The following is a 144,179-nucleotide window of genomic DNA, read 5'->3' as shown; positions in this document are numbered from 1 at the left end:
TTGTATTTGTCAATTACAACCCATGAAAAATGAGGAGAGATCCGATGTATTTACTTTAAAAAGAGCTCTACAAAAGCATGGTTTGTCACGTCTCCATGTCTGGGTTCATGAGATCGTTCAGAGCCTCTCCCAGTACAGTGAGCTTCACCTTCTACTACAGGAGCTGTGTCTGAATGACAGTCACTTTCATTCATACAATTTGGCGATTTACTGCCTGGCAACAGTCCAAAGAGGGGAAAAAATAAGAAATACATAAGAGGTTCTTTTTGTTTTTGTCTCGATGGAAAAAAAGGAACATTTTAAGAAGTTCAGGAGGAGAGAGATCAGATTATCCTCCACATTGGTTTTGGTCCCCACTTGCTGATCATGTCATCAACACATCTCAGGCCAAAGCTTAGTTCCTGATTGGTTGACGCGACACGACAAAGTATAGACTTTTTAACTTTTAACTCGTCGTTCTACGATGACCAAAACATGCAGCTGCCAGGCCGACGTGGCATGCCCAATGCTCAAATTGTGACGCAGGATCTCTAATTGCATCTGTAGATTGACTTAACATTAAAACTGGACGTCCCTGATGTGCGAATCGCGTTTGGTGTGAACACAGCATAACCAGCATTTGTCTTTTGTCATGCCTCTGATAGTCAAGTCTCAGTCTGACACTCCTTTACCCAAAAATAAAGTCATGATTAATAAAATATTAAGAAAATTACCATTGAGTCATCTTTACTAAAATTGTTAAACAATAGTTACATTTATACTGCCCAAAGATATGTATCTATTTTTTCATTAAGGATTTAAAATGTCAGAAGTACATGGATCACTTTACCCCATTTCCCTGTAAAACTGGTAATATTTTCATGAAATGAGCCACAGCAACCAATTTTCTGAGGGGTGTATTAACAGCAGTTAGATACACATGTAACCCTCTTGCTGTGTAAGACCATTGTCTAAAAAACATCAATTTAACCTCATTTTCCCATTAAATGTCTCTTAGAATCAGAAATGATACCACAGTTTAGGTCTATAAGAACCATAGTGGCTAATAGACATCTAACCATGACCATAACCCCTCTGACTCAATGAAATTTACCAATAAGAAAGAATTTTCCGCTGTTTTGATCTTTGGGCATCTTTTTCTTTATCAGAGGAAGTGATGAGAACATGGCCATCTGCCAGTGCTCTTAAGCACCACACAAAAATCAATAACACCAGCCTTAAATGTATCTTGACACAAAAGCAGAACACAATGACATGATCTTAGCTGTTGTCAACTGCCAAACCATTTTAACTCCCAAAAAAACCAAAAAAATAAAAATAAAAAAATCTGTGCTAATGAATGAGGCGTGAAAACACTGCACTAACAATAGAAGCGGTGATGCGGATGTCACTCTGGTCTTTATGTGTTCGAGTCTGGCCAGTTGAATGCATTTTCTCTCAGCTGAGTAGCTTTTCTTGTCCTTCAGAAAAATACACTGATCAGCCACAATGTTTAGGTAGGTGGTACATGTCAAAGTAACACCCACATAAACACCAAGACCTTTGCTGTTTCTGCAGAGCATTGCATCGTAACAAGATGATCAATGTTATTCACTGCTTTCAATGTTGTGTTTGACTGGTTTTAAGACACGTTCTTTTCAATTTCCTTCCAATCTTGTGCAAAGAGATGTTGCCTTTCTCTGTTTTTCTCACCAGATGAGGGATGGCTGTTAGCAGATGGGGGTGCATGGCCTGATTCTTCAAGAAAGAACATTTTCTTAGCACACCTGAAGGCTGAATCCACCACCCCCTGCAAGTCATCATCAATACCCTTCGATTTCTCTTTATTGTTAATTTTAAGCCCGTCTCCTGCTCCTCTAGTTTTGACCTTACAAGATTTAACATCATTCAGGCAAACAACAAAGGCGATAACTGTGAATGTAGACAGCATTTCTTCTTTTACATAAGGTTCTATTATGAGGTAATTACTTCACAAAAGTAGATCCACTAACATAATTTAAGAGTTTTCTGAGATACAAAACCAGAGGTCACACGTGACTTAGAAAGGGAGTACTTTGACATGATATGAAGACATGCAAAGAATTGAATCTATGAGAAGTCTTGCAGAGAGACTTTGAGAATCAGGGGGTTGCACAGTCGGAGACTCTAATCCTGGTTAGATGAGCAGCAAGGGGTGTAGTCAGGACAGCCCTGGGAAGATCTAAGAGAATGTGAAAGTGTATAGGTGTGGTCTTTTGAGACACACTGGATAAGATTATCTACAATCTTTAACTCAAAAAATCTAATCTTAAAATCGGTGGACTTTTCATTGAAAAGCCAGAGAGAATTGAGGAGAACAGGGTTAAGGTGTAGCTAAAAGAGCAAAATCTAACGAAGATACTGTTATAGTTGGCATAGTTCAAAAATGGGATGTAGGTTATCAATGCTGTTAGACGATAACCGACGAGTGACTGATTTTTTGTAGATATTCCATATAAAGAGGCACTTCTAATGCCGAGAGTTAACACTGGACAAGCAGGAAGGGGCTTCATTTTTCTTTTTCTACTGTTTGTGGGTTGTTTTTCTACTAGGGCATGTCTGCCGTCTAAAGTTGGAAGAGGCTTAGTAAAAAAACTCATGAATGTTTCTCCAGACTTTTTCTTTCAGAGCTCTATTCTGATAAATAAAAGACTTGGTGTCATATAATTCCAGCTGGGCACAAACCACAATCATGAATTTCTCTACCATGATTAATTTTCAAACTGTTGGCACTTTGTGAATTAAAAGAGACGCCTTCCATATGTCACTACTAAATCGGAGTCCCTGATTGTTCAACCTGACTGACACAATCTGACGCTTTTTCTGCATAGTGCCCAAAATCATTGTAGAAACTTGCATAGCCACATGTGACCAGATGTGGCTATGCAAGAATTTTGAACCTGGAAGTCACGCATGACTTTTCATTGGTAGTGGCTGCTTGAATGCACATTGCCAAAGGCAGTCTAAACATATCTTAAGAATCACAGCTTATTATTATTAAATACATTGTTTAATCTGTGGGGTGACTGAATAAAGCATAAACCTGTTACGGAAGGGTTTCTGATTTAATTTGAAAACCATCTTTATCAGAGATCAAACAGGTAACTGGATAAATAACAGAGGAAGAGTTTTCAGTTGCTCCAGTAGAGCCACAAAGTGGCCACAAACCTGTTGTAGTGCAGTGTAACATAAAATGCAAAACTGTTAATTCAGCTCTCAATGAGTCTCCTGTGTATAAAACGGTATACTCATTTATAAATGTCATCCTCTATGAATAGTTTACTTCTAGCTTTTTGCTTCACTGGGTTGTCTTACCTCATGCAAATGATTTAAATGCAAAGTCCCACAGCACAAGTTGTCAGGATTGTTTCTTTAGGCTTGTTCTTTCATGTGGTAAATATAAACTGTGCAACCTTACCTTTCTAAGTAGGTATGAGTATAACTGTTTAGTGTTTATTGCTGAGTTCACTCATTTAGTTTAAGAAAGTAGTTACTGTACAATCAGAAAAAAATAGAGAAAATTTTTGAAAAGTGCCACATTGACCCGAGCTTTAGAGGTTATTTCTCAAGCATTCTACTGAATCCGGTTTGGAAAAAAACATTAGCATTTATGCAGACGGTTAAAAGTTCGCCAGAGACAGCCTTCAACCAGATTACTTTCTGAAAGACTGAGTATCCGCTGTATTGTCCTGTAGTCTAAAAAGTGTTAGTCACGCACAGGCTTTACTGGCTTGCTTCCATCAGCGCATCATTTCTGAACAAGCTTTCCCTGATTGTCGGTGAGCTGTCAAGGTCAATTACTATAGTGACAAGTATTGGTTAAAAACTGGCCGTCCACACCTCTGAGTCCTTGGCAAAGTCTTTGTTTTAATTTGAGTGAGATGAGAGAAAGCGCTGCTGGAGATCCCAAACTCAAAGTAATTAAAGGACAGACATGAAATATGAGTAACTTTGAGAACTGGCCTGCTTGGATGGGGGAATGTACCTAAACTCTTCTTTACAAGTGCATGTCACAGATATAAAGACACCTCTACATGTTTGTTTTCAGTAGGTTTAAGCTCATCAGAAAAGAAACTCTTCTTAGGGAGCTTCCTCGTGGCTCGGAGAGTCTCCTGGAAAGGTTGTTAGACACCTCTTCACCAATGACTCTATAGTAGAACTGGACTGAGTGACCCCTCCCCCCTGACATTCCAAATAAGGAGTACTCGCTGGTTCTAAAAAGCTGAAATCAAATATATGTCTGTTGTGAAATGAACAGCTATTGCAAATATTTGTCAGAATAACCATACTTGCTCTACTAGATTTTTCCTAACATGTTCTTATTAATCCTAATTTTTTCAATTATATTTTTTTCTGTAGTGCACGTCATAAATTGACCAAGCAGGTGCCTCAATAAAAGTAGGTGGTCTCACGTTGAACGTTTGAATCATTTGATTGACAGATTCTCTAGAGCCTGCTTTTAAGAGGTAGGGTTGTGGACTTCCAACAAGCTCACTCCTGATTGGCGAGTGAGGTCAAAAACACTGACTCTCACCGACTTAGCCCAATCACTGCTTACTGACCTTGTCTGGGACCAACTTGGTTGTGTCATCATGAAAAAATGGCAACTGGATTGACTTAATTTCACTGGAACCAGGAAAAAGCCATTTTCTATGAGTGACATCACACTTACTTGGTCCAGTTCTCTTATATAGGTAATTCTCTTTACTCAGAACACAATGATCCCGGCGAGAATTAACTTTTTCCTGCCTTCTTCCTTAATTTTCACACTCAACATATAAAAACCAGACTTTGCCTCTTTTGAGTTGAGATGTGAACCAGGCTGGGATATTTTCAATATCCTGACAGATGCAGAGATTTAGATGCTTGATGCCATTTAAATTGATTCTCTCTGTCAAACTGTTTGTTCTTTTTTTTTTTTTTTTTAGGTAAACTTCAGGTAACTGCTGTGTTCAGTTTTGTTAAAAAAAGACAAATGGTGTGACAGATCTTAGAAAAGCGTGGGGGGTCTTTTAAGATTGTTGTGCAACTTTTTGAGAGGTTTGATTAACATTACCGGTACTTCTTTCTGCTGTACCATACCATCAGCAGATTTTACTTACAGTTCAAATGTCACTGTGCTCTCATTTCCCAGTCCTGCATGCTCTTTCAATCAATTGGAAATCAATATTCTAGTCCACCCTTCAGCTCCCCCCTCCCCTCTTGATCTTCAGCCCTTCATTGTTTTTTTGCATCTTAACTTCTATCTGCATTCCTAAAGTTGTCGATTCCTCTAACTGTGGAGTCTAGCACCAGAAAAAATGTAAATAAGCAGCTTTCAAGCCAGTGTCAAACCTTTACAAATATTTTGCATCATCTCTGTCCTGATCTTGTTAAGCTTCTCTGCTTAATCAACCCGACAAAGAATCAATCATTCAAGCATTATAGTGGAAAAGTGGTGGAAGATGAAAGGAGCAATGAAAAGCTGAGAACCAGTATGAGTCCCCTCCCAGCTGGAGTGTACTTTTTGATGGACGGGTGCTGGTGCAGGCCTGGATGGACGTCAAACTGATGGCAGCATGAAAGGAGCATCCCACTCTAACTCTTGTCACTTACTGAGGACAGGCTGTCCACCAATCACGAGCTGAAACTGCTGAACTCATCAAGATGGAAACTTTGTGTCCATTTCCTTTTCCATTTCAGCCCGGAGAAACTTCAGTAAGAAAAACATGAAGAAAATCCATTCATGCATTCATACAACTTTGAAAGGTTTCAGGTTCAAATTTGACATTGCTTCAAAAATCAAATATTTGATGTTGGTAAGTAAAAGATGATTATAACTCCAAAAACTGTGTCAATAATATTGTTCTTTCACATTGTGAAACAAATTGGCTTTGACTCTCGCCTGGATCCTGACTACCCATTCTCTTCTCTGATGCTCCCATGCCTGTCATTGACCCCTGCCTGCCTGACCCTGATTTAGCTTTGTGAACTTTTAGCTAAACTAACAAACCTGCTGCATTTGGAACCAGCTGTCTGCCTGTTATTGTGACAAAAGGGTGAAATGAGGCTAAAACTGTGGGACTCACAAATTGAGTATCACCTTTTGATTTCCCATTTGTTCTCCTGACCAACAACAACACGTCACTGCCCAGCAGGGGGAAACAAAAAACATGTCTATGACCTTTCATTATAAAAGCAATATAAACATGAGTTTGAGTGGTCAACACAACAGCCTTTGGTTATTTTAATCTTTTTATAGCTAATTAATTCTGTTGTAAAAGTGGTTCAATTACAATCAAATAGTTAAGCCCTCCCTGTGCCTATTTGTCTTTATTGCTTCTGTTAAAAGACTTCTAGTTTCCTATCACAGTTTAATAGTGTTACATGAGTCTTTTTAGTCTTCTTGTAACAAAATTGCCAAGGTAAGGCTTTACAAATAAAGAGATTCTCAACATTATATTAATATCTATATATATAAAAAAAAAAATATATATATATATATATATATATATATATATATTTTTTTTTTTATATACTTTTTATGTAATTCTTAAATAAAGGCAACATTAGATATGGCTTTTTTAATGATCCACATGAAAAGGCATTGTTCTTCATAAGAAGGGAAGATTGAACCGCCACTCTGGCAAATTTCCCAGAAGGTCTTTTCCAATCGCGTTGTGGTTTGCGTTGACTTTTATTTCAATACCACAATCAGTTCTCTCAAAGTTGTCTCATTCCCCCCGTCCTGAGTTTGACCTCTACGGTTCCTCTTCACTGCCATTTGCTAATTGCATTGCAAACTGTGATGGCAGCAATTATTTTACGTCTCAGACTGCTAGGCAGCTGTTTCGATGAGTTCAAACCAGCTGATTACTGGGACAAGGTTTTGTTTAAAAGTAGGAAATGCCATCATTTGGCTTTCAAATGCATACGGTAAACAAAGCTATGGTAATTAAAAATGTAATTCCTAAGGTAATTAAAATCTGATTTCCACAAAAAAAGTCTTAAAACGGTGCTTTATTGCCTCATTGTAGATAATTATTTTACAGAAACTGATCTAAAAACCATGATTTGTTTTTTTGTGTTCAACATTCTTTCATTGTGAACATTCACATGCTGTTTAGTTGTGATCGTTGTAAATAAATAAATGCAGCTCGGCACAAGCATGCAGTAAAAGGTTGACAGTTTTGATGGAAGCCTTTTCTAATGCGAGGTTAGGAGACAGAGTGATGTAGAAATCTTCTGCCACAACAGCATGAGTTGATCATCACGTTTAGTTTTTTTTTTTACAAATACGTCAAGTTGACATGTTGTCCATTTGTGTCTCCTGTTGATTTGAATTTTATGATATGATATAGAGGCTACGTGTGCAGCATGACTGCAGGTATGCTCCTCAGGAGGCTCACATTCTGTCCACGTAAGCGTAGTGCTTTTACGCAGATCCACTGGTGGACTTTGCAGTATTGGGGCCCTGGGTGAACCATAACATGGAGGCCTCTGCAGCAGTGTTATTCTGTAAATTTTTTTTTTTAATCACCTGGGGCAAAATATCCATCGAATAACTTTGTCATTGGTCCCCTTCTAGACAATATCAGTGTGAAATATCGAAATATTTTGATGTTTATTAAAAAAGTGAAATTATATTTAAATATGTATCAAACGTATTTTATATACAATATTTTAACTTGGAAAAAATATAGAATTTTTTTGAATGTGCTATTTTTTTGTTACCAACTCACTTTCTAGAACGAATGAATGGGGGTAATCTGTTTTTTCTTTGATTTGTCAGGTTTTACTGAAAAAAATAAAAGAAAACTACTTGAGTGATTGAACAAACAGTATGGTGTGTATTTAAAAAAAATCTCAAAAGAAATGATTAATAAAAACAAATAAGCAAATGTCACTTCTGCATAGGTGTTATAAAGAGGGTTATCTGAATGATTTGAGGAATAAAATGAAAATAGAAATATGCACAACATAAGGTGTGGAGAAAAGGGGTGAGATCATAAAAGGTATTTCTTCTACCCACTACTTTTTAAGCACATTGTTTTGTTTGATCAACCTTAAACTCTTACGCTTATTTTCATTTTGTGTTTGAAATATATATGTATATATATCATCTTTCTGCTTGCTAAGTTACTTTTGACAGAATAGTCCATTGCTACACAGGGACGGGAGAGGAAGACGCCCTTTCACATAAGCAGTCTTGTGCCATGTCAGTGATATTGTTTTTTTTACGACTGGATTAAATATTAAGCATGGAAAATGTCTTAGACAGAAAGAGGTCACCACGAGGACCTCAGTGTTAGGTCATGAGCGACAATTATTTTTAGTTAAGTTTTTCTTCTGTTGAAATTTAAAAAAAAGTGACTCACCGAATAATTATTTTTCTTTAAATGCTCCTTAAAATAAATATTCTTTCCAGCCGTTGCATTCATCAATATCAATCCAAATGTTGTTTTTACATTAAAAGTGAATGAGTGTGGTAAGTTGCTACATCTATTTCTGACCTAACAGAAGTGGAAGGTGGACCTTTGCAAATGTTTGTAATCTCCGCATTTTATCATGTAAAATATACTTGGGCAGTTAGGAATCTTTGTCATATGACTATTATTGTTCACATTTCAACATGTTTATATAGTTTCTCACAGTCTAAAATTATCTTAAAAATGTATCTCATATGTTAGCCATGTGTGTTAAAAGTAATAGGAAACAAATCACACAAAATAAATCTGAATATGATTACTAGCCCACAAAATGAGTTTTTACACAACCACGATTACCACAAGTGAAAGTTTCATTAGGGCTGCATTCAGCCTTGACTTTTTCTATGTCAGAACCATCATTTGTTGCCTTTCAATAGATGATTACAAAACAGAAAATTATTCAATTCCTAAATAGGTTACAAGCTGAAAAGTGACTCAGTTGTGAATGTGGATGATTTATGCATCTTAAGTATCAAGACCATTTTTTCTTTTAGAAAGAATAAATGTCCTGTGAATTTTAGTTTTGATAGCAATTATTGACAAAAGCAAATCTTTTCTGTTACACAGCTGGTTGAATTGGTATGCAAAACAATTAGAACAGGGAAAATGCTTTTCAGTGCTGGGTATTGAATGATCCTATTTTTACCAACTCTTTTATTATACAACTGATATTGCTTACAAATTATAATAATAATAGTAACTCGCAAATAATACAGTAAATTGCATCTGCCGTGTTAATAACATATTTAAATTTGTCCTCTTATGAGCAGAGTCAGAATTTGGTTGAAAAATAATTCAGAACTTTTGACACACACACTTTCAAAAACAAAAATGCATGCAAACACATTTAGTCCACTGTCATGTTAGGCTATAGTCTCGTATATAAATCTACTCGAGTACCAAGAACAAGAGCGGGTAAAAACCTGCAGCTGTGTTAGTCTCCATTTGAAAGGACCTGCACTGCAGGTATCACACTCCTATTTACACAGCTGATTAACCAAAGTAAGCACTTACCAATGCTGCGAGTAATCAGTGCAGACAAGATCATATGGTCACCCATTTGTAGGAGGATGACTTGGATTTGGAATCTGTGTATCTGCAAAACGACGCAACATACCAACAGTTTACTCTCAGGACACCAATCATGTTAACTCATAAAGGAACTGATTTCATTTTGTTTCTCAGAGAATAGCCTGATGTTGTGTTTTTTGTGTGTGAAATCAAATCTATTTCTCATTACAGAGGCTGTGTTGGAAAAAAGCAATGTTGCATATCTGTGGTGTAACGTCGGACTGTTTTGAATAAAAGCTCTTTGTCTGATAATGGCTTTCTAAAAAAGAATGAAATAAATAAATCTCTTTGCTGGAACTTCCCTTTCCCATGTGGAGTTGAGTCACGCAGCACAAATATTATAGAAAAAAAAAAGACATTTTATTGGGTTAAATAACATGAGCAAACAAATATAGTGAAATAAGCTCTTTATTGTTTTCGTTTAACAGAAAAGGGGGAAAAAAAATCACTTCACTTTGATGACTTCTTTATAACCAGCCTCAGAGCCATTGTATTTCAATCCCAATGATAAATGCTGAAATTAAATAGAGTTGTGTCTTCTTTGATCAACGCAGGAGAGGCTCTGCTCCACCATAAGGGAGAAACGAACGCAAAAGATTTATGGTTCCGCCTTAAAGTAACATCAGACAGTGAGAACAAAGCACGCTGTCTTGTTCCCACGGTGGCCACTTATCTTCCAATATGTTCTCTTGTCGCTTATGTTTACATGACATTCACGCTGACCTTTGTTAAGGCAAGGATAATGTCTCGAGTGTAACCTTTGTTGTTTGTGCTGAAATGTCTCCAGATGCTACTCTGCGCTTTAGCCAGTGTATTTCCAAATGAGCGCAGCCATCCCATAATCAAAAGTCTAAAAAGGACACCTTTGGCCCTTTCAGGCACTTATTCCAATGGTAACTCCAAGAGGCAAACACATCTGGAGTTGTATTTTTTATTTTTTTTTCCTTTAACTTCTTCAAACGGTAAATAGCTTCCAGGCCACTTAACTCTGAATGCAGAATGAGATGACAGAATTTATGGAGCAATTTGCTTTGATCTTGGTGCCTTGTCCCCATTTTACAGGAAGCACCTGCCTCAAACACATTTCAAGAGATTAGGAGCGAGCTTGTTATCTTCCCACTCCACGTTTGTGTCTTTTACAGGACCGGAATTTCAATGCAGGACCAGACACTGTGAAACTGTTTCCAGAAGAAGCAGAACACAGACATCGTTCATCTGTTGCTAAAGTGTTGTTCAGCCTTTTCAAAGGCCTGTTCATGCCTTTTCTTAAGCATTCTCTCAATAGTCTGAACACTGCTTTTAACTTTTTTCCCTTCCTCAGAAAGACCCATTTTCGTTCCTCACAATCATGTGGTTGACACGGAGTAATTCTTTGTCGCACATACGTGGTATTTTTGAACTGGAATATAAAATTCTAAACCAAAGCCCTGCAACAGAGACCTCATCATACGGAAAATGCAATAGCTAAGAATGATTGTTTTTGTTTGCAACACGAAAAAGAAACTCCCTTGGCAGCTATAACTGTAGGTTTCCCATAGAAAAAGTCATTTGGGCTCTAAAAAATTATGCATCAGAATATGACTGCGCCCATTTGCTTTAGGGCATCTTGGAAGTGTACATTGATGCTTGATGGTTAGTTTGAGTTATAGTTTGCATAATGTAATTGCATGTGGTTCTTGCTGCTTACTTCTTAATGTCAGCAAGCTCTATGCTGTTCTATAATTTCCTGCTTGCCACAAAACATTTGTAACAACACAAATCATTAGATCTATGGGGCCTGGATATACAACTGTGCAGGCAAGTGTCCATTAGCGAAAGTGGCACATTAGGAAGCTTTGGATCTGGCGCAAAATTAGTTTCACAGTGAAAATTGTGAAAGTCAGTCATGCTTTCAGCGTAATGATTTGAAGTTTTGTTTCTTCAGACGCTGACAAGTGATTTTAGTGAACACTCCACTGAGATTTTAACCCCTTGATAAATAAAAAGAAGCGTATACTGAAAGGTTATCATGCAAGGCGGTTGACATGCTGTGAATCTTTGACCATTTATGCGTTGGACGTGATTTTGCTAATTCTTATGACGGAATTTTAGGGCCAGTTTACACAAAAATATTTTTTCAAATTATGACTTTTAAGTCGTAAATTGACAAGAAAAAAAGTCATAACTTTTAAAGTAAGAGAAAAAAATCTTATAACGAGGAAAAAACACCAAAGTTGTCTGTTTATCAGAGCCTTGCTTGAAGATGAAAGATGTGGAGCATTTTGTGAAGCTTTGTTTCTGAATAGGTTTCAAAAACAAAGAAATTCTCAACCTTTTGCCGACTCAAAATCCGATTATTGTCAGTGTAGCCGACTTTCTGGGGTAAAATAAGGAGCTCAGAGAAACGTTCGCCACTTTATTTTCCTTTTCATACGCATACCCAGAATTCCATTTGTCTCATCACATCATGAACCTGTCATCCACACAACACCAATGCGGAAGATAAACAATGTTACATACGCCCCCTCCTCCAGATGAAACGCCCCGTTTCAATATAAAACAACAAAGATGAATGAAAATAGTCTGTAATATTAGCATTAGAATGTTGAAAATGCCAAAAAGTGCTCCTCCTCAGACAGAAACGTCACACAGACTTAGAGATCTTGTCTTTCATGGAGGAAGAAAGGATTCAAGTGGACAGCTGTAGGGAAACCATTGGCTTCATCAGTTGTTGCACTGTACATGCTCATTTCGACTTTAATCGCTTAAATTTATGAGTTTTTTCTCATAAAGGTACGACTTTAAATCTTGTAATATTACTTTTTTACTATACATTAAAATTAGGAAAACAAGGTGTTGAAATGAAAGCTCAGTGGTCTTGTGGTAGAGTGTCTGCCCTAAGATTGTAAGGTCGTAAGTTCCGACCCAGGCAGAGTCCTAAAAAAAACTCTAAAAAGTGGACCCAGTGCCTCCCTGCTTGACAATCAGCATTAAGGGGTTGGATTGGGGGTTAAACTACCAAAACACCAGCCACCCAGCCTGTGGCTGTGTCTGTAGCTCACCACACCCCCAGGAGATGGGTCAAACACAGAAAACAAATTTCACGCATCTTTAAAAATAAAACTATATTTCCACAAAATTTATTATATTGATTTGTTGTCCAACGTTTTTAATAGAATTGATCAGGACCATTGCAATAATGGCACAGCAGAATCTGCTGATCTTCATGGATTACGTAAGCACTTCACTACTTCTCATTTTCTAATCCACCAGAATTGCATCAGTTCCAGAAACGGTTGAAGAGTTGCGGCAGTCTAAAGAATGTCAACACTGGAGCTAAAGCTTTAGTGTTTAAGGGTTCATGTACACACCATAACTTCTGTGTACATATGCAGCTTTAAAGGTAAAACAAAGAAATAAATAATGACAAAGTTCATATGCTGCCTAACTTTTCTTTTTTTTAAATGCTTTTTACATTTGCTTTATTTGTTTTGTTTAGAATCTTGAGTTTAAATTGAATCTTCTGTTGCGTCTCGGCCTGTCATGAAACATCCCTCCCGTTGATGCCAGGTGTTTTGTGATGGGTTAACTGTTCATGGTAAGATGGATGTCTCAATTGGCTTACTATCCAAAGGAACCTACTCTCATCTCTGTCACAGAAAGACACAAAGCGGAGTGGATTTGCAAGTACTGAAGGATTTTGCAGTTTTCCAGGTTTATTTGTAATAGCTTGGTAAACCCTGATATAATCTTTTTTAGAAAAGAGTTGGTCTGTTTTGGAACTTTTGATTGTATAGGAGATCTGGACCAAGTGAGTGCAATACCCGTAGAAAATCGCACAACTACAGCTCTGAAGAAAGACTGTTAAAATCCCATGTCAGCAAGAAAAGTTTCAAAAAGACAGCATGCTCTTTTAATCTGCCGATGTTTTTGTTTATATGTCTACATTCATGATTAGATCATCACTTGCTGTTTGGAGTCAACGAGAACTTGCACCAGAAATAAAACTTTTTTTTTAAAACAAATGTCACACTCCACCAAACAAAGTAGTGTCCAGACGCTTAATAATTAAACTAAACAGTAAATTTTTGATTCAAGTTACTTTTCAAAGTTGACAAAAAGTCTAGATGAGAAATTCTTTCTGCAGCAGCTTTATGAGCCTTTTAAATAAACTGAGATATTTTCCTTTTTGTTTTGCAACCAAGTCAAATTAGACGTTAATTAATTAAGTCAAATTAGACGTTGCAAAACTATTCAACTGATTGACAAATCAAAAGAATAATTAATGGTTTAGTCAAGAACCAAAATATCATTCTAAACCACATATGTCAAACTCAAGGCCCGGGGGCCAAATGTGGCCCTCCATGTCATTTTATGTGGCCCCCGAGAGCATAAAAGTTTTTGATTTCTTAAAATAAAAAATAAAAATTGGTGTGTATTTATATATATATAGGGGGAAGATTGGGCAACTATACATTAGGACTTAAACACTGTCCATATAACCTAACCTGACAGAATCAAATTTAAAAGGATTTATGATAGAGTAACAAGCAAACATATGTTTTCTATGCAACTGTAATTGTCACTTTCAAAAGTTATTATAAATAAATAAATTAGTTGTTTAACATTAAGGAGTAGTTAAGTGTATGTTTCATTACATTTAGTTACATGTATAAGTTATATCCGGCCCTTTGAGGACAGCTGCTATACTGATGTGGCCCTCGGTGGAAATGAGTCTGACACCCCTGGTCTAAACCTTCACTGCTCTTTGTTATATTAGAGTCGCCACTAAAGGTCATAAGTATCAAACTCCCATTGAAAGTTAAACAAGGTTGATTTTTGACCAACCAGAAACTTGGCTTTGGTGGTGATGTATGAATTGCGTCCCTATTAATTAATAGAGGTGCCAACCGTTTAATAATTGATCATGGAGGAGAATTGAATGGTTGCGGTTTGTGGCCGGCAAGAATTATATGACACAAAGTCTTTCATATGTTGGGAAAGAGCTGAAAAAAAGAAAAACTGGAGCAAGATTCAAAAGATTTTGCACCGCTTTGACATTTTGCACCAAGCCTCTTCCAAACTGTGGGTGGGAGACATGTGCAGGGTAGTGACAGTCCAGTGTGAACATCATGGGCTAAGACAGCGGTGGGCAGGCCCGTGGGCCTGATCCATGTTTGGTCCAGTTGCCCAAACAATATAAGAGACGCACGATATTTTTTTTCCTTCAGTCTGCGATCCAGACCCACACTGAACATGACATTTGAATCCATCCTTCTGCAGTCTGTTCACCAATCTGAACCCCTCTAAAAACCCCTGTCAAAAAGACCAGAAGACAGTGTTCCCTCACTACGTTGTAATTTATCTTTCGCTGGTTTTGCTCATTCTGTTAGAGGGCTTATGCTGTGCTTTTATTTTTTTCAAACAGCGCACCCTGTTCTGTGTCCTGATTGGTTAAAGATCTTGTCAATCAATCTCCTTCGTGTCATGCAGCTCTCCAGAGAAATCTTTGATCGCAATTAAATCTTTGTTTTCATTCAATATTTCTGGACTTTATTACTATGAAGGTTTGAAGTTTGAGAATTTAAACAAGAGAGAAAAGTGTAAAAACGTTCAAATCTGTCTGAGAATAGTGCATAAAGTGTGTAGTAAGGAGTTTTACAGCCATAAAATGTCTTAAATCCTACTCCGCAGATTTCATCGTTCACGGTTATTTTTAGAACGAAACTCTCGCAATAAACAAGACAATATTGTACTGGTAAAAAGGTAATGCAGATATATGTCCAGCTGCAGCACAAAACATATAAATTTGACTTTTTTTCATAATCCCTGGATGAGAAACAGACATGCGGAACACAGTGCCACTGCTCAGTTTTATTCGTGAATAGCGAAAATGTGAGATCTGTGAGGAGCTGCAGCCCTTCAAAGTCACAAAGGGACTATGACGGGAGAGGATCGACTATTTATTGGTTATATTTTTTTAAATTCTTTTTTTCCTTACTTTTCTCTTTGAAAATCACAGAGTTATTATTATTATTTGTTATTTCTTTATTCTTTTTGTATTCTTTTTGTTATTTTTTATTTCATAAAAAATGTTGTTTTATTAAAATAAGAGATTTATGTCTCCGAACCATAAAGCAGGATGGAGAGTACAGCTAGGTTGTAGATCCGGAGCTTTGTCTTGCGCGTGATGTTTTGATGATGCCACAATGGTTTTTTGAGATGATGCTGCCAGTGCATCTTATAAGGTGGATTACCAAAACACTCACACACTCATCTGCTCCTGGTCTGGCCCTTCTATCGAATTTTAGAACCCATGTGGCCCATGAGTTGAAAGGTTTGCCCACCCCTGGACTAAGAGCATGTTCAAGAACACGCTTTAAGGGGCATGTGATGCACATTCAACAATGTTCCCAGCTACTTCGGCTTAGTTGGATAACTGTGGTGGAGTAGTGTTTGCTTGTTTTGCAAGAATTGTCCACTAGTGAAAAAGAAAAGTCCTGACTGCCATAAGAAATGGAAAATTTGAATATTGCCTAAGATTTTTTTTTTCTGGGGAAAGTTTTGGTCAGAGAAAATAGACGTATGACAGATTTACTTCACAATTTTCATTTCCCAACACAATAGATAAGTCCACCAAACTACCGTTTCCGGACTACAAGCCGCTACTTTCTTCCTGCGCTTACAGCCCTGCGGCTTATTCAGTGACGCGGCTAATTTATGGATTTAATTGGTGGCCGCCATGTACGTACTTTTGAACTCAGTGAATAGTTTGTACTCTTTATCTAACACCAAGCACAAGACTTTTATTTTCAACACACCTCTAAGCAGCCAAACAGCATGGAGTTGACTTCAGGTCTTAGACACTTCAGTCATGGTTCAACAAAATGAAACACGCATGCCCGGCCGCATCCCAGAATCCTTTGGGGCCATTAGACCCAACGTGCACGTGATCGCCGCTACATTATGGTGAAGCTTTCAAGTTAAAAGCAATCGTTAAAAGCAGCGTAAAAAAGTCCACCGTCACCAACGGGTTTGGAAAAGCCGGTTTGCTGCGTGACGGAGAGAACAGCGCATGGAGTGAATTTACACTCCATTTACGGTTTGTAAGGAAACCGTAAAAGCGGAATTTTGCTTTGAAAAACTCACAGCCTCCGTGTGAGCTGGAGACATCTCCTGCTGATTGAGCTGCGGGGCCGATGGCAGTCTGAAGGCTCCCACACGTAACAACGCACCCGCCCCTCATACACAAAACGTACAGTATTAAGTCCGATTGCTTTGCACAGAAACGATTTGCTCCATCCACCGGCGCAATGGGGACGAAGTGCTCCTCCTTGAAGCCGCCCTGGCCAGAGGTGTCGGAGTAGATAGGAAGGGGAGACAAGGAGCGCGCGGGGCGGGAGCGGAGCGCAGAGGCGTCCTCGGAGTGCAGAGGCTTCTGAATTCTGACGCACGCGCCGCACTGAGGCGCGCGCTTTTCAGTCGCCGCTGCTGTATTTTACCGGTGTGTTTTCTAACCAGTCCTGTTACTCCCATAACGCTGCCGCGACACAAGCGGAAGGAGAGCTTTTCCCGTTCACCCCTCCATGCACTGCTGCTACTTGCTCATTCTTAAACACGTACAACAGAATGGCGAGCCGGGCATTGGCCCCGCCTTTAGCCCCTAAGACTCATGGGAAATGTGGAATCGCTGATGTAAATTTCCTCATCATAACTGAGGGATGTAATGTTGATTATATGGTTACTGTTAGTAATTTTATGTATGATACCTAGATTGTCAATAAGTAAAAAAAAAATGAAATAAAAACACCATAACTGAGGAACTTGTGAACAGAATAGAGGTCCATGCTGTTTGACAGATGTCGATACACTCAAATACATGAGCCAGAGGCAAAGCTGGAACCACCCATAATGTGCTAATGAAATGCACTCACTCTGGGATTCGGGCCGTGATCTGTCAGGACGGCCTAACACATGCGCGGCTTGTACTTTGCCTGGGCTTGTGTATGTATAAAACTAATTTTACACGTGAAAATGGGTAGGTGCGGCTTGTAATCGGGTGCGCTTTGTAGTCCGGAATTTACGGTACATATTTGTTTGACCACATTACTTACTTTATGTTACATTTCACTTTAATCGACAAACACGGACTGTAGCTGTTGGTTATATTTTTTTTTAAAAGGAAAACATCCAGATTAGTGTGTGTGGTTTGACAACACGTATACATTGTCTGTGAGGATATGCGGAACAGCTCTAGCTTTTTAACATTTCTTGCTTAAGTGCACTTTAGAGAAAGTAAACATCACAAGTGATGTGAGACAAACATAAAATAAAAGCAATAAAAAGGCTAATGGAAATGTAAAAGTAGCTGTGAAATCATTTGGAGGTCAGTAGTTAGCACAGGTTTAGTGAAATCATAATCTTCAGTGCCACACTAATAACAAACATCAAACAGACCCCATCTTTTAAGCATAATGGCAGCAAGGAAAAGAGATTATAACAAAGATAAACCATCAGCCATGTCTGTAGTCTCTCAGTAACTCCCTTCTCTTAATGACATCCCATCCTGCCAACCGTGAGAACACATGAGCCAGACCAAGCCCGTGCTTTGCACATTTCATTTGATTTTCATTTATCGTAGATGCACCACTTTCTGCCTATGCTGATTCAAGCAGATAGGGAGATCAAACGAGCCTGTCTTACCCCGCCCCCTCTCGCCCCATCTTTGGTTTCATCAGATCCGCAACAAGATCCATTACAAAAGGTTCTCAGCTAAATCATGAGGCTTATAATTCATGCCTGTACAACGAATCTACACTGGAAACCAGACAAGTAACTGAAGCTCTTTAGAGATTAGCATTCCTCATGATTAGCATGCTATTTCATTACCTGCTCGCCAATTTAAAAGAAAAGTTTTAATTCTGCCTCAAAAAATGCACAAGCAAAATTATTTATGGATCCAATTATTTAAAGGTTTTAAACTTGTGCCGTATATTGTATGTGTAAGTACAAATATGTCTATTCATGATGATTAAAATTATAATGACATCATTTACATGTATACATCTCTTTTACTTTTATTTTTTTCTCAATCAAGTCATGAATAGTCATCCAGAGTTTGAGACATCGATGAGTAAATATCTTATCTGTCTTATATTCTTTCATATCTTTGGCTTTCGTTGCTTGAAATGAATCAATTCCAAAGCAGAGACAATGTCTTTGACAGATAAATTTTATTCAATTTTAATTCTCAAAAGAAAAAGAAACAATTTATATTAAATCCATACTATACAGTGGGGCAAAAAAGTATTTAGTCAGCCACCAATTGTACAAATTATTCCACTTAAAAAGATGAGAGATGACTATAATTTTCATCATAGGTATACCTCAACTATAATAGACAAAATGAGAAAAAAGTCCAGAAAATCTGATTTTTAAATAATTATTTGTAAATTATGGTGGAAAATAAGAAAATGTTGAACTACAAAAACGATTTCTGGTTCTCACAGATCTGTAACTTCTTCTGTAAGAGGATCCTCTGTCCTCCATTTGTTACCTGTATTAATGGCAGCTGTTTAAACATGTTATCTATAGTTGAGGTATACCCATGATGTATATTTTTAAGTGGGAAAACTTACGTCTCTTTGGAGAAGGAGTCACACACAGCGCTTCCTTTTGTGTGCTTTACTTTTCATATGAAATTTTAATTTGATTCACCCTGGAGAATCTTTTTATTCCCTGTGATTGTATCATCCTGCTTCTTTAGCCTGTTATTCCATCCAAAATAACAATTAGAATTTTGTTGTTGCAGTAATTTACAAATTAATAAATAAATAACCCCATTGCAATATTTGAAAAGAGGAAGAAATGATCTTCTGGGGTAAAGTGTGATGATAGATCAACACAAATCTGCTTTGACGGACTGAATCACTCTGTGTGACAATAAATAACTCCATCCTTAATCTGTAGAATTTACTTTTGCAACCCCTCCTTCCTGCTTTTGTCAAACACAAATGGGAAATTGTGAAAGACTGCTCAGACTGCACCAGCATGTTCTTTGCACATGTGAAAAGATTAAATAATTTGTCAGGCCATTAGGCAGAACAAGGCATTTAACAAATACATCAACTAATGGTATAGTAGCCTGTATGCAGTCTTCAAGCAAGCAGATACCAGCAGCAGGCTGTGAAATAAAAGCAAATTAATCAGTTTTTGATCACTGGCATATAGAAGTGGGCACATGACATCTAATACAGTAGAGCAATTTTGTTTCACTACAGGTTTGTTTATTGTTCTACTATCGACAATCGTACTACAAAACAATAAGAAGTTAATAAATGTATTTACATTAGAAATCTAATATGACAATAATATAGATTCAATAAAAAAAGGCTCAATATTAAAGTAAAAAATTGAAACCATTTACTTGCCATTTCTTGTATTCTTCTTTGTTATAATTGTGTTGCCCCCATTTACCTATTTTTTAAACAATTATGTATTGAATTAAAGTTATTGGGGCGGCCGTGGTGCAGCGGTAGGGCGGTCGAACCATGATCAGAAGATTGCAGGTTCGATTCCCGCCTTGCACGCCCATGTGTCGAAGTGTCCTTGGGCAAGACACTGAACCCCACCTTGCCTCTGGTGGGAGGTTGGCGCCAGTGTTCGGCAGCGGAGCCACCATCAGTGTGTGAATGTGTGTGTGAATGTGTGTGTGCATGGGTGAATGGGACTGTGACTGTAAAGCGCTTTGGGCCTTCGTAAGAAGGTAGAAAGCGCTATATAAGTATACGCCATTTACCATTTATCATTTTATAATTCTTTTATTATTCTTAGTTACTGACAACTACAATCTCTGTTTCCTTGTCTGCTTTTTGTTTGGTTAAAAAACAAATATCACAATGCCTCTGCTGGCAACGAACCATCGCCCAGCAACACCATTTGATGTCGTTTATAGTTCTGCACCCAGCGTGCAGCTACTGTGCAGCTTTACTCTCTTGGAGAAATTCCACCCTCAGCACTTTTTTATCTGTGTAAATGTAGCCGTTTATTGCAGGTCATAAGACTGCTATGCCAGCGTTTGAAGCATTTAATGGAGTAGAGTGCAGGAAGTGAGGCGGGCATGTTAGGAAAAAAACAAACAACAAGCAGGTAAATTTTATTATGATTTGCAAAACATGACACACAGTAGATTATTGTTACAATGAGAAAATAGACTTTTACAAGCTGAAGCACAGGAGCATAATCTTAAAAAGAATTAAAAAAAGCAATTTCTTTTTAATTTCTACTCTCAGACTAAATTAGGAGGGCCAGGGATTTTCTTTCCTATGTACATAATCAGATCCATGGAACAGTTGTGTGTTTTTATTACTGCATGCTCACCTTTATGTTCATTTAATATCATGCACATATCTTCTACTGCTCATTAATAAAATGTAAATCCAGGTAAGCGTGTGGAATATTTTCCTTTTGCAAACTCCAAAATGCATACATGCTATACGGCATCTTTCTATGAAGATCACCACTTTTGCTATAGTTAAATATAAGCCTGAGTTGTGACATGCATTGTTGCTAAGCAACATGTTCAATCACCACTGCTTTTATGGCGTTTTAAGGCTTCATAAATCGCACTACTGCTGTAACATCAGAGGAAAAGATAAAGGTTTGCGGAGCATACATCAGGTATTTTTTGGGCAACTGGATTTTTTAGGTTTAAAATTAGAATGTAACAAAAATTATAACCTTTTAAATGATCTATTTAATTTCGCTAATTATAAAATGCAGTTCATATCTTTAGTTGCATCAAAGTACTATATAAAACACATTCAATGTCGGACAGAGCTTTATCTATAGTGATTATTGTAATCCAATTCAGTCCAGATAATGCCAATAAAAAAAGATTATTCTAATTGTATGCCAACAGATTATACTAAAAGTGTTATCAGGGAAATTCCCATTCTGAGCACGCTAAGGCGACACGACAACAAATTACTTTTCTGTACTAATTCTACTAAATGGAACAAAATGATCAATTTATGCGAATATTCTTTAAAAAAAATGTTTTACAAATTTTTCGGTTTTTGTTTTTTAACATTTATCTGTAATACCCCTTAAGGGGAGATCTCAAACTGCAATTAAAAATCATATCAGGCAGAAAATATTCAAGCCAAATGGAAGCAACTGCTGTGATTGATGTTTGGATGACAGATTTTTTCGACACAACTGACAGCTAATCTTTAAGTTAGTCTTCATTAGCATGTACGGTCAATTACTATTCAAATGAATACATTTGAGCATTTCAGTTATTAGATTCTGACCTCCATTAAAGTGGTTCTATCATGCAGTTTTCATAGAAGTGCCCTTTTGACTCTACATCAAGTCAAATAACCGCTCTTGCATCATTTTTATCTATTAAAATAGAACCAGCTATGAAGTAGCAATTGTTATCAAAGCAGGTTTATCTTCATCTTCAGATTTTGTAATAGAAAACTACCTTTTACTCACACGGTAAAACATTTTTTAGACATGGTCCTAATTGCATGATCACACAATCAATAAGTCACATGAAGTTTTGGCATGATTTCATTATGGAGGATGTACCTCACTCAGGAACTCTGGGCTACTGCACTCTACACAGCACTTATAGAGCCTTCGTTCTGAACTCATAACTAAATTGCCTGCTCTTTTTCTTATCCAGTCATTCACCATCATATTTTTGCCTTTGAATCATAGATGCCTCATGTGAATTACTTTGCATTCCAGATTATTTCCCTGGCCCTTCTCCCCCCTGTTCTCCACCTGGAACGATGCTTTGTTGTGGTTTGGCCCTTGACTCCCATCAAGGCGTTGGGGTTCATTCATCTTTGGTCAGAGCTTATCCCAAGCATCCAAAATGTCATTAACCCAGACCCTAACCACCAAAGATTGTAAGTTTATGTAACTGTATCATAAATAAACTATTACACATCCTCCTGGTATCTCTTTTGCTGAAATGTAAATTCCGAGTTTTTTGTTTTTTATTACCTCTTGTTTGCATACTTTTGTTGTTTTTTAGTTATTTTATCTTGTCAGAGTGTATAATTATCCTGCAGAATTAATTCTTAACCTTTAATTTTTAAAGTTGTGCCAAAGGCAAAAAACAAAAAGAAAGAAACAATTTTTTTAACCTTGTTATGTACTTTACAGGGCTGCACGGTGGCGCAGTGGTTAGCCCTCTTGCCTCACAGTCCTGGCTGGGGGACCTGAAACAGAACATCAATGGGTGACCTTTCTGTGTGGAGTTTTGCATGTTCTCCCCGTGTACGCGTGGGTTTTCTCCAGGGTCTCCAGCTGCCTCCCACTGTCCAAAAACATGTTCCATAGGTCAACTAGCAACTCTAAATTGTCCATAGGTGTGAGTGTGAGAATGAATGAGTGCGTGATATGTGGCCCTGCAACAGACTGGCGACCTGTCCAGGGTGTCCCCTGACTTCGCCCGTAAGTGGGCGTAAGATAGGCTCCGGCAGCCCTGTGACCCCATAAGGGACAAAACAGAAGAGAATGAATGAATGAATGAATGAATGAATGAATGAATGAATGAATGAATGAATGAATGAATGAATGAACTCTATATTGGAACACAACCCTTGGAGAAGAAATTAAAACAAGACTTATAAATTACTAAACCGTTGAAAAATACTTGCATCCAACTTGGAAAAAACCAAAGACCATCAGTTCATTATGATAAACAAAAGCCTATTTTTGTTGACCCTCAGTTCTTTCTTTATATTTGTTTCAATGTGTTGGTAAAAAAAAACATTTTTTAAACACATAATCCCTGCAGCCCAAGCCATCCTGCAGTGTCCACCTTAATGCCTTAGTCACATGCACCCATATGGGGTTGACCCGTACAACTGTTCTGCAGGATCTAGAATCTAGACAGGAGTGGATGCGTTGCAAAGGGAGTAGAGGCATGCCTTGCAGTTCTCTTAAGGTTCATGTGGCCACCTCAAGGCAAGTCATGAATATGGAACGTACCATTGTCATGCGTGTGGGAAGTGTATCATGAAGTATTTGTAAGGATAATGGAAGTCAGACGCATTTCTGACGAGCGGCTGATGCCATCATACGGTGATCTAAAGTTGCACTCTAGTCATTATTAATTGGCGCACTCTGGCTCCTTAACTGACTGCGTGCAAATGCGGCATGCATCGGCTGTGCAGGTGATACACAAGGTGATACCACACACTGATTCTAATTACCTCATTTCTGAAAAATCAGGCTGCAAGCACAGAGCATGCAACGCGCACCCAAGGAGCACGCACTTATCACTTGAGCACCACTAAGACCTCTTGAAGAGTGCGCAGACTTCGGAAGGGGGGGTTTGAAAAACATGAAGAATCCATACAATCTGCCTGCGTCTTACCTACTTCCCTTCACCCTTATGTGTAGTTTGCTGTAATCCACAGTAGGCCCATTGAAAAACGTGCATTTAGATTTTTGCGCTACGGGCTCACAGAGTGATCTACGGTCTTAAAAGTTTGTGTGGACCCACATACAGGTTTGTCCATTTTCCCCTAGCAGACAGCATGTATCCACCTAAGGGCAGTTGTGACGTAGTCAATCTTATTTTGAATGTTATACTGAAGACATTTAAGGCCAGAGATTCCTATAAACGTGTTACAAGCGGAAAGATGGGGGGGGGGGGTAATAGTGTCGTCAAATTCAGACGTTACTACCTCCTGATGACGTCATCACTATTTACCGATCATCTAGGTTAGCATGTAGCTGCCAGCGCTCAGAAAATACGTAGCATATCAGTTTACAACTTTAAAAAGTCATGCAAAAAAAAAAACTTTTTCAGGGTCACATTGATTAGTCAAATACTTCTGTGCGTCAATGCACAATCACGTGAAGAAATCAGTTTCTCCTCCATCCACAAGTGTGAGCCGGATCACCCTACAGAGAGGGTAAGCCAGGCCTGAGTCTAAAAACTTTCAGACACCACTATAGCTTCAAATGCCCCTTCAATAGGAGAAATAGGGAGGAGCCAGAGGGGTAGGGAAGCAATTGAAATTTGGGCCTAGTCGTGGATATTAAATGTGCTCCATATTTGGGGACAAACACGAGTGTGCTCCTAAATCCCAGTACAAACTACAGAGATGCTATTCTTTGGTTCATTGCTTTTCTGTGTACTTTCAACTCAACCCTTTAATCTTGCTGCAACACACTTCCTGGATCAAAAAACATTCAAGCCTTTTTGTAATCCACGATTTCAAGGTGCAGTTCTTGACCATAAAACACTAAAACACCTGAATTTGAATATTTTAAATTAAGAGGGAATATTTATTTATTGTTCTCATTTTATGCCTTTGTGCCGGATGATTGTTAATATTAGTTCCGGATAAAAAAAACTTGCTTGCAGATTTTCCCCTCCCAAGCAACAAACAAAAGGTGGTTGTTCATATTTGAGCCTAAGGCAGTCTTTGCAAGACGCCTGTGTAAACAACTCTAAGTCTGGCTGTCCACAGTAGAGGTCTCTGAAATTCCTGTATTACACGATGCTGTCATCACACCTGCTGGAGGGCACATTTCAAAGCTGCATACAAAGCAGCAGAATGAAAGGGGGGGGGCTCTGTGAGGTGACCCATGTAACGCGGATCATAAGTGATTTTCTTTCTTCATCCTTCTGGTTATCCCTGTCAGGGTTTATCAAGGCCCACATCAAGGCCTCCGCAGCTGAGCTTATGGAGATATTTAAGGGTCTTGATTCCCTGCTCCAGAAAGATTTGGCTTATCAGCCACTCCAGATGCAGCTACTACAAGGTATCATTCTTCCTTTGGCATCCTTACCTTATGTGGTGTTGGAGTAAAGAGGAACTTGACAGCAAACATTTATTTATCAGGATCTGGGCTATAACTTCACTTGTGGTGAATCTCTATAACCTGCCCAGCATCAGTGATTTGATGCAGGCCGTGGTCTTAAACAAAGTGTTGCGAACAAGTCAGCTGTGCATTTTGAAGAATCAGGCAGTGAAAACATATCAAACATCCCCAACAATGTAAAAAAATATACATACATGTATTTTATTATGAAGGCAAAAATAGAAACATTCAGCAAACTTTACATTCTGTAAAATGAAAAAAAGTACTTAAAGATTGATACTGCTGTATCAAGTGTCACAAGAGATAAAGTCCAGTCCAGCAACACTTTATTTTCAGTTGGCTGGACCAAACTTTTAAGTCCTTTAGTTAGTACTTTTTGAAGTTTTGTGTCAATGTGCAGACATAAAATGAAAGGCGTGTCCTGTATAACTTTTTGTGAAGATGAACTAAATTGATAACATAAACTAGCTGCCTAGATTACATACTTTTGACATTTTTTTTATTCAAGTAACATCAAACAAACACAAGCCAATGATGTTTTATGTTTTTCCATTTTGGTGACCAAATCTTTCCTGGAATATGAAGTGTAAAAGAAAACAAGTTTGACCTTTTGTAGTAACTTTAGCTTAGTTATCTTCCAAATTTGTGTCATAATAATAATCCAAAGCAAAAATGAGTGTAGAGAAGAGGTGACGAGCTGTGTCCAGGCAATATTGAACGGAAAGGTGTAGAAGATTATGGTGAGAAAAGTAATTGTTGTTGAGCAGGGGTCTCAGACCGGCAACGAAATCCTGCCTCATCTGCAGCTGAGTACCTGGATCAGGTCTGTTTAGCCAATAAGGACCTTTAATAGCAGGTTGGTCTAAAAAAACATGTAGGACACCGCCCCTCGAGGCCTGGAGTTTGAGACCTGTGGTTTAGAGGCAGAGGCTCTGAGAAAGAGACAGGAAAGTTGGAGGTAGCTGAGCTGGAGATGTCAAGGTTCTCTTTTGGAGTGACGATAACCAATAGGATCTGAAATTAATACATCAGAAGGACAGATAATGTTAGATGTTCTGGTGATAAATGACGGGAAGCAGATTGAGATGGTTTGGACTCAGAGAAAATACTGTGAGTATATTGGTTAAAGGATGCTAAGGTTGGAGCTCCCAGGAAGTCGCGCAAAAAAGACCAAAGAGGAGGTTTGCAGATGTTGTCAAGCAGGAGATGAGGCTGATGAGACTGAGGCGGATGCAGATGGGGTTCAGATGAAGGTGAGTAATTCACTGTGTCGACCCCTAAAAGTTGCATGCGATGAGGAGAAAGACGAAGATCTGAGCGTGTGCAAATAAAATTGTAATTGTGGTGGTGTGAGTTTCTTAAATGTAATGTCTCCCTTTTATTTTATCGTATTATAAAAATTGAATTTAGTTCATTAATGAAATTACAAAAAAATTCAGCCACCCTACTGCTAAATAATAGCAACACTTTCTATTAATATTCTATTAAGAAAAAGGAAAAAGTTAGTTTTTATACAAGGTGCACAATCTCTAACTATCAATACGTAAATAGCATGCATAGACACTCACAAAGCCAGAACATCAGATATAAGCTGGTCAGGGACCAGAACACAACGTTTGATCTCTTTAGCTGAGGACAAGCTTTGTGCACAAGCAAAAGGAAAAGATCAGAAAGAGAAGCCAAAAAATGGTGACGGAGCACCAGCTACAACATTTTATCCTAAAAGCACCACTGAAGCACGATAAAACAATGCATTCTGTGCCAGGGTGGCATTGCATTCATGATATAGCTGTCTCCCAAATTAGAGATTCATCTTAATCACACCAAAGGTCAATATCACTCAGTTAATTTCCTGGGGGGGAGGAGGTAGAGTCGCAACAACAATGATATGGGTTTTAGAAAGGCTTCAGTGTGTAATCAGTGATATGAAAATATTAAATGGGAGTGACAAAAGCACTAACACTGGAGGCTCTGATGTCTCTGACTCACAAATGCAAACCAGAGCTCAAACTCGCACAAAATTCACATCATATAAGCAACGTTTTGAACAAAATACTGTTGTGCACTTTAGGTTTCCATATGCATCTAAAATGTGTTCAAACAACTATTGCTTTTTTTCCCCTATACTGTTGGAAGAAGCATTCAGAGGCTTTGAACAATGAGTAAAATAATCTGAAAAAGGCACACTTAAAAAAAAAGAAGAAAAATGTAAACAGAAAAAAAGAAAATTAGGAACCACCTGTTAGTTAATTTATGATTTGAGAAGGAAATTACACCAAAGGTTATGTAGCAGAAGGTTAAATGTGACATATATAGAGCTATTAACTTCCAAAGACGTGTACAAGTCAAGCTTAAGAAAAGTTAGTATTCAGCTAAAACATATTTTTTAATTTGTTTAAATGCCTGTCATTTCTGAATTTGCACTGTTTGTCAAGTTTGGTTGAGTTAACAAATCAAAGTTTTCAGCTAACTCCAATAGAATATTTTAACTCTTGAAAACTTTATTGCACTGCGTTTCAGTGACTTGATTGACAGGACTACTTAAATGCCAGTTAGTTTCTGCACTACCCAAGCAACATTTTGTGTTTACATGTAATATATATATATATATATATATATATATATATATTTTTTTTTTTTTTTTATTGATTGCCAAACTGCAGTTGAGTGATCTTAGTGTTTAAAGACACAGTTTGACCAAGTTTTTAGTCACAAAATAAGTAAAAAATGCCCTGTGTGACAATTACCAAGATAAGGAGGTTTTGAAAGCTTTAGAAATAGCTTCCCACACAATGACAGCAGCAGTGATGAGGACTAACCTTGTAATGTACAGAATGACAAAGGTCAAAGTTACACAAGAAACCAGGACCACCCTGTGGTTTACTGTTCTTATTCTATTCTGCTAGCTTAAGGTTGCAAACTACTCTACAAATGCAGCATCACTGATTAATTGTATAGTAAAAATAAGACAGATGTCAGAAATTGACGTATCCTTTAGTGCAAGGAGTTAATGTGTTGAGTTCACCACAAACAAACCTTAACCTGTTAAAAAGGGAAAAAATTGTAAATAATTGAAATTGGAATTTACTTTTAATAATTTTAATATGCATAACATAAAAAAAATTGACCGCGGCAGACTGGCGACTTGTCCATTCTCTTGTGCATTCTCTTGTAGAAAGGAAGCTACAAATTTTAAAATGTTGATGATTACTGTGATTTGATGTTTTCTTTTTTATTCCAAAATTGACTGATCTAAGACGAGGTGAACTGATCTAGTTTTATTTCAGGAGTTAGCCTCTTCATCGTATTTTTAAGACCCTGGTCAACTAAAGAACAGCAGGTGTCCCAATTTCCATTTCACAGACACACAGGGTGGCCTATTTTACAAGACATTTAGAAATGTCACATCCATTACAGGCATTTGATCCAACTAAAAATCTTTTTAATTAGGGGGACAGCATACATGGGAACAAATGGCATGTTAGCTTTTTCCTTGCGTTCAGAAGCAAACTAAATCCATGCTGCCACTCATCTTAAAGCAGTTTTGATATATTTCTTAGGAAAAAAAAATGTTTCTTCCCCTTTTGGAAGAACTGAACAATCACCTGCAGTGAACAATTGCACTTGTGAACAGCTCCTGTGAATTTCTATTTCCTTTTTCTCGGATTTGTGTATAAATAGAATTTAAAGCTGAAAGTGGCTTGCTGTGATCACTTTGCTAACCATGATCTTTTCCTACAGTTATATTCTGTGCTTTTGTTTAACAGGCAAAAAGACAAATCATTCTCACACCGTTTCCTAACAGGGCTCAGGATATAATATCATGCTTGAATATACAATGCTGATGTTTTTGCTATGAGCCTTACATCTAGTCTTGCTTTAGCTACCACAAACAGCGCTAAGTGGCACATCCATTATGTCAGCGCCAGGACAGTGACCTTTTAAACTCATTTCAATTCTCTTCACATAATAAAATGAGAGCACAAGTTTGTCTTTTTTTTTTTAAATGACTGTTCATTAGGTTCTATTTACACCTCAAATATTATTAATTTTACTTGAAAAGCCAAACAGGCAGAATTAAAGAATCAGAAACAAAAAAACATTGGGCAGTTGACTGACAGGTATCGACAGGAATAAATACACACTGAACAGCAAAAACCCAAAAATGTGTCATTATACAGGGCTGAACACAGAGCTCACCGAAACTACTCATCCATCCAGGGTAAAAATAATTGTAGAATCAATTCATAACACTTTTTTAGTATGATTTGTAAGCGTCTCTCAAATTTAAAGGACTTAACCTTTACCTGTTCTACATAAATGAGATCCCGGATGAGGCTGAATATGATGCAAAGCAATCAGATATTCCAGGAATGACAGAATAACACCAAATAAATAGGGATAGAAAAGCAGCCAGAAATTGAGTTTGTTGTATTTAATCAGAAGGACTGGTTGTTTGGAGGCACAGCAGCAAGGCCAAAAGGTAATTTGACTAGATACCCATAGGGCATACTAATGCCTGTCCCCACTGTAATACTGTGGTACTGGGAGTGTTAGAAATGCTCTCGCTGAAAATATAACATTTATGTCATTTTACCCTTTATGTGATTTACGATCCATCCTGCATCAACTTTTCTTGACACCAGTGCTTAATATTGCCGGCATATCTGCAGCCATGTAAATTTTACAACTCATTTCAATTTTTAAAGCGCCATTGCAATCTTGTTATAGCCACCTACACCAAACATATTTACCAAGCTTTTGCTCGAAAGCGATACGCTGAAATGAGAGGTCCTTGTACTGAGGAGACACAGATAACAGAATGATTCATGGTCTTTCAGAGGAGGTCACAGCTTCCTGTGCTTTTACACCAGGGAATTTGGAATTCCCTTGAAGCAAAAGTGAAGGGCAGCATGCCAAGAATCCCAGTTGGCATATGTAATTAGTTGGTACAGGGACAAGAAGCAAACCACAACACCCAGGACTGTATTAGACTTTCTTTTCATAGCTGCTCTAAAAAGAAAGAGTAGCCCACATCAGGAACATTTCTGTGTTTATTGTGTATTTTGGTAAAAAAGTTACTGCAAGTTCAGTTTTGCATGATCACACTTATAAAAATAAACTGCCAGTCAGCACTCTTGGAAGAGGATTCTTTGAAAGTGATCATTAGACCTGTCTATTTAGTGATGGTAATGCCTGAAACAAAATTTGACCTGATTTTTCATGATTTATTATTATTTATTCTCAGTTTTTACCATGCCAGTCAGTTGCACCGAGGTTCGCTTGCAATCAATGCTTTTGTTTTCAGGCAGACCAGAGTTCGACTGTTTGGTTTACACTAAAGCTTTCACAGCTGCCAAACTAAATACTGGTTTATTTGACTGATCTCTGGACTGAAATCCTTTGGTATCAACCTCACCTCGTTTTTTGTTTTTTTTTAAGGTAAACAGCACACATTGTATGCATTTGCTGTATTTCATGTTTTTAGCTGAGTAAAAGAAAAGCCTCTTGTGAAAAGAGTTGATCCTTGACGTAAGGTTAAGAGTAAGACACTTGAAGAGCTAACACCCAGAAGTAAGTTTAGTGTATTTATTGAAACTCGAGCCCTATTGGAGAAGAGCCAGCAGACTTCAATAAGAAGAAACTGGGGAGAGACTGATAATGGCACCAAAGGAGACAAGGGAAGTTGGACTAGTTTCCTGGTAAAGATTTGTTTCTGTTACTATGCTTTTGCACAGCCAGGTAATTTAACAAGAACCCATGTTATCACTATGACAGGCACTGGACTGGGAACATCGAAATGTATCTATTTTCCATTATAATGATTTCCCTTTTTTATGAAAAGACGTGATACAAAAAAATTGTTATAAAATTTGCCTTTTTCTACATGAAGGTATTTTTACGAGGACAAATGTGGATGCAAAAGCTCAGTTTCCTCAATCAGATGCGAAGGTAAAGATTGAAAGAACACATTATTTTGCAAAGCAAAATCTTAAAAAATAATACTCATTAAAAAGAAATCAAAGATAACATGACATATGAAACTGTTGGGACAAAGTGGGAAAAAATATGTTATCTTGATAAACGTGGGTCAGGTAAACAGACTTTTGTGGACTCACTTTTATACCAATTTGGTCAAAACAAAACCAGTCAAAGGTGAAATGAAAGAATAAAAACATTAAATGTAAGAAAGTGAAACAAATGCATATCTTTTTAAGTCTGTTACTGAGCCATCTGTCAGACAAAGCAAAAACTTTTCTCACCTGTATGTGAGAGTTCTATCAATGGCCTCGCCCATGTGACTATCACTCCTTTGAACCAGTAACTAATGTCTGTGTTTTGAGCATTCATATTCTAAAATATCAAACATTCCTGAAGATTAACTACAATGCCTAGAGCTCACAATCAATGCTGGTTAAAAGCATTTCAAGACTAAAATTGAGGTGCATTCACCTTTATAATAGAAAGATGAAACAAAGATAAAATTTCAATTACTTGTGTTTAACATTTGATCTAAATTTTGTAAAAGAAAAAAGAAAGAAAGAAAGAGAAAAAAAATGTAAAAGAGGATTAAAATAAATGAAAATAAAAAAATATCAAATGTGTCAACTGGAATTGGTGTACAAAGAAAAGCAAAGACAGACGTCAACCAGAATTCCTTTTTTCCACTCAAGAAGCTTTTAGATCCTTAAATTACATTCTTGCTTTGCGATCAGTTTCTATAAATCTTTATTTCTACAATAAAAAAATCCATTTTTCAGTAAATGCCGTCCTGGGAGAGGAACCCTCCATCATGTCAACGTCCCTGTGGTTTTTTAAATTTGTATATATATATATTTTTTTTTTTTTAGTTTTTTCTTACCAAGAAGGAGGGTCTACGGGCGGGGATGCCCACTTTAGTCTGTTTAGTTTAGCCATTACATATTGAATTCCATGGCTTCATGCTCTTTATGATTTCATGTTTTTTGCACAATTACCGGTCTGAAGCCCATTGAGATGACTATTGTTGTAATATTGTGCTATATGAATAGAATTAAATTGAATTAAATCTAATACCCTTCTTCCTGCTCTCAGAGTTGGTAAATGGTAAATGGCATATACTTATATAGTGCTATTCTACCTTCTTCAAAGGCCCAAAGCACTTTACAGTCACAGTCCCATTCACCCAGTCACACACACATTCACACACTGATGGCAGCTCCGCTCCCGTACACTGGCGCCAACGTTCCACCAGAGGCAAGGTTTTCCTTTTTCTGTGAAAAATAGAACATACTTTTCTGCTTTTTTTTTTTTTTTTACAAATAATTTGAAACTGGAAAAAAAAACTTTACACAGATTAATATAAAAAAAAAGAAATCAGGTAAAACACCAAAAAAGTAGAAATACAAACTTATTTTTCCTGAAGGCTCAGTTTTATATTTTTAATTTGCAAAAACCTTGTAAACACTAGTTAAAAGCAAGTGGATGACTGGTAATGTGTAAAATGAATAAATATTTCATCATAAATTCAAACCTGCGCTGGAACTGGTCATTATTCAGTAACCTTCCCATCATTATATGGTAAATTAAGCCAATACTGACATTTGCAGTTGGGTTAAGGCAAATATGCAAAGTGTATTTTGGTTTTCATAAAAAAAGGGGGGAAAGTTGTTGTGTAAACATAATACTGGGTTTTTAATCAATTCTTAGCATTTTAATTAAACAGCCAAACAAACACAGCGTTCTCTTCAGAGCTTCCTCAGAATCTGACTCCACCAACACCACAACATTTCATGGACACACAATGCCACCAGCAACAACACCAACAAGGATTTGGGCACAAACAAAAATAAAGGGTTCGGGGATTTTTTTTGTAAAACTAAACTGTACTAAAACGATGTTTTACAGCTGTGTACTTTACACAAGGGATGGGAGCATTAATACCAAGATATCAAACCATACCCATACATCACCAATTTTGGTATCGATCACTCTATTAAAGCATTGATTACTAATTAAAAAATGAGGGAATAAAAGTGTATGTGTCATTTTTTTATATTTTTGGTCATTAGACGAGTTACTTCTTTGTTTTTTGTCAAAGCACCCCCCCGCCCAAAACCTACTGAACTGCTCCACCAGTCATGTGACCAGAGGAGCTGAGAGTTTTGCGTGTTACCCTCAGCAACAACTCAGCACGGCATGAGCAGGTGATTTTAGAAAGTACAGTTTTGTGTTTTAAACCTTGTACATTAAAGTTGTTATCTGGACAGTTTAGATGGTTTTTGTTTCTATGATAACAAATAATTTGCTTGAGAAAAAGAGTCACCAATAGGAAATTACCAGTAATTGTTATTGAATATTTTATACAAAAAGTAATCTGTATAACCTTAAACCTAAAAAGTATGGCATCGTCATCAGCGCTTTATAATTTACATTTAACCCGTATACATCTGAATTTGATAAATGGTGAAACTTTCTATAATCATCTTGTAACCCAAAGAACATTTTTCTAGTGGTCTTATGGGGGAGTTCAGAGGCCATTTTGTTAATCTCAGCAAGGTGATCATTTCCTTTGGAATGCACTCAAATAAAGTTATATTTGAACAATTCTTTTCATAGCTATATGATTCTTAGTAAAAGTAAAACTTGTAAGTCTGATCATCCCTGATCATCTTGTTTCCAATCATGGCGCCCACAGTTATATTAGTCTATAGTCCCACTCCAATGAAAATCGTGTTTTTCTGGCATTTTCCTAATAAAGGACATTATGCATGAAGAAAAATGAGATTTACAATTATGTTACTAACTATTTCTTTATCCAAATCATGATGAATCATGGGCACATACTGTTGGAAAAAGCTTGTAACTGAGACATAGGTGCTACAATTGCCATTTTTTTATTTTGGCTAAAAACAGCATATGTAATCATAATTTAAAGACCACTGGGAACGCTTTTACATTGGATCAAAAGATGATCGGACTTTAACATCCCTGTCATCAAGAGTTATTCAGCTGTCAGTGCTGATCAGCAAACCAACTCTCCTCCTTACATTCTTTAAATTTTGAAACTCAATGGCACTCTTGGGTAACACAGGTTGAGTCTTATTTCCCTGTTGAAGTACCTAAAATAGTGTATTTCCAATTAATGTATTCCATCATCTTGGGAATTTTACTCCTAATTAAAATTTTCTTCTTTTTACATATTTCTTTGAGCTGTTTCTAAAACTTTTGCAAACATTGGGAATAAAAATCCCACAGAACTCAAGAACAGCACATCACCAAGAATCTATTGTTTCTCTTTTTTCCCCATTTAGCTTCAGAATCTCTGCAGGTTTTAATAAATTTTCCAAACACATGGTAGGTCCGGCTTTGTCATTTTTTAGGTGTTGACTTGGACACAGAGTTTATCCATATGAGCTAAAAAAGTGACAGTAAAAACACGAAGACAAGTTTTCACACATGAACATTTTTGAAGAGGTAGATGCACGAGTAAAGCCTTAACATAAACTTTTTTCCCACTTTGGCCCCTAATTTACCAGATTAGCAAAGGACACGGGTCCTCATGGAGCTTACCACTTCTTAAAAGAACTGTAATTAGACTATTCATGATTCTGGGGTGGCAACGCTGCAATGGTAGAGCTGTCCACCTCTGATCGGAAGATCAGAGGTTCAGTTCCCACTCTGTTTCCCCACGTGTGAAAGTGTCCTTGAGCAAGATGCTGAATCCCAAAATGGTTATAGGCTGGCAGCACAGCCACCATCCAGTGTGTGAATCTGTGATTGTAAAGCACTTTGTATCTTCTAAGAAGGCACTCTACAAGTATACACCATTTACCATTCTGACAAAATAAAAACTACATTTATACACAATATAGAGCTGATCTTTAAGATACATTTGTTTATTCTGGCAAAAACATCCTCAGATAGCATTTATGATTTCATTTCTATGCAGCTTTATGTATTGCCACTGCCTTCATCTTCTTTAAGCTGCAGTTCTTTGTTTCTGTTCAGGGTTCTACGGGGGGAACTGGGTAGGTGGGGTGTGGGTGGGTGGGTTGGGGGGGGGGGGGGTGAGGGAGGGATCCCATCTTTGTGTGATTGTCCTTTGTTTGCTGTTTTTAACAATTTTCGGTTTTTATGGCTGGTTTATCTGCTTTTATGTGAAGCGCTTTGTGTTTTTAACTGAAATGAAAGGCGCTATATAAATAAATAAAGTTTGAGTTTGAGTTAATCAAAATATTAAAATAGACAACGGTTAGAAATATTCCATCTGTCCTGAAAGAAATATTATTGAACCGATGGAAACAAAGCTGGAAAGAAAGCATTTCAATCGAACCACAAACTACTTACAGAAAAAAAATCCTTAATGCTGCTTAACACTGATCAAGAACCACTGTGCTGTTAATGAAAGACATGTTCAAGTGTTTATTAAAGACACAATGAAGTGTCATGGAAGTGAGGAGAGAAAAGCCCAAACAAATCCTAATTTTTTCACTGCAGTGCAGGTGGTATAACATTAGTTTTTTTTCATTTTCTTAAAACTATTTTAAGGATTTTTTTGAATGTTCCCTTTCATGTGAGATTGGTGAATAATAAAGTAATTCCTGGTAGCCACATTTTCTGTCTGCTTATAAATTAAGATAAAGAGTAAAGTCCAACATCGGACACAATTCTATGTGTCTATTAATGGCAAAAACACATTTTATTTTGATAACTCAAATTATAGAAAAAAAGGGCATCTGTTCCTGTCATGACCCCCTTTGATAAAACACGTTTAGCTTTATTTAAATTCCACTACATTTTTTATTGTAACTTATTTTGCAGAGATACACCCAAACACCTGTTGGATCAAATAAGTAAAAATTACTCATAATTATAGTTTTACATTTTTGCTCTTTTGCTCTTTTTTATTTGGGTTTTTCTGGTGTGATGTAATTGTTCAGCTTCTTTGAGAAAGCTTTTTCAATATGCAAAAATATTACAACCATTACTTCCCGAGATGCATGCAGATCCGAATTTTTAATGTAAAAAAGCATGCCGCATTGGTCAAACTAACATGGCCCTTCAGTTTGCCTCAGCACGTCAAACTGACATACCCTTTTTAGACAGTCATAGTTAGATTGTCCCCGTTCTCTCATCAATAAAGCATGGTTCTGTCAGTCAGAAACTGGCCCTTAGCAACATGATGTCAGGTCAGTGCAAGCTCCTACTGGAGATTATTTCTGGCCAATAACTGACCAAGTGGCAGGCTGACAACTGTTTGGAGACAGCCCTTAAAGCCATATTGTATTAACATACTGGCCAAAATGAAAAAAAAAAGGTTCAATGCAAATGTATTCATGAGGTTAAACATATTAACCGGTTGTGTATTTCCTGAAGCCTTAAAACCCAGACAGTTGGTAAAAAGCATTAAACAGGTGTGATTGTGTTTCATCAAGATAAGAATAAACTAACTAATTAATACAAAGTGACAATTCCATTTTTTTTCCAGGACTTTTGTTCCCAATGTGAACCTTAAAAATGTGACAGTCTGGCCTGTAATCAATCTGGCCGGCAACAGCAAGTCTTTCACATTCCCACTAATCCAATACTATTTGATCTGATGCATTTACTATTCACACAATGGACTGTGAGCATACTGTTGTCACTTACTAATACTCTTTGATTTCAACACACTTTGAAGCACAAAAAAGCAGCTATAGGTTAACTTATGAGCATTGCTTCCATGTATTTGTCAAAACACAAAGTTTAGGCAACCGTTTTGGAAAAGAAACTGTTGCAAGCATGTTTTCTGCCGTGGTTGCATGACTTCTGTCTCGGCCTGTGACTTCAAGTTCTGTAGTCTGCTTTAACACCCACTCTGATCATCTTTTGATCTATTTTAAAAATGTTCCCTGTGGTCTTTTTCATTAAGATCTTATCGTTTTTAGCCAAAATCAAAAACCTGTGTCATTTTCATGGACATGGTTTCTGTGTGGCAGTAGTTCATTAGAATTTTTTTCCAAACTGTATTTTTTGTCCGCTCCTGATTCACAACGATTTGAATAAAGAAACATGTAGAAATGCAATTTGTGAGCCTAATTTTCTTTTCATACTTAGTTTTTTTCTGAACAAAAATTATCTTTTTAATCCATCACAGCTGTGCAAGATCAAGCCTGTGGTAGTAAAATCCACAATAGACAGATTTTTTTTGCTGTTTGGTTTGCAAAAAATATGAGTTGAGCCAAAAACATTTGCTCCGACTGTTTATGCCAGTTCACAGGAGGCTGAAGTTGGCAGCTGGACTGGAGACAACATGTGCCAGAGGCAACCCATCAAGCCAGCCAATAGTGTGATCAGATTTGCTTTTCATTGCTTTGCTTTTTCCATTCTTCATCAGTTACATGCAATATGTCTTCATCAAGATTCACATTAGAGCAGGCTTTCTTACCTCGTCTAAAACCAAAGATTTACATATTACTACTTACTTTTTATGAATAATAATGGGAAGATTTTATTGCTTTAAAAGTCAACATATATTGTGCAATATGCAAAGTACTTTGTTTTAAACCTTAGGGTGGCATTTCACTTCCAATCTGACATTAAAAAAAGACAGTATCATTTCACATTAAATTGAGAAACTAGCATTGTATATGAATCATGATTGTGGATCTAAATCTCCAAGCACAGACTTTTGGAATGGGACACACTTAAAATGCCTGTTCAAATATTTGAAAGAGGGCAAATGTTGCTGGTGTGTGGTATATTTTTTTCTTTTATGAGACAGGAAAACAGGAGAAGTCTGGTCTAAAAGACTCTAGAAAAGGTCAACTTTCAAGTTCATTGATCACAGTTGTTAGAAGTCATCTGAAACTTACCAGTCAGTTGGGTCAAATGTAGTTTGTGGCTAGAAGAGCAGAAAAAGGAAGAAGGGAATGGACAGAAGCTGATTTTCCAACCAGTGTCACCAAGCAGCAGTTGAGAAATTTTCTTTTTTTTTTTTTTTTTATAAATAATTGAAGAATGTACTTGGGATTTTTTTACAAAAAGAATTAATCAAAGACGCCTGTGCACATTAATATCCACTCTATGCAGGCATTATCAAAATGTATTTGTGAATTTTGTTTAATGCACACAGGCTGCAAATGAAATGATTAAAGCATCCATTTTTATATCCCCCCACATAGAGCCCTGCGCGGGACTATTTTCTTCATCCCGCTCCCGCCCGCGCCCGCTGAATTTTTGACCAATCCCGCCCGCTCCCGCAACGTATGCGTTACACTCCCGCCCGCTCCCGCAATATGTATGTCCACTCCCGCCCGCACCCGCAAAACTCATAGAATTTAGTCCCGCACAGTAATAGAGATGCATTGATTTTGTATCGTCTCCCGTCCCGCAGGAAAAAACACGTATTTGTATTGATATTATTACTAAAGAGATTCATGTCCCTCCTCCAGCCTCATCTTTTCATGCATTCCTCTTTTGTGTAATGTGCAACTTAATTATTAAATATATTTTCACAAATCCTGTTCGGTTAAAAGTGTGCGTGTGTGCGCGCGCAGACAGACGGCCTGAAGCGCGCTCTTAGTAAGAGGCGGGGCGGGGCGCACCCCCAACATCAGGTTAGATGACAGAGGCCATTGGGCGTCTCTACCTGGTGCCTTCACGGAGCTTCAGTACCTAAGAATCCAACAGCCGCACAGCCTAACGTAGTCCGCTAATATATATTCATGAGATATTCATGGCAGCACTGATCCCGCGGGGTTTATTTTTTGCCGCCCGCTCCCGCCCGCAGCACAATTCAAACCGCCCAATCCCGCGAGATTTGGGTTGGGTCCCGCGGGACCCGGCGGGACCCGATCCCAATGCAGCCCTCTACCCCCACAGGCAAGTGGACACAAGTGATTTCCTGCAACAGGTTTATTGGAACCTTAATCCGAGTCTGCCGTTAAAAGTAAATGCAGAATTGATGCACCTACAGTATGCATTATGTTAGCATGGCATGAAACAGCATCCCATTACTGTGCTGGAGTTTCAATCAAAACATGGAGAATCCACTCCTAAAACTCACACAGACAGGAGGAATGAAACTCTCAAAAATACAACCCCTCGCAGGTTTCAGTAAGAACTAGGTTTCGAATAGATAGACATGCAAACAAGGAAATGATCCACAACAGATATGGAAAAAATTATAGTAAACCACAGACCAACAAAACCGATCAGATATAATCAAGCAAACATTTTTAAAAAGCATCATGTGTCCATAATGCAGGAAAATGGTAGTTGTGTGTAATCTGACCTCTTCACGAAAGCTTTTTTTTTTCCAAATAGTAGCACACCTGCATATTAATTCCTTTATTTTTTCGGGTATTGTTTCTATGGGATGACTTAAATTGTCTCAGATTGTCATGACCATTGCATGACAAGTATTGATATGTTAGGTTGAACGCTATTTATTTAAAAAGCTTATGTGACAAAGCAGCGTCTCATAGCAAAACCTAAACACCAGCCTGAATAGTTTTTTTTTTCCCCCTGTCACCTCTCAGTCCATTGGTTGTCTCTATAGTTTGCACCGGACACACCCACCTCTCACATGCACGCACACTAAAAAATCCCTCACATTTTACCATACCATAATAATCCATTTTGTTTGATTCTAAGGGGGGTGCATTTGGTCTTAGATAGAATTGTACTCACCATCCAGGCTTCCCACCACAAACTTTCAAACCAGAGCATTGTACACATCATCGTTTGTATCCATCTGCAGGAAACAGGAAGTGACATCACATGTCAGAATTCTTAGGGCTTTTATTTCTTTCTGTCTATATTATTTATCTTTCTAACTTATTTCTGGATTTCATAAGTGACAATCCTGTTTAGAATATTTCTAATTTTTGGTTTATGTTAAGATTTTTTTTAAGTTGTAAGATAGACGTTTGTTTTGAAGAAATGTTTGATTAATTGGCCTGGGGTGGGGGGGGGGGGGTAACACTTTATAAGGGGAGAAGTATTTCTAGTTAAGGAGAGAACAGTCTTTGTTTCCGAACAAGCTATCCCAGAAAGGGCTGGGTTCTTTCTTTGTGTTGTTTGGGAACAATATTCTTTCTTTGTGTTGTTTGGGAACAATAAAAATTCCATCTTATTTTTCTTCAAATTTCTGGCTTAGTCATCTTAAGGCTGTGTCACACAGCCACTATACGTCCATTTTGCGCATATTGGTCATTCGTGATTTTAAGTGGAAAAGGTGACTAAAGTTGTGGTCTTTATGTGAAATGTTCACAGATGGACCACGAATGGACCACGCTAAAACCAGGGAAGAAGTACGAATAAATCACACAAAGAACATGCAAATCACTGCAGAACATGAACCATGTGTGATTATTGCGCTGTTTTTATGCAATTTATTAATGATTTCAATTATCAGTTATGTCAGTTATGTAATTTGAAGGTGATATGTGAACCGGGGCTGCACGGTGGCACAGTGGTTAGCGCTCTTTACTCACAGCAAAAAGGCCCCAGTTTAAGTCTTGAGTGGAAGACCTGAAACAGAATCACCAATGGGAAACCATTCTGTGTGAAGTTTGCGTGTTCTTCCTGTGCAAGCCAGTCCTCCCACCATCTAAAAAACATGCTTCACTCTAAATTGTCCATAGTGTGTGAATGCAAGACTGACAACCCGTCCGGGGTGTACCCATCCTTCACTTGCCTTCTGTTGGGATAGGCTCCGCGCCGGCAGCCCCGTGAGTCTGAAAAGAACAAAAACGGGTTTAAAAGATGAATGAATGTGCGCCTTATACGCGATATAAAAGTTATAAACAGTGTTACCAGCATGAAAAGTCCGTTACACGTGCTTGAAACAGTCATGGAAAGCCACAAATGCATCTTGTATTTATTTACGTAAAAATTGCAAATAAACTACGTAAAATACACATAAACTGCATGATTCTAAACCGACCAAAAATTGTTAACAGCTCAAAACCGAATCCATGTAAAAACCTGTCGGCTGAAACCCTCTGACAGACATCTGCTCACATCGCCGAATTTTCACTTTTGAATTACGTATGTCACACATGTATCACGAAAGATCTAAAAACGTGGAAAATGCGCAAAATGTACATAGTGTGACACGGCCCTTATTTTTGAGTGTCTTTATTTTTCTGTGTTAAGATGAACCCTGTCAAACTAAGTAAAAACATTTTAAATGAACTGTAAACTTGTCTCAAAGCTTCTAGATAAAAAAATCTAAAAATATCAACAGAAAGTGACTATATGTATTTTAATATGGAAAAAAATACATACAGACCTGCTAAAATATGCTTTTTTTTTCTCTTTAAAAGGTGACTAATATTGTGCCTCTTGTTTGTTCCTACCCCATGGAGGAGGAGCACATAAGGGGACAGTAGTCCTTGTAAGATTCAGTTTGATGTTAATGTATTTTGACTTATCCCACTCTAATTTTGTCTTGTTTTTCTCATCGTTGGTAGGACACAAAGGCTAAATTTTAAGGTAAGAGGCAGATAGGTGCACAATCAAATTGACAATAAATAAATAATAAAAATCCCACTCAAAGCCAAAAATAAAAATGGAAAATCTTGTAAGTTGGAATAAATATCTGACAGGAGACTAAATAAACCTAAAAGCCTAAACTGCCTTTTCTGGGAATTGATTCTCTAAGAAAAATTCAGAGGAAAGAATGATTAAATTGCACAAGTGGCAACATTTTACCTCTAAAGGCAGGATGGAAGCCAACAAATTGAGTAAGACATTTCTGAAATTGAAGTAAAACATGACGCGCTGAAATTTTATGTAGAAGTAATGAAATCCCTTTTACCTAATGTCCCATGGTTTGAAAGAGTTGCAATGTAAATATAATAAAAACATCCCTTTGGTATCTTTGTTTTAATTGCCGTTTCTCACTCCTCTTGACCGCAAATTGCCTTTGAGACTTCTGTTGTTCTCTTAGAGCAGACATTACTGCTGATTTTCTTACAATTTTGAAAACGCAGCTGACAGACCTGCGATCTTTCTAATTGTTCAAGTTAAATTAGAGAAAATTTTGAGTCACCTATGAGCATGTACTGCAGGGGTCTCAGAATCCAGGGCTTGAGGGCAGATATCCTCCTAGTTTTGAAGAAATCTTGCATAATCTGCTGCTGATTACCTGTATCAGGTGTGTTTAGCCAATAAGGAGCTTTAATGAGAGGCTAATTAGAAAACATGTGGGACAGCGGCCCTCAAGCCCTGGAGATTGAAACATCATGACCTGAAAATAGAAGTCGTTTTTCTAAATGTACAAATTGTACGTTTTGCATTTAGACCATCTGGAGCCCTTCAAATCACCTTTTGATCTGTGTTCGCAGTGGTCTTCTCGATTAATATGATGTTTTTAGCCAAATTTAAACATTTAAAAATAAAAACTGTCGTTTTCTGAGACACTGTGTTTGCAGAGCAGCAGTAGTTTGCTAAAAATTCAGCTCTGAGTTGTGGGCGGGACCATTTGGGCAAAGTAAGCCCCCCCAACTTCCCGTCATACATCTGTTTTAGAGTGCTAGCTTACACAGTCCCTCACAACCCCAACAAAAAAAATGAATCGCAACTAAATTTTCGAATAATATTGGAGCTATCCAGCCGTACATTTTAGAGCCAGATGTCAGCTCAGATGAGGAACGCAAAGATATACATGGATCTAGTCTACATACATCAGAATGGAGGTTGTAGGTTCTATGTCACATCTACTTGTAGCTTTTTCCAACCGAATGTTTTCGTCTGCCTCTGTTTCAGCACAATTTAAATAAAAAAATATTCAGAAATGCAGTTTTAAGCTTAATTTGCCCCAAAAACATGGTAAAAACACCAAAAACAGGATTTTTGTTGGAGCGTGTCTTTAAAATACCTCCTGTAAGAAAGCTTAGAGAACTGCAGTAAAACTATCAAGCAAGTGTAATTTCATACATGCCTGCATATGTACTAAATGGTACCTAATTACAATAATAGTAGAAATGTCTCATGCCTTCAAAATCTGATTCAACATTACCAGGAGACCAGATGAATGAACAATGAGTGCGCACAAGAACGGGGCATTCTTTTAATTAGATTTACACCAATAAACATGTGGACCATACTGATCGCAGCCCTGTTTTAATGAAAGAAAAACTTTGAAAAACCTTGCTATGATGAAGGTTATTAGATTATCTCCAGTGACCACAGCTGCAGATACTATTCTGAAGTGAAAGGTCCACAGGATGGTAGTACTGTACTGTAAAAGAAAGCGTTACCGATATAACAATTGCCAACCAAAGAGCCCAGATCACACACACCCCCCTTTCATTTTTAAGGTCATGCTGCATCAACATAAGATCACACCATCTGTCACTGTTTAAGACAAAGTGGACTTCATGCTAATTAGGACGCCATTGTTAAAAGACTGAAATTAACCCCCCTGTATATTGACCAACCACGTGCTTCTTATCTTGGTCGCAGGTCACTAGTCTCTCATAATAACTGAGGCAGAGCTGAAACATACCCTGTTGGCCAAAACATCTGTTGACAGGTGCAGAAGCATCGCTGGCAGTTCCAAAAAACCCATTGATGGCAGTGACTGCCCTTAATATGTTTCGTCCTGGCCAGTTTCGTTAGTTTGTCGGTAAAATAAATTTTGCAAACAATAACAATTTAGAATGACTGGGTGATTTTCAGTAGATTTTTACTGATTATAACTATTTTTGTCCACTGCGAGTTTGATCAGTCATCGTTATATGTTTAACCTTCATTGTGAAAGAGGGATGCCAACAATTTTTTCACATGCAAACATTTACTTTAAATCTCATTAGAAATGGCAAGAAAACATTTTCAATCAAGCAGAGGATTTTACATTTTTTCATATTGTTTTTCTTTTTTTCTTTTTGTGACATCTCCATAATAGGAGCAATTACGTCTTTTTTTCTCTTATCACAGTGGCATACTAGTTAGTTCTCTTGCCTCACAGCATTAAGCCTTAGTTTTAAATCCCAGCTTAATTCTTTCTTTATGGAGTTTGCATGTTCTCATCATGCATGTGTCAGTTTTCTCCTTGTACGCCAACTTCCTCCCACAGTCCAAAAAGACGCTTCATGGATTAATTGGAGGCTTTAAATTGTCCCCTAGGTGTCCATGTGAGTGTTTGTGTTTGAGTGTGTGTGTGGCCCTGTAACAGACTGGCGACCTGTTCAAGGTGTACCCTGCCTTGGCCCACCAGAAGCTGGCTTGGCTCCAAACAGCCCCTTGACCTTGAAAGACATTTAGCGGGCTTTGAAGATGGATGGATGGGATCCTATCACATTAGATTTCTGAAAATATAGGAAAACTGTGAACTCAATGGTCATAATGGTCATCTCCATATGAAAAACATTTTGAATGCTCCCAACGGTTTTTTATTGCACACTTTTCTCTCGAAATCCCCAATTATCGAATGCTAGTTATGATCGGATCATCTTTTGCCCACAAACTCAATTGTCCAAGCAGTATGCATAATGTTGCACATCTAGGCTTAAACCAAATTGCATTCTCAAAACAAATCTTTTTTTTTTACGATTTCTTCATGTATATATGCCGTATATATGTGAATGTATGGATAAACTAGAAAAGTGTCAATTATACAACATCTAATGCATAAATACATAAAGAACTTGCATAAAAGGTTAGTCTTCAGAATGCAATTTGGTTTAATATGCAACATTATGCAGGCTGCTCCCTTGCAGCACATCGACCTCATACTCAAAAACATGTCACTCATCTTGACAATAATACATAGATGTATCTTTGATAAAACCTCTACAGGCACCGAAGCAGACTGTGAAAACACCTTAGTGTACAGCCGCTGTTATTTTTTCCCACATGAGCTGTCCTTAACAAAAGTTACAGTGACTTAAAAATAGACTAGGTGTACTTGAAATGCAGAGACGCTTTGAACACAAGAGAAGCTTGCATCTCGACACATTAGCACAGGCCTGCAGCATGCAACAACACAAACATAACACTTCTTATTAACACACTATCACCACTAAATGTTCTTTTAGCAAGAGGGCCGTCTTCTCGTCTTTTCCATTATTAATGTCTCTAAATGTAGGCTATGAGGTTTGTCTGACATTTTGGTCCATTATATCTGCAACACGAACAAACTTGTGGGCGAAAATGTTTCTCGTTCTGCTCCACAGAAACCCGTAACATCCTGTTTTTAAAAGGAATTGCATCAGCGCCTTAAATGCCTAAGGTACTTATCTGGCTTATGGCCAGCAACAGGTGTGAGTTATTAGTCATTTTTTGTACGTGTTGCTTCTATCTTTATTCTTAATGTTAAGTTTTCATAATGTGAAATGACTGTCAATGAGTTTGGGTAATGATGTTACCCACAGTTAATTAACAAGAGTCAGTAGTGTCACCCGACATTTCTGTAATTTTAGACTTTTTCTGGACACCTGTAAGAGTTAGTTAACTCTTCCCTACATTTAACCAGGAAATGAAAAAAATTAGACCAAATCAACCAATTTTAATAAAGCTTTGTCCAAGACTAAACCAGTCTATCCTCTCTCTTGACAATATTGTTTTAAGAAACCAAACTATGCATAATTAAAAGTGTTCAGTACCAATTAACCACTTCTGAATTTGATCAAGCTGCTGTTTTGACGTTTCAATTACTTCCGTTCTTGTCTTTGATTTTCAAATTTGGTCGCAATTGGTCATGGTTTGGTCACTTGTTTCCAGGTAAGGGAATAATCTTTTCTACTTCATCTTCAGCTATGAGCCAATATTTTTTGTTTTTCTTGTTTGTGGACAACAACACTGCTTCCCTTTGTATCTACAATATGGAATAAAAAAATAAAAGTTTTACATTTTTTAGTTGATGTATAACAGGTTAAGTAAGGAAATGGTGATGCAAAGTAAACAGAAAAATTACCAGAACAAATATTTTCTCAAATTGTAGAAGGATATATAATTTAAGATTTCTTTTTGAAAGGAAAAATACATATCGAATCAATTAAAAGCCATTTCTTTTCTCTTTTTTTAATTGTTGTTAGTGGGTTGTGTAGCTCTGGGTTTGATGTTTGCATCATGTCTTTCAGCTTAACCATTGAGCAGTCAAATTTTCTTCCACAAGTCACTTCTTGCATGTTTCACTGGCACTCATTATGCAGGGTCAAAGAATTCAACCCTTGTCCTCATGGGCTGGTGTCCTGCTTCTTTTTATCCACGTCTGCTGCTTGACATTGGCGGAACACACCTGATCAGGTGGGAAAGGGGCATCCCAAAACAAGCAGGAGGACTCAAAGATTGGGTATCCCTAAAATAGAGATGGCAAAGACAGTGGGGAGGAAGAGGAGAAATGGAAGTGGTGTTATAGGTACAAAGAGATGTTGGGGAAATGGGATTCAGGGGTGAAAATAGACCTGAAGCCAGGGCACTGTCACATCTCAGGTTTGGTTATACTCAACTGAGTTACAATCTTTATGTCAATGGAAAACCAACGGATGGGAAATGTGAAGTCTGATGCTGTAGAACATGTATTAAAAGGCAGGAAGCTAACAAAGACAAATACGAGTGAGGGTGAAAATAAAATAGGGAATGCCTGACATATAAAGATTAGAGTGTAGTTATGGATTTATGCTTTTGTTTTTTAGGGTTAAAGTTTAAGAGGGGTGGTGGAAAAAGGGGGGGGGGAATGATAAAAGCAGGGAGGGTCTTCCTCTTCTTTTTCTGTTTACTAGCACATGTCCACCACCTATGGTTGGAGAGGCTTGGTGCAAAATGTTGAAGTGGTGCAAATCTCGCAAATTTTGCTCCAGGCTTTTTCTTTCGGAGCTCTATTTCGATACATGAAATATCTGGAATAATTCCGTCTGGGCACAAACCGCAATTATTCGTTTCTCCACCATGAACAATTCTTAAGCAGTTGTCAATTCTGTGAACTTAAAAGGACACCATCCATTAATCACTCCCAAATTAGAGTCTCTGATTGGACAAAGTTCGACCAGGTTCCACCATTCGGTGGTCACACATTGTGTATGTATGGCCCAAAAAGGGCCATAATAACTTGCTTAGCTGCATGTGAATGCAAAAGTTTTGAATGCGGAAGCCTCGCATTTATAGACTTTTCATGGGAAGTAACCGCGGCGCTGTGAACGTAGCTCAAAAATTAGACTCTTGATAAATACTCCACATCAGCAGGTGGCGAACATGTACCGACAAATTGTGTGCCAACAAAAGAAAAGAAAAGAAGATCCCCAAAATAGTTGAATGTCCTTCTGTGAAAATGCATCTGTTTTTCTGTCTGATGAATTAATTAAGCCTGCTAAAACATAACTGTGAGCCAGGATAAATCTTGTTTATCCTGGTGGTTTGGACAATAATCACTAACTAGTGTTAATATAGAGCTTCTGGATAATAAATTGCATGATGAGAAGCTTCATAGTCTTGTTGTTGGAGTTTTAGTCTTCTCTTTCAGCAAGATTTTAGTCCCATTAAAGAATCAGATTTACAGCTCGACAAATATGTTGAATTCCTAAATTTTGTTCTTTCCAATAAACTAAATTTGTTAAAATTTTCTTCCCCCTTTGTAATTGTTAAGCTTCAACTTTTTTAATTCATAGTAAACACTTATCTGTAAAGGTCTTTCAAATTTGCTGTTTCTTATTTTCTCTCCTCTTGAGAACCACAGTTTCCTGCTTCAAATCTCATCTTCAGCTGAGGCAGCTAATATTCTTCTAATTGTTTTCATTTGTGTTGTTTTAATATTATTTCTGCCATTTTGAATGTTCAAATATAAAAAACAAACATTTAATTACCATATCCATGTGTTTTTAACATATCTGTGCAGAATTAAAACACATTTTGAGATTTTTGTAAAGTAATTTGAATACTTATTTTACAAGCAAGTGCTTTGTCTTTAGTAATAGCTAAAAAAAATTACTCACATTGAAATAACATTTCTGTATCTGTATTTTGACTCACCACATACTGACTGCTCATTGACAAACCAGCCCAACAAAATAATTAACTGTAAATAACCTAAATAAAATGCAACCAAGAAATTATCCCTCAAGACAATGGCCATCTTTTTAAAGAAGATAGGATTCTGTAAATCATCTGATTTAAACTAAACTAGATTCTCACGTTTCTGTGTTTGGCTTCAAGTCAAAACAATTAAGAGATTTGGCTCCATGTTTACTAGGTAATTAAACTTTCCCACTCACCGACCATAAACAAGGATTGCATATTAATTCATGGAGAAGTCACTTGGTGCCACTCAAAGGAACACTTACACATGGAGTGACTCTGAACCTGTGGAGCTTCACGCATTGCTGGTCACCATTAAAGTTTATGCACGTTTATGCACTAACTAATGGTCACAGAACAGGTTTAACACAAAGTAATGTATCATTGATGCGTTGAAAAATAATCCATACCTTTTAATAATGACTCATGGGTATTTTCTCCTCCCCATGAGTCATTATGATGACCTCTTTTTTGTTATAGCACTGCTTGACATTAAAAATAAATAAATTAGAAAAAAAATTTCCCATTCTTCTTTGGAAACTATCAGGAACTTAAAAAACTCAAAACCACATAAAAAGAAAAGATGCCACCGGTAAACAATTGCATATTTTGCTATTAATTTATACACCAAAAGTATTACAGTTAAGTAATCAACAGAAGTTATGTGTTCAAAAATAATTATGTCTTTTGATGAAAGAACATAACTGAATAAACGGATGTTGTCAGTCTGTGGGATGTTCCTGGGAGTTTAGTTTCTTTCCTTTTTGAAAAACCTTGTTTTTATGCCATAAGCCCTGCAGGCTTTCATTTCTAAACATTGCTCTGGGGAGGTTGCCTCTGCATTCCAGCCACGTTAAGCCCTGGATTGGACCACTGTAGCATATTCATACTTTCCCTCTTCAGCCACAGATTTCTTGGTGAGATCAGGGTTTTGAGGTCGCCTATATGATCCAGTATCCGCCAGGTTTAACTATCAAACAAATAAACGTTATGTTTAATTCTGAAACATGGAGGATTTTATGGCTTTTGGGAGCCAAATGTTGCCAAATGATTTTAGAATAAGGTGTTTGTACAGACTTTTTCAATTCTTTGTTGCGGAAAATTGCGTAGGACTAGATTATTTCTTTATATTTAGGCTAAAAAAGCTTGGAACAGAAAGTGTTTGAATGTGAATAAATGATTTACATGGCGTGTAACTGACCTGTGTTCAACCCATCAGCTGAGTTGAAGTATGGCCTCCTTCTTTTAAAAAATTAACGATACTGTGTCAGAAAAAAAGGATTAAACCCCAGGCAGGCAGGAAAATTCGTAGTAGTAAATACACAAACAGCTTCCAATTACAACAGCGATGTCACGGCTGGCTTCTGGGGGCTCCTTTAGGCCTCAGATGAACGTGAGTTTGGATTTCATTCTTGCTGGCAAAGGAAATATTGAGAAGTCAAAGGATGCTTCCAGGGAAATAAACCTCAATCATGAAAAACTTTTGTGTGACTGTGTACTTCCTGGGGGCTTAACAGTGAGATGTCCGGATTTGATATTAACCCAGGAATGTGTATATTAATTAATTTATTTTTTCACAAAAAAGGTTTGAAATGAGCAAAAATGATTCATCTACACTAGGGGTCCTCAACCTTTAACAGAAAAAAGAGTCATTTGGGAGCCGCAAAGTCTTATTTCTTCAAATTTGAGACTGCTTTGCATTTTTCATAATAAATATGAATTTGATTTCTTTTTTTAGAATGAATAAAAACGGAAATACAAAGAGAAACTAGCATTTTTTTTGTTTGTTTGCCAGAAGCTCAAATGATTTCCTTCTAAAATAAAAGACACCCTGTGCCAAACAGGATCATCTCAGTGCAGCTCTGTACAGCTACAAACCACTGTTGTGCAGCACAAGATAATATGTGCTTTAAACTGATAAAGGATGTGCCTTTTTACCAAAGTTTTGCTTCTGGGGAAGCGTAGAGTCAACACGACCTCCTTATGTCAGCAGGGATATAAAAACCTTTACACAGTTTATCTTCTTGGTGCACATCAGCCATAAATGTATCAACTTAACCATCCCAAATTAAACATATGCTGATTTGGTAACCCTTAGTATAAAAAAATATACAATTATTTTGTTTTTCTTTAGACAGAGAGCCACTATGGAGAATTAAAAGATCTACACACTTTCAATTCGGTTGGATTAATTTCAACGATCCAAAACAAATTTTCCTCTTCATCTGAAGTATTTCCTCTTTAACATCAACACATTTCTCAGCGCAGATGAAAAGAGACGTCCAAGCATATCCTGAAATAATTAAAAAATCAGTTTGACACACCCTCCGTTCAATTTAAGACCCAAAAAGACACTGCATCTCAGTGTAAAAACGGTTTACTTAGAGGCCACAGAAGCATAAACCTTTGAAAAAAAAAAAAGGATTGAGAAAATCTTTTTGCTCACAAATAAGCCAAATCTATGCGATGTCAAGCCTTTTTGAGGCTTCCATTAGATTATGAGCAGCAGATTACAGCACTTTAGGGAGTGATTTTCCCCAGGTGTTAGGAACATCCAAAGCATATTCTCCACCCTGGTAATTCTCTACTGTAAGGATCAGCCTCAGAGGCGAATCTTCTCTCTTGATGGAAGGAAGGGAAAAGAAAAGGTCCAGCCAAGCACAAACACACTAAGTACGTGTAGCCAATCAGCTTTCCGCCTTCCCTCAGCATCCTGATCCTTTGAGCCATTTGATCAGGGAAAAGAAAAGCCCCCCACCCCCATGGGCAGTAATACCTGCATGATGAGCCCTGTTGGTGCTGCAGCTGAAGCAGCTAAACTCAGACCTACCTTAAAGCCCCCACACACACAGACTACTCAAGCCTGACAGGAGCAGAGTATCGCAGCAAAGCTCTTTAGAGCCCCCTGCTGCACCCACAGGTCCTATTAAAGAAACAGCAAGTTCATGTAGAAAATTCAGAGGAAAATCCTTCTTTTTTTTAAATTAAATAAGATAGTGACATTTTCTCTAAATAAGCCTTATCCTTCAAGATTTCATAGAAAAATTGTTTCTATTAGATCAAGACACACTCTGCTCCTGCAGCCTTGATCTATCAACTTTCACATGCAAGAGAACGGAATCTATGAGGAAAGTGTCAAAATGTGATTTTAGCACGAAACAATTCTCATGGTCACACGATTTTCCACCAGGGACATCCGAAGTGTGGAGCAACTCACTGTGGTGGAAACAAAAAGCCTTGAGCTGTCAGCAGCTGAAATTGCCTGGGTTCAGAGCAGCTTGTATATATGCATGACAGGTCAAACTCCAGACGTCTAAGAAATGTTTTCACTGTCACTTAATTAAAAATGAAAAAGAAAAAAAAAGCTAAAGGTCCCAGTTTTGCTAAATAAATAAAGCCTTTGAAAATTCCACACAAGTGTACTTGCTCTGTTCTTGGATAGCTGCTTGTCACGGATGATTTACGTCCGACGCATCAAATAGGCCACCTGATGAAGGAAACACTGTCACAGCGGTACAAAAGATGATTGAGAAGTCTCAGCGATTTCACATTAACTGTTGTCTTCCGCCATCATTCCCTGGTAAACGCAACAATTAGCAGCTGGGCCTGCATCAATACAAATTACTCGACATGATGACTCCATTACAGCAATCGGATTGAGCAATAAATCCTCAGATACGTTTTACATGATAGAGAATGAAAGCTTTACTTCCTGAAAAGTTTATCTCCATTGTGGGCAAGAATATTGACACGGCTGGTTGCATTCAAATGGATTGTAGAAGAAGATGCTTTTGTTTGCATTTTGTTTTTGTGAAAAATGTAAAGGGGGATTGTTGTTTTCATAAAGTAATCAGGTAAATGATTAATCAAAGATAACATGTGCATCAAAGTGAGGTTTTTAATCAACACCCATTTCCCTGAGGGGTTTATGGACCCTAAACCAGTTTTTAAAAAATATATATGTTTGCCTTTTTTTTAAAACGAATTGACAGATTAGGGTAAATACATTAGATTTTTAAATAGCATCCTATAATAGCTTCATCCTTATGGATCCTTACCTCAAAGTCATAATTAGCTCAAAATAAAAACATAAAATTAAGAATACAGAAGGAGGCAGTCACATTTTTGCATTCTGATAAAACAGCTGTATTGCTAGCAGTGAGTTCACATCGGCCAGATCTGATCCCTACTTCAAAATTAATGAAGACAGTTGGCAGAGGGTGCGGGGAATTTAACCTCACAGGAGACAGCACAGATGGCCGTCACGTGTGCTGAGAACTAAGCAGCTGAACGATGCAGAACTTGTGAAAGACCACCGAGGTGAACTTTGGTGGAAAAAAAAAAAAAAATCTTGATACGAAACCAAATGTGCTTTTTTTTTTGACAGTTTTCAACTTTTATCGGGTCACACAATAATATAGATTGTTATGGAGATTTAGAAATAACATTTTATTGCACAAGAACTCACATTGTAGAGTGGGAATAACTGGAACACAGTGATAAACTAACCCTCTACATGTAAGCAAAACGAAGAATTCATTGGCTTCCAAAAATTGGGTCATTTTCATGGAATTCAAACAAATCTTAAAACAGAGAATATATTGAAGTTTTCAGACAAAAAAGGAATATATGGGTATTATAAAGAGATTGTCAGTCTTAAGTTGTGAATAACACTGAAGATGAGCACTTCCAACACCTCAGTGACAAGCAAAAGTGCTCATCAGTATGTTTCACCTGCTCAGCATGGGACTGATGAACAACTCTATTACAATCATCTTGATTCATACCCCCATCATCAGATAATGAAGCTGATTTAGTCACACTTGGAAAAAATAGAGGAGAAGTAGTTATCTGCAGACCACAGATCAAAAGCAGTTTAATTTGAACATACTGAACTATTGAGTGTGCACGATCAGTAAGCGGATGTAGAGCCTCATTGGAGTGGTTTAGTTTTTATGTATAGACATACAGCAGGAATATCATAAATAAACAGTGTATTATGGTTGGTAAAGCCTAAAAAATGAGAATCAAAATATATCAATAGATAAAAAGGTATTTTTCTCTTCATTCCCACCATGTATCCATCCGCCGTACGCGTACTCTCTGCTTATAGTGGTATTCTTTCAGGTGCTTTTTCAACGCATTTGGAATGGGTAGCCAGTTGATGCCATCATAGGTGGTGCAGCTGCTTATGACAGCCCTGCAGATGCGTTGCAAGCTAAAAGGCTGTGTGCGGTGGATGGGGTTGGATAGAAGGGGCTCAAAAAACATGCAAGAGTTGGGGTCCTTGTAGTGCTCCAACAGTCCTGTGACGGTGGGAGCATGGAAGACACTGGGATCGTGCACATCAAAGCTAAAATTGTGGTTCCACTGCTCAATGCGAGCGTGCAGGGAGCGGCCGTAGCGGCGAAAGCTAACGGAGAAAAGGTAGTCTTCCTGCGCGGAGTCTCGAAGGAGGAAGGTGCCCTCAGGCTTTTCCTCCAGCAGGTTCTCTGCCTCGTAGCGGTCCATCACTCCCCAGTAAGAGGGAAGGTTGGTGATCTGCAGTAGGTCTGGAACTAAGCAATGAATGTAATCGATCTGAGTGTGAATGCGGTAAGCATCCTGACAGTTATGTTGCTCGATTTGAGGAAGTGAAGCTCGAGAGCTAAGATCGGTCACTGTAACCTCTGGGTCAAGCGTGGTGTCAGGAACTGTATCCGAGATATGAGCAGAGGCTGACGCTGAGGCCACAACTTCATCAAGGGTGTCCAAACAGCTCTGTAAAAGAAGTTGGTGTTGCTGTTGTCGTTGGAGAAGAAGCTGCTGCTGCTGCTGAACAGAGGCTCTGTCAGGTCCAGATAAATCATTCATTCCATGGGCCAGCTTAGGGCCATGCTTGTAGAGGGGGTTTATTTGCGCAGTCACCTCAAATGTGTGGATCTCTGCATTGGGTGGTGGGTCAACACCCTGTTCGATGCTGATGCGCCTCCGCTCTCGCAACCTGTCGTCAACGTCCTCCACCACGGCGGCCATGGCTGAAGTCGGGGCACTGCACACAACTGCAGAATCTAGCAGGGGAGATTGAGAAATGGGCGCTGTGTGCTGCTTAATGAGATACCACTTCTGAGCCAGCTCTGACCCTACAGGGAATGGGCAGTTTTCCAGCATCAGTTCGCTGAGATGGATCTTCCGCTTGGAGGATGCACAGGCAGCTGATGATGGGAAAGACTGTGGGACTGGAGTTGCTGCTGGACTGTGTGTCTTTATGGGAAAACACTGCCCCATTGCATCTTGGATTTTTTGCCTGAGAGTGCGGCTGCTGCTTGATCCTCTACCATCTGCTTCCATAAGAGCTGGTAATTCTGTAGCAGTGCCAACAGTTGCCACGCTTGCCCTTGCTGTAACCCTTTCTTGTCCTGGTAATGGCGTTGCTGCTTCCAAGCCCAGCCACCTCCAGCTCTCCCTCTGGGGGGACGAGGAGGAGGAGGTTTGGTTCCTAGTCTCCATCTCGTTTAAAAGCTCACCGTACTGAAAACCATCGCTGACAGGACGCTCATTGGCTGTCTCGTGGGAGGACAGGCCCTTTTTTTTCCCTTTCCCACCTTTCCAACCGCCTCCTGTGTCTCTCCTCTCCTCTGACCGGCTCTGTCGCACCTTTGGACGGGCCCCCCGCTCTCGTTCCTTTCCTCTGTTTCCTGACTCTTTTGGTGATGACATAATGGATTATGTGTGTATGTGTGTGTGGGGGGGGGCAGTTGTGCTGGGTGTCAAATTGGGCTAATTTATCTTCTAGGAGGGTCTCCATCCATAGTCGCTCTTTGAAAGTCAAAGACACTGGCCAGGCACAGAATCCATAAGGACATCAAACATCCTGGAAAAAAAGCATTGCTTAGAAACAAAGTTAAGTTTATCGCGTGTGCTCCAATATTGATTTACACAAATTAACATGTCTTTATATAGATTATGTTGTCAATTTATTTTTTAGTTGCGCTGGGTAAGTTCATTCTACAGCTAAAGATATATACTTGAGTATTGTTATCATTTAAAGTCAAATAATGCACAACTAAATTTCCAAAATACACGACTCAAAGTATTGTGGTTTGTTTTCTAGCTTGGCCTTGGTTAACTAATACAATTTAGGGGTGGTTTGAAAATTGCACGTGTATTTGTCTCAAAAGGTGTATCAAAGTAACACCCAGAATGTATAAGTATAAAAAGGTCTAAATCCAATTAAAACGAGCATGTTTGTATGTCAGAAATACGTTTGTTATTCAAAAAAGTTAGATTATTATTGTTTCTGCAAACTTTCTCTTGAAGACTAACACAATTTTGGTGAAATGGTTAAAAACAAATGCTTGAATTCTGAAAATCATTAAATTAACTCGAACTTTCTAAGTAGATACAATGTAACGTTTTAAAGCCTCTAAATAAGCATTTAAAAAAGCAATTCTTGAAGATAGCTAAACCCTGTTAGCATAGCTAGGTTGTTTGCTTACTACTTCGCGGACTTCTCTTAAATAACCTTCTCTGAACTTTTGAACAACACATTTTTCAACATATTACAAAATAAATATATACCTTTTGTAGTTGTGAAGAAGTTTCTTCGCGAAAGAACATTTGGTTTTTGTTATGGAAACTAATTACGTTAACACCAAGGCGGCTAGCTTCCATTAGCCCGGTTAGCCACAGGAAACAGAAAACGTAACCCGGAAGTTAAAGCTGTCGTCATCCCATACTACAACAATAAAGGTCAAAGCATGCTAATACACATGTTCATTTAAAATAAGTGCAAACTGAGACAAGACCAAACGAAATATGAAGCTGCAAAAGAATTTAACCTCTTTATTTAATCTTTATGATGTAGCACTTAAGACCTTTCTCACAGATGAGTGGCAGTATAAAATTAGAGTGTAAGCACATGATGCAAAAGGTTCATAAAATATTAGAAAATTCTGGGGGTGAAATAGAAATAGTATAAGATGCTTGTGTTGAGTGCGACTTACAGATTACTGCTGTTGTTTAACTAAGTAAGCCTGACAGGGACATTACAATGACCTCAGAGCTACTCAGTAGACATCTCCATAGGACACTGGTTTGTACCTTCTCGCATACTGTTTGGTGTTTTTCTTTCAAAGTAGTCTGAAGTTGTGAGATTCCCAACTAATTTCATGTATCAATGGAATGTAAACAAAGAGTAAACATATTCCTTGGCCTGTTTAGTGTTCAGTTTACTCATAAAACTGGTGGCTCAAATAAGCACTTCCATATCCTGCTGCATGACAATTAAACACCCCCTCTCTACAGGTACCTCTGTGTCTATTTGAAAAATGAAAGGTAGGTTGTCCGAAGCAACAGCAATTCCGAAACAGACCATCTGAGCCACCTGTAACATCACAGTAATGAGTAAATAGTTAAAGCCGGCATCAAATCCCTGCTGTCCTTCACAGACATGGGAATGACGCTTTCACAAAAAGAGCCTGCTCTGAAAAATAATCCAAAACCAAAGAAGAATAAAAAAAAAAATCATTAAAAATAAACAAACTGAAGATGCTGGAGCTGAGAATTTTCAGGCACCACATGAACAGTTTATCAAACATTGACAGACGAAATAATCACAAGGCCAGAGAGACGTTTCCTTCTCATAACCACATGACATGAACAAAATAAAATAAAAAGGTTGCATGCACCTTGCCGGTACAATTATAGAAACCCTTATATGGAATCCACAACTTAGGGAGTATTAAAATTTGCTTTCACTCTTTATCCATCCGTCCATGTAAAAGCTTCAGTTCTTTAATGTGTTATATAACGATATAATGGATTAATCATGACATCATATAATATGAACTGGGCTTTGTCCCAGAGATGTAAACAGTGACATTTAGGTGGCAGATTTATAGAAGATTAGTTGCAAGATCTTTCGTCTTGGTTGTTGGTAACACCAGGCACCATCAACCACCATGTCCTGAATCAACAACAGTGTTGTATTAGTGTGGCGAAACATGCGATTACAGAAAATAAACAAGTTATCGATATTAAGGGAGAGTAAAAAATACGACTGGAAAAAAAAATATCTGTAAATAATCATCTTTACTAATCCGACCTCCTATGGCTGCTGAAATAATGTGTGAATGGTTTCCCTGCCTTCTGAAGCAACAAAAAGTGATGTAAAAGTTAAGACCATATTACAAATACATGCACCTCTGGCTCTGCCACATTCAAAGACAGAAGCTGTAGAAGACAGTTTTTGATTCAACACTGACACCACATGACAATGTTAGGGCTCTGAGACTGAAACACACAGAGACACACAAAAGAAAAACATGGGACATTATCAAGCACCTCGGAAAGTATGTGAATCATCAAATCTTCATGTTGGCCATTTGAGGGAGAGGGCATTGTGAGGGTGAGGCGTCAGGGCATTTTACTAAACGCTCAAGCTTCTTTTCCAAAGCCAATCCATAAAGGAGCCAGAGGGGTTTCATTTCGATTTTTTTCAACCCAGATTGAAAATTGAAAACACTCTGGTATCGTTTGCTTTTATTAGATAAACATCAGAACAGCTCTCACCCCACACTATCCTCACCAGCCCTTACCTACCCCTGTCCGTGGGGCTTCCCTGGCACAAAACGAGATTCATCATCAACATCATTTATGTAGCAAAGCAGAAAAGTAAAAAATACAAACGAATTGCAGCTGTCATTAGTTCTTCAAACTCCTCTGCTGTTGTCGGTTTTTTTTTCTATACCATTCTGCTGCACTTCACTACAAATACCTTTCTCAAGTGAACAATCACAAAACCCTTCTCTTTGGCTTTGCAGAAGTTGTAAGGAGGACAGTCATCTCTTGACTTTTTAGGTAAAACAAAAGGACAAAAAGTTACTCGTCAAATGAATTTGAACATTTTCCACATTTCTTCCGGTCCTCTCTTTCATGCTTTTTGCCACTAAACATCTTCTGAAGAGAGAGAAAACAAAAGTCATCCACATTTCATCGACTAGCCCCGGCCAGGACTGCAAACGAGATCAACACAGCCAGAGAAGTCGACCTCTTTTTACAATTGCAAAATGTACCATGAGGCCAATTCCAGTTTAGTGCCTAATATCAAAGATAATTTAATAAAAGTGCCTTACTTCTGGCCGGAATTCATCTGGGTCTACAAATTACACAATGCATGGGTTGTGGCTGTCAGTGTGTTGTGGATAGAAAGCCTTGTTCCAAGGCAACGGGAAAAGAAGAGTAATTCAGGGCAGAAACCCTTAAAGACAGCACCAATCCACAGTTTTTCTCTCATTAAGGTGAACTAAGCCTCTGCACATCATGCCACAGTCCTGCAGGTGACAAGGGTGCAGTTGATATAGTTAACCTTTTATCTGTTCAACAATATAATATTCATCTGTATTCCATTTTTAATAAACTTAGCTGTATATAATGAAGTACAAAAATATTAGAGAACATATACACATTTTTTGTCATTTTGTAGTGACTGCTTTGCCTGGTTTTCTGAAGCATATGTTTATCTTTGTGCTCAACTGAACAGGCTTCAACCGACGTGTAGTTCTCCATATATTTTTCATATTGTTGATGTCCGGTCTGTTCCATCTGAGAAAAAGACAAAATGCAATCAGACAGCCATTTATGTACCAAAAAAAAAAAAAAAAAGTGGCTGCAGCTTAATAAGGCGGTGACTGGATAGCATGTGCAGCTAGTGACCCATTTCCTACTTATCTGGTGAGGACACTCACCTCCTAAGGCATGCTCTGTCATACTGAGGCACAGTGACTCCAGCGTAGGGTTGATCTCCAGGTCAGCACCTGGAACTTGGCATTCTTGGGAAATGGGAAAACAACAAAATCAGTCCACAGTGGGGGAAAAAGAAAAAAGAAAGTAACCTTTGCTTTACTGTGGTTTCCTGAAACAAGAAGAAAGAACCCTGGAAAGTGGTTGCTTTGTGGTGGGATTCTGCTGCGTTCCATTTGTTGTTTTTTAGACAGCCCAGCTATTTTTTGTTGAATTTATAATGTGAGATTAATGTGTCATACACTTTTAGTGTCAGATTCACTGGCTTATCCTAGCTCAAGGCTCCTTCACTAAGCTTCCCCATTCTTGGTAAGGAAGAGATGGAAATCCACAAATTGTGTAAATGACATGTGTACAGTGGAAATTTTAAATGATAGAATGAAACATGAATGTTTCTTCTCATTTTGAAAAATAGGCTTAAAGACCCATTTTAATACAACATTGCATTTTTAGTGTTTTTAACATGTCCTTGTGGCATTTTTCTTATGAGGGGGGACATATATAAAGAAAGTTAAGCTCAAAATTGGATTTCTGAGTATTTCTTTATTCAAACTGTTGTGAATCAGGAGCAGATGAAAAAAAAAAAGCAGGTTGAAAAAGAGCGTATTTGACGTAGAAAATACACTGGATTTGTTTCAGAACTGTACAGATGTGCTTAACTATTGCTCTCCATTATTATTGCTGCACCGATACAGTTAGGTTGGGGGTGTGAGGGGCTGTAAACTAGCGGGAAAGGGTGGGTGAAAAAAAGGGGGTCACAGTTGCTCCACACCAACGGTCCCGCTCACAACATAAAGGCGAATTTCTAACAAACTACTGCCGCTCTGCAAAAACTGTCCTAGAGAAAGACTTTTTATTTTTGGCTAGAAACGGCAAAATCATAATTTAAAGACTGGGAACATTTTTAAAATAGATCAAAAGAGGATTACATTTTCTGATTCCAAAAGTCCTTTATTCTATTTAAAATTTTTCCATTTTGTTCATAAGGTTCATTTGACTTTCCATTTCTAGAAAAGCAGATGCATTAGCAGCACATGCATATCTGTAAATGTGGAGAAATGCTAGGATAAGGCAGGACTGCTTACGTGTTTGCTATGAATATAGTGTATCTGCATTTAAACAAGGACAGAGGCTGCCTTTGGCCAGTTTAAGAATGTATCCTGGTGGAAAACATTCTTGACCTTGTGCAATACCTTGCTGCTGGAACATGAGCATGGTTTGTGGGGACGTATGGACAGGAAGTGAGTGGGTCCGCTGCACAGAGCTGCGACTCTGACTTGGCATGCTGTTACTTCCCCCGGGGTTGGCAAACCACAGGCTCTACAGGAGAACACACAAACAGAGGGAGACGGTGCTCATTGCTTTGCTTTGATTGAATTGTTCATAAACGTTATATTAAAGTGGAACCACTGAGCAAGCATTACGGTTGGGCACTTAGGCACTGTTATTCTACAGAACTACACGGACATTTTGCATCCATGGGACTTTTCACAATAAAATTATTCGAACAAACAGAACTGAATCTTTTGGCTTATTTCAAAGAAAGTTCCTGATAAGATTCACTTTTGAAAAAACGAACTGCAGCAAAGTTAAGACATTTTTTATTTGAGAAATAAATAACACAGCTGGGCCCTCGATATTTGTCTGACAATTATGTTACTAGCTACTTTTTTTTTTTTGTAAAATAGTAGAGTTTTAATATACTCTCTCCTCTCAATGTACAATTACAACCAAGTCTTTGATTTCTTTGATTGTAGACTGCTAATAATATCCCCTAGCTTCATTACAAGTGTGAATTCAAGCACTGCGTAAGCAATATAAATTCAATTGAAAACATTCTAAAATATGTGTTTAAAATCAAAAAGAAATCAAAGGGAAAGTTATAAAAGGGGCCAAGTCTGCAGTGTCTTTACAGCAGCAGCATTCCAAAGCTGCTGAGGGAGCTCCACCTTCTACACAACTGTTGCTACAAACACACAAAACAGCAGTCAGCTGAAGACAAACAGTACTTTGTGTCCGAACACACATTTTTGATTTCTCTTTAGATTTGCAGAATGTGAGCTTTGACCTGGGTGTAAAGAGGCACCAAATGGATTTAACATGTTTAAACTTTTGATGGTCGCATGTGATGTTATCGTTTACAGAGAATGCAAAGTAGCGGAGGACATGGTGGTTAAAAATATGTTGGGCACAGAGGACTTTCTATCATAGAAACAGAGGATGCTTTTGTGTATGTGATTTAGCAGAGCAAAACACACAAATAAATGTAAGTAAAGCAAATAAAAAAATAAAGGGGGACCATTTCCAGCTGCAGTGATACTGACTTGTCTACCCTGGCCAGCCAGCGCAGGATTGGTGAGAGTGTGGCGTGGAGATGCTCCTCCAATCCCACCGGGAAGACATATCCGCCCAGCTGGGAGGCCTCGAGGGGTCATTTGAAACTGCCTTTGGCCCCGCCTTCCAACGCCTCCGCTCACAGAGCCTGCTGTGGGGAGGGAGTTTGACCCATAGTTCCAACTGCAACAAACATAGAAGTTCATAAAAGAGATCAATGATAAAGTGGATTCAATATTTATACTACGGGCAACAGAAGAATCGAATAAAAAGGAAAATCAAAGTCACAGACAGAATGAGAGCTGGAGATTGCAACAATAAGGTTATGCAACATCAGCACTGCAAAGAAGGGGAGCTCAAAGCTCAAAGGAAGCCAGCAGTCTCACCCTTTCTGTCGGTATGCTGGCATGTCCAGCATTGCTTTGCGGGGAAACAAGCGCAGCAGCTTGAGGACCTGCTGCTTCCAGGACACCAGCCTTTTCTTGTGAGTTTCACTGAACGCCTATCAGACCGATAATAAGTCAACAAAAACTTAGTATCCAACCCCCCCAAATAAAGCAGTTCTAGAAAAACATCTTTGAAATTATTTAAAATTTCAATCCCTGCTAAATTAGCCAATGAAACCAATTGCATTTTTTGAAGTTAAGTTGAAAAGGTTTAAACTTTTAAAAGAAAGGCAGAAAGCCCCACACCCCCACTATCTGCAATTCAAATCTCTGATTTGAGAAAATCGGAGGAAAAACAACAAAGACATGAGATGTGACTTCTTACCTCATGTGACAAACTTTTTTCAATAAGCTGAAGGTAACAGCTAATATTTTCCTCATCTGGCCTGGACACCAACAGCTGTGTGCACACTGAAAGAAAAAGGTCAACTATTGGGAGAAGGTCAATTAAACAGACCGTATGAAGGTTAAATAAAAAATAAAAAAAGAAATACAAATCTTCAAGAATCGATGCTTCATTCGTGTAAATGTATTCATAAATTGTGGAATTGCATTTTCTTGATATACAATATACAAATAACAATATTTGTCAATGCAGAATAATTTTATGAAAATTTGGAAAATGTTTACATACTAGTTTTTAATGTATATTTTTTATTTACTTCAAAATGTTAGGTGTTTTTTAGCTCTGCACTTTTTTTTACACTGGATGCTTGTAAAATGGTTTTAATGCTTTCACTTTCAAGTCTGCGTCAGCAGCACTTAACTGTACTCTTACCTTTCCCCATGACACGGGTGAACTGTCCAGCGATGTCACCGTCTGAAATGGGCGTGGCTGAAGACTCTCCATCACAGGGGGGCGTGCTGTGGGACTGGAAGGCCTCTGACACCGACTCTTTCTCTGCTCCCGTTTTTGGGATTTCAGATGGGGAGCTTGCAGAATCTGTTGCGGGCTGTGCTGCACTGGGCGGGGTGTAGGCCTTAATGGGTGTGATGATGATTTGTTGCAGCTCTTGAAGAGCGTTGCGCATGTTCCCCCCTTCCAAAATATCCTTAAAAAAAAAAAAAAGCCCAAAAATGAATCAGTAAATGAATAAATAAATATGGTCTACATGCTTGATTTATTTTACAACAACAAAAAAACATGAAGGTGGCACAGACTACATATGCAAACCACATTTTGAGCAAGGGCATAGTGTGGAGAAAGCAATTTTTAAGATAACACATGTGTAAACTCTTTACACCTTCCCAAGCACATCAGAATAACAACAGCCATGACAGATGATGTTATGAGATAAACAAATATCATAGCAGCTAGAATGAAATGTTCCTGAGTATTATTGTGTCTCCTTCTCAGGATATTGCAAATCAGATGATTACATGTGTTTTAATAAGGCTGACAAATCCCTAATATCCTACTCTGAATAGAACTTTTGATACATATTCTTGTTCAGAACATGAGTACGTAAAAGAACAGAATTAGTGGTGTGCATTAGTCTATTTCATTACGTATGTAAGCAGAAAATCAAGATTTGAGCCCTTCCAACCGGTCTGTACCTGCATAGTCAGACATCTAAAGAAAGAAATGGAAATTTCCCAAAACGTTTTTCAAACTCAATACATTATATTAATCAGCATCAGACATATATCCTATTTCATAAAAGTCTTCTTTTGCTAGAAAGATAACTCTTCCAATTACCTTTTCTAAAGACCTGAGTACGCTTTGCCGTTCTCGCAGTTTCTGGATACTCAAGGCGATCTTATGTCGCGCTCCTTTTGTGACATTCTAAGAAGAACAAACAATAAATCAGTAGATGATAAGAGTAATCATTCATTTTGTTAACACAGGGCATTTTCTACATAATTGCTCTCAAGATGTGTTCTATTTTAACCAATGGACAGAGGCTTAAAAACGTGTAAATGGCTCCTTCCTTAACGGGGGAGCTGCATTTTTTCCATTTCTGACAGCTGATAAACTGTTATGCTTAAGGAAAGCAAAGTATGTAGAACTAAAAAAAAAATCTAACTCTAATGTAAGAAACAGAGACCCACATACCTGAGACTCCAGATGTTGCTCTGTGAGGATCATCATCTCTTCGTAGGTCATTTGTGAGAATAGTGATGCATATTTATGAAGGCGGAGACTCTTCAACCATGCAGGGACATCTAGGATAAAAAGAAAATAGATGTAGTCATAGAGAAGATCATGTTGCGGTTACGGTTAACATCAATAGTAAAGCTGGGTATCCATTTGGCTCTGTCATGTACCTTTCATGCCACTGCCGTCTTCCTGGAAGGTGTTGCGAGCTGAGCCCTGCTCCTCTGTCTGTTCGCTGCCTGAGGAAGCTACACTGCTCTGGGGCGAAAGTGGTGCATGGTCTGTTGGGATGAAGTTCTGTCGGCCCCCTATATCATCCTGGCTCAACCATTCCGAGCCACAAGCCTGGGGACTGGAAGGAATATTGGACATGGACTTTTTCAGAGGGCTAGGCTGCAAATGCCCCACCACACCTGCCAAAAAAAAAATCCTAATGTTAGCAACAATTACACAAAAAAAGAAACCTTAAAACAGTCATCACTACGCAACAGTAAAAGCAGAATACATGTTCATGATAAACAAATGCAACTATCTTAAAGTTTTTTTTGTTTTTTACTGATTACCCTAAATAAAGAACAACATGAAGGCAACAATTACCTGTATTATTGCTGTTAATGGGTGAGGACATCCCGCCTGGAAAAGGCATATGTCCATTCTGGCCTGCAGGAGATGTGCTGGATGACGGGGACTTATCGTGCCATGCATTCCCTGGGTCTAGAGCCTCAGCTGAGCTCGGCCATTCATCTGAGCCTTGCCGTGGGTGATATGGGCTGGATGGGGGCCGAGGCGGATAGCCACCAGAAAGATGTTCCTCCAGGTGGTTGAGCCACATGGCCAGTGAGGTGCGATCATCCAGTGTTGTGGCGGGGTGGATGAGTGCGTAAGAGAGCAGCTGTCGGCTTTCTTCCACGAATAGGCTACTTTCGATGGTGTGACTCAAAACCTTCTGGAGCAGTTTCATGTACTCACATTTGGCCTCACTGTTGCGTGGCTGCAACAGCGGCAAGTGAGACAACAAGAGAGACACCACTTTCTCTTTTGGCTCCTGATGCCACTGGCTGACAATTGCTGGTGACAGAAGACAGCATTTTTTCAAGTTTTCATTTTTACTGAAGTGCATTCTTCAAAGTCAGAAAATGTTGCTAATACATTATTTATCAATAACAAGTAATAAATCCAGTTCAAACAGTTTATTTTTATAGCAAATAAGGTAGGCAATTGTGAAATTAAATGTAAAGATAAGTTAAAAAATAAAAATCTGAAACAAAAAAGTGAGGTGAAACTACCTGCATTGTTGGCTTCAGCTTCAAGGATGTGGATCTCTGTGCAGTCTGCCAGCCAGTGTTCCAGACAGATGTGTAGGAAGCGAGCTTGGGTGCGAGATGCCCTCTTCAGGAGGGACAGGAGTGCCACTGTCTGTTCACACTCGTTCCAACTTTTGAACCAATCTGTGAGGATGCCCACCTGGTCTCGGAACATCATGGCGCGTCTCCTCGGTGAGGAGAACAGGAATGTTTGGATGAGGGCTCAGGTTAGGCTGCTCTCTCTGTCAGATGTCCAGCCCCGCACAGCGGGGGAATCTTTCAACAGTCCTGGGATCCCCTCAGACTGGCCCGAGGGGCCCTCACATGGTTCATGTGTTAAAGGATCTGCCGGCAGAGATGACAAAATGTGTTGGTTCAAAGTGCACCTCAACTATAGCATAAAATTAGCAAAAAAAAAAAATACGAGAAAATAACTTCTTTACTAGGGGTGTAACGATTAATCAACTAAATTGATGGATATTCCAACAATACAGCCAGATCAATCCGCCTGGGGAAAATTGTTAACCAAATCGACCTCTAGTATTATAGAATCATTTCAAAATGAAATAAATCAATGACATAAATCCTGGAAAATACAATTTGGACTGAATCATGAAAGGTTTATTTTACTACAATGTAAAAATGACCAAGTGCATCACAGCAGACGACACACATGTGATGGCAGTAAAAAATGGCAAAGCCAGAATTACAATCTAACATGTAGAAACACTTTGAATTTTGCAATATTTTGTATTTTTATATGGAAAAACAACAGTGGGCTGAAATTTATGAAACTACAATCTGAATAAATTTGCCATTAATTCTTGTTTACTTGTTTGTATGTATATTTAATTAACACTTACAAGATATGCTAGGGAACTGAAAAGCTTCACCTGCACTGTTCAAGTACTCAGGTATTTATCTCTGACTCACACTGGTTGGTCAGTGAATTGGATTGTTCAAAATGAACAAATATCGACTATGCAGCAACTGAAAAGTTATGATGTGAATAGAATTGTTTAAAAATGAATCGTTACCCCCCTATTTTTCACAATAACACCATACATTCTTAAAATTAACATTTGAAGTTAAATTAGCTTAAATTGTTTCAAATAAAGCTTCAAAAATTAGCAAAGGGGAGAATTTATAACGAAATGTTCATCCTTTGCTATGAACAGTGTTCACAAGACAAAAAAATATTGCTAATTAGAAAGGGGGAAAATAATTTTAAAATCAAAAACACATATTTAAGAAATACAGCTTAGATACGTGTGCAAAACACGAATGAACATGCGTTGTTTTTATATTTCTTTAGATTGCAATGTTCCTCAGGCTAACAGAGTCTTAGCTGGCGCACACACATCCACAAACGTTAAACCTCATCTAAAAACAAAACGCATATAATTCAAATCAATAATAATAATAATAACAAAAGCTTAAGTCATAAATATTGTAAATAGAAATGAAAATACGGCTGGTTACGGCCTGTGTTTCCATAAAAAGGACTGTACCCATGAACAGTTAGTTGTGAATTGCTAATAACTCAAGGAATGAAAAAGCTGCTCTACAAAACTGCTGGTTTTAATTTTTTAAAGCGCAATTTACATAGAATGTACTGTCGTTTAGCTCATACGAGAAAAAAATATCATTTGTAAGGAATTATACAGTAGTAAAATCGTAGCAGTTAGCAAGAATTAGCTTGGCCGGCCTAGAATCCGATGAGGGATTGAGGATTTGTATTGTTTTTCAGTGACGCTAACCCTTTCCTTCATTTCTGACTCCAAATTGTTCTGCGGGAAAAGCGCCAATAAAACGTTATTTATTCCACAGAATAGTTATGGCAGAAATAGCAGTTTGAAATTAAATTTACAAAGCGAAGTCAACAGACTTTGTTGTTTACCTTTGTCAGTTGTCACTGCTTAGCGAGCGAAGCTAACGTGCTAGTGCATAGCTAGCTCGACAAAATAGCTAGCAGGTTCTGCTAACAGCTGCAGATTATAGACCTCATCTAAAAGAAGCAAAAATATCCATCTCACAGTTAACTATTCTTTAAATATCTCGCTTTGTAGTGGTATATCTTTTTCCTTTACAAAGTATCATAATAAAGAAGTAATGTACAAAAGTGATGAGTGAAATACAGAAAATTGCGAGTGTACGCCTAAAGAAATCCACTTCGATTTTGAGTTGACGTAATACGTAGTCACATCGTCATGCGCAGTGGTTGCCAGATAGGGTCGCGGTTTTCCAGCCCAAAAGTTGTCTAAAAAAACACCAGACCACACAAAAAACCACCCAAGAAGTTTCAGTAGTTAATTAAGTGTGGAAAGTGTTATGAATATTTACAGACATAAAAACCCAATATTTTTAAATTTTGTGCACGTGACTTTTACTTGAAAACGAAATCTACATGCCTCTCCATGCCTCAGACATCTGTGACTTCAGCCCTCCTTATTTTCGTTTAGTTTAGATGTGTTGATCTATGGAGTCCCAAACTGTTTATAATTAAATAAATAATTACCTCACGTTTGGATTGAAAGTCTAACTTTAAGACATGTTTTAATAATATTCCATCCATAACATTAACTTTTAGGTCAGTCAGAGCAGCAAAACATAAAATAAAGGACTTTTGTTGAATTGTATTATCAACCCCGGTAGAACAATTATGAGCTTGCATGCGCCTTCCTCATTAAGGCTTCATCTGTGACCTTTTAGTGCAGCTTTGTGTCATTTCGTTATACACTAAATAAGGTATAAACAGATAATTTAACAAAAGAATTTATGAAATTTTATAAAATGACTAAAAAACCACAATGCTGTCATACAACAGTCATATTGAGGTGGTACATCCTCACAGGTCCCCCTCCTTCTGATCACAAGTCTGAAGCATTTAAGGTTTAATTACAAGCATCCATGTTTTGTATTTTTTTGTTTGTTTGTTCTGTACATTTGTAGAAAAAATAACCACACAAAAATGTTCAAAAAAGGGGAAAACTGCCTCAAATAACTTTCCTCAATGGCAACAACAAAAAAACAGCTGCAGCTTGCAGCTTCCTTGGTTTTGCATCTGCTTCCACTAGTTGACGGTTCACTCATGATTAGAGACATGCTTAGCCAAGCCTATGTTTATGTTGAAAATGACACATTTTAGATCCTTACCATACAGACCTGACAGGGTCAGTTTTAGCAGTAATATCTCATTAGTCTTTTAAAAAATGTAACCTTTTTCTAAGGAAAAATTAAATATTACGGCTAAGGAAGTTTTTAGTATTCCTATAAAACAAATTGACATATGTAGGCATTAGAATATCAAAGTAACATAAAAATGTGAATTACAATTTTATACCTATTATTGAGACTATTAAACATAAAATTTAATGGCTGCCAGGGACTTCTCAGTACTAATATTAAGCAAAGCAGAAGGGACGTCTGGAGCTTCTCATGTTTTTTGTCACTAGATGTCACCAAAACTCAACTTCGAGACGATTTTATTCAATTATTTGTGGAAAATTAAATTAAATGTAAGATTTTTTAAGATTCCAAACAGTTTATGAAATATTTTCCCAAATCATCCCTTTGATAAAATTTCTTACTGAAAGATCTGTTCTTTCTTCCTATCAAATTTTCATCAACGCATTTTGTTTTGCTTAATCTTTTTTTGAAACACAACTTTTCTCCTCACAATTGTATTTTGTGGAACAACTCTTATAATTTACCATCTGTCCATCTATCCGTCCATTTTCTTCACCCTCTTGAATGGTGCTCTTAAATTTTCTTAAAAAAATACCTTATATCTTGGTATGTTACTAACATTGCTGATGTAAATCAATTACTTAATGAAAAAGGAGAATGGTACCCATACGATCATTTCTTAAGTAGCCTAAAAACAACATTGTTGTATTTCAAAAAATTATTTGAACTGGTTATTGGATCAATTCCACATAGTTTACATTTATTAGCAAAAATTTAAAATCTGAAGATCCCAGTTTAGCACAAGATATGTTTTCAAATAGGTGAATAATTGATAAGAAGATACAAACGGGTCTATTAGAACTCCAATAGATAACAATTCATCCCTATGTAAACATAGATGGCCTTAGTTGGAAAAAAGAGTCAGTGGATAACATACTTTTTATTACCTTGCATATATTATTCCCACTAGAACAAAAATAAAACATTTATTCAAAATTATTCATAGATATCATCCAGTTAAAGATTATATAATGTTTCCTGATGTTTGTAGCAGATGCTCTTTCCGTCAGGGAGGTGGAGAAAGCATCAAGCAGCTTTTTGTGAATAGTGCTTTTGTCTTCATAATTTGTATTGATCCACAAATGTATATTACAGACATGTTTGAGAAAAATATTGTGTTGTCTAAACATAAGAAAGTCTCTTTAATGACTCAATTTAATAAACCCAAACAAAATGGTAATAAATCTAAATGTAATAATAATAAACTCAGTCCTAATTCGTTTTAAATATATTTATTTCATATTTTAACTGTCTATTTCTTTGGACCCAAAAAGTAGCTTTACAGATCAAGTGACTAACAATGATGCTAAAACTGTCCCTGAACATCTGGGTAAATAAATCAAGCGCACCTTTGCCTGTAAAGAAATCTGGCTTCAGATTTCCTGTTTGAATAGGTCTCTGAAATGATGATTCTTCCAAGGCCTGGCTTTTTAGAATGCATTTGTTGCTCATTCACATTTATCTTTAGTTTTATTCAATCAAAATTCTTATTAACGTGGCCAAGAGATGCCTTTGAAAAAATTTAAAATAAAGCTTAATCTAGTCCAGTTTAAAACTACTTGTTTTTTTTCTTTTTCTTAAAATGCAATATGCTTAAATACGGCTTTGTTCATCACACAGCTGCACTTTAATTAAAAAAAAAAAAAAAAAAAAAAAAAAGGAAACAAGCCCTCTTCTGTTTTGAACCTGCCCTCACCGGGTCCTGTAAAAGGGGATGTCTTCTTAGTCTAAAAGCAGTTTGTTGCAAGGCGGTTTCGTTTTGAAGACAAGAGGCAGTGACAGATTCTTCGAAGATGGTAGGTGAAGCAGAGACAAGACAATGCATTTCTTTCCACTTTAAGCTGATTTGCTTTCCCCAAAGCCTACTTGTATATCCAAACATATATTTAATAACATAGACTTATTCTGGGTTTTCATAAGTCAACCAACCCCCATATCTCTCAAACAGGAAACAGCATTTTTGCACTCTGCTCCAGTGCATTTCCTGCCCCCAGTATGTCACAATAGCATTTTTTAACTTTAACGCTTAAAGAAAACACACAAAAAAGAACTATCTAGGTTTAAAAAGATATTGTTAATGTCTTCTATTGTCAGCCCCTTTATTTCCATTTCTGGAGGATGTTTTGATCTTAGCATAAAAAGTTAAAAGAAATAAATAATGTTTAATTTACCGTCACACAGTTTGACCTTTTTCTCGTGCATATTTGACATTTCCAGTCGAGCTCCTTGGTTGTTTGTGAAGTGGATGAAAGTCTGAAAGAAAAACTGAAGAAGTTTAGATTTCGAAAAGAAACCAACAATGCTGCTATACTGAGTAAGTGTGAGAAATACTTGCATGTTTTTACTGTCAGTTAACAACTCAGCTTAAACCCAAACACCATCAAAAGTGTAATATTGAAATGATTGTCCTTTTTACAGTGAAAATAGACATGAAAAAACAACTTGTTATCCTGGAAGAGGAGTACGAGGTGAGATTTGTTATTTATGTTTACTACAGTATTACAACATTATCATTTTTTGTCCAATCATGCATACTGAGCTTACAGATCACTACTGTAAAGATCACTTTAGGGATATGAGCAAAATGCAGTGATATGTGAGAGCTTTGGCCAGGGTTACTGTGTGAGTGTGTGAAGGTACACATGTATATGAAAACACCTGACGCTCAGATCTGTCTTCCAGGACATTTCCATGGAGGAGTTGAGAAATGAGCTTCCAGAGCGCCAACCCAGATATCCTTACTGGCAGACGTCAATTCGTTTACTGTAGATGTTTTTCACAGGGTCCTGGAACGTAGGGTCTTTTTCAAACTACCTGTAGAAAAAAAGTAGTTCACTTGAAGTTTATTTCAGTAAGTGTACTTGAGTATACGTATAGCAATTAAATCATAGTACATGTAGTGTAAGAAGTATACTAAAGGAATACTTTTCATTTACAATATATCTATATTGACTATAAAGAGTAAGAACGTATTTATTTAACCTTAAACTCTTATTCTGTCAGGCTGTTAATCTTTGTTCTAGTACACTAAACAAATATTAGTCTAGTATTCAAATATTAAATTGTAAGACTTGTAATAAAAGTTGTATTTCCTTGACCACCGTGAACATTTATTGTCTACAGCTACAAATATGTCCATGCTGATGGAAGGGTGTCTTATCCCCTCTGTTTCATATTTTCCAGTCCAATGGGTAAGCAATCTCTTTTAACAAAACAGGAGGTTTAATATCAAAATCACAGCTTCTGTTGGCAAAGAATACATTTACAATCAAATAATTTCTAGCTCTAGTTTCCAAGCCCACATTTTGACAGAATCAAAAAATATATATAAATAAAAAAAACAGTTTAAAAACTCTGAATGTAAAAATTGTCTAAGTATGTTTAGTTCTTGCAAAATATATTTAGCAGTTTTCCAGATTCTTGAATTTTCCAAAATTCTGCAACAGTTTCTGTTTGCACTGATGCTTATACCATTGTCCCCCCCCCCCCCCCCCCCCGACTGAACTGCAAGACTTTTTAGGATTTTTCTTATCTGCAAAGTTATATCTGCCTAATAAACACCACGTAACACATTTACGGCTGTGTTTGCCTCTTGTTTTATATGAAATTATTCATCAATGACTAATCAGCAGAAATTGTCCATGCTGTCACCAGGTTGTAAGCCAGAGCAGCAGATGATGTATGCAGGCAGCAAGAATCGACTCGTGCAATCTGCAGACCTCACAAAGGTAAACAATGATTTCCAATGCGGCTGCATGTTAAGAGAGCTCTCTCATATTATGGTGGGATTCAAACTGACAACTTAAATTGACTATTAAATAAAAACCTTTTCAGCTTCTTGCTAAAAATCACATTTTTTATGAAGTAAAACTTTTTACGATTACTTTCATTTTTTAATTTTTTAAGCTTAAAAGAGCCAAAAATTCTTATTAATTCTCTTATTGTTACAAAGTCTTTTTTTTTCAGATTTCAGCTTTTATTCTTTTAGTCCAAGAAACATTCATGTGCTAAACAAATTGACTCTTGCAATATCAAGTATAATTGCAAGAACTATAACATGTAATTCCTATTTTCACTTGGTTTGACGTGCAGTTGCATGAACCTAACTTGTGACTGTTTTGCTCTGGAAGGTCTTTGAAACCAGAAATGTCGATGACTTGACAGAAGAGTGGCTGAAGAACCAGCTGGCGTTTTTTCGCTGAATCTGCATCGTCTGGCAGCATCATTGTCAACCGCAACTACCACTTTTATTTGTTGCATAATTAAAATCAGTGATTAAACCACTTTGTTTTCCATCACCTTTAAAGTGTTTAACTTCATATTTTCTTCTTTTTTTGTCGTCAAGTTCTTGTAAATCTAAAACCAAATGAACTAAAACCAAATGTCATTGATGTCATGAGCTGTTCTGCTCGATTGTGTTGTATTTTCCAAAAAAAAGAAAAAATAATCAAGACTTTTGGAAAATGTCACCAGTAATTTATTATCAGTTTCAATGCCTGAGTTGAAATCAGTTTGTCAAAATCAAATTGAACAAATTTATGCTGCATTGAAGGTCAAGCAACAAAGGATTTGCGTACAAACAGATAATGAATGAATGTAACCCAAGTGAAATCTCAGGGATAAAAAAGTGGATTCAAGAAAAAATCTTATGTAAAGATGCGAGGAGCTACACTAATGGAGCTCCAGCGCCAAATTCTGCGACTGTGCTCGGTGACAGAGGAAGGACACATGCATATAAGCTCCATCAGCCCAAACACACAGAGAACAAAGGGTTTGCTCTTCAGCCTGCAGGTTTTAATCACTGTCACTGGCATCACTGGAGTCGGAGGCTCTTTCGCTTCCGCTACCACTCTGAGCCTGCGCCTCGGAGTGGTCACTGCTGTGGTTGCTGGGCGCTGGAGAGGCACTGCGACTCCTGGTGCCCCTTCGGTTCTGCCCTTCCTCCTCGCTATCGCTGCCTTCGTCCCCGCTGCTTCTGGCCGAATTCTTGGGCTCGTTGTCATCGCTGTCGTCGTCGCTGCCGAAGATCTCCTCCTCGTCTCGCATCTCCCTGGTCCTCTCTTCGCCGCTTTCGCTGGCACTGCCACTGGACTTCCTCCGCCTTTTCCGTCTGGCTTCGTTGTCCTCGTCCTCCTCTGCGCTCTGTTCCCGCTCTTCGTCTTCCCTCTCAGATTCACTGCCGGAGTTCTCTGCCTCACTGCCACTTCCTTTCTCTTTTTCATCACCTAAAAGAAAAAAACACAAAACAATGAAAAAAATGACTGACATTGCAACTGAAGTAATTCCTACAGTTCAAAATAAAGCAGTTGTTACAAAAAATACTACAGAATCCTTTGCATGATTAAAAAAAAAAGAAACTTTACCAGAGTCCTGCATGTCTTTGTCCAGGTCTTCCTCTTCATCTTCAGGTTCATGGTTCTCAAGCTGAGCTTTACGTGCCTCCTGATGATGAAGACGACATCATTCATAAGAGATTTGTGTCATGCAACATAAAAATCCTGATCCTTTGTCAATAAACTGCTGTTCTGAAAGATGTGTGTGTGTAAACAAACAAACAAACAAACAAACAAACGGAGCAAGGACCTTACCTGAGCTTCAAGCTCTTTCTCATTCATATCTCTGTGCTTACAAACAAGCACAGCATTTGTTGTGGACTGTGCTCCAGCCTTGGCTCTTCTCTTACTCAACCGCACCCTAAAGGTCAAAGTTAAAGTTAAGAAAAAACAAGTACTGAACTGTTTATCGAACCTCTAACCTGTTGGGAAAACAAAGATCCTGCCCTACTTTTTCTCTACATCAGCCAAGTGATACAAGTTTTACATTTAACTAAAAATATATGGAAAGGAATTTGTTGAGATTTTTCTACTCGCCTGGTCTCCAGCTCGTTGTAATAAACACCATCTCCATCTCTGAAGATGAAGAAGTAGTTCTCCTCATAACCTTTGCTGGCTTTGTTTTTGACATTCCAGTTGTATTCTCGCGCGATCTTGTAGTCGTAACTGAAACGAAAAAAGTCTCAAGATTGATCTTGTTTTGGAACAACATCTAGATGTTTTTTAACAATGCCGTTCTTCCACTTACACATCATCCGCCATGTATTCCACTCCCTCCTCGGAGTCTCTCTTACGCTTGCGAAGTGTTTCCTCGTGGGGCAGGAAGTAGGCTACAAACTGATTCCCCTCCTCGTCCATCATTCCTCTATCATAAAACAATTGTTTGTTTATGTTTCATAAAGAGACCATCAGGATAAAAACTCTGAATGTACCTAATCATCGCCTGGGACATCATCTCCACTCCTGCTGGTGCAGATATGTCTTTAGGAGCTGGATCAGAATCGAAGATGACCTGAGCGCATGGGTTGATCCACATCTGAGGAAAGCCACAATGCATACAAATCATTAAAAGAACATAAACATGGACAGACCATTTCTTATTTTTTTCCCTATATATACACATATCTTATTTAATTAGTTGTTCTAGTTTCTCCTTTTGCAGCAAGTGATTTTAAATGTTCAAAAGAGATTACCAAAATATTAACTGTTGCATTTCATCTTGTGGTAAAACTCACTTTAAAGTCAGGGAAAACTGGCAATATCTCCACAGGAGTAACTCTCGGTTTACTGTAGTGCTGTGCGATCTGTGGCAGAAAGGAAAAAAAAAAAAAAAAAAAAAACATCTTTAGATTTACCAAGATATTTATATATATATATATATATATATATATATATATATATATATATATATATATATATATATATATATATATATATATATATATATATATATATATATATATATATATATATATATATATATATATACACACACACACACACACACACACATATATACACACACCAGCGTGACCTTTACCAAATTTTCTAGCATTCCCTTGCAATTTCTACAATGCTGTTACACATCAGAACTGAATTTCTGCATGTACTGTAACTGAAAAAAAGATTTGATCCAAGTCTCTAAAACTTAAGCTACACAATCAATTTTAATAAGCTAAACAAGACCATACTGGTGTGTATTCATTTGCATTTCTTGATATTTTTCAATTTCAGGTTTGGAGGCCATGCACGTGTTGGTAAGAAGTCTGCATACCGATTTCTGTGCATCCTCGAATGTTTTCTCGATAGCGGAAATCTGGCTGTCTCTGTCCTTGTAGATCTCTTCTTCTGTGAACTGCTGTTTGACAGACACACCAATTCTACACACAACAAAACACAACTGACTTCAGTCAACAGCAACAAAGAAAAACTGCAGGATGTCCCGCTATATCCTTCTATGAATCTATGATAACTTACTTAACTTCCACCTTCTCGTTAGAAACACCATATCTGTTAAACTCTGTGGAGATGTACTCTGTCTTTCTCATCCATGGCACCACTTTGGCGTGCTGTTGTGACCTTATTTAAAAAAAGAAAAGTAGATTTATATGATCATATGTCCAACTAAGCCAAATGTTTGATAATCATACCTCTTTGAGCTGGAAGGAGCCTGAATATCTTCTTCCAACAGTTTTTCATCAGCAGGGTCCAACAGTACTGAACATTTAAAACAATAAAGCATGGGCTCAGCGTGCACAGACATTGGATATGCCAAATATGTCCACTAAACGAATGCGACACAAGTCGACAGATGGAGACTTACTGGTTGGGTCTATGCGGTAAGTGTCTGGGTTGATGAGGTCAATAGTTACTCCAAGGTCAGGTTCAGTCAAGAGCTCATGTTTGTGCTGCTTCTCTAGAGAGGTGGCTTTATACTGAACAAATCTGTCACACACAAAAAAACCCATTATCAATCTGTATACAGTTACACTTGGTTGATTTTCAACTTTATAATCTCTAGCCCTCCTAGAAGAGTCTTGTAATTGTTGACCTTGATGACAAATCTTTGTTTAAATGTTTTTATTTTCCTAACTGGGTAAGAGATTGTGCAACTCCTGTGATTTCTGCCCATTTTTGGTCCACCTCTATATTTGCAACTATAAAAACAACTCAACAAAAACTTGATATAAACAAAGTATATCAATATTGTCATTTTAGCTTCAAGGCACAACACAGGAACAACAAAAACCAAGAAAATGAACAGATATAGACATTAAAACCACACAATGAAATGTTTATATGCATCCACAAGGGATGCCTCAACTCCTGGTTTCACACCAGACCACATGTTGCACCAGTGAACAGAATTGTAGGGAAGGTTAACCGCTACGTGTTTACGTAGAAAGCCTCAAACACATGCTAAATTTAAGAAGGATTTATAATTTTATTACATTACACCACCCCAACTGAAAGTTTTTTCTTCATTGTTACTTGCTTATTAGCAAATAAAAAGAATGATTTCTCTGCATTTGTAATTTTTTGTTGTTGCAACAAAATATTGACCTAAAAATTGAAGTTTGAACCGAATCGTGGAGAAAGTGAATTGTCGCATCCCGAACACAAACCAACATTTCCTGGGACTGGCAATATAAATACATCAAATCCGTGTACCAATTCTTTATAGCCACTGTTGTATTTTTTCTTTTTTCTTTTTAATTTACAAATTTTATGTGCAGTTTAAATCACTAACTATTTGAAACCAGTTTTTTATAACCATAATTGGTTTCAGAATGGAAATTTGACAAATAAATAAATTACATTAAATGCTACTAAATTGCAAGCTCTATGGCTTAACCCATAAGACCCAGACCCATTTTTCCTGATATACCACTTGGACAACAGAAGATTTCTTATGTTCTTAAGTTACACTGATGTCCCCATTGTTTTTGGGGGGTTAAACCAAATATACTAAAGTGATACCCAACTGCACTTTTCCATAGTCGTCCCAGTGTGCAAAACACAACAAACCAAACGCTAATCAATTTGTAGATAAATAAGCACGTGGATTAAGGTAGAGATGTCCTCAAATTAGGAGAAAATCATTTTTTTTCACATACATTGTAATATCGTAGCCCCTGTTGAGGACTAATAAAAACACAAATAGTTACCTGTGCTGATCAAATGGATAAGTGATGAATTTCGGATCAAAGGGGATGTCAGGCAAGGTGTTGCAATACTTGACTCGACAAACTATTCCTGACCTATAATGAAGAATGTAAAAAAGAAAACAGGTCAGAGAGAAAACTATTAAGCTAGAAGTTGTAAACAAATCCTACAAACTAAACTGTAATGATATATATATATATATATATATATATATATATATATATATATATATATATATATATATATATATATATATATAAAGAAAATGAAAAAAGCAGACTCTACTCACCTCTCTGGTACAGTTCTGTGAGAGGATGGCCTGCTGCAAAAGAAAAACAGCTTAGTTAGTCAAAATCTCACCTGCTCCCCAAATTTTTAGTCTTTTCTGATTACTAAGTCAAGTAAAAACAGCGCCATGTTTTACATGTAACTGTTGCATTTCACCATATTTTCTCTTCTAGTAAAATTCAGTCTTAGCAAATAAATTGGTTTGTATGTCTTGTCCACTATTACAATCATGTAAGACCAAAAAACAAACAAACAAACAAAAAACCTTAAGCAATACTTGTAGTATTGATAAGGGTAGACCAGAGTGGTTTTGAGCTAATATTTGCTACACATGACATGGTATTTAGCTAACGCTAATGTACAATCAAACTGAAAACTGAGTTGTATAATAGATACTTAGAACCATACAAACTTTACCATTGTGTGGCTGATGTTAGAACGAATAAAGAAAAAGTGCACAAACACGAAAGCAGCGTCACTTTAGGTTGTTTTGATATACCTGTGGCCATCGTCCCGCTGCGCCTGTGTCTGAATCGTCGGAGCCATGTTTGTGACGCGGTGCTTAATTAATACAACTAAAAAGAAAACGACTGTATCTACAAACAATTCAAACGAATCCACCGGACGTGAAGTTCAAGTCTTAGGTCTGCAAAACCATCCGCTCTTGCATCAATTTCATCAACCCGTAATCCACATTAAAAGCAGAATGTGATGGTGTCTCGTTAGTTTTTACTACATTGAAGAGGCATGGACTCTAAGCAGAGCGCCCCCTGCAGGCCTGGAGGAGAAAGTGCGATTCTTTGACATTTCAAACAAATCACTCTGTATTGATAGAGCACTTTATGTACAATCAAATATAAACAGCTGAAGACATGATAAAAAGAAAAAAAGGTTAACCTCTTTTCTGGTTCTCTTTAGCATTTCAGCAGCTAAATACTGAAAATGAACACATAAATTAACATTTATTCTGAAAAATGAACATAGGGACAACCATTCTGAGAAAACCTAATTTTCATTCTTTCTACACGTTCTATGTAAAGTCTTGAGAATTTATTGCAGACATTCTAACATAACCCACGCGTTAAAAAATGGGGGACACTCAACACAAAACTTAATATCACAAGCAAGTGAAAAACAACTCAAATTTAATATGGATTAACAGTTCAGTTTATTTTGATCCATTTTGCAAATATATCACAGTGCTACATCAGATTTAACATTACAAAAAAAAAAAAAATCAGATATTTATGAAAAATAGCTCATTGGCTTCATGGTGACATTTGGCTGTAAATATTAACAGCTCTGTTTGCAAAAAAGGCAGTTTATGTGCCAAATTAAACTGATTTTATAATGGAGCAAAAAAAAAAGATGAAATAGATCCTGTCCTTTCATTTTGAGCAGAAACATTTCTTTTGCATAACATTCTGCTTCTCCAAAATGATAATTGTAAATGGGAAAAAAGTGGAAGCAAAACACAAATCACAGAAACTTTAAAAAAAACTAAACATGAAGAAAATTCTGATTCCACATTGAAAAAAATTGCACCTATTTAGTCATTTGTGCATTCCTCAGTTAAACAGAATCAGCAGTTGTCTTTTATTATATTTCTTTCAGTCACAACTGTACAGTCACATACTAAATGAAAATAGATGTCTTGATTGTTTGATTGATCTTCGACTCAGGTGCGGATCTCTGGCTCTCCGTGGTTGTTAGCTCTGTGACAAAGGGACACAAATTTGAAGGCATTCAGACGCAGACAGTTACATTTTCAAAGTTAGATGTAACAGGGATTGACACCAACAGACTGAACAAGGTGATCAGGAAGGCGGGTTCTGTCATTGGCTGCAAACAGGAAACTTTTGAAGCAGTGATGGAGAGGAGGTCACTAAACAAGACCTTATCCATCATGGACAACCCAGATCCTTTCCACCCTGTTCTGGACAAACAGTGGAGCTCCTTCTCTAGAAGGCTCAGGCAGCTCCGCTCCAAAACTGCCCGGTACCAGAAATCCTTCCTGCCCAATACTATAACCCTGTTCAATAACTCACAATGCAGAAGATAACCTTTGCACATTTTTTTTTCTTGTCTTTATTTTGCCCATTTCTTTTGCACATCTCTTTACCTGCACTGTTTTGTAAATAGCTCTTTAAATTATACCACATTTTCCCTGTTCTTGTTTTTTTATTTATATTATTCTTAGTCTTTTTTCCTTTCAGTTGTTATGGTAACGAACAAATTCCCCTCGTGTGGGATCAATAAAGTATTTCTGATTCTGATTGATTGATTTAATTGATTGATTGTTTGAATGCTGTATGCACTTACCTGTTAAACATTGCAAATGTTGTCTGTCCAGGATCATCCAAAAGTACCCTGTTATGACCAAATGGAGAAAAAATAAGATATCTAACAACACACGTTTATATTGTTAAAAGGGAGTGCCATTAAATGTTTTGGGCTTTGTAGCTTTGCTGTTTTGCTTTCTCTTCTTTCTGGCCATTTTGTAATAAATGTAATACATGAAAAGCACATCCTACCCATCTCCCCGGTGGTAAAAGGCCCAGTTCTGGTAAAATGTGGACAGAAAGAGCCACACGCTTATTGTCTCAAGCCAGAAGATAACAAACAGGAACCAAAGCGATGATAAAAGTACTTCACACAGCATTATGTAGCTCTGCAAGGACAATACCACAAACAAAAAACTACAAATTACTATTGTTAATAATTCATAAAACAATAAAGTCTGATGCTTATTTTGCCACAGCTATAGGAATTACAGTGAAATGGGAAATAAATCTGGAGATATAACATGAATAGATAGAGCAGGGATAAACATACTGAAGACAAAGTGAGATGATAAACAACAAAATAAACTGGAAGAATAAACAAAAAGCTGGAGTAAATAATCAAATCAAAGTTATTTTATCCTCTTTTTCACTGTAACTTTAAATATTCTGCAGCTTTATTTTGAAATGTCCTGTCCTGATTGTTTTTAGACCATAATAAAATACCAATGCATGCATTTCATATTTTAATTTTCTTTTATAAACAACAGAATATAAAGTCTACCATAGTGTGATGTAGCACAATTCTTTACAGTCTAGTTAACTAACTGAGCTAAAATCTGGGCGCTAGCATGCTAGCTTGTTGACGAGTCGCGCTGCATCACATCAGTACAGTCACTCTGAAAACCAATTATTAGAAGTAATTTCAGCTCAGTAATCTAAACACCTGCGTGTTATTACTTCCTTACTACGTGTAAACTAAAATATCAGCCTAAAACGAGATAGAACTCAACAGAAGCTTTCTTATCTGAAGTTGTTAGTCACATTGTGTGCATCACTAAAAAACAAAACCTTCTACAGTTTTGAATACTCACTCGGGTCGAACGATCTTGAAGCTACATAACTTTCTTTAGGAAAACACACACGAAAGAAAAAAAAAAAGAGAAGAAAATCACGGTTCACTTTTATTTACAGTGTACGCCAAACAACGCTTCAACTCATGGCGTGATTGGCTCCGCCCATTGACTTTATGGGTCCGCCCTCGCCTCAGGTTATTTTACCCAGCATTCAACCAAAGGTTACTTTGTCCCGGGATAAGAAGAACAAGGTAACTACAGAGTAAATATTCCTAAATTTCTTTATTACAACAGATTCTTTAAAGTCCCTCTCCCAACACAATGGTAAATACAATAAAAACAATATAATAAATGCAATCGGTTTTTTTATTCATTTTTACAAAATTAAAATCCACTTTTAGTACTTTACTATCTTTTCTGTAGTATATTCACAATTGCTGACATTCATTAAAATCCACCATCTATACATTTTAATACAGGTTATGTGTGTTGTAGTGGTAATAATGTGCCAAAGAATACTGACATTTACAAAGAAATGCAATCTTATCATTTGCCTGTCACACCATCTATTTTTTTCTTTTCTTCTTTAAAGCATTTTCACTTTGGCTACTAAACCAGAACCATACATTTCCTGTCATTTGTCCAAACGTAAACTTGTAAACTTGGGAGACTAGACAAATGCAGTGCTGCCTGGGCTTGGCAACAATGGTATGATAAAGTGATTATATACAGATTTACATTTTTCAGTTGGCAATTCGCATTTGGTATCCCACATGCGTTCAGTCAGTAGAAAAACAGAATCTGACACCCAAGTTAAAATAAAAATAAAAAAAAAACATGAAAAGAAAAGACTTAAAAACATGTTGGAGTCAAGGTAAAAAAAAAATGTAAAAGACAAAAACAATGGGCTATGTATTACAATCATAAAATTAAAGTGAACCAAAACGGTCAATAGAAGCCTGAAAGTTGGCATATAAGAGGTTTCATTGGCCTGAGATATAAAAACTTGGTCTTGGATTTTGATTTTTTTGTAGGAATCCAATAATATCTCTATAAAATATTATACAATAACCAATAATCACACCACAATAAAAGCGGCTTTAAACTTTTTCTTTCATTTCTGTAATAAGCAGTAGCAGTGACATTTGAAGGACAATGTAACTGCTATGATGGCATCTGTATATACAATAAAACCTTAAGGAAACCCATCGGCACTTGCATATCTTCCAATAAACAGATAATATCCCAGAACATGGTTAGAAAATAGACATCTGAAAAATTAGAGTGGAATGAAAACAAAAGCTTAAAAAAGGTGCACAACAGGGGAGAACAAACTCTGTAAATCTAAGACACAGCTGGTCAACTGCAAAAATACTCCCATGTGATCACAACAAATAAAAAAAGGATACAAGGCATTTTGTCTGTTCGCAAAACGAAAACTAAAATCATCTTCAAAATGAAGGAGTTACATGCTTTAGACTTACTTTTAGGAAAGCAGTTTGTGTAATAATTTCCTCTCTGTAATTTAACACTATGGTGAGAAGCCTGCACCTTTTATTATCAGTGGAAAATGATATTAAGCTTTTAAAACTGCATCTTTGCTGTCCACAAGGGAAAGTATCTTCTGAGAGCAGAAATGGCTCGTCTATATTTTTTGTTTACCGTTATTCGATTTAATAACAGAGTGGAAAAAAATATGAGAAAAATAGGATCTAGAGAAAAACTGCTAGAGCTTTTAAAAGTCATAAGTGCATTTGCCACATACCCCACCACCTTGGGTGCGTTTGTCCTTTTTCAATAGTGTGCATTGATTTAGTTCTACGTTTCTACGATGTCATCATAGAAGTGTGCATTTGATGTAGTCATGCTGGTTTTCAGGTTTAAACCACGACCTTTTCAACTGTTAGTGTAATTCTTTCAGGCTCCAACACTTCTCAGTAGGGGTTCAGTTAAATGGCGTCAAGCCTGCGCTCATGGTCAAGTCAATTACTTTGAATAACTTCCTTGCACCTGAAAATACCTATAATTTAATTGAAGCTTCCTTAAGGGAAACTCTTGCTAAACTTACCCAGAACTACTCCAGCATCCTCTCATAGTGAAAACTGTATTGGTGGTTTGACCCTATGCTAAAACAGCTGTTTCGCTGAAGTCCTTCAGAGCTCCTGGACGACTGAAATTGCAGATGTTGAGTAGAACCTCCTGAGGCCCCGGGAAAGCTGTGGCTAAGAGCGTCTGGTTGGATGTTTGAAAGCAGCATGCCGCTAAAGCCCAAACGCATGCTCTCAGAATCAAAAGCCTCAACTTGTCGAGCTTGCCGTTCTAGCAGTCTTCTGGTTCGCTCTTGGTGTTCCTTCTGGAAAGCGTGCATCTCCTCCTTAATCTAATTTAAAAAGGGAGAAGGAGGTGAAGGTGGCACAATTAGGTTCAGTAAGAACAGAAATGTAAAGCAAGATTGATTTTAGATCATAAAGAACTATCAGAAGACAATTTGCATCTCGTTTTGCAGGTTAAATAACTTATTATCCTATCCTTGTGTGCAGTCTGAGTCACACACAGACAGTGTCAAGGGTTCCCATGAGAATAACCACGTCAAGAGGCAAACCTTTTGCTCCAGCAGGCCTCGTCGCAGTGCCACTCTGTCCTCCAGGTGGCGTTTCTCACGCTCATGATGAGCCTCGATCTGCATCTTGATCTTGCTCTGGTAGGCATTGAGGAGCTCCTGCTCCTTCTGTAACTGCATTATTAAAGTTTGGCGCTGAGCCTCCTGAGTCTCATCCAGACGAAGCTTTGGGGAGACATAAAGGGTGAAAAAGACTCATTTAAAAAAACAAACCAAAAAAAAAAAAGACGTTTTCAAAATGTTGTTGAGGTGGCAAAAAGTACTAAAGCTTTTCTTTGACTTCTTTTGCATTACTACTCACCGTCTGGGTGGAAAACATTTCAGAAATGGTCTGGTCGTATTGTTCGGCCAAGATGGCCAGTTTACGCTGCTGCTCCACCATTAGTCGCTCAAGAACAGCCTTGTGCTCGCACTTTGGCGTGGTTTCCAGCAGATGGTTCCTTAGTGCTTTGTACTGCCGGGTCTGGATCTTACATGTGTCCTGAAATTGCTTCTTGATCTGCTGTTCTTTAGACTACAAAAAAACATGTGCATTACTTGTATTACCGTAAATTCCGGACTGCAAAGCGCACCCGATTACAAGCCGCACCCACTCATATTCACGTGTTTGACTGCTTTTATACATACACTAGCCGCGTCAGAGTACAAGCCGCGCATGTGTTAGGCGATATTGCCATACTGACAGATCACGCCCAGCATCCCAGAGTGAGTGCAATTCATTAGCACATTGTGGGTGGTGCCAGTTTTGACTCTGGGTCACGTATTTGAGTGTATCGACATCTGTCAAACAGCATGGACCTCTATTCTGTTCACAAGTCCCTCAGTTATGGTGTTTTTATTTCATTTTTTTTTTACTTATTGACAATCTAGGTATCTAACATAAAATTACAAACAGTAACCATATAATCAACATTACATCCCTCAGTTATAATGAGGAAATTTACATCCACGATTCCACATTTCCCATGAGTCTTAGGGGCTAAAGGCGGGGCCAACGCCCGGCTCGCCATTCTGTTGTACGTGTTTAAGAATTAGCAAGTAGCAGCAGTGCATGGAGGGGTGAACGGGAAAAGCTCTCCTTCCGCTTGTGTCGCAGCAGTGTTATGGGAGTAACAGGACTGGTTAGAAAACACAACGGTAAAATACAGCAGCGGCGACTGAAAAGCGCGCGCCTCAGCGCGATACGCGCACCTCAGTGCGGCGCGTGCGTCAGAATTCAGAAGCCTCTGCACTCCGAGGACGCCTCTGCGCTCCGCTCCCGCCCCGCGCGCTCCTTGTCTCCCCTTCCTATCTACTCCGACACCTCTGGCCAGGGCGGCTTCAAGGAGGAGCACTTCGTCCCCGTTGCGCCGGTGGATGGAGCAAATCGTTTCTGTGCAAAGCAATCGGACTTAATACTGTACGTTTTGTGTATGAGGGGCGGGTGCGTTGTTACGTGTGGGAGCCATCAGACTGCCATCGGCCCCGCAGCTCAAACAGCAGGAGATGTCTCCAGCTCACACGGAGGCTGTGAGTTTTTCAAAGCAAAATTCCGCTTTTACGGTTACCTTAGAAACCGTAAATGGAGTGTAAATTCACTCCATGCGCTGTTCTCTCCGTCACGCAGCAAACTGGCTTTTCCAAACCCGTTGGTGACGGTGGACTTTTTTACGCTGCTTTTAACCATTGCTTTTAACTTGAAAGCTTCATCATAATGTAGCGGCGATCACGTGCACGTTGGGTCTAATGGCCCCAAAGGATTCTGGGATGCGGCCGGGCATGCGTGTTTCGTTTTGTTGAACCATGACTGAAGTGTCTAAGACCTGAAGTCAAGTCCATGCTGTTTGGCTGCTAAGAGGTGTGTTGAATAAAAATGCCTCGTGCTTGGTGTTAGAGAATTCAAACTATTCACTGAGTTCGAAAGTACGTACATGGCGGCCGCCAATTAAATCCATAAATCAGCCGCGTCACTGAATAAGCCGCAAGGCTGTAAGCGCAGGAAAAAAGTAGCGGCTTGTAGTCCGGAAATTACGGTACTTACATAAATACATGATGTGTGCGTTTTCATTATACACCAGTACAAAGGAAAGATAAGTCGAAAATGAACCAGTAACATGTTGGGAAAGTGATTCCAATCAAACAGCCGGTCACATGAACGAGTCTGAAATGATCTTACAAAGAAAAACATAAGGCTTCAAAAGTGTGATACAGTCAGCTGCTGCCGCCATGTGGGACATTTTCAGATCAGTTTTATCAAAAAGTGGGATTTGTTGATCTCAAAGGTCAATAGAATAAACCTCGTTAAAGACATGCAACAGCCTCATTTACGAGGAAGAAAAAATATATCAAATTTCTTTCAAAGCTTACGCATCAGTAAATCCTTCTTTCCCAAAATTTCAGAAACGTTCCTCTAAGAATTGAAACTAAAGATTAGATGACAAAATGGTTCTGCAACTAATTAAAAGAAAAAAAGATTCAGGGACGGGGTTAGTGACTATTAAATGAACACATGTATCCAAAAACCTCTACGAACCTTAAGGCACTTGGGTTGCTGGCGTACTTCCATGGCGTGTTTACGTCTCAGTTCCCGCTCCATCTTCTTGTTGTACTCCAGCTGGTTGAGCAGCTCCGTCTGATGTTGCAGACGGGTCAGCTCACTTCTGGTTTTCTGGATGGTGTTTAGGTGGCGAAACTCCAGCTCTTGCATGGATTCGTGGTGCCGGAGAAGCATGGCGTGTTCAAGGTCTTTCTGAGTCTGACGCTTGTTTAACTCCTGATGACAGACATTTGGATCAATTAAAAAATAAATAAGAAAGGGGACTGACATTTTACATCTCTCTAAATTCCGTCGGCTGACCTCTTGTAGCAAGTCTTTTTCAATATTGTGACGTTCGATCAATTTCTTTTTGTTGAATCGGCGACATTCTTGCTCCAGGAAATCCCTTTGTCTGCGCTGTAGCTCTGCCTCCTTTGCGGCTTGGTAGACCTGGAGATTCTCCTTCTGTTTGGAAAGCCATTCCTGCTTCTTCTTCTTGGGTGTTGACTGGTGTTCATTTAGCTCCTAAAACAAAAATCAGCAAAAACACACAAGAAAATAATAATGAGGACCTTAAACTGTAATCACACGGAGATAAATCAAAAGAGAAAGATGAATGCAATGAGCCGTCCAACCTCTTTGAGTTGCTCCTTGCGAAGCTTGTACTCCCGTTTCTGGGTCTCGATGAAGATGTTAAGTTCTTTCTTCTGCTGACTCTGGATGTTTTGTTGGAACTTCTTTTCGTCATTACAAAAGGTTTTTGTCTGAAAAACAAGTAATCTACTTAATATATCTACAGTTAATCATTTTAAAAATCACAATTTAATTTAATTACTATTCTGTGTTTTAGTAATTTTAGCAAAAATTCATGGTGCAGACTGCAGGCCAAACAGGGAAAAACACTGAGCTAGAGATGAAAGCGAAAGCGAAGCACTTGGAGAACTGGTTTTGACGAGAGAAATACGTTAATTCAACTGATGGCCCCCCTGCTTCTAAACACCACCACACAATCACCTGCAGAAATTATATCATTCTCAGAAAAAAAACAAAAAATCTAATATAAAATAAAACTAAACCAAATGCCAGAATCTAGTAACTAACGAATTCCAGCTCCTCCCCAATGTCTTCTGAAAGTCTTTAATTATTTCCTATCCTCTTTTCAATGGTTGTTAGCAACAAATATTTTTACATAGTAAAAACTGATGTCTGTGCTAAGCTATAGTGTAAAAAAAACCTTTGTCTTTCATTTTGTCAATTATTTTGAAATTACAAAATATAATTGAATATTTTCATTAGACATAGATCTAACAATGAAGAAATTTGAACCCAATAGATTTTAGCAAAGAGAAAAAAAAATAAGGTTTTTGCTAATTTAAATACAAGACATCCTTTTTAGTGAATAAAAGCATAACTGTGAAGTTGGAGCACTTCTGTGCTAAAAATCATACTTCTTTATCCATGGAAGCCTGGTGCTTCTTGACCAGCTTGTCCATCTCCTGGGCAAAGTTGTTCCTTTGGTTTTCCAGCTCTTTGTCCAGACGGAGCCTGTGCTCGTCTATTTCAGCCTTCAGCTTGTTCTCCAGAGCCATCAGCTGTTTCTGATGCTGCCGCCTCATGCGCTTGTAGCCCAGCATCTGCTGTCTTAACTCAGAATCCTGCTCATGTTCCTTAATCTGGCGAGTGAGCTGGGAAACAGACAACAGGTTGTTTTTTTTTTAAGTACTCTGTAAAAACCACCATAAGACATCAGCCTGAAATGCAATATCCATTACAGACAAGCTAAATAAAAAACACCTTTTATGATTAAAAAAAGAAAAATGCTATACTGTCAATCAAGTATTTGCTGAACATCAAAAATATTCATGAATACAAATTTGCTTTCTGGCGAATTATTCCTTAAACTTTTTTGCTCCAAATGAATATTTTTGTTGGTTATTGCAGCGATCATCCATTTGACTATAGAATTCAAGTATCTGTAACGTTACCACTGAAGCTGTGCGTATAGTGGCAAAGTGTTCACGGTTCACGGTTCGTTTCGGTTTTTGTGTAGTTTGTTCAGGATTGTTTGGCTCTGTTGGTCGTTGGTGAGGCTCTGCCTGTTTATCACATTTTTCTGGATCCTTAAAAAAAAAAAAAAAAGTTTAAAACATTGTAAGATAAGAACTGTGAATGATTAAAGTCTCACTGTACATTAGAGCTCCAGCCACTTACTGGCATATGTATGACGGAACTGTTGGATATCTCGTCTTTGCCAACTTCACTCTTGTCATCTCCTACATCGTTCAGACTGTTGACAGAGCTGCTTTGAGAACTGGCACTGATTGACACACTGGGGATGGACTGGTTGCTTCCCACGCTGTTTACTGTGCCGATCTTACACAAACTGGGGTCTCCCTCCTACACAAAATACAGACAGTAAAAAAGTTCCTTTTCCAGCGGACATAAACCGAAAATCAAAAAGTCCAGAACTCCGAGGAAAACATCACACACCTCCTCTTCATCTTGCGTCTCAGTCGTGGGCCCATTGTGGGCTTCCTGAAACAAGATCTTTTTCCGTTTACGATACTGCAGATTGTCTAGTTCTCGAACTGCATCCTTGGTGCGATTGATCAGGTCTGTCAGAACAGATTCTGGTCGTTTGCGTTGGACAAATGAATGCTAAAAAAAAAAAAAATGGAAAGGTTAGGTTCTCTACTGATAAAAATGAGACTGTATAAGTACACGTGTAAGAAAGAAAAGAAAAAGGAATCTAGCATGGCTATTTTTGATCTGTACCTTTAGAAGCTCCTCTGAGTTTGGTCTCTCTTGGGGAATTTTCTGAAGGCAAGACTCGACAAAATTTCCAAAGTCATCCGTCCTACAGATGAGTTAAGGAATGTGAAGAGAAGACAAAATGGAGCGATGTGTGTAGTGATGTAGTTTGCTTAAAACAGCAACGTACTAAAATTATCAATTATAAAATTTATTATTTTAATTCTTATTATCATTATTACAAATTATTCTTTCAAACAAACTCACCATTCAGTAGACTGCAGCGTTGGACTCTCATTCTGTGCTATATGATATAAGGCACTCATTGCATTCATGTTGAACAGTGGAGGCTTTCTTTCAGCTAGAAGCAGATTCAGGAAAAACAGTTTACACATAAACACAAAAAAATACACACCTTGATCAACAAACTTATTCTGAGTGTCAGCTGTACTTCACACTAGTAGTGTCCAACTTATTTTCACGGACCAGCCTGTATTTGTTTTGTTTCTGGTTTCACTGAACTTTAGAGGGAAAGGTTAGGGACTTATTTATCACATTAAAATGGTCCTAAATAATATCTACATTAAAAAGAAACTGTTACACTAAAGTCCATGTAGAAACATTTGAATGTGTCAGATTTTCTCTAAACGCTTCGCTCACATTGGGGATGTGCAGCATATTGGAAAACGCATTCTTGAAGGTGCTTTTAGCATATGCTGTTCACACTGGACTGTCGCTAGCGCAAGTCCACCACCTACGGTTGGAAGAGGGTTGGTGGAAAATGTCAAAGCGGTTCAAATCTTTTAATCTTGATCCAGGCTTTTTCTTTCCGAGGTATATTCTGATATGAGGGACTTTGTGTACTGAAATTCCAGCCAGGCACAGTTATTAATTTCTCCAAACTGTTGGCACTTCTGTGAATTAAAAAGGATGCTATCCACATGTCATTAGCAAATCCAAGTCCCTGATTTGTCAAAGTCTGACTTGGTTTTATTTTCAGCACACGTTCAGTTACTACATGCTTTGTATGTAAAGCCCTAAACGGTCTTAAAAATTCCATGCGTGTGTGGTGTGAACGGGGTTTTATCCGTCAGAGTGGAAGCTAAAAATCCTATTCAGAAACCGAATTCAGCCTCATCTGACTTTTAAGCTGTGGGGGAGAGGTATTTTCAAATGCCAATAATAACGGGTAAAACTCTATTAGCAGTGTCCTAATAACAGAGAGCTAGTCACAACATTTTATGTTACCCATGGACTGATATGGGGGAGAGAATTTGGGAGTTTTTCCAAACTAAAGCATGGATTAGCATCAGATAATCCATAAAATGGATATCATCCAATTACATTTTTTTTTCTGCTGCCCAGTACCCCGTGACCCATAAACCGGTACCAATCCACGCCCCGGGGATAAGTAACAGTGACATACCTAATTCAATGCAGGTAATTCCCAAAGACCAAATGTCCACCTTTCCATCATACTGACCCTCATCCATGGCTAAAATGACCTCTGGGGCCATCCTAAGAGAAAAAAATATAGCATAAAACAAGGCAATAAATGATTAGATTAGAAGTCTGCAAAAGTTCTATACTCAATATTTTCTATACAGGTATAACTGCATACCAATAAGGAGTTCCAACAAAGGAATTTGCAGGACAGGCAATTGAGGCAGACCCAAAGTCGGCAAGCTTTACTTGACCCGGCTCTGTTAACAAGATGTTTCCTGCCTTGATGTCGCTATAGAACATTTCGAGGGAAATGATTAAAGTTTGAGTCAGAATGCAGGACGCCTGAGGGCGTTACACCATACATAGCATGTTCCTTCAGACTGAAAACACTCACCGGTGTATCATGTTGTGGGAGTGAAGGTAAGCCAAACCTTGCAGAGCACCATCGGTAATTGCAGCTATTTCAACTTCTTGCAGAGGTTTCTTGTGAACTAAAAGGGATGCGTCATTAGGGACATAACAGGATGAGAAAAAACAAAACGCAGAGAGACCAATTTATCGACTAATTTTAATCATAGACCATTGATTATGAATCCCAAAAGCTTTAAACTCACCTTCTAACAAATCAGAAGCAGATCCTAAACAATACTCCATAACCAGCTGGATTGAAATTAGGGTTTAGAGGTGATTAGTTTTTGTCCTTAACCACAAATCACTTTACCTTGAGACATTCTTATCTTACCCACGCTGTAGTCTCTCGAAGGAAGCATCCTTTATACTCTATGCTGTTTGGGTGTTTTATCCTCCGCAGGAATTTCACTTCCTTAATTATGTCTTGCCATTTCTGTAAACCACAAAAAAACGCATTAAATTCATTTATGCATATTCGGTCTGATAGGATTTTTTTTTTAACCTTTGATGTCATACAGATAAAAACTTTACAAACGTCAGGGCAACAAAAAACCAAACAGACATTTCTAATCTTTAGTCCCAACAAAAAAAGGTATAGTATTTATTTTATTTGTTACTATCTCACACAATCAGGTATTTTATTTACCTTTCCATATCAATTGTTTTAAAATGAATAGCATCAGGATGCTAAAATGAAACTATTGGACTAATTTAGCAGAAAAATACCGATGCAACATTCAAATAAATCCCATTTATTTATACGGCGCTTTGCATGACCACAAACAAGTTGACAAACATTACAAGACCACAACTGAAAGGTTAAAACAAAAAGTATATAAATCAAATAAGTGACATAGTAAAATAGTTACACGGATAGAGGCAAAAGAAAAAACAATAAAAATGCACCAGCAAAAAATTAGAAAATTCCCCAAGAGAGACCAACAGCAGTCTCATGCTGTGTCAAAAACCTGGCTATAAGCATGAAATTTAAAATGGTTAAAAGGGGACAGCGAGGATGCCGGCTGAACGCTCAGAGCTAACGTCAGATGTTGTAGAAAATCATGGTGTATATTAGGATAAAATAAAGTTTAACGAATAACAGAATTTACCCAGAATTTTGAACATGATGCATTTGGATAAAGACAAAATATACGCATCAGTTGCTTTTGAAAGATTAGATTCTTGCATCAAATAGGTTTAGAACAAGATTAAATCCACCTAACTGTCTGACGTCTACAATAAACAGGTAGTTAAGTGCAGCCTATTCATGTGGTGTTTTGTGTGATGCTTCTATAAAAGATGAGCCTTTAATTGCTCTCCGATTTGCCAGTTTGGTAGAACGAACGATGGTGATCCAAAAGAAATGAACTGACTTTAGAAAATTGTATGTTTTTAATATATATATATATATATATATATATATATATATATATATATATATATATATATATATATATATATATATATATATATATATATATATACATACATACACATATATACATACACACACACACACACTCTCCACTAGAAGAGCAGAAAAGTTTAACATTAATAGACTCATTCCAAAACACTTCATTTTTAGCCACATAAAAACATGCAAGCAAACAAACCTCCGTGGACTGCTTCCCAAGGTAAGACATCTTCTTGATGGCCACCACGTCATTTGTCCGCACATCCCGTGCCTGAAAAATGAGCACAAAGCACACTAAAGTTTCATCTTTGTTAGGAATGATGCAAGACTTACAGTGGTGCAAAAAAGTATTTAGTCAGCCACCAGTTGAGCAAGTTCTCTCACTTAAAAAGATGAGAAAGGTATACCTCTACCATAGGTATGCCTCAACATGAGACAAAATGAGAAGAAGAAAAATCCAGATTAAAGCAAAAGCACAAAATTGATTTTGTAATGCGTTTAATAAATATTTGATAAACTATTTACTAAACATATGATTTCTATCATTTTAAAACTTGATCTGGACTATTAGTTGAGTTTTTTTTTTTTAAGAAAAAAGAAAAACCTCACCACTACTTGTTAATGTCAAGTATCATTAGTGGTCACACAGCTGAGTGGGTGATGTTAGCTTTTCATTACATTTGAGAATAATGTTTTTGTAGGAAGCGGTAGACTGCGGTCAACCACGTTCCAGACCATTTGGTAGTTTCACCCCTCTAATCTAATCCTTTAATGCCAAATGTCACTGGACAGCATTTTTAGAGATATCACCCACAATCTCCCAGTAAAAGGGCAGACACCATTCCACCAGGCCCTTCACCTAGGCCAGCTTGTGTACACATATGCCAACTACCGTAAGTATCGTCCTTTGAAGTGAATACGGTTGCTGTTTTTTTTTTTTTTTTTTTTTGTAGCCTGTTTAGAAGTAGTTTTGAGGTCAGAGAGGGGAAAAACCTTGACTGAATGAAGTACTTACAAAATATACAGCACCAAAGCTGCCATGGCCTATCTCTTGCAGATCTGTAAAGAGCTTTTCCGGATCCTCTTTGAAAAAGAGTTCCGCAACGTCGGGGTCCTTTAGACACCCCGCCCGACTACTGTTGGGCATTGTGGGGAGTTGGGGGGGGCAGTGCCACTGCCGCCGGGAACTATCTGGGTCTGCGACGGCGACGCAAAAGCCTTCGTCTGTGGATCATCGGCGGAACAGTGGTTTCATATGACTTCAAAGCTAAAATAAACAAAAAAGAAGAAGATGTATTGAGAAATCACAGCAGAGTAAAAAAACCTCAAGAATTTATATTATAAAATGTGGGAATTATATTACTGGAGCATAGAACAGGAAGTAAATATAAATAAATTAAGAGACTTGTACATTTTTTGTAGTAAGATTTTCTACATTTCCTATGGTCATTTAACCATTCTTTTTTAGATTTAAAGACAAAATACTGACAAACACAAACTAAACCTTAATGAGTCAAAATAAAGAAAACTATGCAAAATATTAGGTAAACTTTGAAGTCAGGTACAAAACAACAGACAGGCCTGAATTTCCAATGACTTGATATGGCATCAGATAACCGTTTCCATAGTGACAGCAGCTACAGTACTGAACATCCAGATCATGTCAGGAGACAAGAAAAGAATGCATTTTTTTGAAACGTTTCTTGCTTTTCTAATTAGCCGATACCTGAGCTGCTACAAAGCGTTTCAGTACAGCGGCTCCTTGTTTACTTGAAGTAGCTGAACTGTACAAGGTGTATAATCTCAGGGTTTGTTTATTATCCTCCAAATGCAACACATGAATTTTAACCACACAGCTGCTTTGAGTTTGTCTGGACTTTTGATAACTCCACAACAGTAATACAAAACAATATGTTTAAGGTATGTGATATGATTGTAAGTTCACCCTAGAAGGGATCGTCATAAAGAATATACATAAGAACAAAATCTATGAAAAAATGTGTGTATTTTAATACCAAAAATACTAAAAAATAAAATGAAACACTACAGAATTCAGGTGCAATTTAAATTAAGTTTAAAATTGCAAATAAAATGTTCTCAATTACATAATTTTACTTGCGTATTTTCAAGACCATAAAAGATCACTGAGGAGAATGCACTGAGTTCATGTGCCTCAGATGATCAGTTGCAAACAGATGCAAAGCTGACGCCAGAGTCACAAGACTTCTTTCCCAGCCTGGGAGAAACATCCCCTAGTTCAAGCAGACATCTTTTGTCTCACAACAACACAGAACAGCCCACTATTCTGCACAGATGCAGCCACAGGCCTGAAATAAAAACCTCATTAGCATGAAGGACTGTGGCTCTTTATTGCTGTTGTTCTTTAGAACACTGTTGCCCCTTAGCGAGCTTTGCTGTCATATTTCCCGATGGCCTTTTCAATCGTGGACACAATAGGAGAAAAGTAAGGATAACCAATACCTTCATGAAACACCCCAGCAATCCAGCTAACACAAACACGTGCAGAAGAATGCTGTTGGACAAGACAACAAAGCTGGAGGGCTGGACTTCCCCATGTATGGCTTCACTACACTGCATTTCCCAGCATTTCCTGTTCAAGCTGCACCAAGCATGGGCTCTGATGAGCCATTTTAACCAGAGATTATCTTTAACTAAGTAGCAATTTGATCTCCAACTTCCTTTTAAAACTTCAAAACTAAGGCATGACTATACATTCCAATTTTATCACAGTAAGTTGTAACTACTTTAAGGAAATACTTGACGTTTCAAAACAAAGAACTGATATTTTCCTTGAGAAAAACAACAGAAAGATTGCATGATCTGGTCTGACCAATTGAAAACATTTCCACCTGGCGTACACAAATTCAGGATTTCACAGCAACTACGTATAAAAAAGTTAATGTTAATATCAGCAAATAGTGATTTTGTGATTTATTATCTTAAAATCATTGAAATAGTTGTTTTCGTGTTTAGGAGGCAGCCGAGCCTTACCTTTCTCTCTCTCCCTAACCTAAAGGACGTGGTTACCTGAGGTGTTTCTCCTCAATTTGATTGCAACATAGTTATACTAACTTATATTTTAGTTGTATTCAATGATTAAGAATGTAAAACCCTTGATTTTTTTAAAGATTAGGTTAAAAAACTAAAATATCCCCCCAAATAAGAGGTTTTGAGACATTCAAAACATGAGCATATAAACAAGAATCGTTGTTTTTCATATTAGCCACACGAGAAAAACTTAACTCGTAGCCAAGTTACGGTAAAGTAGTAGGGGAAATACTCGCCGTTTTAAATAAAACAGCAACTACTGGACATATGTTTTGACTTTCGCGAAATTAAACATTTCGTCTAAACGAACAGGCATTTCTCTGAAATGTAAAAACAAATCTGTGTAATGTTTGCTAAGTTAGCTTAGCATGTTAGCAAAAAAACTCGCCTTGGGCTGACAGGCCAGCTTCAGGTTTGAGTGTGTCGGATATTTCAAAACAAATTTAAAACTATAAGACGTAATCTCTCTTTCACGGCAAACGACGTAACGTTGCGCGCCAAGTCGTATTAGGTACCTAATGTCGCTGTCATATGTTTGCTTTACTCCGACAAGACAGCTCCAAATGTTGTAATCCCCACCCTTAAAGTAACTGGGGTGTCTCAGTCGTCAGGTCCCACTCCCAGGCTGGTCCAAAGATGGCTGCCAACGGTTCCACTACGGCCTTGCTTGACGAAAATGGGTTGGAAAAACGTGATGAAACTTCAAATCTCTCCGACACACCCATAAACAAGCCCCGAAGACATCCACGAATCCTACTGACAAATTGGGTCTTTTAGGCTAGCACGCTGTTAACTGAGCTGTTAAGTTATGTGAGAGTAGCTATCTAAACTCAACTGTCTGTCCTCTTTCGACATGTTGCAAACAACAGTTCGGCCCCGCCTGTTGCAGGAAACTGTCCCAACAAAATCCAGAGATTTAAGGAGGCAGCAGCCTGCGAGAAGAAGGCAGAGTTGGACGTCCAACAGCCCCGCCTTTCAAATCCAAGCCCCGCCCACTGCCAGATTTGAAGTTTTGGTTATTGTTCCTGTTTGAGGAAGTGTTTTTCCCTCCCTATCATCCATGGTTAGCGTGCTTTAGAGATGTCCAGCTCCACAAAGGTCTTTTCTGAGAACTGTCTATCAGAACCGGCTTTAACTTACAATAAGCAACAACAAACAGGGGCACCTCCAGAAAAAAAACAAAAAACAATCAGGGGTGCCCAGATAAGTATCAAGGAAAACCAAGTAGTACTTCTGTGGTAACCCAAATTTAGTTATCCAACTCTGACTTTGTTTTTTAAAAATTTTCTTTCAGAAATGTAACACAGTTATCAGACATTTTAGAAAAGCTTTAAGTTTCTTTTAGGCAAAGATATTTCAAACTTGTTTTTTTTTTATACAACCTGTTTATTTGAGCTTTTTCAACACCTTAGTAAGAGAACAGGACTAATAAATGAGACATTCAGTTTTTTAATCATCCCCATGGCGATGCCACTGGATGGACCATAAAGGCTGTACTGGAAGACACACAGGAACTACATTTTTAAAAATGTTTCTTTGTATGTGATATTTGATCACTTTTTTACTAAATGTATTTTTTTTATCCCTGCCTTTAATGCGTTTCCTAAGTTATTTGTGCCAGGCTGAAACATTTTTCTCAAACGTCAATATTGATGGCAAACTGAAAAGCTATACTCATTAAGTATTTAAATTTCCACTTTGGAAATGCTTTTTGCTATATTTTCTTAAACTTTAAATAAACCTATTCTCTTTTGCTGTAGAGTGTCCTGGGATTACACCTTTTGTGAAATGGAAAGAAACTGTGTCAAAAAGCTTAATTATTACATAAATGTCGACTGAAAATTTAGTTTTCGTCTCTACTAAAAGTGTGTTTTTTATTGCCTAAAGTTTTCCCTTAGGCATATTTGTTTTTATAGTGGTCAAAGATAAGATTTTAATTCTTTAATTTTCTCCAAAGATTTATTGAAGCTATAGCAGGCTTGTCAAATGACATCCTTTAAAATAGAATAGAAATTGGTTGTCAAGTTATGCTTGAAAACATTTTGTATTCGGTAACATCTTTCTCGAAAAATACATTTTATCTCAAGGGACTTCCTGGTAAAATAAAGGTTAAATAAAAAGTCTGCACATAATAGTAAAAAAAAAAACAACATCTGTTTTTTGCTCCCTTTTAAAGAAAAGCATCTGATCATATACCAAATTCTTCACACAGTGCAAATCTGTTACAAATACATTGTAGGGTGTTACATTTTTGTTGAAGACAATTTACAATGCTGTGCGATTTAAATATTATTACATTATAACGAGAGAGAAAATCCAAATATAATGTTCCAAATTTTTTGACTTGCAAGACTTTTATTCTGAAGAAGACAACGTGGTCCTAGAAACGCCTCTTTCATGACGTCAGAGGATATGCGGAAGTTCATTTCGCCGACATTCCCACATGGTGAAAATGGCTGCTGACGGGGAAAAACAGCAGGGCCACAGAGCTGGCATATACAAACAGAAAAATAAAGTACACAAACATGGTAAACATCGGACGAAAGGTGACATTGAAAGAGAAAACAAAGGTAAGTGATGCTCAGTCACGACGCGTTTTTCTTCTTGTTGGAGTATCTTGGGGCTGCTGTTCCTATGCGCACGTGACGACGTGCCTTTTTTTTAGTAGGTTTTTTGAATAAAATCCTGTCACGCAGTGTACGTGGAAAGTATATTATTAGAAATGAACTGGTTAAAGCTCTCTGAAAAATTAACACGAGTCCATAACAGACGAACTATAAACGACCTTTTTGACGACTTCTTATTTGATATATTGACATTTGATTTATATTTATACATATTATTGCAGACTGAGATGGATCTTCGGGATCTGGTATTTCATATTGAAAAGCTAGTTTTCACGCCTTTAGTGTTTTATCGGTGCATTATTATCATCCATAACAAAGTAATAAAGAGAGATGAACCTTGTAAAAACACAGCCACTTTGTTAGGGTTTCTTTATCCCCATTTAATAGGTGATTACTCTTCATTTTTAGCTAAACAAGACTACTTCCAAATGTGGATTCTTAAAACAGTTTATATTAGAAATCTTGTTTTTTGTACCCTCTGTAGTCAACTCAGATCACGTAGTTGCACTTTTTTATTATTTGAATTCTTGGATTCATAAAGATATCTTCCTTTTAAACTGTAAAGGCTTTATTACTTAATTTAGTTACTTTTATGAAAGACGATAATTAAATTATGTATTTTTGCTTAACATATGATGTGATTTTATGTGATTTTAGAGGTTATTTTTATCCTTAAAGATAGTCAATCTTTGTTTTGTAGTTTGCAGTTTTATGCTTCAGTATTACTGTTTATTAATCACATTTTTACCCCCTCCCCCCATTCTTTCATAACAGCTCCTATTTCTATCTCTGAAAGAACAAACGAACCACCGGCAAAGACGATTCTGTATTTACCTTTAGGGAACCACTTGCAGCACACCACCTTTTGCATATTTGTGTTTAACTGTCCCACAGGGAGAGTTTCAGTGACAGCCCTCACAAAAAAACAACGGAAGGAGCTGAAGAAGATGGACAGAAGGCACAAGGCCAACCAGCTACGCAGAAATAAGAAGGACATGGTATTTCATGTACTGTTTGATAAAACAATACCTCACATTCTTGTTTGATGCTACAGACTTTCTGTTTCTTGCTGTTGTAGATCCTGACAGAAAAGCGGCGTCTGGGCAGCAGGGACGGACCTCCTCATTTGGTTGTGGTGGTATCCCTACATGCAGGAGCGGATGCTGGTGCTGTAACTAAGCTGCTAAGAGAAGAAGGCTCTGGAGGAATTGTGCAGCAGGAGGGGTGCATCAGTGGCGTTAGCGACAGCTTTGGGCTCATTCTGCCTCGTTTCAAACTGAGGTTCACCTTTCTTAGTCAGAGCACAGGTATGTTTTGATTGATGTAAAAAAGAAACTTTGCTTTGATACATCGTCATAGTTAACTTGAATTAAAAAAAAACCTTTAGAAGCAAAGAGAAAAAGCTCATTTAGAAAACCACACAGCTGGGAAACATGCTACTTAATGTATTTTCTGGTGTATAAGTCGCACTGCAGTATAAGTCGCAGGACCCAAAAAATACATTATAAAGAAGAAAAACTCATACAGATTGCTCCGGAGTATAAGTTGCACTTTTGGGAGAAAAGTCCGACGTTACTGACCAAATTGCCAAGCCCGGTATAATTTTTTATTCACACCGAACGCAATGCACACTCAAATTCGCGTCCTCTCCCTCTTTTTTGACATGCGTTAAATTTGTAACCTCTACCTCTTTTGACACACATCAAATTTGATGCTCAACGCTTGTCCGAAAATGTGTTTGTAAACTAGATGCTTCTGTCGAATGAGGGAGAAGCATCCGTCATATTTTTAGCCTCACTGCTACACAAACTGTTTACTGTATATTTTGTTTATAATCAAACAAGCAATCAAACTTTATTTATAAAGCACTTTTCATATAAAATGCATGGAAGACGTTGAGAGATCAGGTTTGTTCATTTTGAAAAGTTCTACAAAAGCGTCTGTAATCATATCTCCATGCCTGGGCTCATGAAATCATTAAGTCTTTTTTTTTCTTACGGCAATCATTACCTTCAATACTGCATGAGCTGCATGTGATTGACGGCGCCACCAGCTGTACTTCCGTGTCTTTGTGACCCAGTTTGATTACTTACTGTCCAGTAATAGTCCAAGAAAGGGGGGAAAAAAAGTATTGTCTCGATTCAAATAAGAAAAATATAAAGTATAGGAGGAAAAAGATCAGATTCCATGTTTGTTTTGGACAGCAATTCTTCTTCTGCGTTGCTATCAGTAGCAAATACTGATCCACACACCTGCAAGGATCGCTATATATAGGTAGCTGAAACTGGAGTTCCACGTCAGCAGGTACCAATTAAAAAGCTATTTATAGCTCTCTGTGGAATTTGTAGTTCAAAAAGGAAGCTTAGTTAATGTGTCATGAATAGCATTAGAGCAGTTAAAGCAGGTTGTAATAAAAGCACAAACATCTTTATTGAGATCCTTTTTGAACAAGTAGGACTTGATTTTATGTAAATGTCTGTTTGGCAGACATTTTGGCAGGCAACATTTCTGTCCCACTAGTTTTATAACTAAAAAAATGATGTTAGATTTGAGATTTGTATTTACGTTGCAATGATTTTCTGTCCTCATGACTTTGTGATCATTTTCTGTTTCCGCGTTCTGAAACCTCCTGGTCTGGTTGAACAGCTGACATGCACTCCCTGCTGGACGTGGCAAAGATTGCAGACACCCTGGTGTTTGTCATGGATTCTGCTGAAGGTTGGGACAGCTACGGAGAATATTGTCTGTCATGCCTCTTCGCCCAAGGCCTCCCCAGCCATGGTTAGTTTTCCTGTGGTGGACAAAATTGACACTTTTTTGAGGGTTTTATTATCAACTTATTATTTTCTTGAATATTTTGTAACTTCTTGTCTCTCAACTCCCTCCCAGCACTAGTGTGCCAGGGTATGTCAGACGTTCCTGTGAAGAAGAGGGTCGAATCCAGAAGAGCTTTGTCAAAAATAGCAGAGGTCCGCTTTCCAGATGCCCGTCTTTTCCCCCTGGACTCTGAGCAGGATGCAACTCTGCTTCTCAGACACCTGGGATCTCAGCGACAAAGAAAGCTGGGTTTTCGTTCCAGGCGTTCCCATCTTATAGCACAGAACGTTACTTTTTCACCCAACGGCCCTGTAGAGGGAACCGACAGCGGGCGCACCGGCCTTGGCACGCTCTGTGTTTCTGGGTATGTTCGAGGCCATCTTCTTGGGGTACACCGATTGGTGCACATCAGCGGTCACGGAGACTTCCAGCTCAGTCAGATTGATGCTCCATCTGACCCACTTCCACTCAACTTAACAACACCCAGAACGGCAAAACCTGGAAAAATCCAAGAGGTGGAGATGCAGGTAGGTGTTCATTGACTTTTAAATACTTTAAAAAAGGATGTGACAGGTTGAGTCCAGTTTACAAACCAGATAAATTTGCATATTTTCTTACACGACAGAGAGTTAAATCAGAAAGGTTTCCTGCTTGGATCTCAATGTTTTTAAGGATCTCTTAAATTAGCTAACTTGACTTTGACCTTCATTCCTTCATTCAAATCTGTAAGGATGCATCAATAAAACATGTATTACTGTAATAGTGTGCAGAATCAATGCATGTTCTTTCTACTTAGAGTTAAAACACAGACTTTATCTGTCGTGAAAGTGCATTTTATGCTATTTAGGATGTTTAAAAAAAACAAAAAACAACTACAAGTTTTGTTTGACCCCACAGGAAAGAGATGTTACCGAAGCTCCTGTGCGAGTTCTCATGAAAGCTGACCCCTCCCTCAGAGAGAGTCTGCAGTCAGAGGCCGAGGTGGACCCCATGGACGGCGAGCAAACATGGCCGACAGAAGCAGAGCTTTTGGAGGCTGAAGGTGCAGAAACACAGCTTGTACTGCCTGCTTTATCAGACAGATAACTGATCAAAGAGTCTGAGCGCGGAGGATTGAAAGTTCTCTTTATTGTTCAGAGGCCAGAAAAAGCAAAACCATGAAGGTCCCCAAAGGAACATCAGACTACCAAGCAACATGGATCGTTGATGACAATGAGGAGGAAGTGGATGATTTAGATGGAGAAAGCAGTGATGATGATGATGACAGCATGATGGATGAACCTATGGATAAAGACGATGAAGAGAATGACTCCCAGGTATACATTTAAGGATTTATTACAATCTGTAAGTGGTCCAGTTGCATTTTGTTGTTATAGCAACAGCATGGGTGATGCAAGAGGGACTCCAAACATGTGAAGGATGAGCATATTGAGCAGAAGGTGTGGAGTGTCTGTGTTTCTGGGGCTGAAACCTGCATACGTGACCCACAGTCATTGCACGCTGCTGGTTGGAGGCACTGTTTGTTTTCTCAGTGTCCGTCTGTGGCTCACCGTGCCAGGCTGCTTACCACAACACAACAATAGTGTTTGGAGCAGGGGGTCCCGAGAGAAGCCTCCTGTCTTCCTGTCTTGTGAAGCAAACTTCCCGTCTGGACGAAGGGAAGGGTTGGCCATTTATTTCTTTGCAACTTTGCTTGAAAAGAAACTGGCGAACCTTTCCTTATGCAACCGGTTCCTTAGGATCTGGAGCTGTTATTAGCACTCACAGGAATACCTACCTCAGAGAGGGTAACAATGGAAAAGGGTACTTCAAATGATGAGGATTATTGTTATTGTGCAGCAGGGGTGTCGGAGAACTTTTGAATCAACCCCATGCAGAGTTCTTTCCGCTCAACCATCAGGCTTTGACTGCACTATGCCAGCTTGATGGCAGAGGTGAAGCATGTGTTTTCTAAAGGTTCCTTTCCTTTAGCAAATTAATGACATGGAAGTTGAAATTGTAAGACAAGAGAGGATGTCCTGTCCTGAACATTTGGAAACTTGCACAATATAAACACAATGCAAATATTAGACAGTGTGACTCCAGGGAGCTCTGAACCCGCCTACACAAACAGACACAAACGCCATCATGAACACAGCTGTAGTTTTTGGTTTTGCTCAAGTTATGCACTTGATTTAAGCTTAGAGACGTTGTTTTGTCAGCAGAAATGTGATATGAGTTTTTAAACTCAATGAGAGGAAAATCATTAATTCTAAAATTCCGACCTGGATGCAGAAATAAAAAGTTTTAAAAGAAGAAAAAAGTTAAAAGATTTATTAAAAACAGAACTTTGTGGTTTGCTAGTAGATGGCAATGGCAACAGGGTTAAAACTGTGATTATAGTTGTAAAAAGAAAACTGATTAATAAAAGGATTAAAGAAATGAACATACATATCAAGAAATGACTTAAAAGCTGGGAAAATGATTTATGTAATGGCAGAAAGATTACAACCAGAACCATGCAGGTGGGAGAGATGGCCTCCAAAAATAAAAAAAAATCAATAAAAACATTTGTCATGGTGGGAGTTTAGGATTTGCATTATGAAAGGGTTTTGGTTTCGTTGTATTTTGTAGAAAATATCCGCTGGACAGTTGTCCAGCTTGTGTTTCTAGACCTTTTGCTATGAAACAAAAAAGAAGATATTAGGTTAAGTCTGAATTCCTTAGTGCGCTTTATATTGCGTTCACCATGTTTTTGGCTGTGTAAATCTACAATTCTAAAATCCAGTGCCCTAGAAATTTCCCAGAAGTCTCGATGTGCAGTGGTGATCACTAGATTGGTGAATATACCACAAAGCATTTCATTTGAATGATTTTTCAAGTGAAAAATATGTGAAAAAAATATTTCAATTTTTTTTTTATTAACCATTGCAGTTTACAATTTCAGAAAACAGTGAATTCATAAAGTTTTTGTAAAATGTTCATATTTCTAATGTTACGTCATATTTTCCATATAAAAAAACAAATTGTGAGCATGGCGTCCGAATAGCTTCTAAAATCCCGGGCACTAGATGATAGAGAGTTTTTAGTAGAAAGGTAGTGGGGAGGGAATTCAGACATAGCCTTTGTCTTTTTGGAATTTGCTTCATCAATAAAGTTGGCCTCCTTCAATTGATTGCAGTCCCCTTTGACATCATGATTTTACTCTAGAGCATCAAAACAAACATTTTTTCTGCTTAGGAACCTGATTCAAGCGGCGTCTCAGAAGAGGAGGAAGACGAAGAGGAAGAAGAGGAGGTGTGCTCCACAGAGAGAGCAGGAGCAGATCATCGCTATGATGAGAACATGGATCAAGCAGGAGAAGAAGAAGGTCTGAAACTCTACCGGGAGGCTCGATCCCATGAGATGTTCCCTGATGAGGTGGACACGCCCCTTGATACACCTGCCAGAACCAGGTTGGTGTGCTCTCATGTAGGACCTTTCTCTGCTGCCCTCTTCAGATACCACCCCATGACTTTTTTTTGTCTTTTACTCCAAGGTTCCAGCGCTACAGGGGCTTAAAGAGTTTCCGCACCTCCCCTTGGGACCCCATGGAGAACTTGCCTCACAACTACTCGCGCATCTTCCAGTTCCAGAGCTTTGAACGCACCCGCAGACGCATACTGGCAGAGGCTGCAGCCGAGGATGAGGGCGCGCTGGTAAAAGGAGACGCCATTTTCATCTGGAACTGAACAGTCACTGGGTATTTGAACCTATGCTCGTTTCAGAGTGGCTGGTACGTGACGCTGCACATCATCAATGTGCCGTTTTCTGTGATCGAGAGTGTCCAGTCTGGAAAACCCCTGGTGTTGGTGTCTCTCCTGCCTCATGAACAGAAGGTACTGCTGCACGGTCACACAAACGGCAGTGTGCCACAGACCACACTGAAGCTTTTATTCCTTCCGCAGATGTCGGTGATGCATGTCTTGGTGCAAAGACACCCCAGTAACACAGAGCCAATCAAATCCAAAGAGGAGCTTGTGTTCCACTGTGGATTCCGGAGGTTTCGGGCTTCCCCGATATTCTCTCAGCACACATCAGGTAGGACACCTGTCTCTCCTGAGCTAAATGTACAGACTTCGGCCAAATCCACATTTTACCCCTACAGCTTCGCCCTACCCCTAGTTATAGGAAATTGCTTCTTTTGATTCGGGCGTCACTCCCACTCAATGACGTCATCAGTAGTCACCGGTCATCCACATAAGCGCGTAGCTGCCAGCACTCAGAAAATGCACTTTCAAAAAGTACTGCTTAAACAAAAAGTCATTAGTTACATTTACATGTAAATGTCTGTGCTTCAGAGCACACCCCATGAAGAAAAGCGCTTCTCCTCCACGGCACAGCGTGGCATGGATGGATGGCGCGCACACACACACACACACCCACCACAGGGGTTTTTCATTCAAAAAACTGTTTTGGGCACCCCTATAATGCCCCCACAGTTTGAGGGATAGGGAGCAGCCAGAGAGATAGGGGAAGAATTTGGATTGGGACTTAGAAATCTCCAAAATGCCACGAACACCAGTTCAAATGCCAGAAAAAACGGTAACAGGAGCACTAAAACTGAATTATGTGCTTTTACATTTATTATGGCCAATAATTATTGATTGTTTAACTCCTTTTTTAGCCGACAAGCATAAGATGGAGCGCTTCCTGAGGCCCGATGCTCCCACTGTGGTGTCGTTGTATGCCCCCATCACCTTCCCTCCTGCTGGAGTCCTTCTCTTCAAACAAAGAACAGACGGTGAGATGTCAAGACCCGTTTGGATTTCTAAAACAGATTTTTTTTTTTTGGATGATCATCTTCTTTCTATTTACATTTTAAAAGCATTTTGTCTGTGTCAGTTCATTTCACATTAAGAAACCTGAGGTAGATCAGCAGCAGCTGTTGTTTCCTCACAGGTGTGCAGGACCTGGTGGCTACCGGGAGTCTGCTTAGCTGCGACCCCCAGAGAGTTGTACTGAAGAGGATTGTCCTTAGCGGACACCCTTTCAAAATTAACCGACGCTCAGCTGTTGTCCGTTACATGTTCTTTAACAGAGGTGAGAGGACGTCCCAGCTGCTGTGATAAAGTCGGGTGTGTGTTTCCTTGGAGTGTAAACCCTCTTTGGTTGTGTTTGTGTCAGAGGACATCATGTGGTTCAAACCAGTGGAGCTGAGGACAAAATGGGGTCGCAGAGGCCACATCAAAGAAGCATTAGGTGAGATTATATTTCCCCAAATTTTGTATTTTGTCCTTTTTTGTTGTTGTTGTTTTTAAAGTTTTGTCTTTTGTACATCCTAACTTGTGTACTAAAATTGCAGGAACACATGGTCACATGAAGTGTGTCTTTGACAACCAGCTGCGGTCCCAAGACACCGTCCTGATGAATTTATACAAAAGAGTGTATCCTCATTGGACGTATGATCCATATGTCCCCTCCCCCTCACCTTGGTTCAAATCAGAGGTTACTGTGGATTTGGAGGACTTGGAAATGGAATAGAAGAAAACCAAGGAAGAACAGGGAAAATAACAGCAAGAATAAATGCATGATTCAGTCAAAAAGTGTCTACAATAAAGTTATTTTCATGCAATGTTTTTGTCTGGTTGAATTGAAGTCACTTAAAGTCCTACTTCAATCATCTTCTGATCGATTATGATTATGCTGTTTTTAGCCAAAAAAACCCCACCAAACTGTTATCTTGGACATAGTTTCTGCAGAGCGACAGTTCATTAGAAATTGGCCTAATGATAGATATTCTTGGCTAGAAGTTGGTGCATCAGAATGGAGCAGAGCAGGGAGCTTGTGGCCAGCCGTTGGACGTCCTACATCACATATTAAAGCTTTACCATCATTTTATTTATTTTTTCCATCTACTCCTGATTCACAATGATTTGAATGAATACATTCTCAGAAATGCCATTTTAAGATGAATTTGTTTTATACATGTCCTCCATCATGAGAGAAATGCCACAAGAACATGTTACAAACACCAAAAACTTGATTTTCATTTGGGTTTGTGTGGCCACTAGATGGCAGTCATGGCTCAGTAAAAGGCTTTCTCACTACATTGTAGGAAACAGCTGTGCCTGTTTGATACTTGAGATTAAACAAATCCAGGGGCTGTTACCTCGACCGCTTGTAATAATTCTGACATTCAGTCATGTTTCAAGCTCATTATGCTGGAAACTTGAAGGGATGCATAGGTGGCAGAGTCCCTGTAGCCACATTAAAGAAGCTAGAACAGGACAAAGTAGGTATTTAGATAATGTGATGTTTGAGGAACAGTAATTACACATAAAAAAACTTCACAATTGTATTTTGAGCAAGGTTTCTGTGTCCAGAGAATGATGATTTACTTTAGAAATGTAGAAAAATGGCAGATGTGGAAACCCTTATAATGAATTGAATATAGGAAATGACTGCAGCACATAAAACAAAAGTAAAAAAATCCAAACACACGTTTTCTATAGTTTACAGGTGTGAACATATACAAATAAGCAATGCTTCTGCAGTTCCAAGCACCCGGCACTTTCTCCAAGGTGGTCTTGCCCTGACCCAGAGTCTCTTATCAAATCCAGTCTCCATACACACGCGCACACACACACACACACACACACACACAAAAACGGATCATGACCTCTGCTATTTTAAAACTCGACTTGAGATGCTCCACAATTTTGCATCCTTCCCAGCCCATACTTTCTTCCTCATTCAGATTTATGACATGCAATATTTATCATAAAAACTAAGCCCTCGCATGCCTGCAGCAGCATGATTCATCTATGGACTGAGCTGGGACTGCAGCACGGAGGCATGCCAATATGTCTGGGAAACCAGGAGGTGAAGACTTTGAGATGGAGAGGAGAATGGGATCCAAGAAAAGAAGGGGAGCTAAAGTTCATTCTGTGCTTCTTTTTCCCATTTGATTACAGTGGAAAACTGGAAGTAAAAGATAATAGAATTGAGAAAGACAAATGTCAGCATTGCCCATTGGGGGCAAACTGAATACTGCACTGTATTGTAGTAACACTCAATTCGTTTTCCCCTCTTCTATTTTATAATAAAGAATACTTGCAGAAACTAACATTGTGCATGTTCAGGTATGAAGGGGGCTTTGCTCTACTGGCCAGCTAAGTGTGGCGTACGGGGTTTATTGCCCTGTAATGGATAACACACTTACGTATGCTATCAAACTGGAGCAGAATTTACATGAGCAGAATAAACATCTGTTAGAGGGGCCCAACAGCAAAGTGACTAACATATAAATTAAGTACTTTGGCCCCCCATCATCATCAGAAAACCTAAATGCTGATGACTTTGTTCATCTGGATCAATGCTCCCACACTTAATTGGCTGTCCCATACGAGGAAAAGAAGAAGAAAAAAAGAAGGGTACAGAGGGAGTGAGGACTTAGAGGTGACATTCAATATTACTAAAACCGGGAATGTCAAAAGAAGGGCAGATTTAGAAAATTAAACTAAGACGACAAAGACGGTGTGTACAATAGAGGAATGTAAGACTCCGAGGCGGTGTGGGAGTAGCAGAGTGAGAGTGGCTGGCGTTTATGGATTGCAGATGTGGCGCATTGAGGTTTTGGCAGGGGCCTCGCGCCTGAATCCTGCACCGGCTGGGTGGCACCGGGGTGAGAGGGAGGTCACTGCACCGCACCACACAGCCCACAAAATACTAAGTTCTGGGGGAGAAGGGTCAAATACACAATAATGTAGATCTGCAAGACTATCATCCCAAACACATCACCCTTTGGATTTAATAATAATAATAATAATAATAATAAAGTCATCAAAATGATCAGCACATTTTCTCAGACATGAAAGATGAACCATTTGCAGACAGCTCCGCATTAGCATTGTAAGAGAAGACTTCTAAAATGAAGGAAACCAGCAAAATCACACGTGGGCAAAGTTATGAAGGTGCATATCTTGCAGTGTCTCCCAGCTGCTATCAGCAAAGGGGCAGGGTACTCATAACTCTTATCATCACTTTACCAACATAAGATATTGGTAAAAATTAGATGTATTTAGATACTTAGATGTTGGTTAAAAAATTAGGCTCACGTAGTATTCTCTCTCAGAGGGAACAGGTCACTGTAAATCAAAACCAAATGTCCAGAGTGATTTCAGTTGCATTAAAACAGACTAAATGTTGTGTGTCTCAACAAGAACTGTAACCCCAAACACCAGGAGCAGGAGACACTGATTGATTTGAAGCAAAACCCATTTCCAGCTACCTGATCGGAATTCAGCTATACACATTTGGAACATTTTGGACTATTAATCAGGCAGCACTATACTTCTGCCATGAAATGTGAAGACTTTTTTTTTGTAGCAGCATTTTCTGTCCCACCAGTGGATTTGTGAAATCAGTTTTAAAAAGTTCATTGAAAGGTTGTCCAATCCCCCCCCTCGATATATCGATATCCACCCATATCTGTTAGTGTGTGCATGCTGAGCTGACCCACTGTACAGTCAGAGCTACATACCTCAGTGCAAAGAATTTTAATCCTTCGAATAAAACTCTAAATGTTGGGGCACACAGAGTGGTAACTGGCCACTGGGGTTCAAAGGGGAACACAGGTACTGCAAAAAAACTTTGTGCACACAACCACATGGGAAAGTAGAGTAAATGTTTATAATAATGACAAAAAATAAGCACAAATGAGGAAAAATGTGCATGATGCTCCATACAACATTATGATGCTTTTCCTGTGCAACATGCATCATTTCACACCATTGCTGAACATATTTGTTACCCAAAACAATCAGCAAAAATCACAGTTTTTTGCGGAGACTAAAAAAAAAGAAAGAAAAAAAAGCATTTTGACTTAAAAATGTCTGTAATTTTTCACAGATTTCTGTTTAGGTTAAACATTCTGGTCAAGAAAACATTTGTTCTTTTTTTATTTTCCTTTTCCTGATGTAAACCTTCCAAGTTATCAAAATGGCAACCAACTGGTTAACAGAACAGAGCTTTAAGAGACAACCAATTGAAGAAAAAAGCTGCACACATTTAAGAGAGTAGGCAACCATTTTTAAAGTAAGTTTTATTATAATTATGCATTTTTTTTCCAAAATAAAAAAAATCTGTTATTTTCTAGGACATAGTTCATTAGAAATTCACCTCTGTGTTGTTGGCGAAACTGTTGGCGGGAGTAAACCTGCCACCATTTCCCATCATCCATCTGTGTACATGCGCTCCTGCCAACCCAAACGTAATATTATCTGTGCAACAAAAATGGGGAGCAATATTGGAGTTATCCAGCTGTACAGTTTTGTGTCAGGTTCCAGCTCGGATGAGGAAAATGAAGTCGTCTGCAAGTGGATTCATCAGAATGGAGCAGAGCAGGGAGCTCGTGGCCCACTGATGGTAGCACCCACGTCACATCTACAAGTTTTTTCCAACTGCATTTCTTTGTCTGCTCCTGATTCACAATGATTTGAATAAAGAAACACTCAGAAATGCAATTATAATCCAAAGTTTCTTTATATATGTTGTCCTCTATTATGAGAAAATGCCACAAGGACATGTTAAAAACACCAAAAACTTGATTTTCTTTGCCATTTTGTGCCATGATGTGTGGTGTTTTGCGCTGTTTGGAAAAGTAGCTTTCGTTTAGTTGGGTACACCTCATGTGCCCTCCAGTTTATGAAGGTGCTGCCTGACGGCACTCACACATCAAGGTCCAGCTCTGTTTTTCTTTTCTTGTGATATCATTCCTTTCCTCTTTGTTCCCCTTATTCTGCCTCTTAGCCTGGTCTTGACTCCCTGGTTCCTGGCCAGGCCTGCTGTCCCCGGAGGAGCCAGAGAGGAGATGGAGAAGGGGCACCACCGGGGTTTTGAGACCAACTCCAAAGCCACAACTGCATCAGCTCCTCTCCTCTCTTCTCCTCCTGGCACCCTCCCCAGCTCTCCCATTAATCAGAAGTGAAAGGGTATTTGAGTGCATATGTGTTTGTGAGTGAAAGACAAAGATGTAGAGTGTGTGAGCAGCTGAGTGTTTATGTGAGTCTATTTGTGCTGATAGGGAGCTGGATGGTCGGTCGTGATGGTATGGAGACCAGGACCATACAACAAAGCCTGAGAGTTCATCTAGAGAACAAAGGAGGTGGGAGGGAGGATGACTGACTTGAAGCCTGGCGAACACATTGGGGCTGCCAGCGATGAGAAGGAGAATGATCTGCAGAGGTTTTTAAGGTTACACCATGAGATCAACATATTTACAGATGGCTTAAACCATTTTTGCTTTGCTACAAAATCCTTCAGGCTGGGATTCTCTTGAGATTTATGAACCGAAGTGCCAAAACTGCACCTGCTCAAAAACAAGAAGAGGGGCCAGCAGTCCATGACCTAAAAAGTTAACAAATTACATCAAGATTCCTGTCAAAGTTTGGTTGTCTTTCTCTTTCCTTTCTCTGATTATTCAGGTGGGAGTTAAATCCCACAGAAAAAAAGAAAAGAAATCAAACCTGCTCTGCTCCCGCCCGCCAGCGGGCCTCCCAGAGTGCTCTCTTTTTGACATCACTTCACAGAGACTTGGCAAGCTGATCTCTCTGCTGCTCTATCATTCCCTTCTCCCTGCTTCCTGCCCTGATGATGTCACACTCCATATGGTTTTCAGCAGTATCAAGACGGAAAAGCGATTTAGTTAGTGAGAGGATAAGGAGGGGAAAGGAGGAGGGCTGGAATGGGGAGCAGGTTGGACACAAAAAACAAAAGGTTAACTCTTCCCCTTGTGTCCTCTGAAAGTGGAGGATCCAGGAGGGAGAAGTGATGTGGAAGAAAAGGAGGTCAGGGGAGGGGAATGGTTGATTTGTGTGAGGCTAATGAGGAGAGACCAGGGAGCAGAGTCTGTGTATCCGATATCCATGTGCTGCACAGACGCCCACTGGATTGGCTGACACACAACCCTCCAACATGGAAATGCATTTTGACATAGCTACGAATACATGAACTTCTAACACACTGTGGAGGAAAAAGAGGCAAAAATGGTCAGAAGCCTTTTGAGTTATTGTGATTTAGCATTATATTTACTCTGCATTTATGTGGTGCCACCTCACAGTGTGAGGGTGTTCCTTGTTCGTGTGTGGGACGGAGCGGGCACATGAGGATAACTGATTACTATTGACAAATAGAAGAAAAAACAAATCTGGGCCTTTAAGAAGATGCCAACAAAATCAACTCCGGCGGTTAACTCCATTTTAACTTAACCAAATGAAAAATCCAACAAACTGACATTAAATGACCTACAAATCAAACACAATGGAGAACATATTATCAGATCCCTCTAAAAAAAACATGGGGAAAACAAAAAAAAAAAAAAAAAGAACATTTCTAGAAGACTATAGATAAGAATAAACATAGGACTTGGATTTTCAGGAAGAAAATTGCAATCCTCACAAATAAAACAGTATCCATTCCCTTTCCCCTTGATACCTCCCGATTGGCTGTCTTGTGTACGTAATGCCCCTCCTTCCTGTAGTGACCATGTGGCACCAGGAGCATGACCAGCCTGCAGCATCCAGCAGTTTGCCAAGCACTGGTAACGATAAACTAAATATACTAATTACACAGAAAATGGACTTAAATATAAAAACAAACACATTATGTATTTGTAAACTAAACAGATGTGTGCAAAATATGAAATGAAACAAATGTTTTGAAGGCAAAATTAATTAGTAACTCGAACACAAAATTTTCTGGTGTTTTATTCACATTTTTGAATTGTGATTCAATACACATTATTTTGATGGATTTTGATGGATTTTATTTTGATGGAGTCTCTATCAAGTTGCACACCTCATCAAGATAACTCTTACAGTTAAACTTTTATAATAGAACAGAGTTTTCTTTTTAAGTAGGCTGCAGGCCTAGAATGCATTCACATTAGTTAAAGAAGTCCATAAACCAAAACACTTTTTTGGGTCAAATTCTATCCAGAAAAAAATACAACTTAGCCATATTTGTAAAAGGCAGATACATTTTGAAAGCATTTTGACTTAAAAATGTCTGTAATATTTTACAGATTTCGGTTTAGGTTAAACATTCTGGTCAAGAAAACATTTATTCTTTTTTATTTTCCTTTTCCTGATGTAAACCTTCCAGGTTATCAAAATAGCAACCAACTGGTTAACAGAACAGAGCTTTAAGAGACAACCAATTGAAGAAAAAAGCTGCACACAGATGTAAGCAACCATTTTTAAAGTTAGTTTTATTATAATTATGCATTTTTTTTGCCAAAATAAAAAAATCTGTTATTTTCTAGGACATAGTTCATTAGAAATTCACCTCTGTGTTGTTGGCGAAACTGTTGGCGGAAGTAAACCTGCCACCATTTCCCATCATCCATCTGTGTACACGCGCTCAGGCTGGCTTACAGCCCCTCACAACCCAAACCTAATGTTATCTGTGCAACAGAAATGGTGAGAAATATTGAAGCTATCCAGTCATACAGTTTTGAGCCAGATGCCAGCTCAGACAAGAAAAACAAAGATGTACATGGATCTATTTTTCTGCAAATGGATGCATCAGAATGGAGCTGAGTAGGGAGTTTTTGCCCCGCCAATTGTAGCTTCTACATCACATCTGCAAGCTTGTTCCAATGGCATTTTCTCGTCTGCTTCGGATTCACAACAATTTAAATAAAGAAATACAATTTCTTGTATTAAAAATGAAATTTTTATCCAGTTATATTGTTTTGAGCCAAATGCAAGCTCGGAGACTTACATGGAGCTAATCGTCTACAAGCACATGCATCAGAATGGAGTGGAGCAGGGAGCTTGTGGCTTGCCATAGTAACTAAATAATTATTTTAAATTCTCAATAAAATTTCTCTTCAGCACTTTTTCATAACCACTGCTGCAAAACAAAATGGAGAAAACATGATCCCCCCCCCAAAAAAATTACACTAAATCTTCTCCAAAATTAATCTGATGAAATTGAGAACAAAAGAAAGAAAAAGTATAAAATCAACAGTGCTGGTCTTTTAAAATTTTCATTTAAAAAAATATGATATGATAATTCACATATTACTGACTCTTATAAAGGAAACTGGATTTTTCAAATATAATAGTAACAATGATATTTTTAAATGCTTCATGTTTGCAGATCTCAACTTGATTGGTGATTTGTAGCAAAAACTTAAGGCCAAGGTCTCCAAAATGTCAGAAGACAATCTACACTTTTTTATGCTTCTCTGGGAACAGCAATCAAGTATTTTTTTTTTTTTTATCTGGCAGCAATCATGGCAAAGTAATTGTCCATCACCACCAGATGGGCAACCTAAAATAGAGAGTGAATGCACAAAACAAGACTGCTCATTCAAATCACATGCCTTGCACGCCTTTGCACTAAAGCTGTCGCTAAACAGCTCATTACAATGAATTAAGAGTGGTCTGTGTGTAAATGTTGAACCTACCATTCAATTTTTGGTGGATGCTTGAGGGGTGTGTGCCTGGTATGGTGGTGCGGTCACAGCAATCATCTGGAGATATGTGTGGCCTTGTCCCTCTGGAAGAAAGAAAGCTGAGACGGATGATTGATGAGAAGGAAGGGAAGAGGAGAGAGCAAAAAGGGCTGTTGTTAGGGGTTGAGAAGAGCATGGAACGGTTGTTTTGAGGTGATCAAATGACTCTCGGAATGTCATATCTATTGTCCAGTCCTCCTGTCTTTCTGCTGGCAGGCAGGAATGCAGTAATCGTGGGGTGACTGCAGTATTCCTCACTAAAAATCGAAAACGAGGTGATTTGGACCTTGGAGACACAGTGACCCTGGAACATGTCTAGTCACAGATGCCTAAAAAGTTGGCTACATCTTTTCAAAGTTTCTCTATCCACTGAGATTCATCAAGATATAAGCCTTATGTGGAACCTGCGATCCTCACACTTGGAGAAGTGTTTGATTTAAAGGGTGACAGCTTACTGTTAAGGGATTTGCTGCTCAGCCTGCTTTATCTCCGGCTCTGGTTTTTGACTGAAAAACGGTCTTTGGAAAAGCCGGGGCGCACAGGCGGCAAAGGGGTATTCCCTGTGCCTCGTTTGGAGCTCAGCTTCATTTTGAATCAACCAGCATTTTTTTTTGTTTTTCCAGTTCATCAGGAGTTCAGCCATTCAGGTTTGCTGCGCTGAAGATTATGCTGTTAAATTGTGTTTTGACAGGCTGAAATTAAATGTCCAACGCAGGCCTCAGGAGGCTGATTGATTAGTGAGATAAGGCCTGAGTGGGAAGACAACGGCTGTACCCGCAGACACACAAATGAGGCAATAGGTTTTTTAGCATTATCCTTAAAAAAAATATATATTATTATTGGAAAAAATTCCCTTGACTGGCCAGTTAGCAATAAGAAGGCAGACAGGAAACATGGGGTAGTGGTGGTGGTGGGGGGGTGTTTGACATGCAACAAAGCCCTCCAGCTGGAACTGAACCAGGGACTTTATGAGTCTGTGGCGACTCTTTAATTATCCAAGATACAGGGTGCATGCTCTGTTAATGACATCAAAACCATTTTATTTGCCTTTAATCACATTTTCCTCGGGCTGTGTGCTGGTTTAATCTCTTGGTCTGTGGATGAGCAGAGTAAGAGGGGATGCTCTTATAAAGCAGCAGAAGTGTACACAAGAGCGCTTTTTGTGTTATTAATGATGCTTTTGTAAACAGTTTACATTTTTAAACATTAAATAAAGACATTTATAACATTTGTGACAAGTGTGGCAGTGCTATGGCATGTTTTATAGCAGCATTTTCTACAAACGCACTTTGGAATTTCATTTTCTCAGGCTGTAACATTTTATTCTGATTATTGGGATGAATTGTGGTGTAAATAATTGCACATTCAGATTCCTGGTCAATTTTAAAATACCACGAGTAACGCAAAAGAACTAGGAATGATCAACACTTGCAGCATAGTCATTCTTGGTTAAATGTGTGTAATAAAAGAAAGGATCACCTGTTCGACCTGCAGCGCAACATAATGCATCATTAAGTGTCTTGGCGAAAACTATTTTTGACCATGAATTGAAACACTCACATCCTTGATAGACGATATCTATTCTCCGTCTCAACTTTGCCTGCTGCTCTGTGTGAGGTTATCACCAGTTCATCGAGGGAACATGGAAGTGGGAGACAATGCCTTCCTCAACTTCTTGGGGTGGATCATATCATTTCAATGAAACAGCAGCACCTTGAACTCGCGTAATTTGAAGAGGAAGAGACCCTGCACGCCCTCATGGGATTGTCAGCTGCTATTGCAATCAAAACAAACACAAACAGGCCTCACTTTAGCGTTTGTCTGGGTCACATCAGCCGTCTGCCTCGTGCAGTGATGGGAAAGTCATTTGCTTCGTCTGTTTGCTGTCATTTCAACCGCTCTGAAAAAACAACAGGTTTTTTCACAATACATTATTGACTTGAATGTGAAATTGCTGTAAATGACTTGACTTTGATTAAACAAATAAAAAAGGTGTGCATCTCTGTAACATTACATACTTAGTGGTTACTTTAGATAAAAAAAGCCTTAACTTTGGATAATTTAGATCAGGGGGCTGCAACCTGAGGTTCCATTGCCACATGTGGCTCCTTTAATCCTCCATTGTGGCTCTTTGGTTAAATAAGAACAAAAAAATGTATAGTTTTAAAAAGCAACGGTAAAGTAAAAAGTTAATAAGTAGTTAAGTTAAAAAAAAAAGCATGTAAACTTACTCAAACTTCATTCAACTCATTTAGAAACAGTCAGACTAAAGCTTTCTGACAGATTTTTAAGTCCCATGAACCACATAAAATCAAGTGGAAGTCAGTGAGCACAACCAGAGTTAAGGTGCACAGGATTATAGGGCAGATTTCCTAGTTTTGCACCTTAAGGTGCGGAAAACACGGCAAGGGACATTAATTAGCTCTGATTTTATTTGAGTCCATTAGATTTACCCATTTGTGGCTGAGGTGAACCACAAACAGTAAAATAAACTGTTTATTTTCAAATCACCGCTGACATTACAGTATCTCCTACATTTGGTGCATTGAGATGATTGTGACAGGGGTGTCTTTAATTTGAAAGAAAGTCATGAGAATCTCTGTCAAAAGTTATAAAAAAAACCTTCCTATTTAAAAAAAACGAAATGTTTATATTTTATTTATGTCAAAAAGCAAAGGAGTGTTCAAATTGATCACAACAGTAACAAATCTGGGTCTTATTTTTCTAAAAGGTGAAGACTTTATGGCTCCAATGGGTTGCAGTCAGTGAGAAATCGACCCAAATGAATGGCTCTTCAAGTGTTGAAGGTTAAAGGCCCCTGGTTTAAATATCTGAAATGGCACAAAGCCATCCATTGGTTTTAAATATTCTGGGTTTATCTTCTTGATAATCTAATATGCATAAAGATGCGTGCAATGATATGATTTAGCTATTACAGACTGTTTTTAATGTCTCTTCAAATGTAGGATTTACGGTGAAGCAGGTCGTGGCTCACCTTCCAATGCGGCCCCGCTACCACCGCGCGCGCGTCCGCTGCTGTCACGAGGCCTGTGGGACTTCTGCCGTTGGGTGTCGCTGTGCGACATGCATACTCCTCGCAGGCGGCACGCTTGGTCCGATCGGACCCCGGCACAGCCTAAAGGTGTCAGATCGTCCCGATGACATGTGAGGATTTTTGAAGTGTGGAAGAGGCTGAAGGAGAGGAAACTGGACAGGAAAAGCGCGCGGAAGGGAAGGTCTGAGGAGAAAGAAGGGTTGGAGTGCGGAGGGAAGTGCGGAGCGATTGCCGAAGAAGAGGAGGGAGAACACACGGCCAGATCACCAGACATGAGTGCGAGGTAAGAGGGACGGAGGCTGAGGGGCAAAGGGGGTATCCACGGAGACCGGTGTCAGGAAGACTGACTTTTATGAGTTTACCTCACACCTATTACGTTTGTGTTATTTTAATTATCGATGAAGCTCGAACTCGTGAAGAAATACACCCATCATTTCATTTCTAATTTTTCTCCTTTTAAATACATTTTCCTCACTTAAAATATGCCATCCAACATTTTTTTTTACATTTAAACTTTTTAAGGACCTCCAACAAGAAAATGAAGAATAGTGAAGGCATACAAAATAAAAATTTGAAACAAGTATTACATTGCCTAAAATCAGCGTTAGAGTAGACCCTGCTGTCCTTTTCGCAATTCAAAATCACTTGAACCAAAATCTTTATACAACCAGGTAAGGCCCCTGTTGTCTCAGAGGGCAACTTTTTTGTGTTGCCTTATGAGTTTGTCATCCTTTGAAATGCCATCAAGCCTCCTTTTGGCAATTTTTTTAGCTGAATTGACCCGTGGAGGTTTGAAGAAATATTAAGAACACGTAAAAATCTATCGATTTATCCAATTAATGGATGTAAATAAAACCCATAAATAACAATAATCAGTAATAACTGTGAGGACACACTGGGTTAGGGGGTTTTAGGTTCCTTGAAGGTTTTTGACATCTCAAAACTACTTTTCCGTTTTCTGAAACCTCCCCGATCACGCGCAAGAAATGCGCCACGCAGAGTTCGCTTTGGCTTCAACAGCTGCCTGTCTCTTTAAGACGATGTGTTGAGAAGTTCACGTCGAGGTCACTTGAAGTTCCTGCCCTCGATTTTACCTTTTAGTTTTATTATAGACTGACATCACACGGGGCGCTAAAACACTTAAGGCTCATAGAGGCTCCATTATCATCTCCGTGCGCCTTGTTGCTCAGACTCAAAAAATAGCAAACGGAATTAGAAGTAGGAGAAGAAAAAACAAGAGAGGAAAATGATGCTGCCCTAAGCACGTATTTTTTTCTTTTTTTGGAAAGGATGAGAAAGAGTGGAGAGGAGGGGCATTAAGGGAGACAGAGGGAGGAAAAGTGGGTGGGAGGACGTACCCAAGGAGCGAGAAGAAATTCATATCAATTAATAATCATAAAAAAAGAGCTGGCAGACGCGCTCGGAAAACTGGCATGGTTTTTGGGAGGCTGGCAGTTCAGCGCTGAAGCGTCAGATATGACTCCTGGTGACTGCTGAGATGATCATTAAGGGAGACTTAGATCGGATGGCAGAAGACATCGGGTATGCAGGTAAGAACAGAGCCACACAAGCAAAGAGGGACAGGGTGACATTCTGATTTCTTCCTCACTCTACAGCAAACTCCTCAGAGTTTTAAAAGTTTATTTTTGAGAAATTAAAGCTTTTTGCCAACTTTTAAATTAAACAGGAAAGCTTCGCTTTTCCATTAAACGCGACGTGTTTACTTATCAACTGAATTTGTTATTTAACTGTCTTAAGGATCAGGCGGCTGACACTGTCATGTAATAATTTATTAAAAATATGTCATAAAAAAGTTTTTTTCCCTTCTTTTTAGTATTTCTTTAAGTGTTTAACTTTTATTCAAAAAATCATAAAAGGCGAATATAATGCGCAAATAAATGTCCAATAGATGGTTAATTACATTTTATATTTTTCTTTTTTTACTGATGTAGGGCAAAAAGAAGACGCACTTAAGTTTTAGCAGCGACGCTGCAGAGGATCCATTTGTTTTAGTACAAGCAAAAATGATCAGATTTGGAATGACGGAGGCGCCTCTATGCGCGGCACCGCGGCTCTGAAGCGCGCAGGAGTCGCTCGAAACAGCTATCCGCCTTAGAGCCGTTTGCTGAAAAGTAGTTTTTTCTTTTGAGGATGGATGAGGCGCAAATCAGACGCGGATTCGCTCGTGATTCGGTTGACTGCTCGGTGCGTGACGCGCAGAGTTGAGGCGCGTTTGTGACAGAGAACGAGGGGAAACAGCAGCTTTAAAAACTCCACATGCAGAGTTGAATCCTTTGATCAGACCAAAAATAATTAGGAAATTACAAGTTATCTGTGTACTGTAGCAATAGGGAACAGCAAGCCTCTCATAATAAAATAAGGCAATGTAGTAACATTTTGTCCCATAAAGTAGATTAACCTAATTCAAGATTTTTTTTATTGTTCTTTTATGCCAATTTAAGGAATTTGCCGCCTTTTCACATTCATGTGGATTTCATAAATGCTTTCTTAAGTACGGATGGAAGCAATCAAATAGGGTTTGATGTTCAGTGACTAGCGCCAGTTTATTCTCCATATTCCGATTTAAAAGCAAACAATTAATTTAATCTAAAAGCTAAAACTGCAAGGATTTTTAAAAAAAATTAATTTGCATCAAATGTATGTTGCAGCATATTTAGAAAACAGTCATATTTAGGGGGTTAAAATAAACAAGACTGCGTGTGCTTAGACAGCAAATTCAAATGGAAGAGAATAAAGTGTCAACACAACCTTTTAAGCAGATGTCCAGAGTGTTTATGTGACTCAGACTGAATGTTCTGGCAAGAAATCTAGTTTAGCTTTACCCCAAACCACAAAACGACAAAACAGACAAAACCCCAAACAGTGATTTTTAACTGAATGCAAAAATTCACGTGTCGTCTGTGTAAACTAGTTTTCCTTAATCAGAGTCCTATCAACATGTTGATTGGGCATTAAAGATAAAGCTGTCTTGTGCATCCTAGAGGAACTAAAGTCAGGTGAAAGCTGAAAAACAACCGAAAATATTAACAACATGACAATTTACCAAAGCAAACTTCAATATGCAAGTTTAAATATGCTGCATGCCTCTTCTCAGGATGCATTCAGGTTGCACATGCCCTCTAGATTAAACATTATTACATATATATATTTTTTTTACCATAAAGCTTCACTTTTTTTTTCTCCAGAGAAGTGATATTAAGCTGAAGTGTTTTTTAAGAAAAAAGTTTGCCCTTCAAAAGACTCAAGCAGCAAAACAAAAGAAACCCTTGTTTTCTTGATGGGAAACTTAGTCACCATAACATTTGTTACCACAAGATGTAACCAGAACTAATTTATTGGAAGCACGGCTATTTATGTTGCAGCTGCATTATTTTTTTTTAAATTTACACTTTTAGGGGGGTTTGATTGTAAAAAAAAAACAACAAAAAACATTTTTTTTAAGTGCTTGTCACAAATCATCACATCAGGGTACGAGGGAGTATGGTGTCTTCCTTGGAACAGGACTGGGCCGCTTGATCTGCATGCAGAAGAGAAGACACCCTGATGCTATCGGAGTATAAGCACAGTTTGTCACCAGGATCTGTGATTGTGAACTAAGTGGAGGCAAAAATTCAACACGATTGGAAGGTTTAAGGTTGAACATCTTTGATCCGAGCAACGATAAAACACGCGTGAAACTGGCTGTTAGGCAATTAAAGGTAGCAGAGGGAGGAGTATTGTGGGTGACAGATTTGAACATGATGCACTTTTGACCCTCCTTAACTTGTCATTTCTGTTTTATTTTATTGTTAGTCTTAATCATTTGTGACAAGATCATGAGTGATAGATTACACTCATCATGTGGGGGTTTGAGCTTATGACATCTGTAGTGTAAAAACATATATATTTTTTGTATTTAAAAGGTTTCCCCCACTACACACACACACACACACACACACCCACACACACATCCACAAGTGTTCCCCTCATTATTATGAGCTGGACATCATTGTGACTTTCCATTTCCCATTTTTCAGTGATGACGTGTTATTTTAAGCCTGAAGCTGAACATGAACATTTTTAAAAATACAGAGTTAAAAGCGAACTAACGATGGCCCCTGAGGTTTAAAAAATACTCACTTTTTGCTGTTTTGATGAAAATAAATCCACAACCAGTTTTTGTTCACAACTTCACGTCCGATTTTTTTTTTTTAAATGGAGTCTTCCTCCACTGTCACACTGAGCGCGCACTTTGAATGACATAAACAAGAAGTCAATGAGCTGGTGTCAGGAAGACTGTGATCAGACAGATGCAGTGATTATTGTTTAGATGCTTGTTTCCCATCAGCGACTCTCATCCCTGAGGGGCAGTTTGAGACGTTTAATCTGCCATGTAAACTATCCTCAAAAGCCACAGCTTGAACAATACGCGAGGCTTCACGCATGCTGCTGATCTCGTTTATTTTAGGCCTGATGGGACAATTACTGTTGATATTTGAGTGCGCACATTTGATGCCTGAGTCTTTCTCAGTGTTGAGAAAATTAAACCAGCAAACGCTGATTTGATTTACACCTTGTGCTTTCGTTGTTCCTTATATGACTGAAAAGAAAGGCGAGCGGGAATCCTGATCTTTTTTTGGATGCGCCAGTCGCCCACAGGTTCATACCTGCTGTTCATCACAGTTATGAAACACCATTCCTTTTTCTTTTTTTAAAGCCTTTTCCTTCACTTCTGGGATATTTTAATGGGAAGCAAGGAAATGCAAAATATATCTATGGTTTTCTTATTGCAGAGGGTATAAAGGTAAAGACTTGGAAAAAAGAACAGTTAAAAACTTTAGCTAGAGTTTTCTGTTATTGACTGAGCTTGTTATGCATTTTTAAAACAATTCTGCTCTGTTCAACCAACAAAATCTGTGAATTATGAACAATTGAACTTCCTTAAAGACCTAGTTCAATGAAAATGCTGTTTCGTGGGTTTTTATCATGTTCTTGTCACATTTTTCTCATGATGAAATACATATAAATATATAAAGAAAAAAAAGCTTAAAATTGCATTTCTGAGTATTTCTTTATTAGGGAGCAGACAAAAAGATGCAGTTGGAAAAAGCTTGTAGCAGTGACGTAGGTGCAAGAGTCTATGGCCCACATGCTGGCTGGTTCGCTCAATTTTGATACATTCACTTGCTAGATTGATCCATTTGCGTCTTTGTTTTCCTTGTCTGAGTTGACATCTAGCTCAAAACTGTGCAACTGGATAGCTCCAATATTGCTCACCATTATTGTTGCACTGATGATGTTTGGGGTTTTGAGAGGGCCTAAGCTAGCGGGAAATATTGTAAACAAAGGATTAATGGGAAATGAAGGCATTCTTACTACACGCCAACAGTCCCGCCCACAACTCCTGCCGCCGTGCAAAACCTATACCATACACACTACAATGTTTATTTATTTAATTTTGGCTAAAAACAACAATCATAATCAAAAGACCACTGGGAATACTTTAAAATAGCTTAATAGATGATTGAAGTTTAAGTTCAAGTTCCCATTCTTATACCACTACAATACTGACATTTTACAGCTTTTTACTTTAAAGCTGTTCAAATCCCTGGAATCCATCAGTGACCTATGTAGGAATTGAGAAGATGACATGTTATTTGAGGATCTGCTGCATGACATTTTACAGATCTTGTTTTTTTTTTTCAGGTGGCGGACTGAAGACAATGCTGGATGCCATGGACGTTCCAAGTCATTCTAGGGATCTCCTCCTGCAGCTTAATAGCCAGCGTACCAAAGGCTTCCTGTGTGATGTCATCATCGTGGTGCAGAATGCCCTTTTCAGAGCTCACAAGAACATTCTGGCTGCCAGCAGCCTCTACTTGAAGTCTTTGGTGGTTCATGATAACCTCATCAACTTAGACCATGAGATGGTCAGTCCAGGGGTTTTCAGGGTCATTCTGGACTATATCTATACAGGACGTCTGAGTGAAGGAGACCCTACTTCCCCCACTGAACCAAATCTAGGGGCTGTGCTGGCAGCAGCCAGTTACCTTCAACTGCTTGACTTAGTGGCCTTGTGCAAAAAGAAGCTGAGAAGAATTGGAAAGTACCCTCAACGACAAGCTCCTGCCTTTCTACCCTATGCCAAAATGGGGCCTAACAGCATGGGCTTTGGGAGTAGATACAGGGTTTCCACTCCTGTAATTCAGTCCTGTCCACCTGGAGGACTTTTAAATACACCCAGACCACATTCACTAGAGGATATGGTTCCCCATCGGCTATCAGTTCACACTGGGGAAATATACGCTCCAACCTCCAACCAGGGCTCTCAGGTGTTCCCTCCACTACCAGCAGCTCTACCTGCCCCGCAGGGACGCTCAGCTCATGAGAGGAACTGCTCCCCTAGCTTCGGCCTTGACCTTTCTAAGAAAAGCCCCACCACCCAGTCTCAGTTCACACCCTCTCAAACCCGTCTGGCAAACAGTCACAATGAAGAGGAACGAGATGGAACTCAAAGTGGACGCACAAGTCCAATGCTGAGTATGAATGGGAGAGCATTTGGACCAGAAAAACCTGAGGTTTCCCACCAGACAGGGACCCGTAGCCCCCCAGCTTTCCCACATCTCAACCAGCCTCTTGGTCCCCACCTCCCTCACCTGCACCGTTCCGGTTCACAGGGGACAGACCGCTACCCGTGCCCTCCAAGTCCTGAAACTCCTACAGAAGGTGGAGAGGCTGGCAGAGAAACGGGCAACATCTACCGCTGGGTGAAACATGAGCCACTGCCGTATCCAGCTGAGGACGAGGATGAGGACGAGGATGAAGAAGAAGGGGGTGAAAATGGAGAGCAGCATCACAACCACCACAAGGCCGGGGAGGAGAGTGAAGGAGGGGATGACAAGAGCGGATCCGGCACAGAGGAGACAGGCAGTAGCGAGGGTCGTCCGTCGCCTTCTGGACCAATGGGGAGGTTCCACATGCCGTATGAGCCTGAGAGCTTTGGGGACAACGTGTACGTGTGCATACCCTGTGACAAAGGCTTTCCGAGCTCAGAGCAGCTCAACGCTCACGTAGAGACGCACACAGAAGAGGAGCTATACGGTAACCCCGGAGGAGAGATGGTAAACAACAACAATATCACCAAAAACATGAGTGATAACACAAATGGCTATGAGAGCCTCAACAGCACTCTGAACAGTCTGTCTCCCCTGGAGAACAAGTCCACCCATGGCCTGAATTCAGGCGGAATCGCTGAACTGATACGACCTTACCGCTGTTCCACCTGTGAAAAGTCCTATAAAGATCCAGCCACTTTGCGGCAGCACGAGAAGACCCACTGGCTGACACGGCCTTATCCCTGCAGCATTTGCGGTAAGAAGTTCACGCAGCGGGGCACCATGACGCGCCACATGCGCAGCCACCTGGGCCTTAAACCTTTTGCCTGTGACTCGTGTGGCATGCGCTTCACACGCCAGTATCGCCTCACCGAGCACATGCGAATCCACTCTGGGGAGAAGCCCTATGAATGTCAGGTGTGTGGGGGAAAGTTTGCCCAGCAACGCAACCTCATAAGCCACATGAAGATGCACAGCAATGGAGGCACTGGGGGGGGGCTGACCACAGATGGAAAACTGAAGCTGGACTTTTCCGAGGGCATCTATCCCCTGAGTAAATATGCAGCGGAACACCTGGGGCTGAAGCAGGAGAAGGCTAGTGAGCTTCTCATTCAAGCGCAGCAGCAATTGGTGGCGGATGCCAAGGCCATAGAGAGCCTCTACCCACTTTCCAAACTTGCCTCTGAGCATCTTGGCCTTACCCATGACAAAATGGATGTCCTGGGTCAACCACTGCCCCCTCCTCTACAAGCCCTCTCTGAAGGCCGCACCATTGACCGCTACTCACCCAGCTAAGACATAATATGACATTTTAACATGGGTCTGTGTGCACACGCAATTTACAGTATTCTAAAGCCTTTAACCTCAACTCAGTTATCTATCTCGTCTGCACCTCGGACTCGGGCCACATGGAACTGGTCTGCTTATGCACACATACACACCAAAAAAACTGAGACTTTAAGTGCCTTTCTATGCATCTAATGTATCTAAAATCCTCCTTTATAAAGGAGCTTTGAGCTTTTATGTGACCAAGGGGACACTCACTTAAAGAACTTCAGTATTTATGTACAGCATTATGCAAAGAAACAGTTTTTTTTTTAATTCCACCTTTGAGCCAAAGTGACAATTTGAAAACCAAAATGAAATTGTTTTATTTATTTTTATATTGTGATGAAATCCAAAGAAAACATGTTGCAAGGAAATGTTGCAATCTGACCCTAAACCTGTGTACTACTCATTTTTGTACAAGATAAAGGAAAGCATGGATGGACAAAAATACTGGGTTGTCCAGACCTAAGCAGAACTTTTCTTTACGAGTATAGAAAATACTCATCTGAACTTTAAAGTAATGGGAGTATTATTATTATTATTTTTTATTTTATTGTATTTCATTTTTTGGGGTACTGGACGATTAACGAGTCTTGCTCTTTAGCATCCCCCCTATTTATATGAATTGATTACATGATAAAGCAGTTGCCTGAGTATTTTAGTCTCCAGCCTTACTTTCCCCACATAAAGTGTCTCAATCCCCTGTAAAGGTATGCATGGACATCTTTTTCATAATTTGTCACGATAATGTTAGCTAAATTGGCTTCACGCTCAGCATGCAGCAGTTCTTGAGCTAAAACCTCCTGCAGCGGCAAAACGAATGTTCCGATGCTGCAAGCACAGCCCGGTGATCTAATCGCACATACCCATTTGTTGACACACTAATCCCTGATCATGATGAGTGCAGAGTGAACCATGGGTGTTGCCTCTGACACAGTTATATTACTGATATGGATAGACCTGAGCAAAGAGTCAGAGGGCAGAGTAAATGACAAAGACATTAACTGTCAGAAACACTTAATCCATTAATAGCTGTGGTTTGGCAGTTTTCAGTGGTCCTGTTCCCGGCTACTATTTAACCAAGAGAGAGCTGTGCTCAGCTTCTTGCCTCAGAGGCATTCTGCAAGCTGGAGGGATGTCCGCTGCACAAATAGCAAGCCGGTTATCTGTCAGCGATATGAACATTAGAAGGAGTTTGCGAGTCTTCCCTGGAAGCCAGCGGGAAAACAGGACTCCCCCAGCTGCTGGGCTTCAGTAATCTCTGTGAAATCTCCCTTTTTCCTAGACAATTCGCACTGCTCGCCGACATGATGTCCCATTTCATGCCTGCCAACTCACTCCTCTGATCCATTTTTTAAATGTTTTTTTTTTACAAATATCTCCTGGCCTTGCTCTGCTCCAGAATGGCATCAGATGAGGGAAAAAGAGATTTTTCTTGATTAGCGGACCAGCAGTTTCTTCAACTTGAAAACAAAAGAGCACTTAACCAACCGCTGCTGGCGAGATGCAGATCTGCAAGTCAATAATTCAAAGAAGATGTTGGCTTTTTCTTCTTTTTTCCATATTTGCTAGTCCTTAATTTTGATCAGACATGTCTGACCACTATAGTGCCACTATATGTCAACCTCCGTGGGTGAATGTGAAGACAAAAGCCATAAATACACTGTGATCGACGTTGTGAATCTAACACGCTCAGAAAATCAGAAAAAGTGCCTGACTTTTGCATCTGAAACATGTGTCTAAAAATTTAAGGGCTTCCTTCCTGTAGCATATGATCATATCAGAACATTTCTTGTCACTTTCTTTAATCGACTTTGTTTTCATCTGAACTGAAAGCAGCACAAGTGAAACTGGTGCTTTTACCTCAGGACTGAACCCACCACGGGGATCTTAAGCTTTTGTACATTTTTACTTAGAACTATCAACACGCCAACATGCACACACCCACATGCACACCTTTTTTTGGTTGTACTTTGATGTGAACAGGGCAGTTGCTCTGTGTTAAACCTGTGTATTTTTCCTGTGTCTAAACATAATTTTATGTGGGATTACTTGTGATATTAACATTTTATTTTCATTAAACGGTGAAAATTGCATTTCGTTGTTCCTGAAAAGGCTTTTCTTGACAAATCAAGTTAAAAAAAAAGGTCTAAATATTTTTTGTAGTCATTTCTTTTCACAATAGTTTGCAGGATGGCTCTTGAGTTGGGTTTTAACCACATACACAGCAATATGGAGGGGATGTGTTGTGTACTGACACATTATTAGCACTTCCTTGAAACAGACAAGCGGTAGCATGAAACCATGAAAACTGGCCTCAAAAAAAAAAAGAAAAAAAAAAGAAAACTGGCCTCATATTCTTAGGCCCCGTTTATCCAGAAGTGAGTGAACTCTTGACAAAAACCAGACAGAGGTCACACATGCACACAGGCACACAGGAAGCAGGCTTGTTTAGCTTGATGCTTTAAGTTTGGGGAGTCTGTCATCAAGGCAAAAAAAGGAAAACGCTCTCAGAAAGAAAAGTGTGAAAGAAAATGTGATTATAGGAGCTTTGCCAATTACTATGTGCATTGATGTAAAAATAAATATGAGTCGTGGGAATTTGATTTTTAGTTTTCCCAGTTTAAATACAAATGTGTTCATTACGTTTTCTTGCCAGCACCACTAAAACAACACAGATTTTACAGCCACTTGAGATCTGTACAGCAGGAAGAAGGGCGATAAAGCTTGAACATTTCTGCAGGATATGCACTGTTTGAAATTTGCTAAATCACAATAATGTGTGCAACAGTGGAGGAGGAGAGTTGAGGATCTATAGAAAGCTTCTTCTCATCTGTTTGTGTGTCATCTTTCTGTTTGAGTGCGTGAAGGACTGTTAATGCATGTCCTGGGAATAGTATTGGTGTGAAGGAGAAGAGCTGAGGCGCAGGAAGTGAACTTTTGGCTGATGTGTCGTGCTGAGCAGGATGTTGCCATGTGTTTCTGCGCAGGAGCAGACACAGAGACAGGGAATGGGGAGGGAGAGGAGCACGGAGAGCACAGCAGGGAGGACGAGAGCCATTTTCTCAAAATGAAGGCTTGTTCTTATTTCTAAAACTCGCTATTCAAACACATGAGTGCACGGTATCTCCTCTTTTCCTTCCCCTGATTGCTCTTTGGGAATACATTTCATGAGGATGTGACACTGTGGGCTTTCAAAGCTGTGCAGTGAATCGTTAAGATTTATGTGTACTGATTTAAAGATTCTTTATGTTTCATTTTATTCCTTTTTTGTGGGTATTCTATGATATACATTTTTATTTTACTTAATATGTTCATATTTTGAACATTTCTGAAAATGGGGGCATTGTTTAGCCCTGAAAATATATGCAAATCATTAATAAAAAAATGATAATATTTCTATGGCTTTGTGGGTGTTTCACTTCATCGACATAGAAGTGTTTTGTTTGAGTTTAGTCACAGTAGAAACGATTGCATTCTATTTAAAGTTTTTATCTCAGGAAAAGTAAAGAATCCTCAGATAAGTGTTAATATAAACACGATTTACATGATAAACTATTTAAACAATTAATGTTTACAGTTTAAAGTGTCTTTTTTATATTTAAATCTAAATGAAAGTGCTATAAAAAGCTATGAAACCCTTACAGACCAAAATGTGGTTGGGGTTTACAATGAAAAAAACAAAAAACAAAACAGGAATAGTGACTTTGACTTTGATTTGATTTTACAATGCACGTCAGAAGAACATGAGGATTCAGGAAATGATCCAAATGTGGCTTTTCGCACAGTGAGTTAGAGGATCTGACAAAGGAAAAAATTCTTTGTGTGAGGCTAATTATAGAAACACAAGTTACTTTTTATTGATCGTACTGTTTAAATCAGAAATACAGCTATGTAAAAAATAAAAATCAAACCTTAAAAGTTGACTTTTAATTGGACCATTGCAGATGTTCCTTAGGGAGTAAAGGATCCAGCATGATTGCATTGTTATGTGGAAGTACCTGATGCGTTCCTTTAATGCACCTGTCAGTCGACATGTCGTGCTTGGCTCAGAGTGCAGCAGCCTGAAGTGCAACAGAGGCATCAGACTCTTTTAGGAGTCTTTATTACAAGCAGCTGCTGTAAATTTATTTCTCTAAACTGCACTTTTCTGGAAAAACTATTGTATTATGGCTCTTTTTTCCCCCTCCCTTTTATTACTTTCATAATCCCCCAAAAGTCCCACAACTGCTTTCCCTCTGGCACTTTGCCTCTTTAGTTTTCCCCCTCTTCCTCCCTCTGGTGCAGAGCCTGGCCACTCTGGCCTTTTACCCTCGAAGCACAGCTTCCCTCTTTACCTCTCTCTGGGCCTTCTCTCTTCTTTCACTTAACACAAACCGCTGACCCACGAAACCCCCCCTTCCCATGATCCACTTACTTCCAGCTGTTTTTCATGCTGGAAAAGACAGTTGTCTAAATGTTTACGTGAAAAGCTACTTTCTTTTTCTTTGAGCCTTGATCAATTTACAGAATGAACCTTGTGTTGTGTGTTAAAAAACAGCAGATGGGCCAAAAAAAAAGAAAGAAGAAAAAAAAAATCAGACTTCATTACTGTTTTCTGACCTTAGAGCCAAGATGTGGCTTACAAAAGGGGAGATTAAAGACGGCATCTTGTTGTAAAGGAAATGCAGAATAATGTGAAGGGAAATGTTCAGAGTAAAATATGCTCAGAAAGATGCCAGTAAAGTAAACATGTATGAAATTGCACAACTGAGTCGGGCCATGGCTGCACCGGCCAAGTCATGTGCCGAGATGGAGAGAACAAGTAAAGGAGAGGGGTCTGAGTGGAAGAAAACCAGAAACAGAAAAAAATAACTTGGACTTGATAGTTTTCACCATCAGTAAATTAAGAAAAACTAGCAGCAGTTTGTGTTTTGTTTTTTTCTGGCTGTTAGTGGGGCAGTTAGATAAATTTGTGTTACTGTTTGATCAGGAAAGACTATTCTTTTAAAAATCTGGTTGTGCATACCATTGTAAGAAGACACTTTTGCAGGCTGGTAACAGTTACCACCCAGTCAGCCCGAATGTGACTCTTTCTAATTGATCATCTGCTTACATCTGATGGGTCTGTTTAACTTGGACCTATTTTAGTTTTCTATCTCTGCCTTGAGCACGTACGAAACAGAGAGCTAGAGAGCGCTGGCTGCAGTCTTTTTGTTTACAGTGTACAACTTCTGCTCCAGAAGTTTAAAATCAAAGACAAACAAAAAGCAAGGACAAAACAAGCAGGAATTTGCAGGAGTTTTTTTCTCTCTCGAACACACCCGTGCGCTCACACTCACAGCTGCGTGGCAGACCGCAGCCACAGATTAGGTCAGATTTAATTAGGGTGCCCTGCTCCGCTCAGAGTGTCGTTTCTTATAGCAGAAGCCATTTTTAAAGGAAAGGCGACTCCACGGTCGGCTTCCTCTCTACACACAATGGAACCTGTGCCAAAATATTACTGAGCCTCCAGGCCCAAACACATGTGCTCAAATATGAAAGTATCTACACTGCATTTTGGAAAACATTTGTGTGTTTATAGAGAGAGTTCAAATCTAATGAAGACCACCTTTGAAAAGGCTTGACACAAGTGCGTTTTAGCGTTAAGAAAGCTCAACAGACTGCAGTAGCTGAAAGTGGAAGAAAATATACATGACAGAATACAAGCATCAGACATAAAGAGTTCCCAAAGCTGGTGCTACTTTAGCAGAAGAAAATACTATATCATTTTTTATTGTTTTTCTATGATTTGGAATTGGTTTATTTCAAGCCATCAAAACAAAACAAAAAACAACTTAAAACACAAAAGAAATATATAGTATATCTACACTCAGATGTATTAAACCAAGGATAATTAATAATGAATTGATTGGAAAATAAATATACATACTCATACATACACTGACACGTATCTTCTGCCTGATGGAAGAGAAATCCTGTTGAACGGGACAAACATCTACAATAAATCATTTATCCCCATTGCTGTCACTCTGTTTAATTTAATATAGCACTTGTTTTAAACTGTATGTTGATGGTGCATTCTTTCTATGTATTTGTTAAATTTTCAAGCTATTTTAACCGTCTTATCAATTTTCTTTAATTTGAATGCGTTTTCCTTGTGAAAGATGAATCTCTGTTCATCGAACAGACCATAAAGTTTGAAAAGAAAAGAAAGAAAATGTGTTAATAATATTTACCGATAAACCTTTTATGTACTTTAATTCTGAATTTCTTCATTTCAACACCAAACTAGAAGATATTCTGTTTCAGAAAAATACTGTAAATATTACATAACAAAATAATTGCGATTAACTTAATTTGTAAATTTCAAAATGAGTATTATCTTCTTTATTGATAAATAAAGATTTTTCTTAACTTTTCAAACTTTACTATTATTCAAACTTCTTAAAATATAACTTGTGAATCAAAAAACTAACAAATGAGCCAAACACAGAAAAGTTATTGTTTTTTTTATCTTTTCACATACAAAAACTATTATGCATTGACATACTTTTTTTCACAAAATATTAATTTTAGAATAACCTTATTTAGTATTTGTTGAATTTAATCAGCCTTGATTTACAAGGATTTTATTATTGGTTCTTATAGACCACTGCATCCATTTGTGTGTTTGGCATATTTATTGTGCATGAAATGGGTTTTTATTAAATAAAAAAAAACTGGGACAAAAGTCTGCAATAAATACCATTTGACTGCAATGGAAACCACAAAAGTGAGAAACTTCAGTTCACTTTCCTTCAATACTCTCTCCCTCAAGTCCATAATCTCCCATATGGAGACATATGAGTGCCTCATTTAGTGTGGAGAATTTCAAATTAATCTCATACATCACACACAGTCCACATCAAATGTCGAAAAGATCCATTAGTCTGTCAGCAGCAGCTAAACCATCCAGGCAGGCACACACAAACATCCTTCCTCACTGTATGAGAATCACCTTATTATCGCCTGCACGTAAGAAATCATAGCGCCTTCCAGATGTGTGATATGAATCGAGTAACTTGCCACAAATCAAGTCTTGATGTTAAACAAATTAGCATTTCTTCTCCAAGGTGCTGTAAATCATCAACATTCATGAAGCCTGGGTGCTTCCCAAGAGAATTCCCCTACTTAGAATGACAGACATCGTCCCCTCTGCTGTTTCACCTGTACGTGAACACTGAAAGAACAGCACGGTAACTATCATATGTCTCACTTCATCCTGTTTCCTCAACATGTAGGATAGGCCCATTCTGCAAGGATTTGAAATTACAGCAATTACTTAAGGTCCCCAAATCAATCACATCATATCTATTAACATACTTTGGAAGTTCAGACAATCTGTAAACACTTGGGGAGTTTACTCTCACTATCCAAACTACCTTAGACTAAGTGAAGTGGGTCCTCAGACAGAGAGTAGCCCTGCACTGCTTCATACCTCTGCAGCTATGCAAAATCTTCCAGGAAGTACAGATCAATGAATTTCAAAATCTGATCTGAACTTTAAATTGCTGCAAAAAACAAGGTCAAAATTTACAATTACAGATAAATGCAGCTCCTATTTTACCTTCAGTTTGGATGATTACATCCTGAGAAAAGGAAATCCAGAGCTCATATTATAGATACTCAAGTGTTTTTCATGAAGGGACTCTTTACTCAAGGCTGAAGCCATTTTTGTTTCAGTTAAAACTACTTACTCATCTTTTAACCAGCAAAAATTCCCCTCAAATTCATTGAACAAAAGGTGTTATGTCAGGCTCATAAACCTTAGTGCCTGCAAAAAGCTTCAGAGACTCTGGAAAACCTCTGTTTTACTTTCTATTTGGAGGCATCACACATAGCTAAGAGCTGCACTGTCTGGATTCTCAGGTGACTGGTGTCTGATCTCTGCAACCTCACCATGTAGAGATGAAACTGTCAGTGAAAACTACATGACCTGCACATGCATGCACAGACTGACAGCAGGTCACATGCATGAATGAAAGTGTGTCAGACTCGCAGTGAAACCCATTTTGCTCAGTGATGGAACAGTTCAGGATGTTTTTCCTCATCAGCAACTTTGTACATTGGGAAAGTCTTTGACCTTTCTCACTCTCAAAAGGAAATACGGTAATTTAGTAAAACACGAACAGAGCATATAGACTTCAGTGAAGTCTAAATGCACAAACAGGCATGAAATAGGTGTCGACTAAAGGATAACAAAAATTCTGATGAACTTCCTGTCTCACTCAGAATTTTCACATTTGTAAACGGAAACAATTTTCAACGGAGAAGAGAGAAATTCTTACCTTTTTTTTCCTTAATCATATGCATTCTTGAACATTTTACACATTTTTATGTAATTTGTTTTACAAAGCGGTTTCAATCCGGCATATTGGTATGCACTCGAGCTCATCAGGATTGCATTGCTGATGTAAAGTGGTACAAAGATTCCTAGTTTTAAATGTATTTTCTTTGATGTTATATTTCCCACATCTGTGGCGTGAAACATGTCTGTTGAATGCCACACAAGAAAACCCAAACATAGATCAATCAGTTATTGTTCCCAGAGTAACTTTAGTAGTTTGTGTACAAATGGATTACGCATGCCCTTATTTTCAGAAAAGGAAGCAAGTCACAGTTTTAAAAACTCACAAATATAGAGGCACTTAATTGTCCAGGTATCTGTCTGAGAAATACAAATAGTGTTGTGTTTCTCACAGATTGAGGAAGTGTTTTTATTTAACCACTGCAGTGACAATAGTTCACTGACAGTTGTGAGCAACAAGAAAAAGAAGTACATTTTAATAATGTTTTAGTAGTAATCATTTCAATGCAAGTCTTCATCCAGTATGGGAAGCGAGACCGAAACAGAGACCATTGACCGTTTTTAGTCAAACAGTGCGTGTGGTCATGTGACCCACCGTCTAGTTTTGGGTCGATCCACCTTTGGTGCTATCTTTGGAGAGGAACAAACAAGCTTGCAGTTATTGGAGCATGCCCAGTAAGGTCAGTGTTCTACCAATCGAAAGACCACACCTCCGTTTGAAAGCCATACCAATGTTATAATAAAATTAAATGATATTGTTTTGGATATTACATCTCATAACAATATAAGACAATTTTGGGAACCTGGCTGTAAATACGTTTACTGTAAAACTAGAGTGACTGGGGCATGGCCTGCTTGTAAAACCAAATGATTTGGCTCCAGTTACACTTGTTTTTAATTTTTCCATACAAGAAGTCAAATGTTGCCCTCTGGGAGGGGGGAACAGTGTAGGCGTAGGTTCATTAATGACTTTTGGTTGGCAGAATGCAATTGTAAGCAAATGAAAGAAGTGGGGGGTATTGGGTTGTTGCAAGGAAAGAAATAAGTTAACAGATGTAGGAGTAAATCATTTATTTCATGCAAACCATCATCTTAATGCCAGAATACAATTTAGAAAAAACGTTTTTCTGAGTGCCCAGAATAATTCAGCTCTGCTGTTGGCTCATGTGTCATGAGTTTTACTGTTACAGACAAATGCATTCAGGTAATGCTGCCCCTTAGATGTGTGAAAAGTTGTTTATTTGATGAATCAAACTGTGACAAGACATGATCTTATTTTACAGTTTCTGTCAAAGTTGGAAAGATTTTAAAAGGCAAATAATAAACATCCATAACCCACATGATTTGGTGGAAATTGAATTTCATGGTATTTGGTGTTTGTAAAACTGCGGATAACATTTGAACAGTAAAATGTTCGTTGTCTAAATTTTGACATTAATGATGTTGCTAATATTGAGTTTATGCAAATAAAAGCACCAGTTCTATTGAGACCAACATTTATGTCTTTGCTTCAAACAAGTTTTTATGTTCTGTAAACCAAACATTGCTTATTGGTCATGATTTGTCAATACAATAGGGGTCTGTACGGATGTAGTCAAATCATGTGACTTGTGTATTTTCCACCATATTGGATTTAAAAAAAAAGAAGGTTGAACACCCTCTCTTCTTGAGCTGTATACAGTGCAGCTGGAAATGGGATTAAAACAAATCAACAGGTTAAAGATGTCTCACTGCGTAGTCAATTAACTGGAATGCTGTAGGCATTGGGAAAAGTTGGGTGATTCAACAAGTAAAGGAAAATCAGCTGATGATTTAACCCACTGACCACTGAAGTGTTTAATGCAGAGCAGCATGTATGGCGCGAGTGCCCAGTCTTTCCATGTCAATGCCGTAATCCACAAATTTATTCCACCTCGACCAGTTAGTGGGTATCCAGTTTTGAGCTATTATCTGGTGTTATGACATCCAGCACTGTAGAAGTTATTTCTGTCATAACTTTAATCAGTTCAGTACTATAAGGGTTTACTGAGTAGTAATTGTTGTTCCTTGTTTACTTGAAAAAATATGTCCATCATCCTAATAGCAATGCCATTTTTCCTTTTTGGAGCATTGTATAAAGTTTGGTAACATGATTGCAGTTTTACGAACAGAAAAATACAGGGATCTTCTTCCAAGTGGGTCAGAGAAAACAAACAACAAAAAGTTAAAACTCTTGATCTAATAACTTCTTCCTCTCTTCAGGTCCATTGAAAAACATGACATTTATCTTTGGAAGGGAATCTGTACTCTATGGATCGGCATTATATTGAGATAAAACAAACATGATAGTCTTATTGTTGTATGATTCTAATGAGAAAAAAACAAAACTCGATTTTTTTATTGCAGTTCTGATAAAAGATCCTCCCTAAATCCAACAAACTGTGAGGGAGATGAGTTAAAGGGAAAAAGTGGTAAAGTTTGATACTGACAGTAAAAGATTGAGATAAGCAGAAAGGAGGCAGACAGGCCGAGTCATCCAGCCCAATGTCTATCATCATGACCTTTACATGTGTTGTCTCACATCATGTTTTACAGTCACACTCCTCAACCTCCTCAACTCCTTTTTGTCTTTCTTTCGATGCAAGCCACCCCTGATACATTTCACCTCCTAAACTCCCACTGAATGGAAAACAGCTGGATCAGGGACTGCCCAGAGCACATTATGCCCAATCCTTCAATGAATTCCCATCTACCTCTCCCTTTTCTTACTCTGTCCAGTGCGTTCCCCTGCTCCCCGTCCTCATTTAAGGTGGGGCTGTGCAGCTGAAACAAAAGAAAAACAGCCTGCATGAGAACATGTTTCTCACCCATATGGTACTCTCTTCCTCTCCTCTTTCTGTGAATTCATTTCCCAACCCTTGCTCCCTGGTGACACTCTGGTGTTATGGCTGGTTCTGCTTTTGACAAGCTGAAAATGCTGAGATATTATGCAGCTGACTCCTATGGCCAAGAATGCATAAAACTGAATTGTGTGTCAGAGTTATTACTTTACCCTGATAGCCAGCCTTGCTCACCTGCTGAGCTCAACAAGGAACTGTGAGGAAACACACTGCCACACGAACAGTATGAGGATTCTGTAACGCTTTTAATTGAGGCGAAAGTTAAGTGAAAAACCCACTCCGATGAGATCGTGTTTTTGACATGTTCTTGTGGCATATTTTTTCATGATGGAGGGCTTATAAAAAAGAAAATTAGTTTTAAAATTGGGTTTTTGAGTGTTTCTTTCTGCAAACTTTACAGCTCCTTTTAGGGAGCCAAATCTTTTGGATCAGTTCATTTTAAAGAGCCGTTCAAAAGACAGGCTCTTTTGTCTCCTTTTATATTTATTAACTTTTAAGAAGCCACCCTGAAGTTTATTCATTTAATCCTGGAAATAATCTCAGGGAGGTTTGACTGGCTTAGATCTAAATCAGAATAATAGAAATTCCATTTCTACCAACAACTTAGTTCTAATTATTTTGGAGATGTTAATTTTAGCTTCACTTGACATGTGTGGACAAGATGTTAAAGTCTAATCTGCATTTATTTGTACATGTATGAAGAGTGTGAATGTGTACTTTAAATTATGTTATCAATGCAACAGCTAAACAGGGGGTTTGCAACCTCTGAAAATTGTTACAATATTTAAATTCACTCTATATAACAATTTTGATTTATTAGCACATTCACGTTCCTTTCAAAAATAAAGTTAAGTGTCAAAAAAGATCCTCCTGAAGCAGTACATGTACCGTACTTGCACTTAATGCAATTCATGTCATTTAAGAACTTTGCTTCTGAACAGAAACTTCTGTAGGTACTGCTGTACAGCAGAAGATAAGAACACGTGCTTTAAACTTAATCTGATAATAAACAGTTCTGATAATAGATCTAGTCATTTTACTCAGTCATCTGCCGTGTGCATTTTGGAAGATTGATAAAACACGCAAGATCTCTTTGTTTAGTCATGTCAGGAGTGGTTAAAGACAAGTTTATTTAACTATTATAAGATCATCTCTTAAAATAAATAAATAAATACAGTAGCAAAATGTAACCAAAAAAATCCATTATTAACACAATACAAGAAACAAAACAGGCTACTTTGAAGCTCCATGCAAAATCTCTGGTGAAACATCTTAACAAAAGAACATTTTTAACGAACGGAACAACTTAAACTCATGACTACAACCTTCCTGCCCACGCTGGCTGTCCTCCCCCTCCTCTTTCCCAGCTAGCTGCACGCACCGCTACTCAGAGTCTAACTCCTCTTTTTTCATGGAGGTACTCGCGTGAATCTGGTGTTCACCACTACCTGTGGTATTTGCATCTGAAGTTAGAAGGATGAGCTTGTTTGAGTATTTATGTGAACATATAAAATTCAGGGGACGGAGCGAACAAAATAAACAAAATAAAGAACGGTTCCCAGCCCACCATGAGTCGGTTCCCATTGTTCACGTTAATGATCCGTTCAAAAGATTTGATTTGTTCGTCAACGTCACATCACTACAGCAAACAAAGAAATGCAGATGGGAAAAGCTTGAAGCTGTGACGAAGAACCTACAATGATGAGCCACAAGCTCCCCTCTTGATGCAAATGCATCAAGAAAAGAAAACACACCACATTTCCTTCTGTATTATCAGCCACAAGAAACATTTTTTGAAGTATATTAAATTGTCAGGTCATTGGTGGTTTTAGTTTTTTGTAATATTATCCTAAGATGTTTTAGACAGAGTCAGATTCAGAACTATCCAAGGTTGCGGAAACCTGTAGGTGTAAGACACAATATATAGGCGACTGGGCTTGGTGACAGGCCACAACTTGCTCTAATAATTTACTGGTACCTTTAAATATATATTTTTTGTGGCAACGCTTGTCAATCTTTTTAGTTCAACCCCAGCTCCTTTTTTTACAGATTTATTTTCGGTTATATTACACAACAATCCTACAAGGAACCCCAAACTGTCCAAAAAAACTCAATTTGGAGCAATAAATGTTTTGCAAAAATAATAAATTTTGGGATCAAACAGTTTCTAGAATTTATTTTAAAAAAAATCAAACATGTAAAGACAAAATAAAAATGTATAAATCCATAAACAGAAGCAAAGACAAGGGCATAATAATGGAAAAATTGTCTAAAAAACCAAAACAGATAAAACTCCACAAGAATGTCTTCCAATGGGTCTCACCAATATCTAACTCTTGTTGTGCTTGTTTCAAACCAAAGTTTAAAAGCTAAAAACTTTCTGAAACTATCACTTTAAATTTTGAATGAAAACAATGCTTCGCAATGTGGGGTCGATGTCATTCCTATGTAATTGTAAACAGCTGGTGTGATTGGCAAACTTACCAATGAGTTCAGAGACGAAGGAGGGTTAAATGTCCTCTATTTTCAGAAAAAGGCCACAAAAACATGTTAAATACACCAAAAACACAATTTTCAATTGAATGGGTTTTTAACTGTTGAGGGGCATTAGACACAAATCCTCATGCCTTTTTATTTTATGTCCAAATAATGTATTGAGCCTATAGCGCTCAACAATGGTGATTGCTTTAACTGTAAAAAGGATCAAAGCTGGCCAAAACTTCTGTATTTAGTTCTGCCATTCTGTATTATAATTTGCTAAGTATCCACTTGTGGTCTTAAGATTAAAGTTTGCTGAAAAGCTTGCCTATAAAAATTAAAATATTAAAATAAAATATGTTTTGCCTAAAAAAGGAAAGGAAAAAAAACAGTTCTCTTTGAAACTGTTTGGTAGAGGCTTTACACTGCAGAGTCACTGTGGCTATTTTTCTAATAAGTTTGTTAACTTCAGTTCCTGGAATTATCACTAAAAGGCAAAAAAGCAACGTCATCCTGAAGTCTTGGCCAAGTGATTAGGAGGTGAATGTTTCCTGGGAGGCCAGTGGCAGTGTTACACTGACACCTCAAAAACATCTGATGCAAAGAATCATTTTGAAATGTAGGAAAATTCATTGTTTCATCATTGTGTCATAGCTGTCACACGGAATAGCGATTACTCATCACTTATCGTCCTTTAAGGAAAGGTTTAGCCTTTCTCGTAAAAGTTTGAAACGCCAGGCAGACATGTTGCACATGAAAGGGTTTCAGAGAGTGCCCCCCACCACCTTTAATGGCACGGCAACATTTTAAAGAACGGTTAAATATAGTTATTGGCTTGTATAATCTTTTATTGGACCATAAACAGCTTACCTGAACTGCAAAGATTGTAAAGCCGACACTAAATGTGTATAATTAGGAGCCAAATGAAGGTGCTGGGTAGTTTGGATGTGTCACAAAGATGAAATATTAGTTTGAGAGAGCTTGGGACAGTCTAAAAAATAAAGCAGGGTTGACAGAAGGACAAGGAGGAAGTATTGCTTCAGATGCAGTGGGGGCCCGGGTGACAAATTGGGTGTATATCGTGGGCAACGTGTGCACTTTTTGTCAGTGCCAGTGCAATTTCCTGCCTGCAGATTGACTAAGATGTGGGCACCTGCCCTAACAAATCCACCCATCCTGTTTTTCTCAGCTCATATATAGCACAATGCTCTCTGTTGCTGCTGTGCTAGGCAAAACAAATGTAAACAAACTCCATTTTGGTTTAATCATAAAGTAGTTACTGAAAGAGGGAGTTGTTTGATCCTCTGGACCTTGCGTCACCTATCAGCTGACCTCGAGGATGAGCACAAAATTCCTGAAAACAGGGGCCCACACAGCGGAGGCCCAAACTGTAAGACTCTCATACATTAGTCATTCGCAGATGCTGGAAGTCACAGAGAGAAGCACACACGCTAAGCTAAACAGGAACTTAAATCATGCATTTTGTGCATCGAGCACAGAGCAGAGCAGCGGCCAGACAAGTATGGACAGATTTGCCTGGCCTTGAGGGAGAAGGGCTGACGGCCAGCCTGGCTGCGCGCACACACACGCTCACACTCATACATATATACAGACACAGGCAGCAGAAACACAAGAAGGAAATAGGAGATTGCTATCTTCAGCATTAAGTGCAAAGCTTGAGCGGGCGTTTAAAATGCTGGCCTGAGGCGAGGAGTGCGTTAGGGGAAGCTGGTTAAACAAATGAATCAAATGCACTTAAAAAAAAGGTGATCTAGTTAGAGGAAGACACTGCACTTTGACTGCTGGGGGCCGGCTGTGAACTGATGTTTTACTAGAGACTGAGTGTGTAAATGTTAGCAGCGAGGTTTGTGCAAAGTGTGGTCGTTTAATTATGACGATGCTGTTTTTAGCCATGTTTTTAGGACACAGCTCCTGCAGAGCGACAGGAGTTCATTAGAAATTTGCTTCAACGGTCCTGCCCACAACGCCGTTGCGTTGGCGTGGAGTAAGCCTGCCCCTGCTCATCAGAAAAGGGCAGAGCAGGAAGCTTGCAGCTTGCCATTGTAGGTTCCACGTCACAGCTACCAGCTTTTTTCAACTGCCGTTCATTTTTCATCTGTTCCTGATTCACAACAGTTTAAAATAAGAAATACTTTTATTTCTTTATATATGTCCTCCATCATGAGAAAAATGCTACCAGAACATGTTAAAAACATCAAAAACTAATTTTTCACCAAAGTGGGTCTTTGAAAATTTAAGGCTATTGTGTTTTGTGTTGAGCTTTCATGCAATAACAATAACACAACCATGCAAGTGTCTGTTTCACTTTCTCACAGAACAGAGAGAATCACTGGACAGTTAAGGGCAAGGTGTGCATTACATATTCTCACACACCTAAAAGCAATCCAGTAGTGTTTTGTTCGGTTTGAGAGTGGGAACAAATTACCAAAAACCTCTATTACTTTCACTTTGTGTGTGTGCCGAAAAAAAAAGTGAAGATCCCAGGGGCCTGTCGATGCAAAGCTGTTATTTTACCAGGATTGTATATCTGCCTCGCTTTTGGACGAGGCACATGTGTCTGTTTTATGTTTGCCCATTAAAAATCTTAAAATGGGTACAGGTTTGGACTGTGGCTGTGGTCACTCTAGAAAAGTGGGTTGTTTATTAATTTCTTCCTGCTTCCATCCACATGGTGGCCTTGAGGAAGATACTGAACCCCAAATATTTTCCTGTGTGGACGAAAAAAAAAGTAACTAACTTTGGGGAAAATGCCAAATGAATGAAATGTAAATAATGTAATTCCATGGTTTCCCAGGTCATCAGCATGAGTGTATGAGAGCATGCTGTAAAAGCTCATGAGGCATAAAAAAGTCTCTTGCCTGTGTAAGAAACCAAGAAGATGACATGTGTGTGTCATCCAGCTGTAGATTAGAACCCCATTAGCCTCAGTGGCCGCTCTGCTGTTTAGACTGGGAATAAACAGAGAGAGGGAGATGACTGGGCGCCTTGTCTCTCCATCGTCAACCTCCTGATAACACTTGCAAACACACAAAAAACATCCCTGAACAACGAGACTGTGCTGTGCCACATACTACATGTGTGTGAATTGTTGTATTTGCTGCTCTCATGCCCTCCGCTGGCAACATCCTCACTTCCTTCACCAGCTGCAGCTCGTCTCCTACTTCTTTGCTCTTGCTCCTTGGCCCTTTGGTTAAATCTTTTTTTCCCATTCCTATTTCATTTCTCATGATCGCTGGATTGCCAATCAAAAGGTTAATTTTAAGATGTTAAAGTTACTGCCGAAAAAGTATGCATGAAACAGCCAGTGACTGTTTTTTTTCAATGAGGCATGCTCACAGTTTATAATGTATTGTCAGAAAATCTGCAATAGGAGCTGAAACTCCAGATTTCTAGGTTGCAAAATGAAGAAAGATGAAAAATCCTGTTTATAAACGATGAAAATAAATGGATAGCATTCAGTTTACAGAAACATCATGCTTATTCTACAGTAAAGAGTTTAAAAAAAAAGTAATGAAAGCCATTTTTCTGCATGTTTTAAAATCTGAAAAGCAAAGATCTTAGAATCTTAGTGAATATGCAAGTTTAATCATTAAGATCTGATTAATTTCTATTACTTCAAGTACAGTGGCTTAAATATGCGATCTTTTAATGCCAGATAGGTTAAAAGTGCAGGTAGGATAAGATAAAGACTAATTACTGCTTTAATTAAACAATTTTTGCAAAATTCAAAGCTTTTAATGTTGTTTTCTATGGTTCTCATTTCCTTTGAGAGAGTTTTTAAAATGGTAAAAATATGGTGTAAAATGAAGATAGAAAACATTTATCTTCAGTGCATGTATAATTTCTGTGCAAAATACTGCACCAAAGCAGCATTTTGTAGTAAAACTCCAAACCACTGGCAACGACCACATGAAAATGACATTAGATTTCCGGTCCAGATGGGACAGAGCCTTTAGGATTAACTGGCTGGGGATCTTCACCAGTCTCTACTGAATGCATCCTACTGTACAAATGTTCAAAGGGTTTGAAATCTCTGTATTTCAGAGACTCTGAGGCATGTCTAAGAGAATTATGGGACAAATAAGGAAAAGCTGTAAAGCAAATACTGAAGATAGGCTCCAGCAACCCCTATGACCTTGCACAAAGGCTAAGCGGGCATTAAGGATGGATGGATGCTGCAACATTCTGAAATTACAATCCACCATGAAGCTTGTTTGAACTCATTTATGCCAGCTTTAGAAAACTTGTCTGATATATTACAAAACAAGAACTGGTCATTGTGACAGTAATCCTCAATGAGTGGACCTCAAACCAACGCCCAGGGTAACATTACATGATCAGGAAGAGTGTTCAAATTCAGGCTAAGCTACAACAGGTCAGCTGAAGTAGTTTCGTTTTGTTTCCTGTAAATAGCTTGTTCCTGTTTAACTTGTGTTCTGTGAAACTCTCCTGGTAACAGTTATTTTCAGTTTTTATGTGAACCCTTTGCTGATGGAAAATAAAATAAAATCATTAAGCAACTTGACAGGAAACATATAAAAAAAACAAGCATATGGGCTTTGATTTGCACTTTAGTGCAGATTTACTCATAATTGCGTACTATCCCTGGATTTTTCTATCTACAAAATTAAATAATGTTGGTCATTCACATTATTTTTAGACATTTAAAAACGTTTTTTTTAGACATTTTAACCATTTTAGTCAATTTATTTTATTTTGTGTTTAAACACACACCCAAAACCATACAGTTTGAAAATATTCAAAAACAGGTCACAAGTACAGATTTATAACAGTAGAATTAACCTTAGAAAAACGTTTTTCCTAAAATAGTATTTTAATCAAAACTACCTCAAGAAAACGCTTTAGTGAACTGCTTGAAGAAACTCCTTTTAAATCAAGAACGTGCAGCCCTTCATTCAGCAATTAACCAGCAATTATTTTTATTTTAAAACAATGGGAAGACAAGTGTGTTTGCTCTTTTGTTTATATATCAGTATAATCAGTCAAAGAATGGAAAGGAAAAAAAATGGGAAATTTGATTCAGGGCGAACTAGTCCAAGTGCCTGCTTGTTTACAATCT

The 144,179-nt window shown here is 38.4% G+C and overlaps 7 protein-coding genes and 1 long non-coding RNA gene across 12 annotated transcripts; 3 read left to right on the top strand and 5 right to left on the bottom strand.

Annotated features, from left to right (window-relative positions):
- Positions 1-53,171: 53,171 nt before the first annotated feature.
- socs9 (suppressor of cytokine signaling 9) lies at positions 53,172-56,066 on the bottom strand. The gene is made up of 2 exons (NM_001122926.1): positions 55,944-56,066; positions 53,172-55,236 (listed from the first exon to the last, which is right to left on the bottom strand). The coding sequence occupies exon 2, from the start codon at positions 55,080-55,082 to the stop codon at positions 53,448-53,450; it is 1,635 nt and encodes a 544-aa protein (NP_001116398.1). The 5' UTR covers positions 55,083-55,236; positions 55,944-56,066; the 3' UTR covers positions 53,172-53,447.
- A 115-nt stretch (positions 56,067-56,181) lies between these two features.
- On the bottom strand, positions 56,182-67,542 carry samd4b (sterile alpha motif domain containing 4B). Its single transcript, XM_023961303.1, has 13 exons — positions 67,248-67,542; positions 65,330-65,692; positions 64,641-65,111; positions 64,214-64,456; positions 64,002-64,111; positions 63,645-63,731; positions 62,724-62,997; positions 62,271-62,356; positions 61,886-62,001; positions 61,490-61,682; positions 60,359-60,485; positions 59,111-59,194; positions 56,182-58,967 (listed from the first exon to the last, which is right to left on the bottom strand). Exons 2-13 carry the CDS (start codon positions 65,523-65,525, stop codon positions 58,939-58,941), a joined length of 2,016 nt encoding a protein of 671 aa, XP_023817071.1. The 5' UTR covers positions 65,526-65,692; positions 67,248-67,542; the 3' UTR covers positions 56,182-58,938.
- Positions 67,543-70,283: 2,741 nt separating this feature from the next.
- Positions 70,284-72,902, top strand: LOC101165330 (glia maturation factor gamma). Its single transcript, XM_004075336.3, has 7 exons — positions 70,284-70,392; positions 70,814-70,910; positions 71,015-71,064; positions 71,279-71,328; positions 71,705-71,787; positions 72,251-72,324; positions 72,727-72,902. The coding sequence occupies exons 1-7, from the start codon at positions 70,390-70,392 to the stop codon at positions 72,796-72,798; spliced, it is 429 nt and encodes a 142-aa protein (XP_004075384.1). The 5' UTR covers positions 70,284-70,389; the 3' UTR covers positions 72,799-72,902.
- A 148-nt stretch (positions 72,903-73,050) lies between these two features.
- On the bottom strand, positions 73,051-78,649 carry paf1 (PAF1 homolog, Paf1/RNA polymerase II complex component). 2 transcript variants are annotated; one of them, XM_011482416.3, is made up of 14 exons: positions 78,383-78,649; positions 77,885-77,914; positions 77,598-77,690; positions 76,253-76,374; positions 76,080-76,146; positions 75,907-76,008; positions 75,704-75,809; positions 75,165-75,233; positions 74,862-74,965; positions 74,678-74,794; positions 74,467-74,595; positions 74,185-74,290; positions 73,960-74,038; positions 73,051-73,821 (listed from the first exon to the last, which is right to left on the bottom strand). In XM_011482416.3, the coding sequence occupies exons 1-14, from the start codon at positions 78,427-78,429 to the stop codon at positions 73,391-73,393; spliced, it is 1,602 nt and encodes a 533-aa protein (XP_011480718.1). In that variant the 5' UTR covers positions 78,430-78,649; the 3' UTR covers positions 73,051-73,390. The 2 variants fall into 2 exon arrangements, with proteins under 2 accessions (XP_011480718.1, XP_004075383.1); XM_004075335.4 differs by having other exon boundaries at positions 77,885-77,917; positions 78,383-78,648.
- A 383-nt stretch (positions 78,650-79,032) lies between these two features.
- On the bottom strand, positions 79,033-96,450 carry LOC101166893 (serine/threonine-protein kinase TAO1). Of its 3 annotated transcripts, none has more exons than XM_023962027.1 (23): positions 95,983-96,450; positions 93,414-93,665; positions 92,598-92,669; positions 91,316-91,417; positions 91,188-91,233; positions 90,968-91,064; positions 90,749-90,862; positions 90,554-90,645; positions 89,395-89,488; positions 89,152-89,233; positions 88,867-89,034; positions 88,588-88,773; positions 88,362-88,496; positions 87,825-88,061; positions 87,012-87,140; positions 86,698-86,901; positions 86,374-86,613; positions 84,163-84,375; positions 83,844-84,026; positions 81,260-83,621; positions 80,418-80,582; positions 80,206-80,253; positions 79,033-79,598 (listed from the first exon to the last, which is right to left on the bottom strand). In XM_023962027.1, the coding sequence occupies exons 2-20, from the start codon at positions 93,543-93,545 to the stop codon at positions 83,316-83,318; spliced, it is 2,832 nt and encodes a 943-aa protein (XP_023817795.1). In that variant the 5' UTR covers positions 93,546-93,665; positions 95,983-96,450; the 3' UTR covers positions 79,033-79,598; positions 80,206-80,253; positions 80,418-80,582; positions 81,260-83,315. The 3 variants fall into 3 exon arrangements, with proteins under 3 accessions (XP_023817795.1, XP_023817793.1, XP_023817794.1); XM_023962025.1 differs by having other exon boundaries at positions 80,418-80,554; XM_023962026.1 differs by having other exon boundaries at positions 80,418-80,554; positions 96,047-96,395.
- Positions 96,451-97,884: 1,434 nt separating this feature from the next.
- On the top strand, positions 97,885-106,504 carry tsr1 (TSR1, ribosome maturation factor). Its single transcript, XM_011482414.3, has 15 exons — positions 97,885-98,037; positions 98,989-99,092; positions 99,173-99,401; positions 100,741-100,875; positions 100,984-101,438; positions 101,809-101,953; positions 102,049-102,227; positions 104,131-104,345; positions 104,429-104,588; positions 104,658-104,768; positions 104,838-104,970; positions 105,557-105,673; positions 105,832-105,972; positions 106,057-106,131; positions 106,235-106,504. The coding sequence occupies exons 1-15, from the start codon at positions 97,911-97,913 to the stop codon at positions 106,411-106,413; spliced, it is 2,505 nt and encodes an 834-aa protein (XP_011480716.1). The 5' UTR covers positions 97,885-97,910; the 3' UTR covers positions 106,414-106,504.
- Positions 106,505-113,406: 6,902 nt separating this feature from the next.
- LOC110016198 lies at positions 113,407-117,493 on the bottom strand. Its single transcript, XR_002291499.2, has 3 exons — positions 117,390-117,493; positions 116,204-116,294; positions 113,407-114,453 (listed from the first exon to the last, which is right to left on the bottom strand). It is a non-coding gene; the product is annotated as an uncharacterized LOC110016198 (long non-coding RNA).
- Positions 117,494-117,621: 128 nt separating this feature from the next.
- hic1 (HIC ZBTB transcriptional repressor 1) lies at positions 117,622-128,794 on the top strand. Of its 2 annotated transcripts, none has more exons than XM_004075333.4 (2): positions 117,622-117,732; positions 123,156-128,792. In XM_004075333.4, exon 2 carries the CDS (start codon positions 123,173-123,175, stop codon positions 125,357-125,359), a length of 2,187 nt encoding a protein of 728 aa, XP_004075381.1. In that variant the 5' UTR covers positions 117,622-117,732; positions 123,156-123,172; the 3' UTR covers positions 125,360-128,792. The 2 variants fall into 2 exon arrangements, with proteins under 2 accessions (XP_004075381.1, XP_011480715.1); XM_011482413.3 differs by lacking the exon at positions 117,622-117,732 and adding an exon at positions 118,565-118,999 and having other exon boundaries at positions 123,156-128,794.
- The last annotated feature ends 15,385 nt before the right edge of the window (positions 128,795-144,179 follow it).

Source organism: Oryzias latipes, chromosome 13, assembly GCF_002234675.1.
Source record: "Oryzias latipes chromosome 13, ASM223467v1".
Taxonomy (NCBI): Eukaryota; Metazoa; Chordata; class Actinopteri; order Beloniformes; family Adrianichthyidae; genus Oryzias; species Oryzias latipes.
The sequence above is the reverse complement of the archived record's forward strand: the minus strand, read 5'-3'. Positions and strand labels throughout refer to the sequence as shown.

Coding starts and splice junctions, on each gene's coding strand:
- paf1 (XM_004075335.4), bottom strand. CDS start 78,429: ATGGCTCCGACGATTCAGACACAGGCGCAGCGGGACGATGGCCACAG. Junction 75,234..75,703: donor TCGAGGATGCACAGAAATCG/GTATGCAGACTT, acceptor TTTCTGCCACAG/ATCGCACAGCACTACAGTAA. Junction 73,822..73,959: donor CAAAGACATGCAGGACTCTG/GTAAAGTTTCTT, acceptor TTTTTCTTTTAG/GTGATGAAAAAGAGAAAGGA.
- LOC101165330 (XM_004075336.3), top strand. Junction 71,329..71,704: donor CTTCCAGAGCGCCAACCCAG/ATATCCTTACTG, acceptor ACCACCGTGAAC/ATTTATTGTCTACAGCTACA. Junction 71,788..72,250: donor CATATTTTCCAGTCCAATGG/GTAAGCAATCTC, acceptor TGCTGTCACCAG/GTTGTAAGCCAGAGCAGCAG.
- socs9 (NM_001122926.1), bottom strand. CDS start 55,082: ATGTCATCACCAAAAGAGTCAGGAAACAGAGGAAAGGAACGAGAGCGG.
- tsr1 (XM_011482414.3), top strand. CDS start 97,911: ATGGTGAAAATGGCTGCTGACGGGGAAAAACAGCAGGGCCACAGAGCT. Junction 98,038..98,988: donor CATTGAAAGAGAAAACAAAG/GTAAGTGATGCT, acceptor ACTGTCCCACAG/GGAGAGTTTCAGTGACAGCC. Junction 101,954..102,048: donor AGAGCTTTTGGAGGCTGAAG/GTGCAGAAACAC, acceptor TTTATTGTTCAG/AGGCCAGAAAAAGCAAAACC.
- samd4b (XM_023961303.1), bottom strand. CDS start 65,525: ATGATGTTCCGAGACCAGGTGGGCATCCTCACAGATTGGTTCAAAAGT. Junction 63,732..64,001: donor AGCAACATCTGGAGTCTCAG/GTATGTGGGTCT, acceptor TGTTCTTCTTAG/AATGTCACAAAAGGAGCGCG. Junction 61,683..61,885: donor CCAGCATACCGACAGAAAGG/GTGAGACTGCTG, acceptor TGTTTGTTGCAG/TTGGAACTATGGGTCAAACT.
- LOC101166893 (XM_023962027.1), bottom strand. CDS start 93,545: ATGCCCAACAGTAGTCGGGCGGGGTGTCTAAAGGACCCCGACGTTGCG. Junction 91,065..91,187: donor TGCTTCTGATTTGTTAGAAG/GTGAGTTTAAAG, acceptor CATCCCTTTTAG/TTCACAAGAAACCTCTGCAA. Junction 88,774..88,866: donor AGACGCAAGATGAAGAGGAG/GTGTGTGATGTT, acceptor TATTTTGTGTAG/GAGGGAGACCCCAGTTTGTG.
- hic1 (XM_011482413.3), top strand. CDS start 118,948: ATGATCATTAAGGGAGACTTAGATCGGATGGCAGAAGACATCGGGTAT. Junction 119,000..123,155: donor AGAAGACATCGGGTATGCAG/GTAAGAACAGAG, acceptor TTTTTTTTTCAG/GTGGCGGACTGAAGACAATG.